The following is a 109,791-nucleotide window of genomic DNA, read 5'->3' on the forward strand; positions in this document are numbered from 1 at the left end:
GACAAGTGAAACCCTACCCGAGTAAGCATTGAACAACGAAAGTTCTTATCATTGATACCCTTTTAAAGAGCTAGGGGTTTTATCATCTCAATCCCTCCTCTTGTGGTCTTTCCATTCATCCATGAGCAAGAAGAAAGAGACCATGACACAGAATGAATATTAATCCCTTCCTTTTGAACATGAAAACTTGCAAGCTGCACAAAGTACCCATGATCCATGTCATGTGAAACCCTCTCTCAGGAAACATCGAATAGCTCAAGTATATGTGGTTGATGCCCTTTTGAAGAGCTAGGGTTTTTATAATCTTGATCCCTCTTGATTCAATATCTACATCCATCATCGTCATCGCTATTAGCATATCCATTGTATCTATCCCTGCAATCATCATGCTCTTTGTGAGTTCTTCTATATTCATCCTTTCTATCACTGTCTCTTCATCTTTCATTTTGATTTTTATAAGGTGCCTTTTTCTTAATAAGATACACATTCTTTTTCTTCTTTTATGCTGCAAATTTTGATTTTTATAAGGTCGCTTTTTCTTAATAATAACACGTTCCTTTTCTTCTTTTATATTTTTATAGACATAATCTCTCTATGTCTATAAGCTAGCATCTATAATCTTTTTTCCTTTTATGAAGAGTTGATGTTTTCATTCATAGTAGAGCCAAGAGAGAATAGCCTCTCCAATAGTCTCTCTCTCTTTCTCACTTCCATGGCATATAACACTTCGCTTTGTGAGAGAATAATCTCTCTCCAGCTTTCTTTTTGAGAGAGACAAAGTCTTCTACGTGAATTCTATGATAGTCTCTACAATGTCACATGCTAGAGGATAACCCTTTTCTTTTGATTTTCTCTCTCTTGACGTGAGAGAATTCTAGACCTTGTCTCTTTCTCTATTCCCAAGAGCCTAATCTCTCTCTACTTTCATTTTATCTATGTCTAAAAAAAACCTTAGACTCCACTCTAATTTATGAGAGTACAACTCTCTTCAAAAGATTGAAATGCTAATTTGTAATGCTAATGTGTAGATACAACTTAGCTATTATGTCTGGTGTGAATAAATCCACTGCACTTAAGCGACATTTGAACATTATTTTGTGCTTGTTAATAAGTGACGTGCAATTAGTCTCCCAAGCCTAAAGACACTAGCAATTTCATGAGTATAATTTATCTCCAGGTTTTTGCTTGGATGGTGGATAGCATCTTTTTGGACCACTCTACACATTATAATAAACCAATCAATAAAGTCAATTGAATTTTGCCAACGTAGGCATGCACTTACGCGAGTGGTAAACGTGCTATACTTGTCGAGAGCATGGGCAGTGAGCTGCATCAAATTTGTCGAAAGGGTGGATGATGGAAGCCTATGTTTTTGCTTGTAGCTTGTTGCAGGCCTTTTAATGCCATGTTAAGGTGCAACCATCTATATTTACGTCCAGAGTTTGTTGTTGGTTTGTCACCATGTAGAACCCCATTGTTCTCTCTTGCTCTCTAATTCTTCCTTGCGTTCTCCAGCTCAAAAGCTAGAACCAATGTAGGTAGCCCATTTCATTACGAAAAAATTTGCAATCACAAAGTTGCTATAACTTTTGCACTGTTGCCTTCTCTAAGGATAGTGGAAGCACCTTACTATCAATTGCTCAACAACAATTATCCCGTTTCAACAGTCATCTGTTCCAAAAATTATCATATTTCCCACATCAATGATCCAAATTCTTCAAAAAGCCAATCAACACCTATATATAATACCCTTAACCCATGCATGAAATCAAAGTCAAAAAATCATGCCAAAATCTAGCCCTAGATAACGAGCACGCTATTATCCTACTTGAGTTTTTTTGTCTAGATTGGTAGTTTTGAGTTGCACCATGTTTACTTGACTTCAGTGACATACTTGCATCAAAACAAATAACTTGCACAAATAATTCCACTCTGAAGTGTATTTAACAAGCGAGACTATGTTTCGAACTTACATGTTCAATGTAGACCTCACCAGGGCTAGCCCTAAAGAATAATATTTTGAAGCAAAAACTACAAGAACTACCAGCCTACCAGTTGGAAGAAAGATCCATCACATTGACAAATAAGTCTTTATGTGTCCGAAGCCAAACTCAAAGAGCACCACGTTGCCATTTTCCATGGAAGATTCAAGAATGCGGACAAGAAGGCCGTGGAGGTCCAACTCCTACCAAAGGAGATATATGATGTGGCCAAAGATCCAAGCACATGAGAAGCCAACTGACAGCTAGGACTACTGTCATTCTATGAAATAGAGCCATGTGGAGTAGATCTACATTGATCTTATGAGCTCTTGAACTCCATTCAGGAGGATGAGATTGCCCACATCACAGATCCAACAGGGCAAGCTATAGAAGTCCACATCACCAAAGATATTCTAGCTAAAGCCTTGAAACTACCCATGGAAGAAATGTCAATGAGATCGAAAGGAAAAAACACACAGGAGTCTTCACTTGGAATTCATATGAAGCAACATTTACTGATATGATACACAAACACGTTGAAGACCCTACCATACTGTATCATTAGCACTTCCATTTCACGACAAAGAGACCCACAAGGTACACTACACTCAACCATGCAGTGGCATCTGCCTTCACAATAGTGTTAACGTCAAAGTAGCCTATGGCAATTGATCATGCCCAATATGTGCTCAACACTTTGAAGAGCTTACATAGGGGCCTTGGAAGTACTCGCAAGGATAGCTTATCATGCTATGGGGATGACTAACAATCTGCCACCTACCCAAGATCAAAAAGCTTGGGTGATAGCTGGTGTAAGCAATGAAGAGGATGAAGAGGAGGAAACTGAAGTGGCCAAATCCCTTGGCAACCCATCAAAGAGAAAATTGATAGAGAGCGTCGAGGAAGAAGAAGACAAAGAGGATGAAGATCAAGATTCTGAAGGGGACGACCAAGACAAGATGGAAGGAGCTGTTGTTGTAGCTAATCCTCTTCTAAATCTACTCATAACTCAAGTTTTACACATCTAAATCACATTTTGTGCATAGGAAGGGTATAAGGACAACATTGTTAAGCTATAAAGTATATTTGAGACAAAAAATAATCAGGTCAAATTTGTCCTATTGATAATAAGCGCAATACTGACAAGTGATCAAAAGGGGAATTTAAGGCCATAAGCATGTGTCTTTGGTCATAACCTATCCATCCTACAAGTTTGATTGTGTTTGGACTCGTACACTTGGTGAATCGATGAGATTTTATTACGGATGTATTGGTTAGTTTTTGTTACCTGATAAGGATTCGGTGTTTTTTCAAAATCCTCACAACCTCTTGTAGCCTCCATGCACTAGTTCAGTCGACTCTGTCCCACAATATAATATTTATGTACGTGGTTCTAGCTATCTCTACAATAAGATAGCGAGGCTTGGCAACCGACGAGCTTCCAATTTGTGTACTACATACGCTAAACAATATAACCAAGGCTTGATAAGTCTAGCATCACTTTGTCGTTCACACCACCTCCATTTCAACATTTCAAATCCATCCTTTGAATAATCACACTTTTTGGCCAATAGAAATTATATTGGTTGATTCAAATCGCAAATTGACTAGACTCTTGGAATTCAAAACAGCTCCTCAAATGCTCATATCTTGCTAAGTCAAGGAACAGGTAACAATCAAGCCAAGAGCACGCCCATTGCGCGATGAATGACACCTAGATCACATTTTTTTCTTGACAAATTGAAAACCTTTTTTCTCTTTCAGGCTTACATGAAACTCTATCTGCCAATTTTCACACCATTAATTTATAAACCTATCAGAGAGTAAATGCACAAAATTAAAAAATTGTGTTTTTCTTTTGAGAGTGCTACAATATACATTTGAGGGGAAAGGAACAAGTATGAAGTTAAAAACAAGCTTCTTGTTAAGACAAAAAGCTTCAACCAGATTGCCACCTTCATGAGGAATATTTACTCAGTTTGCCTAAATCATTTTTAAAAAATGAGGCCTCTAGATGCTCCACATAGCATGATAGCAATCATGGATAAAAATCAAAACGGATGTTTGAGCTTGCGTTTGAGAAGCTGCAAACATCGCGTTGTGACTTTAGCCTCACCTCAACATTGCATCAACATGTCTATGCTTTTCACCACAACAATGGAGAGTGTCGTGTCATCTATGTCATATGGACCATGTAGGACGTATGGAATGCATGATTAAATGCTACACACTGTGGATGCATAGTTCAGGGGTGGAGTCCACAACGCATCTCAGAAGACCTAGGATGGCCATATCGATGTGTAGCTTGGCACACCAAAGCCTTGCGTGTTGTTCTACCAAGTTTGGACGGTCAATGCCAAAGTCTTTATAATAAAGAGGACTCCTAGGGTTGGCTATTCCAATGCTCCAAGATAGAGAGCTCATAGGGAGAGCTCTACATGAGAGGCAAACGACACCTATGTCACATTGGTTTAAGACCGGTTACAATTAGATTTAATTTCAAGTTTGACATGGGATTTCTCCTCACCTCGGAGATAAATCAATATTATCTTGCAATTCATGATCGTTTTCTTTCTTTGATATGATTGAACTAGTTGTGAAAGGGACAAAAGAGAAATGAGTAAGATACTATTATAATTACTATATAATGGATAGGGATAACATGGCCCAATTAGACACAAATAAATTTAGTTTTAGGCTTATATTTGGGATTACATACATGAGCAAAGATGAGGGCCCCCTGCCTACTCCGGGTCTACTCCATGGTCGACTTTGGCACCTCTCCCTTAGGTTTTATTGGTGTAGATAGAGGTGGTTTAATAAGTACATTGAAGCACCAACATACCACCAAGATTATAGGGAAAACTCTTACTCCCTCTAGCAATAATGATTTTGGTGGTGCCAAAGTCATAAGCTGCGCTTGCAATAGGAACCAATGTGGGATAGAGACCAAAGAAAACATTAAGAAACAATTACCAACATATGCTTATGGTCTTGTCGACGCCATGCTACCAAGAACTAATAAGATGTTGTTGAGCAATCGAGAGTAAGATTCTTGCACTATCCTCAGAGAAGGCAACAACAACTTTGTGATTGCAGAATTTTTAGTAATGAAACGGACTGCCTAAATTGGTTCAAGCTTTTGAGTTGGAGAATGCAAAGAAGAACTTTGAGTAGGAAAATAATAAGCATGGCTCTAAATGTGGTTTTGGTAAAATTTTGTTTCTACAAGTGCCCTTTGGATCAAATTTGGAAATGAGAAACTCTGGTCCGTTTTTTGACCAAGTATAAAGGTGAAAATATTTTTTTCTGGTTCAGTGGATATATGTGCTCATTATGACATGTGAAAGCAAAGTGCAACGAACTTTGACAAAATTGGGTCATTTTAAAATGATAATAATTGTGCTTATTATCTACCCTTATAAATTTTTTACCAAAATTGAATTTTGGTCACACACATGCTAAGTAAGCCTTGTACACAAAGTTTAGCCATTTTGAGCTTGAAATGGTTGGCTTGAAGTTGTCTTCTCCACTTTTCTCTCTAACATTCGTGGTGGTGCCCCCAACTCTGGTTGTGATGACTTTTTGCCATCTTGAATCATTTGGGCTTGTTCCATATATCAAGTAGAACCCCCATGTTGACTTTGAGGTAGTTTGGAGTTGATTTTCGGCCTTTGGTAAAACATGATGCTTTGTGCATCTTTGAGCCATTTTCTAGTGCCATAGGCTCCATATGGTGTTTTCTTTCAATCCCACTAAGGTACTAACACCTATGGGGAAGCCTCCTGTGAAGTCAGAATTTGATTCACAAAATTTGAGCTTATTATCTATAGAGGCCCCCCTCCCCCTCCCCCTCCCCCGCAACGGATTGGTCATCTAAGCTTGTGGGATTGTTCCATATGCCTATGTTATGGCCCCCTTCAAGTTTGATCCACTTTGGTGTACTGGACCGGTCGCTACAGTTATTTTGGACCACCCTGACCTCATATGCACGTTTAAACAAGCTCATTAGTGGATTATGAATTTACCCCTTATGTCTCGTGTGAGGCTGTGCATTGCAAAATCTGCTAGAAGCTATAGAAAGCGCACACAAAAAGGCCTCCAAGGCTCTCTCCAAAGATGGCAAGTGGAAATGAGGCTATTTTTAGTCTATGTAGTATATACGTACTTGGGTTTTCCAAACCAATTTCCCCATACCTCACATTTAGTCCTACTATGTCAAAAAATGTGCTTTCCTTTCAAAAATCATGTCATTTAAACTCCATTTGCCTCGTTTATGAAGATTTCGTAGAATCAGGTCCCATGGGCATAATGTAGGCCTCCCATCACCATCATCGAAATCGAGCCAAATTTGACATGCTTGTTCATCTCTTCTTCTTAATCATCAGGCTACCTTCCATTTTTGCATTTAAGTTTTGTTTGACATTTATTTATTATTTTTTATCTTTTTATCAAAAAAATCAAAAGAAAATTATGAAATCAAGTTAAAAATAGAAATCCAATCCACAAAATAATAAAACACACATAAATATTGTATTTGATAGTATTTTTGTAGATTTCTCCATTTTGATCTTTTTTTTGGCCAAAAAACACGTGCAAAGAGTAAAATTTATAATACTTTTGTTTTTTTGTTGATATTTACACTATTTACACACACACACACACACACACACACACACACACACACACACACACACACACACACACACACACACACACACACACACACACACACACACACACACACACACACGTACGTAGGGGTCATCATATTACATTTTCCCCATTCCCTTTACTTATAAGAGCATTTTCAATAGTTTTTATAAAACAATCACATGTTAACACACAAACACTTCAAACATTGCCGTTTTTCTAGCCAATTTCATATGTTTGGGTCTATTCAAAATCCCTCCCCCCTCTCAATTGGATTTCTTTGGGATGACAGTGTGTAGCCCACGTTGTGCTATGCATGGATTATAAGCTGTGTCTATGCATAGCTGTGATTGTCTTTACCATGCTTGTGATGTCAATACATTCCAAAAGAGTATGTTGTGCAAGAGGAGGGTCTTGAGTGGTTTGCCCAAGGGTTTCCGATGTTGAGGATTCTTGCCAGTTAATTCTCTTGAAAAGAAGATGTCAGAGTAGTTGAGGGCATTCTTTGATAGTCTGTGGTGAAAGACCATCTTTTTTTTGCTTTATCAAATGGTTGAGAGATTGGTTGGTTCTTTGGTGTCTGTTGAAGCTTTGGCATCCATTTGTAAACCGACTTGGTTGGTTTCTTTGCTTTGAGCTCCTTCTTTGGCATCCACACCCACTTGGTATGTGATGGTTCTGATTCTCTGACCAAGTGGATTGAAGCTAGAGACACTAGGAAGAACAATGCATGAACCATGGCTGCATTCTTATACAAATGTATATTCACAATAAACGGGCTTCATATTGAGCTCGTGAGTTATAGAGGGACACAATTATTCAACAAGGTGATAGACAATTTTCTAGATGAATTTATGGTTATCATAATAAATATGTGCTCTATCGTCCTCAAGAAAATGTCTAGGTAGAGCACACAAACAAAATCCTTAGCTCTATGCTTACAAAGATTGTGTGTTCTAGACGTACGGATTGATAAAATGAATCTCCATTCATCTCTATGGACTTATAGGGTTTCATAAAAAATAGCTTTGAACACCACTCCATTTAAACCTAGTCTCGAACTTGATGCAATATTGCTAATGAAGTTTCTACTACCAACACTCATAGTTGCACGTGAACTAGAGTGGACGAGTCATGAATTGTCGAAATGACTAGAGAATTTTGAGCAAGTAGATGATCAAAGGTTGACTGCCATTGCACACATCTATGCTTAGAATAGAAAACGAAAACAATTCTTTGACTCTCACTTTTGCAGACAAAAATCTTCAAACAAGGGGATCTCGTATTGGTCTATTACTTAAAGGAACACATCTCAAAGTTCAAGAGAAAGGGACACGGTCCATTTGTGATCAAGAGTGTTTCACCAAGTGTGACGGTTAAATTAGCCACCTTAGATGGAAAAAACGTGGAAAACTAGATTAGTGGATGTCGTTTGCAAAAGTATAGTATGCCATTGACCGATGATCTCTTAGAAAGAATACGTGCAGCAAAAGAATGGAAACTCAAACACCATGATAGGTCATTAAAGAATCTCAGGAGGAGGCTCATATTCAAGTTCTAAAGAGAAAAGCGATAATGCAACCAATACCAGAAGTCATGTCAATTAATGCGCTTTAGTTGCAGGCTCTCTACTTCAGTCATGCCTTAGCAAAAGATGGGGTAGAGACAGATGTTGAATGGTTGAATAATGGTCTTGACATGAGGATAAGAGTGACCCTAAAAGATGGATTCAAAGTCAAGGCATTAGCAGATAAGGTGACAGGATAAATGCAGTAAGCTATTCCACGTACGAAAAGGCAACAACTCAACCTTTACACTATTGCAAAGCTAAAGTGAAGTCGTGCCATAAAGAGTTCGCTCCAACCTTGGGCATGATTAACCTAATCATCTTTGTGCATAGATTTCCTTGCCCACACGTGTATCTGCATTCCCATTGAGCACATGAAGGAAGATATGATACTAGGAATTCCATGGATGTGGACATAAAAAGCTGTTTAATATTGGGATGAAAAAGTCTTGGAACTGACACTCGAAGGAGGACAATTGGAAGTACCATTTGCTTACATAGAAAAAGAGTGAAAGGCGGACCTACGGGCTTCAAAGTCGACAAGATGATAGAGTCCAAGCATGGCACCTATGCCAAGTGCTTAGCACAGGATCTATCCTCATAGCACATGCGTGTAAGGAACCAGGCAATATTGGGTACCAAGGTTCAATTGCAAGAAATTCCTAAGCAAATTTAGGTGCCCAAGGAACAATCAAAGAGTAAGCACAGTACCTACAAACCACCAAAACCAACTCCACAACCCACACGAAGAAAGAAAGTAAAAGGCTTTTACAACTTGGGCCTTAAAAGGTTGTTCAATGAATTCTACAAAGATAGTTTTGAACGTCCAAGGCTTTGGAGACTTATAAAAGCCTACCTAAGAGCCTGTGTCACATAAAATAAGCTTATAAAAGCTGGAGAAGTGCTAGCCTTCGTCAATGGTGGGCACTAGGTCCTTGACAAGGGCCTTGCCACACATGCTTTGGATACTACTACTTTTGGCGGTACTTTTTGTTTGGACCTATAAGCTTCTTACGCATGCACACACTAACAACAATGAATTGTATGTACGGGAATTCTTACCAAATAAGGTAGGTACTAATGTTTGGACCTACAAAATTTTTATGCATGCACGAACAACAATAAATTTTATATATAGGAATTCTAACCCCCCACTTACCCAAATAAGGTAAGCCCACTCCCTCTATTTTTGAGTCCCTTCACCTTTCGACTTTCGTCACCCACATCCGATATCTCCAATCATGGACCTGCCCATCCAATTCTTCTTAAAAGTACCGGTTGTATATCAAGATCCCTAGTAGCTAGAGGAATTTCTAGTTGGTTTTCCAATTGCAACCCCATAGAATTAGCTTTTCAAGTAATAAAGTTGAGGTTTCAAATTTTACACGAGAATTCATGATGGACATCGATAACAAGTAACTAGATTACACTACACCGAGAGTTCATGTTGCAAATATTAATTGTTTTTGTTTTATGTTGGATACATGCAACACTTTTTGGGCTTGTTATTACAGGCCTTTGTTCAAGGGTGCACCATCCTCACTATACACACAAGCCTATGTATCCTTGTTATTTTTCATGAGCCTTTAATGACAAAATAGTTCTCCATTTTGTCTCAATGTCTACTCTCTGCATTTTGTCTATATGATGTTTAATGGTTTAACTAAACTTCTCTCTCTCCCCCTCTCTCTCTCTCTCTCTCACACACACACACACACACACACACACACACACACACACACACACACACACACACACACACACACACACACACACACACACACACACAAGCTACAACACTTAAAGACTTGCCTAAGAATGAGATCAAGAAAGCAAGAGCTATTTATGACGAGCCTCCTATTAGCTAGACCTTTTAATCCTTGATTTAAGATAAAGAAATCGGAGTTCATATTCCCTAGGCTTGGTTGTAAGGTGCATGCCTAGTAGGAGATACATGCAGAGGCCTCTTGAGATGTAGAGATCACATCAGAAGAGGATCACATTGTGATCACAACCATGCCCATCCGCAATTTGACGACGTAGATGAGCGCTGCCCACCCCTCTTGACAGGGACCATTGATCCCCATTGGGGAGATCTGTGTCAATTGTTCCTGAGGCTAGTAATGGGCATTGATAAACCCGAAGACCTTGTATGTTGGAAATCGCTTGCCATAGATGGCATGCACACATTTTCTTATCTCTAATAGCATGCATAGCCTAGAAGCGCTAAGCGTCTCTCCCATGAGATTGTGTCAAAAGCTTTAGGAAAATGTTTTTCCCTCGACATTGAGATGTCTACCACTAATCCCCCCACACACTCTGCTAAAAGAGCAAGCAGCTAGCACTGAAGCCGTTGGCTTAAGGTACTTGAGGATAACCATCATAAGCTTTGGTGTGATCGATCCTGGTAAGCTTTTCTGCCCTCATGTCCAATTTGTCGTTTACTCGTTCCATTTCTTCTTCCTTTGTCGTCTGCATCGCCAACAGCCTGATAGCATCAGTAGAAAATGTGTTGAACGGGCTTGGGAAGGCAATGGGTGTTGGTTATTCGACTCTAGATTAGGCCAACTGATCATTGATTGAAAAGTGATATCTTTAGTTTCAGTAGCACTAGAACAGACCTCTGCCATGGGTTGATCGCACGAAATATCTGAGTGCTCATCACGTTGGCAAGCATCTGAAGTACCCTTCAGCTTGATGATCTGCGATTGCAACGCAGAGTGCTTTTTTTATTTTGTTCACCTGGTAGCTTTTCACGGCGTAGTTTTTTTTAGAGCTTTTCATGGCAGCGATGTTTTTTTATATTAAAAAAATCTAATGCCACGTGGTGGCTTCTGCATTCAGATAGTGGAAAGAGAGCGTTGGGCTCACCAAGTAAACATAGGATTATTTGCTTTCTTGTCAAGGAAATTGAGATTTCTAGGTTGGAAAATAAATTTTTGCCAATCTCTTTTTTTGTGGCTTCAACAACGATGAGCTTTTTACAAATAAATCGCAAGTTATTTGCTATCTTGTCAAGGAAATTAATACAGAAATCTATTTTCAAAGTATATGTAAGATGATCGCTTTTGACCATACTCGAGGGAGAAGCTTCTCTAAAGAGCCTTAATGATATCAAAGGCTTAACCCTTGAGGGAGAACAATCACCTTCTCCTTACGCAAATTTGTGAGACATACCCAATCCCATCAAATCAAAATTACAAAGAATATATGGAGATACGGTGCCAGCTAATGATCAACACGGTAGTCACACACAGGAGGTTGCTCGTGCAAGGCGGTACGGGACATGAGCTGATTATCACTTGCTTGGTTACAGGAAATGAACCGAAGGTCAAATTCGTAATGGTTACGGGTTCAAGTGCCCCTCGTCACCCTTTATAAGGGTGCTATGGCTATGAGAGTAAGCTCCTGGATGGCAAGAAGTAGGAATCTTGGAATGAAATAAATAAACAAGGAAGCTGCCAGTGGGGGGGTCCAATAGGGCTGAGTTAGGATGTGCTTAAGGCTGCCAGTGGGGGGGTCCAATAGGGCTGAGTTGGGATCCACAAGCTCATCCTCAGCACTAAGTCACACCATGCATTTATTAAAGGGGGGTGAAGGGTTCCACGACGAAGAAGTTCACGCACGAAGGTTGAGGTGATCGCAACTGCATAGGTTATTTAAAAACTAAACCCGAACACCAATTAAACCTCAAAAACTTGGGCAACGTGTTTTAACTCATAATATAGCCTCATAAAAACGGAGGGGTTTACACAACGTGAGCACGGGTGAGGTGGTTAGCCCATGTGATGCGAAACCCGTTGTGCGAGGCTGTGGGTTCAAATTTGGGTCACGAGGGGGTGCCGAAGTTCCCATACCGTTGTTAGGAGTTTTTTGGAAGAAGTGATTGCGCATATGTACATACACATGCATGGTGCATCGAATAAAGGATTGCTCATTTTCCAGAGCCAGGTGGTTGCGTGGAGCCCACATGTGTACAGGTAGGACAGCGTGTACATAGTACATCGATTTTCATTATCACCAGTACCAGTGTGTTTTTTCTATAATATTGAGGAGTTGGTAGCACGTAAAACTTCTCGAGGAAGCTATCCGTGAACCGACGACATGAGGTAAGTAGGTGCGTCAAATGGCATCTAGTGGCGTCAGGAGGTTGAATGGCGTCAATACTTGCACGTGGGTAAGCGAGGACACAACCTGGGTGTTTTCTTGTGATGATTTTGTAGAAAAGTCATCATGAGGACTACATTTGGGGGCCACTTCACGTGGTTACGGGATGCATTATTGGAAAAAGTTAGAGTGCCAAGTGTGCGGATGGATGTAGAAGGCTGACAAAAATGCACTGCGTGGCCAATTTTTGGCATGTTCGCAGTCCGTTTGAGGTTAATCGAAAGGCCAAAGGTGCCCAAAGGATAAAGTGAATTGTGGACACTGAAAAACCTAACAAAAAGACCAGCAAAACGTGGAGAGAAGAGGAGGAACAATTGCAACTGAGTTTGTGCTGTTTTTGGAGTCTGTTTTGGCCATAAACTGCTCATCCGAGGTCGGATTTGAGCTCTTTGATATTGTAGACTAGGGTTTTTGTCCGCTCCGGATGCAATGGCGCTATCTATTTTACCAAATTCCTCACTTTTTTCTACTGTTTTGGCTGTATAAGTTTCTCCTATGAGTGAAGCCTCTGTTCAAATTTGTGATTGTATCTGACATATTTCATCCATATTGTGTGAGCTATTTGCCCCATTGGTGTTGGCCCAAGTTCAATCGTATCTAAAAATAAAAAATCTTCCTCTTTTGAGCTCTTTTTTTTTGTGTGTGTGTGTGTGTCTCTATGTTGAGTGGGCAAATGGATAGTCTCTCTCCTCTCACTCCATCGTTGTGTTCCTTGTCCCCGCCAGGTAGGTTGTGTAAGCTGAGTGGTGCCCCATAGTGTGTGTGTGTGTGTGTATCATCCCAAGAGTGTGGGTCAGGTCATTATAAAGGTGTTGTGTGTGTTTCCATCCTGCTCACATTCTTTTGGCGCCCCCACGGAGGATCTTCTTCGAGTACCTTCAGCTTCGGGATTACAAGTTGCAGATTACAGGTTACAGATACAGGTACAGGTGATTCACACAGATACATGTAGCTGGAGTAGAGTGATACACTGGCAAGTGGGAGTCACTTGCAGTTGCCGTGGGTATGCATCAATTAGCGCCTGTTTGAGCTCATTGTTTTGTATTGTACGTTACTTGTGGATACTGCCATTGCACGCCTTTGTGGAACCATACTTGGTTTTATTGGACAGTCCCATCCATTTATGAGACTTGGTCTGGAAGATAGTTATTTCTTAGACTTGACTATACGAGATTTGCATAAGCTGTCGTGAGAGGATCGATAGCGTGAGGTTTTATTGAGCTAGGGGATTCTCAAATGTGAGATCCTTTCGGTGATACAAGTGGCTGGAGCTCCCTTTTTGTGACCTCACCATAGGCTATGTACTAGTGATTCCTACTTGATGCTCAGGTTCTATTGTTGGCAGGTTATGCATACATGTACAATCTATATTTTGGGTTCTTACTGCTCTACTTATGGGGAAACTCTGCCAAAAATTTTCCAAGTTGTGATGGTTGGTTTTTTGGTCTTTTGAGTCATTTATGCTGTTAAGCTGCTGAAATTCTCGCAAAATTAGAGGATAAGTCAAGTGTGCCTTCTTGGGAGCTGCATGGTTGGCCTTAATGGATGATCAAAACGCTCCTTTTCATTTTGCACAAAGAATCCAGATAAATGTTAATGTGTCCAGGAAGATTTTTTTTCAGTAGCGCATAGTCTTTATGTTTGGGCCAAGAAGATTAAGAGAGACACTGGAATACCCTTTGCCTGTTATAATCTCAATGATTAACTATGAAAACTCATTTGATGTGCATGTGTTTGTCCTTATCTAAAGACGAGCTCCATTGAAGTTTCTAGCGATTGAGTCAATAAAAAGTTTGGGTTCTTGCACGTGTGTTAAAAGGGGTTCTCAAAGCATCAAAACTTGGGTAGCCATGGCTTTCTCTTATCCGGAGTTTCATGGAAGAAGTGATGAAGATGTGCAAGACTTTTTGGAAAAGATGGAGGTTCCCTGCATTAGCATCAGATTCGTGATCCGGCACAGATGTTACATCTTCTCTAGGCTTGTTTGAAGAGTGATGCACGAATTTGGTCCAAAGCATTTGAAGATAGGTTGCATGTGGCCGATCCACCTGTGAGATTAAGTTACGATAATCTATGGCATGGATTGAAAGTGGAGTTTGTGAAGACAGAAGATCCTAACAAAGTGTGGCAAGAAGTACAGGGTTTGGTGCAAAGGGAAGGTGAGCCAATAGATGCGTACATACGTAAGTTTTCAATGGCATGGGAGTGGATGTGCAAGGCCCTAGCACCACAGGGACCTCCACTGACATGATGAAGAAGGACAGGTTCTTGGCTGGTCTTTGGGAGAATATATGTTGGAGAGTGGAGCTAAAGAAGCCTAAGACATATGAAGATGCACTAGAGGTAGCAAGGAACAAAGAGTGGAAGCTGAGAAGAATGAGTCAGCTAGGAGTAGAGTCTTTGCCCAGGAGGTCTGAGTTTCAGCTTATGGATTCTTTGCAAGGTCGCATGCCAGGGGTTCATCATGAACCAATGGTTTCTGTTACTCCTCAGGTTATGCCAGCAGTGGTCACTACAGCAGTGCAAGATGATGGGCTAAGGCAAGACATGAGGCAAGTGGTAGATTTAATGAAGAATCTTAGTCTAAACATCTAGGTAATGTGGGAAAGAATCGAGGTCGGGGGAGGTTTGCAAATCAGCCAAGAGGTGAAGAAAGACCAGGGAATGGTGTGGGACAAAGCAATGGTAGCGTCTGGAGGCAGATGCCCACGTGTTATAATTGCGGAGAGTTGGGCCACATCAGCCCGCAATGTGATAAGCCATCAAGGATGGGCGGAGACATGTATCCATTGCCAAGGTAGGTGCTAACTAGGTCAAATGATTATGGCATTGAAATTAAGGGAGAAGAAGGAACCAGTGGATTAACCCAAGAGGAAAAGGGAAAGACAAAAGTGATTAGTGTGGTCACTTTGGAGAAGGCAACAAAGCTGGAGGATACATTAGTGATGCCTATTGGGAAGAGGACCACACAGGATAAGGAAGGAAGAAGTGCCCCAGGTCCTAGCAAGAAGAAGGGAAAGAGCCATGAAGGTGAGGATGTCAAGGCCAAGAGTAAAAGAAGGGCTCGTCACAAGTTTCATGTTTCAGATTTTTCACTAGGGGATGGGCATTTAAGCTATGACTTGAAGGAGGATCTGATAAGCAGGAAAGCAGATGTTACTTTTGGGCATCTTATAGAGATGGTGCCTGAGGTAAAGCGACAGTGGAAGAGGATGATTAACCCAATGGAGAAAGAACCAGAGAGAGGTTCAATGAAGGTGTTGGCGATGGATGAGCTACTAGACATTTGCCCAATAGTAGATGTGTGGCACAAAAGAAAAAATATGGGACAAAGTTATGTTGATGACGGAGCTCAAATATGCGTCATAATACACTCATGCGTTGAGAAGATGGGTCTTACAGTCACTAGGATGTCAAGCTTTTGGATCAGATTGGCAAACCATCAAAAAGTAAAATGTTTGGATGTGGTAAAGAGCTTAGAAGTGGAGGCGTATGATGCAAAGGTGGTGGTTGATTTTCATGTGATGCAAGCGGGGTTGGAAGCATATCCTATTATACTGGGCAGACCATGGTTACGTGCAGTGGGAGCTGTTCAAGATTGGCAATGTGGTACGATTAGCCTCTATGGAAAGACAGGTGCCAAGAAGCTATATAATATGGACACAAGGAAAGTATTGGAAGAGCTTTATGAAGATGAGGATGAGTCTAGTCATGAAGACTATTCCATAGTGATTGATGAGGACAGTGATAGTACTACCATCAGTGATGAGGATGTTGATGTTGCATTTCTTTTGATGGACAAATAAGTCCAAGAGTCTGGTTTAGTTGCATTTGCAAATGAGATTGAAGATGAAAATGAAGGGCCTTATGAAGTGATTGAAGGGCTGATGCAAACCAAGGTTGAATTGTCAAAGAAGCAAGAATTGATGACACAAATGATCAGTGGAGACCTCTCAGCTATGGAGAAGGAAATATATTTGCACATGCTGGCTAGTTTTCCTGATTTGTTCATTACTTCGTATGAAGAGATTAGAGGGTTCAAGGAGAAGATATGCATATAGAGCTGTAAGAAGGTGCTAAGCCAGTGCGACAAAGGCTAAGAAGGATGGGTCAAAGCAAATGGAAGCCTTGCGGGAAGAGGTGGACAAGTTATTGAAGGTAGGATTCATAGTCCCAGTGGAAACCACAGAATGGGTGAGTCCAGTAGAAGTCAGCCCAAAGAAGGATAGAAAGTGGAGAATTTGTGTAGATTTTAAACCCTTAAATGCAGCCACTAAGAAGAACCCATATCCTCTTCCATTCATTGATCAGATCTTGGATTCAGTGGCAGGTTATGAGAGGTACAGTGTGTGTGATGGTTTTTCAGGCTATTTTCAATTGAAGATTGCTCTTAAAGACCGAATAAAGACAAATTTCATTACGCCATGGGGCTGTTATTGCTACATGGTATTGCCATTTGGGTTGTCAAATAGACCATCTTTCTATCAAGAGAGATAAAATTGGGTATTGGAACCATTCATTGGTAGTTGTGTTAAAGCTTTTATGGGCGACTTCTATGTCTACAGCGGTAGGGCTGAACACCATGAGAAGCTGCAGATGGTATTGGCTCGATATGATGAATGTGAAGGACAACTAAATCCAAAGAAATGTCATCTAGCACAACCAAGGGTGAAGTTATTGGGCCATATGGTGTCAGAAAATGGCATTGGCGCTAATCCAGACAAGGTTAAGTCTATTATTCTTCTTCCATCACCTATGAGTACGAAGCAATGGCAACCTTTATACACAAAGTGAAGTACGTGGCACGGTTTATTCCATTGTCTTCATAGCTCCTTAATCCATTACAACGAGTGGCAAAGCATGATCCATTGCAATGGGATGACAAGTGTGAAGAAGTGTTTCAAGAGGTGAAAGAGGTGTTAGGGGGGCTATCAGCCATGCAGGCTCCTGATTGGGAGCAAGTGTTTTATGTAAATCCATCAGTAGGGGATGATGCCATTGGAGCCATACTATTGCAAAAGGGGAAGGGCAACCATTATACAAGGCCAATGTATTGTGCAAGCCGAGTGAAGTTGATAGCAGAGAGAAAATTCTCGGAAGTAGAGCTAGTGATGGCCAGTGTAATATTCGCTTGTCGACGATTTCGTCATTACTTACTACCAGGACCTTTTGTTTTCTTAACGAGTTACACATTTTTGCCACAGTTAATTAATGGCACTAACATGTCAAATGTGGTCAAGAAATGGGTAATTGAGCTGCAAGAGTTTGAGTTCTCTTTTTTAGTGGAAGACAGTACAAGAGCTACCCTAGCTGATTTGTTAACTTACAAGGAGAATCCCCTTCTTGTTAAGGAAGAGGTGGTGAAACGGGTAGTTGAAGAAATGCCACAGATCAGCAATGCACATGTGTTGTTCTTTGATGGCTCATACAGAAAGAGCCATGATGCGACTTCAGGGGGTATAGCACTTTACGATCCAGAGGGGAAGCTAGTATGTAAGAGAGGGTTCAAATTGGATGCGCATAGTAACAATGAGGCTGAATATGCTACGTTGGAAGCTGGATTACACATTTGTTTGAAGCATGGGATTAGAAAGTTGAGCATAAAAGGTGATGCCTTGTTAGTTGTGAAGCAAGTGTTGAGTGTGTGGAAGAGCAAGAACATCTCATTGAAGGAAATGTGTTTCAGAATTTCAAAGCATGATTGGGTAGCTATTTGTGTTGAGGACCAATTTACCTCTTTATCATGGCCGGGAAAGTTTGGCTCAAGAAGAGAAGTTTTTGCTAATAGGAATCATTTTGAAGGACATTCAGAAGTCTAAGAAGTATGGTTTTGTGCATAGAGCGTACAAGTACAAATTGATTGATGATGTCTTATACATGAAAGGGACTGGTCTCGTGTTGAGACGTGTACCTTGGTAGGAGGAGCTTTATAGAGTGTTGGAAGAGAATCATGAAGGCGCATGTGCGGCGGACATTTTGCGCTAAAGATCACCTGGCATAAGATCTTGCAAGAGGGGTATGTATGGCCTAGTTTGCACAAGGATGTTCACCATTGGTGTAGGTCTTGCAATAGGTGTCAAGCATTTGGGAAGAGAGTGTTGAAGCCAGAGCTACAAAAAACCATTATGGCGTTTGATGTGTTTGAAAAGTGGGCGATTGATGCAATAGGCAGGTTACCTATCACAAGCAGCGGCAAAAGCTATAATTTGACCGCAGTGGACTATCTCTCTAGATGGGCAGAGGCTATAGCAGTAAAACAAATCACTGCAAACGATGTGGCAAAATTTGTGAACAATGAAATATGTTGCAAGTTTGGGGTGCCACTAGAGCTACATTCGGACAAGGGGCCAAGATTTAGAGCTAAGCTATTAGACTTTTTATGCGCGAATGAAGATTAGGCACCAGCATACCACTCCTTATTATCCACAATGTAATGGCTTAAATGAAATATTCAATGGTGAGTTGGTATAAATTCTTTCAAAAGTGACAGCACCAAGGAAAGAATTGGGATTTGGAATTGCCTAGTGCATTATGGGCTTACCGTACTTCGGTGAAGATAGGTACACGGTTACTCCATTTCAGTTGGTATATGGAAAGGAAGCACTATTGCCTATGGGAGTAGAGTTGCCTGCGGTCAAGATGTTAGAAAAGTTGCTTGGGCAGTCCAGTGATGCATTCAAAGAGAGGCTCTTACAATTACAAGAGGTTCAGCTAGATAGGATGAGCGCATTGGAACATTATGGGCAGATGCAAGATAAAGCTTTAGAAAAGATAAATGAAAAGGTCAAAAGTAAGGGTATCAAGAAACATGACTTGGCCTTGCGCTACAACAGTAAGCTGGACAAGACATTCCAAAAGAAGTTTCAAATTAAGTGAGAAGTCCCTTTCAAGGTAGTGGAGAAAAAGGATTGCCCATTTTCTAGAGCCAGGTGGTTGCGTGGGGTCCACATGTGTACAGCTAAGACAGCGTGTACATAGTATATCGATTTTCATTATCACCAATACCACTGTGTTTTTTCTATGATAATAAGGAGTTGGTAGCACTTAAAACGTCTCGAGGAAGCTATCCATGAACCGACGACATGAGGTAAGTACGTGCGTTAGATGACATCTAGTGGATTCAGGAGGTCGAATGGGGTCAATACTTGCACGTGGATAAGCGAGGACACAACGTGGGTGTTTTCTTGTGATGATTATGCAGAAAGGTCATCATGAGGACTATATTTGGGGGCCACTTCACGTGGTTGCGCGATGCATTATTGAAAAAATTTGAGTGCCAGGTGTGCGGATATATGTAGAAGGGTGACAAAAATGCACTGCGTGGCCAGTTTTTGGCATATTTGGGCTCCGTTTGAGGTCAATCAAAAGGCCAAAGGTGCCCAAGGGATAAAGTGAAGTGTGGACACTGAAAACCTGAGAAAAAGACCATCAAAATGTGGAGAGAAGAGGAGGAACAGCCGCAAGTCATTTTGTGCAAATTTTGGAGTCTGTTTTGGCCATAAACTGCTCATCTGAGATCAGATTTGAGCGCTTTGATATTGTAAACTAAGGTTTTTAGCTGCTCGGACACAATGGCGTTGTCGATTTTGCCAAACTCCTCACTTTTTCCTGCTGTTTTGCCTGTGTAAGTTTCTCCTGTGAGCGAAGCCTCTGTTCAAATTTGTGATTGTATCTGGCATATTTCATCCATATTGTGTGAGCTATTTGCCCCATTGGTGTTGGCCCAAGCTCAATTGTATCTAAAATAAAAAATCTTCCTCTTTTGAGCTGAGCTTTTGTGTGTGTGTCTCTGTGTGTGTGTGTGTGTGTGTGTGTGTGTGTGTGTGTGTGTGTGTGTGTGTGTGTGAGTGGGCAAATGGATAGTCTCTCTCCTCTCACTCCATCGGTGTGTTCCGTGTCTCGGCTAGGTGGGTTGTGTAAGCCGAGTGGTGCCCCATAGTGTGTGTGTGTGTGTGTGTGTATCATCCCAAGAGTGTGTGTCGGGTCATTATAGAGATGTTGTGTGTGTTTCCATCCCGCTCACACCGCCTTGATTTCTGCGATGACCAAATTTAGTGTGCCTCGAGATTCCGTCCATGACTTCCTGGCCATCGATCCCTTCACCACCACTTAATAAATGCAGGTGTCACTTAGTGTTGAAGCAAGCCCATTAGAACACCCAAGATGCGTAGCTCAGTTGGTGAGACGTTTGAGATGTAACCCCAAGGTTGAGCTTTCGAGGCTCACAAGTTGCATTCTCTTGGGTGTATTCTCCTCCCTTATTGGGGGGGGGGGGGGAGGGAGGAGGCGAGGGTCCCACGGTTGCCCCTTGAGGGTGTAATGTACAGATGTATATACATGATATGTGTATAGTTTCTCCCTACTTCCTTCTCAACGCTGATGGTGGGCAAAAAAAGTCCATTAGAACAAAGAACAAGATATAGTTTGAAGTCATGATTGAAGCATTAAGATACGTTAGAACAGTGACAAACGGGCTTCTTCATAGAACAGAACACCTCCTTGGCATTGCATGACCTTAACTTAGTGAGTTCCACACAACAAAAACATGCAAAACATATCTTCTCAAAAGCTGGGGAAGTGGGGACATCTAGCCCATATAGAAATCTTCCAAAAAAGGAGTACATCAACCTTATGTCCATATAAGAATTTTTTAAGGCGATAAGGTGGGGGGAGATCAATAGTAACATGCTTCTATCCACTTCATCCTTCAAGATAATAACCAAACAATCAAAAATACAAGAGGTTTTTATCACTTTGAGCACAACCAGGTGTAAGCACAATGCATATGTAGGAAGAAAATTGACTAGTGTTAGGAGTTGCAACATGAGAAATAGAGGGTGGGGTCTGGTAGGAGCTCGTGCGAGGATGTTCATAGTAGAATAGCTAGTAGGCAATTCTGAGGGTGAAGCAATGGGGGTCCAAAAAGATGGTTTTCGAGGATGAGTAAGTAAGCATGAATTGTGCCATTTGCCCTTAATGCGGCCTGTCCTTTGCTCAAAGCGCCACTACAAGAATCTTACATGGATTCGTTAGCAGGTAGTACATTCCTCTATAGAAACACCTCCAAGGCCTGATGATATAGGACAACACTTTTTAAGGATGCCTTAAGGAACTCTCTATACATAATGTGGATGAGGAGACTTTCATAGCTTTGTGGCCTTTAGTGACAATTTATTCAAGAGATTTCAAGGTGGACTTTGTGAGTGAGTCTACAAGGATTATGGATACAAGGGAAAAGGTAGATCCTTTTTTAAATCATTAACCTTAGCGCGTGGGAAAAACGGACCATCATGCCAACTTCCAAGGGTCATCTCCCCCTACAAAGTCACACCCACATTTAATGAAAGATCTATGTATATTCAACGATTGGGTGGTAAAGTTATGTTCCCTTCCACTTGTTTAAATTATCCCTTTAGGCTTTGACTCCAAGGACACGTCCGAATTTAGTGGAGCATCTTTGGGTGGTTTTAAAATGTGTTTAGTGAAAGGGCACCCGCTTGGGTAGATTTCCAAAATACTAGAGGAGTTTATCATGAGAATATCTTGGAGGCCCTTTGAAAGCCAAATTTGGCAGCAACCTTATCTCTATCATTGAAAGGGCGAGCAGAAATCCCTTGTTGATCAAGGCAAGCAATGCAAATTTTCCAAATAGCCATGCCTTATGGTTGGCCGTAGCCGGCGGGAACAAACGCCACAGCAAAGAGCTAGTAAATACCAAACACAATTATTGTGGTAATTGCACAAGAGACAGTTAGTTAGTTTCCTAGTCTGGCGGTTATAAATAGGGCCCACTATTCATTTTACGGGTTACACACTCTTCCACTATCACGGAGTCTAGTGTCTCGGAGATCATTGTGCTCTTGTACTTTTTTGTCATTAAGCCCAGAGTAGACTTTGGCTCACGCTGTTGTACTTTAGTTATAATGATCTGAATACATATTCTAGTTCATCTTGTTCTAATATCCATTTTAATTCTAGTCTCGTACTTCATTTCAATTTTTGTATGTTCTAATATCTAACGTCTCTATCTAATTCTCCTTGCTTGGTATAATTAACTCTAGCTGACCAACCTAAAATAGGTGTCACAAGTGATTAGCTCATTTCATTTTGGCGATCACGATGGGAGTGACACAGATGTTCCTCCAGATCCAGGGGTAGCTAATGAATCACGGAATTCACAACACTCGACTCGTTCCAAGAGGAGAGATGCAAGGAGAGCAGACCATGAGCTCGATCCAGTGAATCTCATAGAAGCGGGAAACATACTGATGACAGTGAGGCGAGTAAGCGATGTCACATATCCGCAAGAGAGAAGTTAGCAAAGAAGCATGAAATGGATACGGTAAATGAGACCAATGACAATGACAATTGGGAAGCAAACACAGACCATTACAGCAAAAAGACGAAATCGGTTTAGAAAGCTAGATCGACTCATAATGAACATTCTATTGATCTGAAGATTTCTTTTCCAATCTTCAACGGGGAAGGAAGGACGATTCAAAAGTGCACATGCAGGCGTTCAAACAATATGTTGGGCTGAAGGATAGAGATGAGGATGAATAGGGAAAGTATTTTCCTCAAACATTGAAAGAAGCAGCTAGGAAGTGGTATTACCGTTATCCAGTGTGCCAGCTCAAATCATACAACAAATTGATTAAAGCATTTTGCCCGGAGTATTCAGACAACGAAGGAGACGAAGACATCCTATGTGAGCTGGACAAGATAAAGCAAGGTAAATTGTCAATTAACAGTTATGTCAAGAAAATCAAGGAACTAACCAGACCATTGCATGCACCCCCATCAAAAAAAAATGAGGGCTTGGTTCCTTAGAAGCTTTAGAAGTAAGAAGCTAAGGGAATAGGAAGTTCTAGCCCCTACGAAGAAATTCAATACTCTGATTCAACAAGCTCTAAAATTGGAACAACAAGCTAAAAAGGAAAGGAGCCACAAGAGAAGAGATTCCAGTGATAGCGAAACATCGTCTGAAGAGTCAGATTCCATCATAACTTCCAGATCATCTGATAGTGACTCGGATGAAAAAGCTAAAGGCAAGAAAAAGGGTCGTGGACCAAGAACCTGGAAGAAATGTCAAAACAAATAGCTGAGATGGCCACAACGAGATCTTCAATGGAAAAGGTGGAGACCTCGTCTTTGAAGTGCAAATCTAGAGATCATCGGTCATATGAATGTTTCCAGTGCACTTATTGTAAAGCATATGGGCATGTGTGGAACAATTGTGGGATAAGGATTCATCACTTTTAGAATTGAAAGGACTTATCTATGATTTCATTGACAAATCCATAAGCGGTAAAAATAGATGGGGCAGGATGAGATCAACACGAGTGTTGGAGGTGGCAAAGACAGATATCAAGGGGGTACTGGTTTGGGGAAAAGGTGTTAGGGCAACGGCTATGGTGGGTGCCAACGACAAGAGAAGCCATGGAAGAGGAGATGGTGTGCAAAGAAGGTGAACGAGAGAGAGAGAGAGAGAGAGAGAGAGAGAGAGAGAGAGAGAGAGAGAGAGAGAGAGAGAGAGAAGAGCATATATTTTGATACAAGCAAAAGTAGAACACGCTATATTGATTTGTTCAAGAAGCTTTACATAGATAGAGTTAAAAGTTGCCATGCAAAACTCCACTAATGACTCACTTTGACTGCATGCCATAGGGCACATTCCCATAGGTAATGGGCTTGAAACCCAGCAATCCCCCCCTCAAGCCCAAAAATAGACTAGCCACTCTCATGACATGGAGTTATAGGTTTACTCTTAATCATAAGTTTGTGGTATACTCTTAAACCGTGAGTTTTTGGTGTGCTCACAACCAAGGTTTTTGGTACACCCATTACCTGATGCTATGACAATAAACCCCCCCTCAAACACATAGGGTGTAGGTCAAAGTAACTATCAACAGATGGAGTTTTTGGTTTACTGCCAATCCTTGGGTTTTAGGTTTACTCAATAATCTCATGAGAAGTGGTTTGCAATAGGCTGAGAACAAACCAAAAAACTGATAAGTTGGGAGGCCTTACCACTTATGTGTGGCGGTGTTTATAACCCATACAAATTTTGGCATGGCAGTAACCGTTAAGCTAAAACAAAGCTTTGATAGAAAATATATGATTGTGTTGACAACCGACAAACTTGGAACAAATTTATGATATTGAACATGTAAAAACAATTTGTGAAGTCTTGTATCACATTCTCAAAGCAAATCTTCTCTGTACTTGTGGTGATCGATGTGTTTGAGCATGTCGTAACCCTTGACATACATATAATGTGAAAATCGTCGGCATGCTTCGGAGATGCAATTGGGATAATCAAAGTTAATCTTGAAAGGTTGAAGCTTGAATCTTTGGAACATACAATTGCATACAAGTTCCCAAATCTTGAAATAAGCACAATCCAATAGCGGATTTGTCGATATTTGGTTCATGCAGAGGAAATTAATTATTTGATTAAAAAAATAAAGGAAAAATTAATTAGTTGATAAACAAAATAAAGGAAAAAATTACCCTTTTTGTCTTTGATGAATAGAGGTTGGATGGCTTTATGCAACTTTAAGTGAACCTTTTGAGATGCTACCAAAACTGCCACCACCCTTTCCAAGCACCGTCTCCTAACGTTTAAATTTCTTTGCAATAGGCATTTTGAAGTGCTACTACAGTCTCCACTATTGTAGCCCAGTGTTTACTAGAGCCTTGCTTCACCTTTGCGAGTGTACTGAGATGCTCGTGCAGACAACGTGTTGAAACAATCACAGAGTTGCCAAGCTTTACTGTATTTCAACTGCATCCTTTGCTTCACCTATTGCTGTTGCGACTACATTTTAGAACGCCACCCCAAAGCGCCTAGGGCTTTGATAGCACCACCAATAGACATTGACTTTGACCTGCCTAGGAAAGGTGGCGTTTTGAGATGCCTTTCTAGAGATGCCAACACCCCTCTTGGGCTCTGATACCACTTGTTAGGGTAGCGGCTATGGTGGATGCCAACGACAAGGAGAAGCCATGGCAGAGGAGATGGCATGCAAAGAAGGTGGAAGAGAGAGAGAGAGAGAGAGAGAGAGAGAGAGAGAGAGAAGCGCATATATTTTGGTACAAGCAAAAGTAGAACACGCTAAATTGATTTGTCAAAGAAGCTTTACTTTTATAGAGTTAAAAGTTGCCATTGAAAAACTCCACTAATAATTGTCTTTGCTTGCATGCCATAGGGCACATTCCCATAGGTAATGGACTTGAAATCCAACAAGTTTTATAAAATCTAATATTTGACCAACCTAAATGATTTGTCAAAAAAGCTTTACTTTTATAGAGTTAAAAGTTGCCATTGCAAAACTCCATTAATAATTGGCTTTGCTTGCATGCCATAGGGCACATTCCCATAGATAATGAACTTGAAACCCAACAAGTTTCATAAAATCTAATATCTAACCAACCCAAATGATTTTCTCATATTAAACTGATCATTTAATGTGGGAGAATAAATAGGAACAATTGTTAGAATATAGACATGTGCTTATGGATCTATCTGAACACGGGGCCAAAGTTAAAGGAGTCCAAATGAGAGATGGTCTATCAAAGAGAAATGCTAGCTAATGGAGCTTAAATACCTTAGGGTTAGCTTCATTAAAGACCTCCAAAGGTTAGTGTTGAAAGTCCTTAGACCTTAAGCAAGCTAGGGTTGTGCTTGAGGTGGGAACCCGGCCCAAGCTTGAGGTGCATGTCGTGCTTGCTTACTAAGGTGCTTGAGGTGCTTTATGACTAAGGTGCTTAAGGTGCTCCATGACTAAGGTGCTTGAGGGGCTTAACGTGTTCCCAAAGTCAACCAAGATCCCTACTCATGGGGGGGCGAGCCCTAATTGTAGGGGCAAGAGAGAGAACACACACACCCTCACACAAGGCAAGCCTAGTCTAAAGAAGCAACAAGAACACATGTCAAGTTCTTCTCCATGCTGCGCTCATAAGGTGCCTAAAGCCTATTGGTTGGCCTCTAAAGGGATCCAATGAGATTTTAGTTTATTAATTAATTGTTTATGTATTTATTCAAGTCCTCTCTCTCAAAGGGAAAAGGAGGACACTTATCCTAATGCTAGCATGGTTGCTTGATATGACAAAAGCATATGATTGGCTAAGCTTGTAGGGGTCCAATCAAATTGTAGCTTGAGCTACAAGGAGGGGTTGACCAAGGAAGCTAGGGGTGTGCTTGGGAAAATACCCTCTCTCACATACACTCTCAAGTTCATTCTCACTTGGCAAAGTGCAAGAGCTCCATCTCATTCTCCAAGCTTGTTGAGAAGTTGAGGGCCTACACCAACACTCTTGGCTATGGAATGAAAATCCAACGAAGGGCCATGCTTCAATGCTTAAGCTTGCCATCTTCTCCATCTCCATTACTATGCTATTATACTATGCAAGAACAGTGATGATAAGTGAGGAACTATCTCTTTCTCGTATGTTACTTCTTCTTCCTTTTCCCTACTCTCATTCCCCGCTAGCTCTCTCCACTTCGAAGGTGTTTGAGGTCTTGGGACTGAGGCCGGGGATGGTTAATGTTTTTTACAAGTTTATGTTAAGCTAGTGATGCATGACGCTTTCCATCTTAATTGCATCACCTAGGTCACAAGGAGCACAAAGATTATGTTGTACCAAGTCTCTCTTTATGGGAGAATCTATAATACAAAAGCCTATTGGACGGGGGACCGGCTCCAAATAAATCCGTTACTCAACTTTTGTCAAGTTCTCTAATTCTCTCTCTTGCAAAAGTATTATTCATGCCAAGTTAATTAAGTATAATGGTTATGTTGCTACCACTAATTAAGTTTACCCTCTATGTTCTCAAAGTAGTCTCACAAAAATGCTCACTATAGTTCTCTTAATTCCACTATTCTCAATGTTTATAGGCCATTTCCATTTCATTGTTGGTATCAGAGCTATTGGTTTCTTTTTTCTTACTTAAGAAGAGAGTTCCTTAAGTTGTCCATGAAAGGTTAGACCTATTCATTGCAATAGGGTAAGTGGGACAAGGATCTATTTTCTTGGTTGAGAAGGACTTGGTTTGAGGTACACCGTTGGGAACTATAGTTTTAATAATGGAGTCTCTAGGGGCTTGCCTTTGGCTTAACCATTATTGAGCTACTAGGAAGCTCAATAGGAACCATAATCAATCAAGCAATGTTAGACCCTCTCCACTAGTCTTTGCAATCAACAGTCTCTAAACCACAGGTGTGGCTGCTTGAGGAAGGACTAATTTTCAAAGGTAAAGAAGAGTAGCAACTAAGGTTTTGGAGGGTACCAAAGCACAAAGTTTAATTAGCATGTCTGACAATAATCAAGAGAGTAGAATTGTCATTAAATCTAATATCTAGCTAGCCCAAATGATTTTCTCATATTAAACCGATCATTTAACGTGGGAGAATAAACGGGAACAAGAGTTAGAATAGAGACATGTGCTTCTAGACCTATCTCAACAAGGGACCAAAAGGAGAGATGGTTGCATTTCAATAGGGGTCCAAAAGGAGACGGTCTACCAAAGAGCAGTGTGCAATAAGTGCTTCTAGATTTATCCCAACAAGGGACCAAGAGGAGAGATAGTTACATCTCAATACGGGTCCAAAAGGAGGTAGTCTATCAAAGAGCAACGTGCATCTAATGGAGCTTAAAAGACCTTAGGGTTAGCTTCATTAAAGATCTCCAATAGTTAGTGTTAAAAGTCCTTTGACCTTAGGCAAGCTAGGGCTGAGCTTGAGGTGAGAACCCGACCTAAGCTTGAGGTGCTTATCGTGCTTGATGACTAAGGTGCTTGAGGTGCTTGTCGTGTTTGATGACTAAGGTGCTTCTCGTGCTTGTCGTGCTTGATGATTAAGGTGCTTGAGATGCTTGTCGTGCTTGATGACTAAGTTGATTGAGGTGATTTCATGCTTGATGACTAAGGTACTTGAGGTGCTTGTCATACTTAATGAGGAAGATGCTTGAGAAGCTTCCTATGCATGGGGGGTAAGGTGCTTGAGTCAAAAAAAGAGACCCTACAAACTTAATGAGGAAGGTGCTTGAGAAGCTTCCCATGCATGGGAGGTAAGGTGCTTGAGTCAAAAAGAGACCCTACAAAGGAGGGGGAAGTCCCAAAGTTAAGGGAATCTTTGACTTAACCTTCCACTCACACAAAGGGAACCGCTTTTTTCAAGGGACACATGGGACACATGTGCTTGAATGCTATTGGTTGGGCTAAAGAGGGGTCCAATGAGCTTCTAGTTCCATCCAACAAATATCTGGATATTTTCAAGCTCTCTCTCTCTAAGGGGTAAGGAGGACACTTGTCCAAAGACTACCCATGTACTTGAATGCATGCTGCATGTGGTTGGCTAGGGGGAAATGGGTCCAATGAGCTTGAAGCATGTGAAAAGTCTAGAACTCGCTGCAAGCAAGCAAGGGGGGTGTTGGGAGGGTATACTCCACACACACACACACACACTCATTTTGTGGATTCATTCTCACTTGGTGTGAAAGTTGAGGAACTCCACCTCCTTCTCCAAGCTTGTGAGAAGTGAGAGCCTACACCAACACTCTTGGCTATGGAATGCAAATCCAACCAAGAGCCATGCTTCAATGCTTAAGCTTTCCATCTTCTCCATCTTCATTACTATGCTATTATGTATGCTAGCAAGAAGAGTGATGATAAGTGAGCAACTGTTTCTTTCTCCTATGGAATGTTTCTTCTTCCTCTTCCCTACCCTCATTCCCCGCTAGCTCTCTCCACCTTCGAAGGTGTTTGAGGCCTTGGGACTGAGGCTTGGGATAGTTAATGCTTTCTATAAAGTTTATGTTATGCTTGTGATGCATGAAGCTTTCCATCTTCATTGCATCACCTAGGTCATAAGGAACACAAAGATTGTATTGTACCAAGTCTCTCTTGATGGGAGAAACTATACTACGAATGCCTATTGGAGGGGGGACTGGCTCCGTACGAATCCGGTCCTCAAATGTTTTCATGTTCTCTAAACTCTCTCTCTTGCAAAAGTATTATTCATGCCAAGTTAACTAAGTACCATGTCTATGTTGCTACTATCAATTAAGTTCACCCGCTATGCTCACAAAGTAATCTCACAAAAGTGCTTCATCTAATTTCCCAATTCCGCTACTCTCAAAGTTCATAGGCCATTTCCATTACAAGAATGAATATTGATTTTGCACATGAAGGTGATAATGATGATGCCCCAATGTTTGCTAATTATCTTGTTACTAGGTTGCAGCAAGCTATGGGCAACCCTACTTTGCAAGTCAAAGTTACTTAAAAACTTCGTGCTAGACGGTCACAAGGTGGTACCCTTTATCAGCTGATGTATCTAGTGGTGTGTGGTTAGGTTGTTGGTAGATGCCATGGCTCCGTTAGAGCATGACTTACCATGTAACTTTTTTGGTTTTTTAATTCATATATTACTCACAATTTGTGAGTTTGAGAAAAACAAGGTGAGAAGGCACTAAGGCCTGCTAAATTAAGAGGGAGATGAAAGTTATGGAAAGTAAGTTCAAAATAAATGCCCACAATCATATGGCATTTTTATTGTGTTATAATGTAAAATTATATTATCAATTATACATAAATAATCACAAATGGTTTATATATTGTGAAGGGTCCCACTTGAACAATAAGGTGAAATGTGCACACTACAGATTAGCATTTTAATACAAAATAAAAATAAAATAAAAAAATGAAAACAATAAAATAAATTAGAGACACATTGACAAACTAAAAAATTTATTTTAAAACTGGGGATGAAGGGAAAGTGTATTTTCCATATCCATAATCCATCGTCGAAAGCAATGTGAGGGTCCAACCGATCGATAGGTCAATTTGGAACAACTAGTTTGTAATTATGTGTGTATATGGACAATACAATTCTATATTAAAACAATACAACTGTACAATTGACTAAGACCTACTTTCGATAAATCTTCTCCCTCCATCTTTACCTTCAGCAGGCTATCATGACTGCTTACCTTGTTTTTTTAAAAAACATTAAAATATTTTTTGTTTTGAATTTTTTTCCAAGAAACTTTTTGAAAAGACTAACAAAAAATTATAGAGTATCTTTACGTAAATAGTTTTAGCCGTTTCTTGATAGTAGTAGACATCTTGTAATGCCAAACTTGGATCCCCAAATTGCTTTCTTTTCTCTTTCCTTCACCAAACCCTCTTTAAGAACGGTTTCACACTCCACTCTTGACAGTGCCTCCCTCCCCTAATTTGGCTTCTCCTGGGCAAAGATTATCATATGAAACTTTCATGAGTGTCTTTCTCAAGAGAGCTTCCCTTTGCACTTCAAACAGTACATGCTTCACTAAGGGTGGAGCTAGTCATCTATGCATATGCTAGATTTATGTAGAGGAACAAAGCTACAAAAAAAAAAATCCTTTTGTGTTACAAAGGGCACATACATGGATCACAAATTGTGAGGTGTCAAAAGGGCGAGATTGTACTGTAGAGAAAAAGTGGTGAATGTGTGTAAAAGATACGAGGTAGATAGCAAGGGGGTGGTGAAGGAAAAGGGTTGAAGTGGCTTACGAAACCCTGGGAAAAACAATATTTTGTTGGTATTTCATATTCAAGCTCGAATAAGAAAGAGGGTTGAAGTGGCTTAGGAAGCCCTAGCAAAAACAATATTTTGTTGGCATTTCATATTCAAGCTCGCCTGAGCAATTAAAAAAAGTCATTTATTTTCCTTTGTTATATCTGATTAAAGGTAGGCCTCATGATTTTATCACTTGTTTTCAAATTGTGGAGACCTAATCACTTTGAAAACATACGGTGAAGGGTTTTAATTTTTAATTGTATCCAATAAGAACCAAAAAAATGCAAAGTTCTTTTTAGTCAAGGCAAAAGGAGTGAAGTAAGTTAAGGCAATGCCCTTTGTACATGCCAAAAATGGATTAATGTCAAATTTTATCTCATATTGTAAATGCTAAACCAAACATCCTTTTAAAGTAGGTTATTAACTCTCTCTCTCTCTCTCTCTCTCTATATATATATATATATATATATATATATATATATATATATATATATATATATATATATATATATATAAGTTATCTTTTCAGATACATTAACTAGTTTGGAAAAAAACTCTTCAATATGTTTGGATGTTTTTTTTTGTGAAAGAGTACTTTTATATAGTGACATGCATGATTCTTTAAGCTTTCAATCTCCCTCCATGGCAAATGAGATAGAGCAAGATGTATCTTTTTTTTTTTTGCAAAACTCACAATTGTGAGTGGATAGTATTAAGAACATCAGAAATATACACCAACCTCGAGCTCATACAGAGCCTTGAGGGTCAAAGGATTACAAGTTTCCTACTTGACAGAGAAACCACTCCTAGGCTGTACTTATTACAAGATGTCGTCATGACATGTACTGTTCTAGACCAGTCCTCTGAGGCTTGTTTGCCTCCGATCCTATGGATCGTCACTCTGCTCTCTTGTATGATTTCACAAAAGCTTGCCACATCCAGATCTCCCTCAAACACGCGGCGGTTCCTTGCTGCCAAATATGGTGAAAGAAGTAGTACCTGATTATTTGAGTGTAGACAAGAAGAGCAGGACTTCCCAACCTGTTACTACCAAAGAATAGATCAGTCCTGAAGAACTTAATTTGCCATGTCCTTTGAATCCACTTGCATATTCTCCCAGTCATGCCACTGATTGCCTGGCATCCCATGAAAAGATGGGCTAGGTCTTCACTAGCTATTCTGCACCCCGAGCAATGATCGGACCCAATTCCTCTTTCTTGTATCTTTATGCTTGTTGGCAGAGCTCCCCCACATGACTTTCCATAGAAATATCTACATATATTGAGGCCACCTTGGCTTCCAGATGTTCTCCATGACTCCCTCCCACCGTTTTTTCGTTCAATGCCTCTTCCATATTTTGTTGAGTGAGCTACACCAATTAGCCTCGTGCATTAATGCATGGTAAACACCTTTAGAATGTGGTTTCCAAAAGAGGCTACTCCCGGGCCATCTCCAAGCATCCCATTCAAAGTTGGATTCACAAATTGGCATCACCACCTTATCAAGCTCTTTCATCACCCTGTAGACTAGTAAGATCTCAAAGCCATTCAATTGAAATTGGATGGCTAAAGAGTCATTAGTTTTCCAGCACTTCCTCTTGCTATCTCAGAATTGCTCTAGTCGAACGAGCCCCTTATTATTCACATTCCTGGCCATTTCTATCCAATAGGGGCTTTGCGGCAGCCCCAATATTGTAGAGAGCCAAGGGGACCATTGAGTTCTTAAAGTATCGTGTTGCTTCTCCCCATTCCAAAACCTTAGCTGCTCTTTTGCACTTCCTCATTAGCTCCCCTGAGAGTCCACCAAATCTAAGATAGAACCACTTCGGGGCGAGAAGTTTGTTGTGCATCACAACCCCCTTCCACTTTCCCCCTTTCGATCTCAGTTTTACTGCATCAAGCATTTCCTTGGTCATGATAGCCCAAGCTTGTTCCTGTTTAGCCAATGAGACCATAAATTTGGCACAAAGGGCCTCAACATGGAATACAGGGTTAAGAATGTCGAGCCCTCCTTGGTCTATCGGGCGAGCAACTACCTCCATCTAGTCCATTGCCATGGCTGGGAGGTTTTTGTGTTGTTCTTCCAAAGAAACCTAAGGAGGCAAGCTTTTAGAGCCCTTTTGATGAGGTTCTCTAAGAATGCATAGGCAAACAATCAATAACTCCAAGTGTTTAAAAATGTGAATTTTTAAGATTTGTAAGTAATTTTTCAATTTAAAATGATAATTACACATTTCTATTTTTTATATTTTAATTGTTATGGCTGAAGTTTGCACAATTTCAATCATAAATAGCAATTAATAGCTTATATTTTGTAAATCTGCCCTTTATATTAAGGGCTAAGTAAAATGTTCTTCTAAATAGTACCTCTCTCTCTCTCTCTCTCTCTCTCTTTCTCCAGAGATCATTATGAGTTTTTACCTTTATAAAATAGATTTTTAACTCTCATGACCCCTCAATAGTCACCTTTTTGCTTTTTGAGGGCCCCTACAAAGACTGCAACTTGTTTTCTATCTAATAGATCTAGTATTTTTTAGTATTAAAGTTTGGATGGTTTTATTGTGTGCAATGCTCACTATAGTAGCTATTTGTAAAATTTTGGACTATGTTATATTAACTTTTGCTTTTAGTTTTTAATTCCTCTTTTCGATGTCATGATACCAAACATGGAGGAAAATTTTTAATTACACACACAATTGCCTCTCTCTCTCTCTCTCTCTCTCTCTCTCTCTCTCTCTCCATCATGATATACGGTTTTTTCTAATCTAACAAATCTAAGTATTTTTTCAGCTTTCAAGCTTGAATTCTACTTAAACTTTTTAAAATTATTTTCTTACACATGGAGAAGAAATCTTCTTCATTAAACACACATTTGTCTTCTAAACTATATATAATGCAGCTTAAAAATTCAAGGCCAAAGAAGCCCTCCACTTGTCTCATTTTTATGAAGCTTGAAACTTGTGAACCTTTAATATGCATAGCAAGGGCCAACCAAGGAAGCTATGGTAGCTTAAAAATTTCAAGGCCAAAGAAACCCTCCACGTGTCTGATCCTTGTGAAGCTTGAAACTTGTGAACCTTTAATATACCTAGCAAGGGCCAACCAAGGAAGCTATGAATTGTGAGAGAGGATGGTGTCTCCATGTAACTACAAATCTCTTGATGGAATCACTTTTCTTAACTTTTCCAATGCATCTGCAGAGTGTGTAGATATCACACCACCTCCTTTATGTGTGTAATAGAAACAAGTATGTCAAAGGTAAAAAGATGCTAAAATATATCAAAGATAAAAAGGAAACAAGCAGTCCCAAAACGACTTTTTGAGAAACCATTAATTAGTTTAGGGGGGGAAAAGAAAGGAAAAGGGAAGGGTTTTGGGGGGGGGGGGGGGGGGGGGGGGGGGGGGGGGGGGGGGGGGGGGGGTGGGCTTGTAGTCTAGTGGTTAAGGTTGAGCGCTGAGGTCAAATCCTACCCACTAGCATTGATTTTAAATTGTGAGTTGAATGGAGATGCTAAAGGATCTTGGGAAGATTTTATGTAATGGAAAAGTAAAAGCAGAGCCAAATAGTAGGAAACAAGTAGGTGCATCAAAGATTTTTGTAAAGTGGAATCAATGTAGATCCATCCTTTTGAGGTGAAAAGGAAAAAAGAAAGCCTTGCCAAGGGGACGCAGCAGTGGTCACATGATGTGTCTTCATCTTTCTAAATATTGTAAATGTTGGCCTTTTGTGAACACAATCACATGCATGGATACATGAGCTCAAAAGCAACAAGGTGAGGAGGCACAAAGGCCTGCTAGGTTGAGGGGGATGAGGTTTATGGAGAGTAAGTTTTAATGAGCGCCTAAAATCACATGGAACAAATGGTTTATCAAAATACCCCTCTAGATTGTGGAAATTTCCAAAATATCCCTCAAATTTTAAAACTTCCCAAAATACCCCCAATATTTTGTCATAAATTTTCAAAATGCCCTTCAAATTTTCCAAAACTCCCAAAATAGCAATTGTGAGATTAAATATCTCCGAAGATAAAAAAGTTTATAGCTTTTCATAAGAAGATTGATTGTCTATCGATAAAAGATGTTAAAACTATAATTTGAGTTGGTTATGTAGGCTCTGGAGATGAATGATATCATTATTTTTAGACATATTTGCAAGGTAATTTGTGACAAATTACATTCTAAGCACTCAAAAATGGATCTCAATCACCAAAAAGGAATAAAGATTAGAAAATCTTGAGCAATCCAACCAAAATAGATGCAAGGGCGTATTTCATGAATTTTTGAAATTTGAGGAGTATTTTGGGAATCTCAGCAAATTAGAAAGGTATTGGTAGTTTTCCCAAAATAATAGGGTGAAAGGTGCACATTGAACATTATCATTTGAAACCAAAATAAAATAAAAAAGAAAAGAAAACTTAAAAAATTAAATAAAAAGATACATTAAAAAAATAAAACAAAAGGATATTGTAATACCTTCATAAAAAAGAGAGATTCAATAAGCATATAAAATAATAAAATAATTTAATAAAATGAATATTTGTGAAGCCAAAAATGAGAGGACTCTTTACAAGTCAATATATATATGAAAACATTGATCCAATACTTCACATCATGGATTTAACTCTTATGAATTTTTTATTCCTTTGTTCTCTAAATCTTTTCCAGCAAAAAAATGAATACAGCTTTTAGAAATAGCATTTGAAAGGACATTATGTTTTTTTCTTCAAGGCTTTTAAGACTTCTTGAGGGACACATGTCTTATAACTAAAGATGAATGACCTTCACCCATATGGATACTGAGGCCTTTAGAAAAAAATTTATAAACTGCAATCTTTGTATTTGACGGACAAAACAGCTTTTGGACTACATCCCTTGGTAAAGGGTTGGATTTTGGATGCATCTTTGGACCATTGGATAAATCTTGTGGATTAGTGTCACATAGCAAGCTAATGCTAATAATTTTTATGTTTTATTTTCTTTTAGGTCCTTGTGAGAGGATGTTTACATTTGTGTACCTTTTTCTTTAAAGAGAGACATTGAGTTTGTGTCAAACATTATTTTTTATGCTTTTGGAACATATTATAATCTAAATAGTTAATTGTTACAATTGTTTTTTCAAAAAACATAATATTTTATTGTGATACCACATACTTTAAAATACTAGTGTCACTTTGTATTTTTCCCTCTCACAAAGAAGCCTCTTATTATGAAATTCTTCTCAATATCTTTATGTAACCCATACTGAATTTTCACTTTGTTTAAATAAATGTTGGCCTTTTGTAAAAAACATGCACATGCATGGATACATCAGCTCAAAAACGAAAAAATTATAAACTTTATTGTTTGTGTTCAATGGATAAAACACAATAGATTCAAAATGGCTGAAGGAATTTCAATTCTAATTGTATGACATGTGTTCCTCGAGAGAGCTTGAAAATTCTTGAAGAGAAAGAAATTATGTCTTTTAAATGCTACTTTTCAAAGCTACTTTCATTTTTTTAACAAATTGGTAGGCTTCAAAAAAAAAAAAAAGCCTTCCAAAACATCTTAATTGTGTAAGTGAAGGGTGAGTTTAGGAAATAAAAAGACCCTAAAAAGTGAAAAGTCAAAAGACTTTTTGTGTCCATATAAAAAACCAGATGGTCAAATAGTCGAGTGCACATTCATATATTTGTGTTTTTCTTTCGCTTTTTGGCTTTCTTTGAGAAGCCTTAGAAAGTGTTGGGTTAGGTATACTTTCAATGTTCCAAGAAGTCACCCACAAGAAAATATAATGAACCTCATCATGCATAGTATTGTTTGCAGAATAAAGATACAAAACTGACAAAAGTAATTGGATGAAAATGAATTGACGAAAGTAAATCAATAACAATATTATACACATCATACGCAAAATCACTTGATTGTTAAACTTTGCAAATGTAATAGTTACAACACAATTGTCATTGATTTGAGAAAATACATCGTTTTTCAATAGTTGCAAAAAGACGTATACACGTTATCTCATTATACATGCTATAACAAAAAAAACTAGTGCTATCTGGGTATAGCTAGACTGATATCGTTTAATTAGACGTCTCATCGCGTTTAAGAAAAATATCTGTCGGATTCTACAGAGAAAAACAAAAAACCTTCTGTAAGTATAAACATACAATTACAAACAATTTATTATCTTAGCTTATCATTAAAATATAACAAATGTAAAAGAGTAAAGTGAAATACTAACCATGATGCTGCTATGAGAAAACTGAGAATGTCCATCAGGGTGTTTAAGCCCTTTCTGTCCGCGTACTTACGCTCGTACGGGGTGTGGTCACGTCTCATCGACCACTGTTTAAAACATACAAAGAATACATTATGTTAGAATATAAAAGTACAAATAGACGTAACTACCAAACCTAAAGGGCAATGCAGAAACACTTACAAAATCGGCCTCAAATGATGCCCACCCATCGCTCCCCAAGTGGTGCGAGCTCCCTGTCTCTACTCGCGCTTTGGCTGCCTTCTTTTCTTGCTTCCACTTGTCAGGATTCTCGCACGCTACTGTGCGCTTTGCAATCTTCCAATCTTCTTTGGCCAACCAATCTCGTCTGTTCCACTCATGCTTTATAGCTTTTTGTACTTCAGAACGCTTGTGCTTGCAGTATTCGCGCATTCGAACCTTCATCAGGTCTTCATTGAAGCGCTCATCAACGAGGGTGAGACATGGCGTTTTAAAACGCAAGGGGCACAAGCGAACGAGAGCCACTGTCCCAAGGCAGGGGGGGATAGTGTCGCCAAGGAGGGCTAGCCAACAACACATTTTAAAACACACACACTAGGAGTAGTGGTAGTGTCATTAGCACATATCGCAGAGGGTGTTTCAGAATGCCACGGGCCGGGGGGGGGGGGGGAGTGTCGGACACCACGCGAGCAAGGTAAGGGCATTGGAGGACAGTTAAGTGGCAAATTTCTCAACGTTTTAAAAATGTTGTGGGTTGCAAGGGGGGGCAGTGATGCTGATGACAAGGGAGAGCTTCCTCTCTACTCAATGCTTCTTCTTCTCATGGGGCTACTCCTCCACTCCAAGTTACTTCAAGCAACGAGCTACACCAAGAACTCTGATACCATGTCAAAGTAGATGAGGCAAAACCGTAGAGACCAAGGAGAGTGAGCATGAGAGAGAGAGAGAGAGAGAGAGAGTTTCCTAGCCCAATCAACCTTGGTAATGAATAACTGATTGCATATACAATGGAGGCAAGTGATTGCTTATATAGCAACCTCAGTGAATTGCCCTAACCAGACTTTTACAAATAAGTAAAATAAATACCTAAAAGCCAAACTAAATAATGGGATCACATTGGGAAGTTCACTTGAGATGCCAAAAGTCTAGCAAGCTCTTGCTTTGTCTCGGCTAGGGTAAAGGGGCCAGTCTAACAACCTTTATACAAACGCCGGGCAACTTTTTTGGTTTCTACATTAACTTGTTACAGAACACAGGTGGGGTGAAGGTCGCACAACAACAAAAGTTTGAGCCGCGATGGCGCCTCTGGCACCCTGTGCGACAACATTGAAAAGTTTTGCGTGTAAAAATAGTGGGGTCTATTAACAAGCCAGACATGGACCAATTTACGAAGACCAGGTATACATCATTTTGAACCCTCACTTCGGCCAATGAGGCTCCAAAATTCCTCCCATAAGCCATCCCACCAAAGGACGTTTTGTGTTCCTTTTTTGGAGCTGTAATGCACTTTAATTTAGCTCTCATCTATCTTTCTACAAGGAGCCGTCCCATTATTGGCCCTTGTACCCTAGGTAAGAGATGCAACTTCATGTAAGGTTTTGAGCACATCTATTATCTACAATGGCATATTGAAGCCTAACATCGATGTTCACGAGCTTGAATTTCCACCCTCAACACTAAGTAACACCTATATTTAAGAAGGGGGGGGGGGGGGGGGGGGGTAATGGAATCAAGGGCCGGGGAAGTTCAAGCATGAAAGCTGGGGAGATCGCAACCACAAGAATTAAATAAAAACTAAACCTAGACAACCTGAGGAATGCATCTCACCTCACTGTGCCTCATTGGCCAGGTTTATTGTGCCTTGTTTTTTGTGCGGCTATGTTTAGTGCACCTCGAAATCTCACCTCTCAACTTGGATCGTCGACCCCATTACTCCCCTTCACATTAAAGATGGGTGTTACTTAGTGCCAAGGAATTTCCACATAAGGAGATTGAGGCAAAGGTGAAGACAATGTAGAAATACTTTTGCACAAGGAGCTTGAAATTCTAGCGGAAATGGCACTCTGCTTCCTACAAAATAAAAATGTGTTTAAGGTGTGTGGTCCGGAGGACAACCCATCAAAACTTTACCATGTTACCATATACATGTGGTAGTGATGTGTATGAACACACTAGGACCGCGTCGGGGCATTTTTTCCCTCTTTAGGAGGTTTTTCCCCCTGAGCATTGTATATACGCCCATCACTCTAGGGCTATCTATCTTTCCATTGCACACTAAGTAACACACTCTCTATTGTATGCCTTGAGCTTCCTTTGTCTTCTCCAAGCTCTGTGCGTTTCTCTACAACCCTAATTCCAACAATTGGTATCAGAGCAGGTTGCATCCTCCTGGGCTTACTCGTCAGCTGCTCCAGCACACGCCTGCTCACTTTCTCTGATTACAGTGAGGTTTGGCGAGCGTTCATACGTCGACAAATATTTCGGGAAAACTCGTAGAGCTTAGTCTGCTCAAATTTTTTATTCGGGCTCATTTCGGCCTCCATTTCCACTACAGGTAGTGCTGCACAAGCTATTTCGTCATTTTGTGCAGAGTTTCTGTCAGTGCCATTTTCTGCATAACACGTGCCTTATAGTCTTCTATGGTTTGTGCTATATAGCACGTGTTGTTCCCGCTCCGTTTCTCCTATTTTCGGGCAGTTTTCACATCAGGTGCAACATTTACCATGGCTAACAACAACAACACAGATGTGTTCAAGATGTTTGCTGTGCTGAGGACAGTATGGATGGAGACAACTACCCTACGACAATATGGATGGGGACAACTACCCTATGTGGGCTTATATGATGCAACATGTTCTTGTGTCAAAGGGCGTCTGGAACAGTGTGCAGGGCATTGATGTACGTCCTGGTTCTGAGGATGCACGCAATGTTGAGGATGTTGCAGGTCTTGCTGCAAGGATTGCTGCTGTTAGAGTTGTTTTGCCTACGGCAGAACAAGCTCGTTGGGATGTAAAGGATGCACAGGTGCATTGATTTTGTTTTCTGTGAAGCGTACCATTGTTCCTCACATCCGTTCAGCAAAATCTACAAAACAGGTTTGGGATATTTTGGCTGGTCTTTATGCAAGTCGCAATGAGGCTAAAATTGCTTTACTGCTTAAAGAGCTGGAGTCGAAGATTATGCATGAGGAAGATGATATGGACACTTTCCTTGCTAGTGTCAAGGATATCAATGAGCAACTTATTTCTGCAGGTGAAGTCATTTCAGACAGTTCCCTTGTGCAGACTATTCTTGATGCCTTACCAGATTCTTACCATACTTTTGCTAGTACTTGGAGACTTATGACCCAAGGAAATCCAGAAGTTGTCAAGTTTGATGCATTATGTACATTGCTGTTGCAAGAGTCACTTTTCAGAAACAACAGGACTAGGCAACATGCAGTTGATCAGGCTTTTATTGCTTCTCAAAGAAAGGGTGGTAACAGCAATGCATCCACTTAATATGGTTCTGCTGTGAGTGGCAAAACTTCTGTTCCTAATGCTTCTGCTGGCAGCAATTCATCTAGAAATTTTGGTGATAAGGGCAAAAAGAAGATGCGTTTCCATTATTGTAAAGCTACTGATCACTTGATCAAGTCGTGTCCTAAGTTGAAGGCCAAAGAGGCTAAGAAGAAAGAGGGTGGTTCCACTGCAAATGCTTGTTCCACTACAAATGCAGCCATTGTTGAGTCTTCTACGAAAGGAGACTGTGTTGTTGATGTTGATGCATAATGGGCTTTTAGCGCAGAGTGCACTTACAATCCTGCTGTCCATGATGCATGCTTGTCAGTTGCTGCAGATTCGCATGTGTGGTATTTGGACAGTAGTGCTACAAAGCACATTGCCTCACATCGTGAATTGTTCACCTCTCTTGAGTCTGTCCCGCATGGGAATTCAGTCACTTGTGCCAACAATGCCTCTTATCCGGTTCAGGGAGTTGGAAAGATTGTGCTTACTGCTGCAAATGGCAGTTCCTTCACACTTGTTGATGCACTTTATGTACCTGGGATCAAGAAGAATCTCTTGTCTGTATCCGCACTTGCTAGACTTGGACTTGTAGTCAAATTTGTGGATGAGAGATGTACAGTTTATGATCTCAATTTTGGTGATGAAATTGTTGCATCTGGCCTTTTGTGCCGTGGGCTGTATAAGCTCACTTTGTATGACAAGTGTGGACAAAATTTTGCAAATGCTATTGCAGATTCTAGGGCTATTTCAGATGCAAAACTTTGGCATGCACGTTTTGGTCATCTGAATTTTGCGAGTTTGCTACGTTTGCAAAAATCTGGTATGGTTGCTTCTTTGCCACCTCTTGAAGCACCTGACAAACATGTTTGTGAAGGCTGTATTTTGGGTAAGATGCAGCGTTCTAAGTTTCCAAAGGATGGTTCAGTTCGGGCCACATGCAGGTTGCAGCTTGTGCATAGTGATGTTTGTGGGCCCATGCAAACTCAGTCCTTGGGCAATTAATTACCTGTACTTCGTGACTTTCATTGATGATTACTCCAGGCATTCATGGGTATTCCCGCTTAAAGCAAAGTCCGAAGTTTTTATGTGCCTCAAACAATTTCTGGCTATCACTGAAAATGTCTCGAAATGTACTATTGGCACCATCTGTTCCAATCGAGGGAGGGAGTATATGTCTCATGAATTTAATGCCTTATACACCTCATAAAAATGGTATTGCTGAGAGGAAAAACAGGCCACTGACAAAAATGGCACGATGTATGGTCAAAAGTCAAGCTTTGCTGCATTCTTTTTGGCTTGAGGCCATCATGTGTGCCACTTATGTGCTTAACAGGTGTCCTACAAAAGCTTTGCAGTCTATTACTCCATATGAAGCATGGCATGATAGAAAGCCTTCTATTGAGCACATGCGTATTTTTGGTTGTTTGGCATATGCTTTGGTGCGACACGTGCAACGCAAAAAATTGGATGATAAGGCTTTCAAATGTATTTTTGTTGGTTATAGTGCTGAAAGCAAAGGTTACAGGTTATATCATCCGCAAACAAAGCGTATTCTGGTTTCACGCGATGTAGTGTTTGTGGAAGATTCTCTTCAGTCCTTGCTGTCATGTACTAGAGATAGTAATGTAAGCTCACAAGACATTTATGACACTTTGTTGCCTCTTTTCTGTGGTGGAAATACGAATGTATGTTCCAATGAGGAAAATGTACAGCCTATGGGGGTTTCTGAAAATGTTACAGATCAGCCTATTACTGATGCAGATGTACATGATGTACTTGATGAGGAAAGGGCTGAAAATGAGCAGGCTAGAGGTATGGCAAAATGGCTGGTGCACACTTTGCGTGACAGTAAATTGGATGCACCTTTGTCTAGTCGTACTCGTTCAGGCTCTCGTGATGAATCTTATGCATCAGATTGTTATGCTTTGGCTGTGTCTAGCTTTACATGATGGTGAGGAGCCTCTGTCTTTTCATGAAGCACAGAATTGAGAAAATTGGATGGCTGCCATGCAATCAGAATATGATGCACTTATAGAAATTGACACATGGACTTTATGTGATTTGCCTCCTGGCAAAAAGGCCATTGGTACAAAGTGGGTTTACAAGTTGAAACGCAAGCCGGATGGTGAGATCGATCATCATAAGGCTCGACTTGTTGCAAAGGGTTATGCACAACAAAAAGGCATAGATTATGAAGAGACTTTTTCTCCCACTTGTCGAATGACTACTATGCGTTTTCTATGTGCATTGGTAGCTCATTTTGGTTGGGATATACATCAATCAGACATTGTTACCGCTTTCTTGAATGGTGACATATTTGAGGAAGTTTATGTAACGCAGCCTCGCGGTTTTGTCATAAAAGGACAAGAGGACAAAGTGTGCAGATGAAAGAAGGCTTTGTATGGGTTGAAGCAATCTCCTCGTGCTTGGTATAAGAAATTTGACACTCATTTGGTTAAACGAGGCTTTTGTAACAGTCCAACAGAAAGCACATTGTATGTAAAGCGTGAGGGTGATGTACTTCTCATTGTGGTTCTTTATGTCGATGATTTGCTGATCACTGGACCAAATGAGGGACATATTGCTGAATTTAAGGTTGATTTGAATGCTACTTTCAAGATGAAAGATTTGGGGCTGTTGCATCATTACTTGGGTATACAGTTTAAGCAGTGTGATGGTGGTATTGCCTTGTGTCAGAAAAGTTACATAGAGACATTGCTATGTAAGTTTGGACTTGAGGATTGCAAACCTATTGCCGCTCCCATGAAAACATGTTTGAAGTTGAGTCTACATGATGATGGCGATCTTGCTGATGTCACTCTTTACCAAGCTATTGTTGGCTGCCTCATTTATGTATGCAACACAAGGCCAGATATTCAGTTTGCGGTCTCACATGTCAGCAGATTTATGCATAGCCCAGGGTCTAAGCATTGGCAGGCTGTCAAGAGGATTTTTTGCTACCTTAGTGGCACTTTACATCTTGGCTTGTTTTATCCCAAGGGGGGATCATTGCCGCCAAACTTACATGCTTTTTCAGACTCAGGTTGGGCTGGTTGTTTTGACACGCGAGTGTCCACAAGTGGTTTTTGTTTCATGCTTGGCAATTCATGTATATCATGGTTGAGCAAGAAGCAACCTACTGTGGCCACTTCGAGTTGTGAGGCTGAGTACAGGGCACTCTTCACAACTACGGTTGAGTGTGTATGGCTCAGACACCTTATGGATGATTTGGGTGTTGGACAGGACACTGCCACCACTATCTACACTGACAGTCAGAGTGCATTGGCAGTTGTGAGGAACCCAATTTTTCATGCTCGCACAAAGCACATTGAGGTGCATTACCACTATGTCAGGGAGAGGCTCTCAGCAGGAGAGATCAGCTTGGCTTATGTGCCAACACAGGACAACCTTGCAGATCTTTTGACAAGGTTATGTAGTCGTGCTGAGAGAGAGAGAGAGAGGTGCCTTTGTTCCAAAGTAGTGCTAACATGATTGAGTTGCAAATGCACAATGCCACTGGGAAGGTGGCAACTTCAGTCGGTCGTGTAAGAACGCAAGGCTGTCTGTGGACGGGGGCTGAGAGCCGACTGTGGAAACGCCAATGGGGCAATGCAGGAGAGTACCATCTACCTCAACGACAAGGTGTTCAACAACGGAGGCTTGCTCATCTGCCACAACTGCAAGGGTTGGCCCTTCAATGCGCTCATGAAATGTTGCGAGTTATCTCGCTCCTGCTCCAGCATCAGCCTACAGGATGGCCCCATCCTCTCTGCCTCCTGCAAAGCCCCCAAATCACCCTCTTGCATCTCAACCTCCTTGGACCTCAAATGTTGCATCACCAACAAACATGGCGCCTGCGAATACGTCTATTGGGTTGCAAGATTGCTGCCTGTTGGCCAACGTCACAGTCCGACGAGTTATAATTGGCAACAACTCGATCTATACTAGATGGATCAAGCTCACCAAATTCGTGAACGTGCTGCAAAGAAACATGTCTTGTCTGACGCACAACATGTTTGCAATGATTACAAGGACATAAGATCCTTGTTGAGAGATAGGTGTTTTGGTTGGACGGCCCCACATCATCATCACTACTCATATTGAATGTAAAAACCTTATAATCTGGACATACATTTAATCTTCTATATATTGGCATTCTCCATCTTCTCTCTCTCTCTCTCTCTCTCTCTCTCTCTCTCTCTCTCTCTCTCTCTCTCTCTCTCTCTCTCTCTCGCTGATCACACTGTAAACTATCTCACATTCTCTATTCATGTCTGATCCTCGCACACCTCGGTCTAGAGGTGCACGGAGATCAAAACCACCGGGTTATAATCTCGTCTTTATTGGTCAATGCCTATATTTGTGGGTACAAGAAATCTACACACCCACGTCTACATGACAATGCATGTAGTGGACAAAACCCCTCTACCTCTTCTTTACCTGTAGCAATTCATAGCATCTTAACATCTTTTCACAGTAGATCCTTGTTCGAGGGATTACTATGCACATTACATGTTGGCCTCCAATCTGAGTATCATGCCGTTGAAAGCTTTCCAACTTAAGATCGCATCCGTAGAGAGGAAGAGAGGGATCACTGTTGGCCTCACTCTAATTTTTTTTTGTAGTCCCGAAGGTAGACTTTAATATAAAAACTAAATTCAAAATTTAATCTTAAATCTAACCTATTTGAACATATGGTGATTCTGAGCTAATTGAACATGGTTAGTGGGTGAGTTAATAGGTGTCAGATTCTGATGGAACAATTCATTGCATTGTATACCTAGTGTTTGCTCTTTGGGCAAAGCCTTGAGCTTAGCTGGAACTCCCCCTTCATTGACATGCCCTAAAATCTAACCTAAATCTAAATCTATTCTAATCTTAAATCTAACCTAGCTAATCTTAAGTCTTTCCCTAATCTTAAATCTAACATAAATCTAAATCTAATCTAATCTTACACTCAACATAAAACTAAATCTAATCTAATCTTAAATCTAACCTAAATCTAAATGTAATTTAACTTAAATGTAATTTAACTTAAATGTAATTTAACTTAAATGTAGTCTAACTTAATTTAAATCTTAACCTAGTCTTAATTTTAACCTAATTTTAAATTTAGCATACATTTTAAATATAAGTTAAATGCAATCTAGCATAATCTTAGATCTTAATCTAACTTAATCTTAAATGTAATTTTAAATCTAACCTAATTCTAAATTTTAATATAACATTTCATTAATTCATATTTTCTCTACCTTTTTTTATCTATCTCTCTCTCTCTCTTTGTTTTTTTTTCTCTCTCTCTCTCCCTCTTTCTCTTTCTCTTTGTTTTCTCCTCTTATCTCTCTCTCTCTCTCTCTCTCTCTCTCTCTCTCAAAGACACAGTGTGTGTGTGTGTGTGTGTGTGTGTGTGTGTGTGTGTGTGTGTGTGTGTGTGTGTGTGTGTGTGTGTGTGTGTGTTCCAATAGCAATATAAAATATACACCAAAGAATCCTTTCAGATCACAAAAGACACGAGAAACTATGTCAATGGAAAGGTGGTATAATTCCCATTCATAGTACAAAACGGTCTTTATACAGAAGTGTTGAAATCAAGAGCCAGAAGATATTATAGTTTACTATCTTCAAGCTAAGGAACTTTGAAAATCATAGTTGAGAAGGTAACCCTCACAAGGGTTTTCAATAACCAGACAATGGATGATCTTTTGTTATTGCTGCAAATGTCGTTGTAATCCCAAGGAAAGAATCTCTTACATGTCACCATCCAAGAAACACAAGCCCGTCAGAACTGGCATCACTTGGGAAGACAAGTGTCGACGACTCCCTCCCCTTGTTGGTATCAAAAATTACAACAAAAACTAACAACATAACATAGATCAAATATTATATTAAAAGACTGAGCAATTTATTTTCGATATTGTTTACATCATTTAATTCCAAAAAGATTCTGACAGCATCTCCTTTATAAACTGGATCAATTCTCAAAAGTCCAATCTAATTCCATCCCATCTGAGACCCCCACTTGAGGATTAAGGCTCTTTTAACAATTATTGGATTAATTTTAAAGCAAATTACAAACCTTTGTTTCAAAAACTACGCATTTATCCATCAAGAAAGGATAGCATCAAATAGCTCTGTGAATTCACAACTATATAGTTACCTTCATCAAAAGTGAGCTCTTGCATAGAAGTACAATTTAAGAGAATTAATTTTTTCTAATATCAGCAGCAGTAAGTATTGCATCCTTCTTCTACACTGTTACCGCTATGCCTATGTTCTTGCTAGCCTTGAACACAAGATTAGTTAGTTCCAAGCTAATAAAGTTGGTTAAGGTAGCCTTGAAATGATTCAATGCCTTCCCATTCCATAGTACATTATCCAATCCAAAATCGATTCCAAAAGATATACCATATATAATGTCATTTATATTTATACATACCTATAAATGAGATACCAAAGGATAGTACCTTATGTGGATATACAAAGACATGTTTTAGGATCTAAAGCACCCCACAATTTGATGCTCAACATCATATATCCACTGAGTATAAGTTTCCAGGTCAGATGTTGATAATGGTAACATCACATGAAAAATCTGCTAGTCAGACAGGGTTTCTATTTATATCAAAGAGAACCCTGAAAACTTAGTCCACAATCAATCCAAAATTGTTGTGATAACTCAGTATGATAGCCAATTTATTTAAGTAAAGAATTTGTGAGTTTTCCATCTCCATCAAGGACTGTGTAAGGATCTATCTTAGTGTCCTTAGTGTAACTTTGGATGTTTAAGTTGGGTAACATGTTATTTACATACAGATTGTATTTTAAAAAAAAAAACCAGTCATTACCACTTCTTCCAAAATCCTTACCAAAGGCATCAAAATACCTATATAATTATTTGAGCTTGAAAGACCAATAATACCTAAAGCCAATAAAAATTGAGAACTAACACAATCTATGTAAACCCGCTCTGAGTGTCGAGTTGCAATCCGTGGGTGTGTGCCTACGATGAACCAGGTTTGGCTGGCTCTCAAGTTCTCAACCGAGTGACAATTCCAAGTTAGACGAACAATTTGCAACATGTCAATCCACATCAGAGTAGTACGACAATCTATCATAATAGTTTAGTAAATATGTCTGAATCAGTAAAAGAAAAAATTGAGATTCCAGCTCAATGTGCTCCATTCCCTTGGGAGCTTGTTTGACGTTGAGTCAAGTCAAGAATGAGATAGATTGGAGGATTATGCATTCAATGGCTTGCAAAATAGAGGGGCTTCTACCAAGAAGCTAACATGTATGTTATGGAAAAGCATATGGTAAGGTATTATCAACCGTAGATACAAGAATGGCTTGTTGACCTGGTCAGGCATAGTAGCCAAGCTCAAGATATAATAGTGTCAAGCCAGATTAGTTTGATAAGCATTCCTGAACTTTTGATAAAGGACTTCACAACATGTTTAATAACAAATACCCTAAACCGACTTTGAACATCATTCAGGCTTATGTAATGTAATATAACCAAGTTGATTTCAACTGAGGACAGGGTCAGATCCATATATTTTATCAAGTTTCCATTGACATTCATATGCCTTAATTTGTATGGAAATTTATATCTGCAACACTCTGTTTGAAGCACTATGTAAGAGAATATCCCCAGTCATAAAAGCAAACCATCTACGCAATAGCATCTTAACTTAATCAAGCATGAAAAAGATATGTACTGAGTAGGTGCGACAACACCTACCTGAATCACAAGCTTCCTGTGTTGTAGTAGTGGAGATTTCGATTACCCATAGGGTCTGGGGAGTCTTGTTGGATGAGAGCCATCAGGACTTGCAAAGAAGGTTATATTGGAGTCATGCTAGTTGGAAGAATTCCGTTTGATCCGAGAGAGCAAGGTTGATTCTCATTATATGAGTATGCATGATTCTTGCAATCCCAACTGCTAAGAACACACGAGTTGGGGCAACCCATCATTATTTCTATGCGGGCATGTGTAAGTGTGTGCAAATGTGGAGCACACTCTGTAGAGGAGGGACACATAAGGTCCTCTTTGAGCTAGAGTGTGTGTGTGTGTGTGTGTGTGTGTGTGTGTGTGTGTGTGTGTGTTGAACAATCATCGCGCATCAGCTGAGCGGCTAGGGTGAGTGGAGATGGCAATCTTTAAAGACCTTGAGGCCAGGTAAGCAAGAGGCCAGCGAAGTGCATCCACAACTTTGTAGAGCACGGTGTGTAAGTCTATCACAGAGAACGTGGTGCTATAACAGAGAGCGTGGTGCTTATTACAAGGATGAGCATGCTTAGCTAGGGATAAAAATCGCTTTTGATAAGGTTCACAAAAAGAAGATAGGGAGAGACACCGAGGTCCCATTTTTTATTCCTCTTTGTGAGTCTTGTGGAGGGTGTGTGTGCATGTGTAGACGCGTGCACATGGGAAGTAAATGATCATTTTTTTTTATCTGCCAAGTGCCAAACAAGGCCTTAGACAACTAGGACCACATGGAAGGTAGGTGGGGTAGTTACATGGGAATCACTTTGTAGAGAGTTCCAACATTATTTGATGAGTGGGACAAGGATCATAGGCCGTGTTTGTCATAGATTTCCTTCAAAGGGAAGGCGTGAAAGACTTAGTTATAGTTGGCTAAGGGCAAGTGGAGTGATTGTCTAGTCTATAGGCTATGTGTGTGTGTGTGTGTGTGTGTGTGTGTGTGTGTGTGTGTGTGTGTGTGTGTGTGTAAGTGTGTGTGTGGGGGTGGGTGTGGGGGGGGGGGGGGGGGGGGGGGGGGGGGGGGGGGGAAGAGAGAGAGAGAGAGAGAGAGAGAGAGAGAGAGAGAGAGGCACGGTTTACCTGTTTCGCTAGAGCATCGAAACTCAGATATGAGATCTAAGTTTTTGGCGCTCTCGGTTAATTTTTTACCCCTATCGGCGTTGCTATGAGCGTCGCTATGAACAAAAAAAACAGCAACGCTCATAGCGACGCCGTGGATTTTAACTTCTGAGCGTCGCACTGCTAGCGTCGCTAATATGAAGAACCTCTTGTAGTGTTCCGTGATGATTGAGACTTACATTAAATTTTATTTTGGTTTTAAAATATTAAATGGATATAGAGCTCTTGGACGCGCGCTCGCTACTGCTATGAAACCGTCGCTGCGCCATCGCAACCCCCCCCCCCCCCCCCCCCCCCCCCCAGCGCTGCCTTGCCCTCCCGCTGGCTACCTCCCCCGCCCTCAGCCCCGCTGCCCCCCCTCGCGCTGCCCCTTTCCCAGCCCGTCCGCCCGCCCTCAGCCCCAGCTGCCGCTGACGCTGCCCTATCCCCTGTGCTTGTTTCGCTACCTTAGCCCGCTTGCCTTAGCCCGCTTGCCTTAGCCCGTTATATCCCCCCCCCCCACCTCGGCCCGTTTGCCCACCCGTTTGTTTCCTTCTCATCGGCAACTCCCTGCAGTTTGGCACTTTCGGCATTTGTTTCAATTCCTTGGAGAAGTGTTTGGCGCGCCCAATTGCAGCACCCTCCCGTCATCCCCTTCTTATGCCACAGCAATAGACACAGATGGAGGCTCCAACTTCACCACAGAGGGACTCGCCAGAAGCCCCCTCGCTCGACCCTGCTGAGCCCACCATTCGACTTGCTGTCACGCCTACAGAGCAAGCGAGCCTTGCCGCAGAGGTAGAGCGATTGCAGGCGACCTCGGTCATCTGCAAGATTCTCGGCACCCGACCTAGCAGAGGAGAGATGCGAGACCTTCTCCAGGCCCGCCTTCTCGTAGAGGTGGGAAAGATCTTGGATGTCCAGATTCTCGAACGGGGTTACTATCAGATCGAGTTTGAGTCCTCCGAGATGGCGTCCAAGGTCATAGCTATGAGTCCACAGGCCATCCGAGCATCACGTGCCCACTTTCGACAGTGGCAACATGGTTTTGACCCAGCTTCAGATGTTCTAGTAGAGGAGGCAGACATCCCCATCTCAGTCTACTTTCCGAGTTTACGGAGGGAGTACCTACCACTTCTTTCCAGGATCGGTTCTGCCATTGGGACTATCCTGGAGACACCTCGTACAGCAGCATCAGTAGCTACCAAGGCGGCTGGCATTCCCTTAGTTCGAGTTTTGGTCAGAGATACCCACACGCTCTCGAAGGTTATCCTTTTACCTCGGGTGAGTGGCGGTTGGTTTCGACAGAGTGTGGAGTACTCAGGCCTCCCGAACCAGTGCTTCATTTGCCGACAGATGGGCCATCTAGCGAAGGCCTGTCCACGGAGGAGGCCGCGACCTGCACCACAGGCTCAGCCCCAGCATGCCAGGGCTGGCCCGCAGCCACAGCTAGCGACACTTTGTACAGATGCAGAGCCACCCTCCGAGCCTGGGGCTCCAGCGGAGGAGGGGTGACAGCAGGCCCGTGGTCGTCGACGCCAGGGGCCACAGCGTCAGCGTGGCACTCAGAGTGGCCCTCAGGTGCCTACTCATCAGCAGTGGGTTCCCACGGGGAACCGTTTTGGTCCTCTTGAGCAGGAGGAGATCCCTGCACCAGCCCCCACCTCCGCTTCTCCCTCAGCAGCCGCTCCCCCCCCATAGTTCCCTCCCTCTTCCTCATCCTCCCTGCCTTCTTCTCCCATCGCCGCTCCACCTCGCCCCTCTACCTCTGTCGCCCCATCCCACCCCTCTTCTCCTCCACTCTCCCCAGCTCCTTCTCCCCCCCCTCCTGCTCTAGTTTCTCAGTCGGCTCAGGAGACTGGTCCCTCTCCGGCGGCTAGGAAATCTCTTGGCAGCGCCTTTGCCACGAGTCGCCTAGCGAGAGAGGGTCAACCCTTCTTGCGGCCCCCTCTGCAGATTCAGACATCCTCCCTTCCAGCTATCCCTCGTGGGCTGACGAGCATTGACATCCGACGCCGCTGGGACTTCTTCGACTACGGGTTCACTCATTTTCTCGGCGATTCCGCAGCAGACCATGAGGCAGCCTGCTTTAGGGTCCATGTTTTGTTCCTCGCCGCTAGGGGGACAGAGGCCTTGGACTCAGCAGTTGGTTTCTCCTTCCCCCTCTATGGTAGGGCCGAGACAGAGTGGTCCCTCGACTCAGTGGTGGGATGGTTGCATACACAGGTCTTAGAGTTCTCTCACCACATGGGAGAACTTGGAGTTACAGATATGTTGCAGACTTTGTGGCCATTGGCCAAGTTTGCGGTGACACCCCCAGACTCAGCAGGATGTAGGCACATTATGGTGTACTTCTTTGCTGATACGCAGTGTTTGCCTTGCTATGTATACATTCATGAGGACTCTTGGACAGAGGAGGTTGCGCTACGCATGGCTCGCTCAGCTTGGGCTTGGGCTACTGCAGTCATACCTATCTAGAGGACGCTCGGATGAAGATTACTCCCCATCCGAGCTTGCCTCAAAGATAGCCCGTCTTGCTGCTGCAGCAGCATCTGTTCTCTCTCGCTCCCCATGAGGATCGTCTCATGGAATGTGCAGGGACTAGGTGGGCCCTAGTTTCAACGACAGCAGGGCCGATTGCGTCAGGAGCTTCAGCGTTGCCTTGTGGGAGGAGAGATAGATCTCCTTATGCTTCAGGAACACCATCTGTGTGAGAGCCGCATTCGGCGATGTGGTCAGATTTTGCGTGGACGTTATGATACCTTTTGGTCAGCTGCTTTTGGAACTGGAGGCATCCAGGGTGGGGTATGTATGACTATTGCGGACTCATTGCAGCAGGCCATTGTGGGCAGAGGGATTATTGTGCCAGGCAAGGCTCAGTGGATTACTATGCAGGTTCAGGGTGGCCTTGTGGGCTTCCTGAACATCTATGCGCCCAATGTGGCGAGTGCTCGTGCAGAGTTTTGGTCACAGATTGTTGAGTCTTTGCCGCAGGCCGATCATTGGTGTATAGGAGGGGACTTCAACATGTTGGAGGACACCGATTGTTGAGTCACAGATTGTTGAGTCTTTGCCGCAGGCCGATCATTGGTGTATAGGAGGGGACTTCAACATGTTGGAGGACCCTTCTGACAGGATTGGTGGCAGCCATGCTACTGTGCATGGAGTCGAGTTGGCAGCTTGGGAGAGGTTTTGTATGACTTTGAGGGTCTCGGATACATGGCAGCACTCTGGTTTTGTGAGGCCCCCAGACAGTCTTCCTTCTCTAGATCGGACCGTAGAGTGGGAGGAGTGAATCTATCGCGGATAGATCGCTTCTACACTAGTGACCACTTCAGTGGGCATCCTGGCAAGGACTTCCTTCTTGGACCATGCACCAGTGATCTTCACGGTGGCAGACAGGCAGAGGATTGGGAGCACGATGCTTCGCATCCCAGAGAGGGTCTTGTTGGACTCAGCACTCTCTCTGGACAGAGGGCATGGACAGCCAGGTTTCACCTGCAGATAGAGTGGGCTCAGGCCTAGCTCAGCTTAGCCACTTTTTTCTTCAAGATTCTCTGGCTCGCCGAGCTGCAGCGAGAGAGGAAGAGCAGCGTATTAGACGAGGCATTGCTTCACTACAGAGGATGTAGGAGCAGCATCCAGACAGTCCATGGGTGGAGGAGCAGTTACAGCAGGCTCGACAGGAGCTTGCTAGCACAGAGGAGAGGCGTCATGAGTTTGCCTTTCACCTACAAGCATCTTAGTGGACTCCGGAGGGTGACAGAGTGACTGGTGCTTTTTTTGAGACAGTGGGACCTCGGCACTCGCATGCCAAGGTCATTCAGTTGAGGAGGCCCGATGGGTCAGTTGCTTGTGAGCCCGAGGATATGCGTGCAGTTGCTATCGACTTTTATCGTGAGTTACTGTCGGTTGAGCCTCAGTCAGAGCGGCAGGATGTATGCAGGGAGCAGGTTTGGGCACACATGCCATGTCTTGTGATAGAGGAGATGCGCCAGAGGCTAGAGATGCCACTTCAACTTGAGGAGCTGCACACGGCTCTTAGGGCCGTCCCTTGTGGTAGCTGTCCAGGTCAGAATGGGTTGACTCCCGGTTTTTTCTTGGAGTACTGGGACCTGCTTGGCCCAGATCTTTGTAGTGTTTTTCAGTACATTTTGCACACAGGAGTGATGCCTGACAGCATGAATGAGGTCCTGATCTACCTCATTCCCAAGGAGGGTGGCTCCCTGGATGAGATTCGATAGTGGCGCCCCATCACCATCCTCAACTCAGCCTACAAAATTCTTGCCAAGGCTCTGAGTTTGAGGATTCGGCCACTTTTAGAGAGCCTTATACATGGGACTCGGACAGTTTTTGTCAAGGAACGCAATATCCTTGATAACATCTTTACTTTCTGGGAGGCTTCTGCCCTGGCACAGCTCCGTGGTGAGGACCTTGTGATTCTTCTTCTCGATTTTGAGAAGGCAGACGACCGAGTTGACTAGGACTTTCTAGAGGGCACTCTCTGCAAGATGGGCTTCTCAGATGCTTGGATCAGAGGGGGGTCAGCTTTGTACAAACAGGCTCACAGTCAGGTGCTTTTGGCAGGAGGGAGAGGTGAGCGCTTCATGCTCACACACTCGGTCAGACAGGGTTGTCCTCTTGCCCCCTTTCTCTTTCTGTTCTATGCAGAGGCGATGAGCAGATTTCTGGTGTCACAGCAGGTTGGTCTTCAAGGCTTAGCACTCCCTATCCGGGGAGAGGAGCTACTGGACGCTAAGTTTGCGGATGACTCAGCCTTGTACTTAGATGGCCAGGAGGCCAATCTTCACAGATGTGAGCAGGCTCTGGAGACCTTCTGTTGTGCATCGGCACACTGATCAACTAGAGAAAGACAGTGGCTTTCTCGGTTGGTAGTGCTGCTGTGCCACATTGGATGCCAGGAGAGGGTTTCAAGTGGATTCCCCTAGGGACTTGGTTTGGACTTGTCTCCCGAGCAACAAATTTCTCCTCTTCTCCTGTCCATCGGGAGAAAGCTGTTACATTGGAGCTCAGCACGACTTTCGTTGGCTGGTAGAGTAGTAGTTGCCAACCAGGTGTTGTTGGCGACTATGTGGTACATCACTTCCTTCTGGATCTTCTCGAGTTCTTGTATCAGCCAGGTAGAGAGGCTGATCAGGAACTTCCTTTGGTCAGGACGTGACACTCAGATGGCCCGAGCCAAGGTGGCTTGGTCAGTCATCACGCTTCCTTGTTCTCAGGGAGGGCTTGGGATCATTGAGCCAGCACAGCAGAGCAGAGCCCTTCTAGGGAAGTTCATAGTCAGAGGACTTCTTCCAGGTGAGGATCCCTGAAAGGAGTTCTTGTTGTAGAGGCTTCGTGCCAGGGTGCCTCAGTCAGGAGGCCCTTGGCAACCTTTGACCAGATGGATCTTTACAGAGATGCGCCGAGTTGGTTTGAGCAGGAGACTGGAAGACCGCTTCGCTGTGAGTTGTCTTCGTTCTTGGGAGCTCTTACGGCGTGGCCTAGAGCAACGATAGTCGATGTGCACGGAGGAGCGCCTACGGCAGCCCCTCGTCTCGAACCCCATGGTTAGCACTCAGAGAGGCCACTTGGTTGGTAGTCAACCTCATGTTTCCTGGGGTCCCATGGCAGCAGGTCCAGCGCGCTCTCTAGGTGACTGGCTAGAGTTCACAGGTTTGTCAGAGGAGGTGCAGGGTTTCCAGCCTGCAGGGCATGAGAGGGGTGCAGAGCATGTGTCAGGACATCTCAGAGTCAGTTCCAGCTGAGTGGCTCACGCCTCTCGAGCCAGTAGCACCCCGATGGATGCGAGCCTTCACACGACTGGAGGTTCTCATTTCAGTCAGGGCTTGCTCAGAGACTGTCCCAGCCCTGTTCTTCAAGCTTCAGGGTGGGGGACGATTACAGCGAGTTGCAGTAGAGACCCCGCAAGTGGCAAAGTGTTGTTTCTAGAGGATCTGAGTTGTGGGCATCTGCGGGAGGACTTGCGTCATAGACCCTGACCCAACAGCTCTTGAGACTGGACACTGGAGGGTCTGGGCTTGGGAGTGTTGTCCACTGGCACGAGTGCACTGGGATCCTGGTGAGTGGCTCTGGAGGGACCCCTTCTCTTGTGCAGACCACCCAAGAGTCCCCTTCTTTCAGTACATTGTTCGGCTTGGACGTCATATACTTGCAGCACAGAGAGAGGCCCGCCCCGCTGCGGCACCTCATTGGAAGGAGGAGGGCCTCACGGTCGAGTTCTTGGCAGCCTTTTGGCAGAGGCTGTGGGACTCCAGACAGTCGAGGCGTGTCACTTTGTTTCAGTGGCTGGTTGCACACAGAGCTACAGCAGTAGGGAGCTGGCTTGTCCATAGTGGTCTCTCGGCCGCATGTGCTGCCTGTGACCCCAGTTGGTGGAGAGTCAGCGTCGTTGTCTTTGGGACTGTCCCTTGACCCAGCAGGTGTGGCTACGAGTTCTTCGGCTGATGCCTACTACTCTCTCCACGGCTAGACAGTACACTTGGGGGGCAGCGGCTTGGTCCACTCTCACGGGCCCGGCACTTCAGTTTGAGCTATCTTCCACCAGCAAAATGATAGTGATACAGGGGGGGCGTCCTACACTCCTGGGTTACCCCTTCTCTTGTGAGAGAGAGGAGTGTTGGGAGCTCATCAGTGGCTTGACACTTTGGTTCATCTGGCCGGCCCGCTGTTTTCGCATTTTTGAGGCCCGCTTTGTGCCGCCAGCAGAGACTGTTCGTGAATATACTCTCAGAGGACAACTTGAGGGACTACAAGGTAGCTCCGACCGCATGCGGGAGCGCCGCGAGGCTTTCCTTCGACTTTGGCGCCCTGTGCCTTTCTACACCATTGTCCAGAGTGTGCTCAAATGGCACTACCGACCACCTGTGTAGCTCTTCCCTCCTCCCATCCCTTGATTTAGCCTCATTGTATATATGTTGTTCTTTCATTGGGAGAGTCTCCCCATCATGTTTGTTGTAGCCCTCTCTTGCAGAGGTGGTTGTAGCCCTATGGGCAGCTTTCTTTAACTAATAGAAGGATCTTTTTTTTGGAAAAAAAAAAGTATTTAATGGATATTTTTATTTCACCTTTCATTTCACTTCCTCACATGGCTTGACATCTCTTGCATTCTATTCTTTTAGAATGACAAAGTGAAGCTTCACCTTGCATAATTCTAGTAAGTTCTATACATACATATACATATATACATACATACACACACACATATATAATATATGTTAATGAGTTCTTTTTATTATATATGTAAAGTTATTTATTTATTATCTATCTATATATACACAAATATATATATATATATAAATTAATGAGTTCTTTATATATGTATATATATATTAATGAGCAAATCATGGTAAAGAGAAAAAAACCGGTGCAACGATGTCAAAACTTAGTTCAAAAATCCTACAAATTAAAAAAAAATTGCTAGTATTTTCGGTTTGCTTCTTCGCCAGAAGGACACTCAATCGCTGAATAAAAGAGACATTCTCAAACATTGCTTCACCTTATATAATTTTAGCTAAACTCAACCTAATCATTTTATCACTTTCTTATTGTTTTAGAAAACCATCGTGACCCTTTCACTTGTTTTTTCTTCTTTTGAGCATTTTCTTCTCTTGAGAGTGTCCTTGCATTATATAGGTGGTGAATATATATTTTTTGAAGCCAGTATGTCTCTCAAATTTTGTAAGCTGCTCTCGTTAGTGAAAATCTAACAAGATGCTCCCAATTGGCCCTTTGAGGAGAAAAAGAGAGGAGATGGCACGTGTGGAGAGAGAGAGAGAGAGAGAGAGAGAGATGCGTGTAGCGATTGATGAGGAAAAGGCTGAGAGTGAGATGTCAACCTTTTTCTTTTACTGTCCTGCACAACAATCATGATCCTTGTTGTGCAACTGAAATGCGTTGCAAGCAAAGGACAACTCGCATGCAAAGGACAATTGAGGAAAAATTAGATCAAAGAGGAGCCAATGGGAGCGAGAAAGCATTCAAGGGGATATTTGAGCATGCATGGGACGGAGGCACGCAGGGAGAGGTGAGCAACGACACATGTCTCGGGCCAACGAAGCGGGGGGATGAGTGTCAGTAGGCAAAGCCAATTACTCCGCAAGAGCAGACACGTGGTGAGATTAGTGCCGATGAGGCAAAGGAAGGAGATGAGAGTCATGTAGGGGGAAGCCAGCTCACCCATTGAGTGCCAAGAGTAGAGGGTGGCTTCACGAGTCCTCTCTCTTTCTCTCTCACACACACAGCTAGGATGGAGATGATACCTCTCCTGGCCTGAGACTCAATGTTAAGCATGCGTTGGTTTGCGAGATAGTAACAATCTCTCATGGGGTAGGGCTATCTGCAGATCTAAGCAAGGAGAATGGAGCTAGAGAAAAATTGTGAGAAGAAGGAGCTGATGGGGTGGTGTAGGCGATGGTCTGCATCTCATAGATTGTGTATGACTTGGTGTAGAGAACGACATATGCTCTACAGTGTAGGCAGCTCTGCTCATGATGGAAGGGAAAGGGAGACACAACTTGCAACCTAGCCATGGCGATAGAGGGGGGACGAGCTACACACAAGCAATGATCGTCATAGGCACAAGGCCTTTTCCTTTTAAATTGGAAGATTCCTAAGAGAATCTCAAGGGTTAATTTATGTGTTTGGAGAAAGTAGACCGAAGGTATACCTTTTAGTAATGGAGTTGGATCCATGATGTTAAGTATTGATTCAATAAATTTTTGGCTTTCTAAAAGAAGCCTTAGAGGAGCCTTAGAGGAGAGTTGAGTTAGGCATACTTTCAATGTTTTCGTCGATGATTGAGACTTACATTAAATGTTATTTTTGTTTTTAAGTTTTAAAAAAAGTAACCTTAGGGCTGTGAGGAGCACAGGCATCTCTTCCTCTGCAGCCTGCGAGATGCTCGTGAGCGGGGGGCTCCTAGGCAATATGCAATAGGGGAGCAGTTGGGCACTTCGAGCTGGGCAAGTATGTGCAGAGAAGAAATGGATGTCTTGAGGGGTTGGGTTCCCTTCGGGTAGAAGGGTCTTGCAACTCTACCCTCTGATCATGCTTGCCCCATGCCCTCCCTTATTTATTGCATCTTGAGAGTGGTTGCCCTCCCGTCCCTTCTTTGGGGGAAAGATTCGTAGCATGTGCAGTTGGGTGTTTTGATGGTGTCGGACGTCATGTAAAGGGTGGGTGGCAAGCTCCCTCTATTTAGTGGAAATGCTCAATGCTTGGCCTTCCTTGGATGGTGTGTAGCTCACCATTATTAACCTGCATATGGGTTGCTTCGGTGGCGCATTGGATTGTGAACATTTGGTGGTACGGTTGGCTCTTCTCGACATTCAAGGTTGACGCTATGTAGCTTTTTGTGCCAGATATTTACTCGAGGCGATGGAGGGAGACTCCGCCCTTATGAGACTATGCTTGGTAGGCTTTTCTATTTGCAGCATGGTTTCCTTAATAACCTGCTCCTTCAAACTGGTTTTCTGTATTAAGGTATTTGGGTCATCTTGGGGGGTTTACATTTGGGGGTGACAACCCTACATGTTTTCATAGCAGCCTCAAGATGTTTTCCAGTTGGATGTGTCTGGTATGGTCTATTTTGTTATGGATCCATGGCTCATATGGAGCATGGAGGTGTAAGGCTTCTATTTGACTGCTTTTGTACTATGGAATGCCAAGGTTCATTTTGAACTTGGCTGCTTTTGTAATTCTTTTTTGTTATCAATATATACAACTCATTATTGTGAGTATTGCAAAAAATAATTTTTATTTTTGTTTTAAAATATTAAATGAATCTTTTTATTTCACATCCTCACATGGCTTGAGTTCTCTTGCATTCTATCCTTTTAGAATGCTACAGTGAACTTCACCTTGCATAATTGTAGTAAATTTTGTACATATACATACTACACACACATACATGTGTGTGTGTGTGTGTAAACCATGGTAAAGGGAAGAGAAACCGATGAAATATGTGAGAATTTAGTTTTAAAATCCTGCAAATTTCAAAAAAATTGGTACTATTTCCGGTTTGCTTCTTTGCATGGAGGAAACTTACTTGCTTAATAAAAGAGGCACTTCCCAATAATGCTTCACCTGATATAATTCTAGTTAAACTCAACCTAATGATATAATTTCAGAAAAATTGGTAGTATTTCCGGTTTTCTTCTTTGCAAGGAGGAAACTTACTTGCTTAAGAAAAGAGGCACTTCCCAATAATGCTTCACCTGATATAATTCTATTTAAACTCACTTTCTTATTGTTTTAGAAAGCCACCTTGATCCTTTCACTTGTTTTAAATATTAATAGTTCACATCATGGAGTTTGATCCATGATGTGAAGTATTGATTCAATTTTATAAAAATTAATATTCTGAGTTGTAAAGAGTCCTTTCATTTAAGTTTATTTTTGTTAAAATATTAAATTGTTTTATTTTTATCCATGCTTATTAAATCTATATTTTTTTATGAAGGCATTAAAATGTCCTTTTGTTTTAGTCTTTAAATGTCTTTTTATTTTATTGATTTTACTTTATAACTTTTTTGTTTTATTTTGTTTTCAAATGATAATGTGTAATGTGCACCTTTCACCTTATTATTTAAGTGGAGTTTTTTTTAATAAAAACCATTCGTGATGATGGTCTGTCTCATAAGAGCCAATGAAAGACATTTGCAAAGGAACATGTCTCCATCGTGGAGGCATTGGCACAAACGGAAATTGCACTTCTCTAAACCCACAAAAAATTTGACGAGTCCCTCTCTCGAAAGAGCAGTTCTATTGCCCACTTTCAACACAAAATGTGGATCGACGTGATTGAACTGAATCCAACGGCTATGCACTTAGCAGCACTGCCACTACACTACAACTCATTGAACGTCAAAATCTTGCATAATAATTTTATAGAGCTGCCTCCATCCTTGTAAACGATGGGAGAGGTGGAAGAAAGAGTGTGAGGTTTCTGCCCCGTCGACTCTTGTGAATCCAGCCTATGTATGCATAATGTAAGTATAATGAATAATATAGTGTATACTTTTATTTTATTTCTTTTTCATTTTATTTTGTTTTCAAATGATAATGTGCAATGTACATCTTTCACCTTATTATTTAAGTCCATCCTTTCCTAATGTAAAAACCATTTGTGATTATGTATGAATCAAAAGAATATTAAAGCACAACAAAAATTTCATGTGATTGTAAGCACTCATTTAAACTTAAACATATTACATATCAAAGGATAATATAATTATATACTAAAGCACAACAAATTATATTTCATGTGATTGTAGGCACTCATTTAAACTTATTCTCCTTACTCTCAACCCCTCTCCTAAGTTAGAGGCCTTTGTGCCTCCTCACCTTATTTTAATGAGGGGAGTGCGTTACCTCAAAAACTAAGCACGCATAGCAACTAAGGGTGTCCACTAGGAAATATGTAAAATAGCCTGTGTGAACAAAATAAAGCATTTATAATTAGGTACATTTTACAAAAAAATGTACTTACATAAAGGGTTTTTTAATTGAAAAAGTGAAATTTTTCATACATAAGGGTTAGTTTTTTTTACAAAAATGCATACATAAGGGGTACCTATCATACTTGAAAATATACAGTTAGGGATTATTTAAATACCTCTTGTTCGCACATGCTATATGCAATGTTTATATAGTGGACTCTCTGGGGGTGGATAGCCGAGTCTTGGTCGCAATTGTGGCTAGCAACTAGCATAGCATTTTCTCCTTTCAAATGCAAATACCTCTTCAAATTGTTTAACACGACAATTGGGAATAAGAAATTGACCACATTTATTGAATGTGCTAGAATGATGAGTTCCTAGCAAAGAAAGGTTATCCATATGGTAAGGCAAATGATTACAAGTAGGGAGAAAAGTAATTCGCTCTTTCTCTTTCTTTGTGACACATAATCATCACCATGATTTTTGTGTTTTTTCAATACACCACACCTGGTACCTATGTTGGTAACCAATGCCAAGCATGCCATTTGTTGCCCATGACCATGATTTATCCCACTTGCAGAGAAACCCTAACTTGGTGCTCACTAGAATGTCGTGGCAGAATTGTCTGTGGGAATAACGTGTAAGGAAACTACTCCAAGAGATGACATTCCTGACATGAAGCTCCTCACTTTGTGTACTTCCAACAGAATACATTTGGCCCTCAATTTTAAATAGGCTCCTCACAATAAGCATCTTTGTGAGAGATCACATATACTTGTGTCTGCAAACACATTTTTGCATTTTGCAAGGCATTGGCCAAGGTGAGATGAGATTGTTAGCCAAGGGTATTGTTTTGATGACATTTTCTCAAAGTGTGCAGGCCAAATTATAAATGGGTTGCACTTTTTTTTAAAAAAATTATGTGCTTTCCATGAGCAATGGTGTCTCTAGGGCTATATGCCCATCAAGGAGATCTATGAAACTTTTTTTATTTTAGGAAATGTGGAGGTAGGGCTTCTCTCTCGATGTGGTCTCTTGAAATAGAGGATGTCTGAGGATTAACCCAATAAGGTTGAGCAAGGAAGGTCTGAACTATTTCAAATGGATGCAATAGGAGAGGAGCTCCCCATATACAAACCCTTTTCTTTATGTGCTCAATGTATGTAGTCACTCACAGTTGGTGGATAAGGGCCAAATGTATTTGATAACATGAATAAGAAAATAGCAATATGCAAAGTAAAGTTGGATTCATGCAAGGATGGGCCACGAGGGAGACGACAAAAACTAGCAGGTGGAGGTGGTAGACGAAAGGGCGGGGAGCTTGTGCACAAGACATGAAACTATTTTTTTAAAAGTGTGGTGCCGCAAGAAGGACAATCAGACACTCGAGTTCGGATGGCTAGCGCAGAAGCGTCTAGTCTTTGGAGTAAAAAGTAGAGTTCAAATCATGCTGCCATCTAAGAGAACCAAGATCATCTCCCTCCATCAACATAGTTTCATTAAAGGAAGGTCCATTACGATAACATCTTGGCAGCAATGGTGGGCATAGAATACGCAATTGTCACAAAGCAGGAGTGCATTCTGCTGCAGCTCGACCTGGACAAGGCCTATGACATAATAACATGGACATATATAGAAGCCGTCATGGAAGCTCTAGGCTTTGGGCCGCACCTCTGTCGGCTGGTTCGTGTAATGGGGGCTGGAAGCCAATCAGAGCTCCTATTCAACGATAGAATTGTGGGCTCTTTTGAGGTCAAAAGGTCTTTTAAACAGGGATGCCCTCTCGCCCCCCTACTTTTTGCCATAGGATCACATCCTCTAATCACGACGCTCGAAGCTAGTGTTGAACGAGGGGAGGTGCAAGGCCTTGTTTTACCAAGAAATAGACAACTCCTGGCAAAAAAAAATTCAAATGATTCTCTCCTCTTCTTGAAGGCGTGCCCCCAAGTCATTAGAAAAGATCTCGAGAGTGTACAAATGTTCTCAGTAGCTTCGGGGTCCCAGTGTAATATAGAGAAGTCAAGGATGATTTCTCTATCAGAAAATGACTCATTTGACCCTTCTGTCTAGTCAGGGGAGATTGTCACAAAAGGGAATATCTTTAGACATCTGGGAGCCCCCTTGGGGGTGGATGTAACTCACAAGCAAAGATTCGAGTGGGTGCTTGAAAAAATCAAAACAAAAATGAGTAGGTGGGAGTATGCTCTTCTCCCATTCCCAAGTCGGATAAAAGTGATGAATGCCTTTATGATTCCTTATATTTCCTTCACTAGCCCGCTTCTCAAGATGGCTAAGTGTCACTGGAAAGAGTTCTTAAAGCCAATAAAAACATTTTTATGGAAAAACAACACGAAATCTTCCAAGCCGTGGTAATGGGCCCGTTGGGAATCAGTTGCTTGGGCGAGGAATCAAGGAGGCCTCGGGATTCTCAACCCTGTGACCCATGCAGAAGCTTGTTGCACCAAATTTGTTGTTTCCTTGGCTAAACAGGATCAAGTTTGGGCTGTCATGATCAAAGATATGATGGAAGCAGTTAAACTTGGCTCGAAGGGAGGAAAGTGGAGAGGGGTGGAGGTTCATGACAAACTGCTGGCCCTCGCGTGGTCTACCTTAAGACTGGGGGGCATCTCAAGAGAATTAGTAAGAAAATGCAATAGAGTAGCAGGAGTCTTAAAGTGGGGGGAAGAAGCCAGATACTTCAAGAACTCCATCCTACATTGGTCCCCCTGGCTCTCCAAAGTTGTAGATCCGCAATAAACTCCATATTGGATTGAGGCAACCAGGAAGTTGAATAATAAGGGTCTGATCCGACTTGAGCACTTCTGGGACAGTGTCAACAAGAATTGGAAAACCATTGACCTTGTGGTTGCCCAGTACCAACTCAATAGCTTGGAGGTCTTGCTTGTCCACAAAGTGATGAAAGAACTTGACAATCTAGTGATGCCAATCTGTGATTCGGAGTTGGACTCGAATGCTTGGAAATGGCCCGGAAGCAGTCTCTTGTTGAAACCCCATACTAAAATCATTTATCAGACAATGATGCAAAAGAAGAATTGGTCTAGTCCCCCTTAACAAGCTATGGAAAAAGCAATGGCCAGAGGAAAGGTGAGAGCATGTAATGGAGAATATATGGACGCCAAAGGTTCCACAGTACATGAAGGTTTTCTTATGGAAGGTTATTTGGGGTGCACTGCCGACGGGGGTGAAGATTCAAGAGAGAGGGATGGGGTCAGATCTGACCCACCTATTAGAGTTTTCACACTATTTTCTCTATTTTGGGGAAGAATTTCTGACCCACCTATTCATGGACTGCCCAGCTATAAAAGGTCTCGCAGGGAAAGTATGCAAGTGGGTCCAGAGAAAATGGAAAATTAGTTTTTTCAAGACTAACCTATGCCTTGGAGGTAAAAATTCAGGTAGGCCTGCTCTCCTCGCTAGCACTCAGATCGACAGATACTTCTTCTTTCATAATGTATGGCAGACAAGGAACCGTCGTGTTTTTGAAGGAGGATTTGAGGTAGCAAGCTTCGCAGAAATTATACAGGAAAGTAAAGTGCTAATATGGGCACTCGGCGCAAGCATCACTCGGAGGATTGGTCTAGGACTACTGGTGCCTTGTTGTCAGCAGATGGAATGCCTAGGATGGGGGCAAATCTTGGCCATCGGTAAATAAAAGATCTCAAAATGACAATAGTATGGACCTTGGGTATCAAGGATGTGGAGGCGGGGTGGTAGGGGTGGCTGCCCTAATAGCCGTTGTAATTATGATCCCTGGATCGATGTTGTCATGGCTTAATATGAGCATGACAAAACCTTGTAATTTTTTGGGCTGCTCAATATAATCCACTCACAATTGTGAGTTTTGCTTTATATAAATTTAAAAAAATTGCATCAAACAATTTAGCATGAATCAAGAGGGCCAAAAAGGACGCCATAATTCTTGAAAGCAATTGTTTAGATAGAATCTATGGAGATATCTTTGTTTCAAGGGACGTAACAGTAAAGTTTAGTCTTTTAGTTTTGGTAGGAAAGCAGAGAGTTGTCCATGTGCATGTTTGTAAGTAGGGGAGGACTAGTGTTTGGGAAAAATGTGTCGCAGCTTAATATCGTTCCGCTTTGAATTTCAAATATGCCGTTTGACGACAAGGGGAAAAGGAGAAATTCTTCCCCAAAATAGAGAAAAATAGTGTGAAAACTCTAAAAATAAACCTAATTCCCTAAAATTTCCTCTTGGCAAATTCAAGAAAAAGAATTTTGTATGTTTGGAAAAATGAGTTTTTTCGAACACAGGGGATGACCCAGTATTTTTAAGGGCAAAATACCCCTCCGCTTTGTGAAAATGAAAGGGAAAATTTCCAAAATACCCTTAAAATTTGGAAAAATCCCAAAATATCCTTGTATCTATTTTGGTTGGATTGTTCAAGATTCTACAATCTTTACTCCTTTCAAACATTTGAGATCCGCTTTTGAGTACTTAATTACTTGGCAAAAAAGGCAATAATGTCTAAAACTGATGAAGCAATCCATCTCCAAACCCTGCTTAAATTCTAGTTTTATCATCTTGTATTGATAGACAACCAGTCTTCTTCTGAAAAGCTACAATTTTTTTCAGCTTCGAAGAAATTTAATCTAGCACAACCGGGGATATGTTGGGAATTTTGGAAAATTTGAAGGGGGGGGTGCTCAGGAAATTTTTGAAAATCAACATCTGTCAACGCGCCCGGCAGCAGATGGAGACAAATGGCGACGTTTCAATCTCGAACGTGGACAGTAGAGATTTTTTCTGTGTGGTTACATGTGCCCTCAACATTGTGATTCGTGTGCTGGAGGCTTTACTCGCCTGCTCGCAATGGTCTTGCGGAGGCATTGCAGTAGGGCTCACGATGGCCTTGTCGAGGAGCCAGAAACATTTTTTTCTTCCTCTGCGTTGACCCGGAAGTTGCGCAATTACCATTGGAGAGAGAGAGAGAGAGAGTGTGTGTTGGATCTGATGACGAGGCTCATGAGCAACATAGGACACACACACACACACACACAGCAGCTTGTACCAGTAAGGGCAGCCTGGGGGGACAAGAGCAGCGGGGCTGCGTAGCTACAGGAGAGAGAGGTTGGATGGGTAGGCAAGTGCAATGGGAGAGGAGGACGGCACCATTGGGGGGTGGGACCGGGAGGATAGAGGGAAGGAAGGAAGCCTCATGTCATTGCCTGTAGAAAGTGGCGAAGGTGGAGGGCATGGAGTGGCAATCCACTGCTAAAATTGAAGTTTGAAGCTCGCCATATCCGTGCGATGCTTGAACAGGCGAGGGATTGAGGAGGCGTTGCTGACAAGGCGTGAGACTTTTCCTTCCAAACTCTTGATTCCAAAACAAATCTTGCATTCAAATTAATTAATGGAAACGACCGAGTAGAATGGATCGAGTAGAGGACCGTTATCCATGGGAGTGGAACAACATTGGTTGACTTAGCGATCGAGAGTGAACTCCATTCCATGAGCAAACGCTCAAAAGCTTAGAAACACTAGCTCGCATGGCCTCGCCTACGGTGGGTCTTGCCCGCTCTTACCAGTCGTACAGCGGTAAAGTTTTCGGTGGTGCTTAGGCATGTCAACACTATTTACATAAGCCTTACATTTATAGAGAACAATTGAGTGTGTGTGTGTGTGTGTGTGTGTGTGTGTGTGTGTCTGTGTGTGTGTGTGTGTGTGTGTGTGAGAGAGAGAGAGAGAGAGAGGCCATCACAAATTCAAACCATGTGTGACATCACTCGTTTTAAGAAACTGAGCGATTGAAATGCAGGGCTCCGACGAAGGAGCTTGATACCTACACTCTCTTCGGCAACATGATTCTTATCATCAAAAAATGATTGTAGGGTCTCTCCTTATCTCTCTCTCTCTCTCTCTCTCTCTCTCTCTCTCTCCCCCCCCCCCCCCCCCCCCCCCCCCCCCATCTTTACTGCACTATGGCACGACATCATGGGATGGGAGTGTTTTTATTGTAGATCGAGAGACATAGAGAGAGGGCACTATAGGAGCTGACCACACAGAGGGGATTACAATAGAGATAGATAATGGATTTCTTTTCGAGCTCCACCCCGCCACTTACTACCATAGGACATGGGGTTGCACTGAAAAGATCCGTAAGAGATAGTGAGAGAAAGAAATTACATGGTTTTTAACAACCCAAACTCCACCTTAGAGAGAAGTGGTAGATAGCAAACATTGATACCACAAAGAGATGGAAGCAAAGATTACCCAGCTTTGAGTGGACCCTGATAGAGTCCTCAGGGAACTCTTCACCCCAACTTGGCTTTAACCCCCATCTATACACGATGAAAATAGCTGCATATCTTTCTTGTATATGCCAAATGCGTGTAGTGATGCATTGCTTTTAGTGATAGAGCTCCATCCTGCCTCACTTACCCACCATATATTTGTTGTACGTGCACTATTGTACACCATGAATTGTACCACCTCATAGTGAGCTTTTAGCTCCCCTAGCTAGTGGGTAGAAGTTTTCTTGCCTTTTCAAGTTTTGCTATACCAGAGGACAGATCTCTATTGTGAACGTATTTGTCCCATAGGCCAATTTTAATTTGGCCTTTCGTAGGTGTCAATATAGTCTTTCTTTCATTCTCTCTCTCACTCTTCTCCAATCTATGTGTGTGTGTGCTATGGCACCTTGCTCACTGCCTTCTACATCACTTGCTCTGGATAGTCGTCTGCTGCAACGCCTACCACTACCACTACACCTACTACCACTTCACTCCACGTGAAGCCAATGCTACCCATGTCTTTGCTTCTTGACCTTCCACTAGCCCCATGTCTATTTGAGGCTAGCCTACTACATCATTATGAGAAGGTGGAGGAGGTGGCAAATTTGGCAAGTGACACTTTGAAGTTGGTAAAAGATAGAATATAGAGAGATTCTAGACTGGGGAGGGTGGGATGACCATTGTGAGATGGGTCCATGTAGCCTTATAATGGGTGTCAATGGTCACTCTTCTGCAAAAGTTTGTCATTGGCATCCTAGAGAGAGAGAGAGAGAGAGAGAGAGAGCAAGAAGGAATGCTAGCAAAGGGCTGCCAGATGTGGCATTTGCTACCATGTGCCAGTCCTCTCTACTAGAATAACTTCCTTGCGCTTATCAATGGCTCCTCCAGAGGCCCTATTCCTGTCAATCTCAATTTGGGAGGCCCAAAGGGCCTCAATGCAACCGCATAAAGAAAAGCCACCCATTGCATACCATAGCCTATGTGCAAATCAACAATGTGTATATCTTATAATGTGTTATTTAGTATTAGCTGGTTAAGAGCTTGACGGCACAACCTACGTATCACGGACTCACATTGTGGAATACACAGAAAGCTTCTAGCATGCATGTCAAATGTGGGTAAAGACATCCTAATTAGAGACTTGGACAACTCCTCTTTGGAAGAGGGCATGAGCCTAGCTTCAAGTGCCAGAGCTGGAGCTCCCTCTCCGGCCATTGACTAACAATATCCCAAAATGCAAGAGGGCCCTTGACCAGGTGGGTTGTGGAGCATGCTACAGTGTAGGGGAGCTTCTTTGTGGCAATATGAAGGTTTCTAACACTATAGAAGGAGTATACAACTAGGAAAGCAAGTCGCTAAAAACAACCAATAACTTCCTAGCCTTGGCCTTTTTGGACATATGCCGCAATCAATGCATTCCAAGGGATGATGTTTTTGATAATGAGCTAATCCCATCTCGAGGGATGCCCTCACTTTGCATCTTTAGAAACAACTCATAGCTTCCTCACCCCACCCCTCTTGGGCGATGCTCCGGATAGGGAGTTCTCAAGCGTAGGTAATTGCATCTAGAGGGTACCCTCACTTCCTTGCCCTGCCTCTCTTGTGCTTATGATGCAATCAATGCAATTTAGGAGACACCCGGTAAGACTCCTAAGTAGACCACTTTTTGCATACATGTCGATCAAAACATTCCCAAGCACGTCTTTTTTCAAGAGACCTTGACTAACAATATCATCAAGTTTTTTTTTTGTGAATATTAGCATCTTGTGTAATTCCACATGCCTGCAAGCGTTGCTTTGGATACACCCCACCCCTCTTGGACGATGCTCTAGATAGGGAGTTCTCAAGCGTAGGTGATTGCATATGAAGGGATGCCCTCGCTTTGTATATGCTGAAGACAACCCAGAGCTTCCTCGCCCTACCCCTCTTGTGCTTATGATGCAATCAATGCATCTTGTGTAATTCCACATGCCTGCAAGCATAGGTGACAACATATGGAGAAAGATACCCTTTATCCCACATGTAGCTTCCTCACCCCACCCCTCTTGGGCGATGCTCTGGATACGGAGTTCTCAAGTGTAGGTGATTGCATCTGGAGGGATGCCCTTTCTGTGTATATGTTGAAGATAATCTAGAGCTTCCTTGCCCTACCCCTCTTGTGCTTATGATGCAATCAATGAAATTTAGGAGACAACATTTCAGACTTAAGGCTCCTAAGCACACCACTTTTTGCATACATGTCAACCACTTTCCCAAGTACATCTTTTCTCAAGAGCTCATGACTAACAATATCATCGGGAATTTTTTTTGTGAATATTGGCATCTTGCATAATTCCACATGCCTGGTGCAAGTGTAGGTGACTGCATCTGGGGGGAGAGAGAGAGAGAGAGAGAGAGAGAGACCCTTGCTCCGGATAGCTTCCTCACCCCACCCCTCTTGGGCGATGCTCTGAATAGGGAGTTCTGTCAAGCATACGTGATTGCATCTGGAGGGATGCCCTCGCTTTGTATACGTTAAAGACAATCCAGAGCTTCTTCGCCCTAAGTACACCACTTTCATTTAGCTGGAAGCTTGTTACCCGGACTTCATTTGTATACAGCTTTTTGGTATGAATAATACGATTCCAATTTTAGTGCCGCAAGTCACAATCAATGAATTCCAAGGTACGATGTCCTCTCATGATCACTCCTCCAAATAGCTTCCTCACCCCACCCCACCCCTCTTGGGTGATGCTCCGGATAGGAGTTCTCAAGCGTAGGTGATTGATTGCATATGGAGGGATGCCTCGTTTCATATATGTTGAAGACAACCCAGAGCTTCCTCATCCTACCTCTCTTGTGCTTATGACGCAATCAATGCATCTTGTGTAATTCCACATGCTTGCAAGTGTAGGTGACTGCATTTGGAGAGAGAGAGACCCTTGCTCGGGATAGGGAATTCTCTCAAGCATAGGTGATTGCATTTGGAGGGATGCCCTCGCTTTGTATACGTTGAAGACAATCCAAAGCTTCGTCTCCCTAAGTACAGCACTTTCCAAGGTACGATGTCCTCCCATGATCAACGCTCTGGATAGCTTCCTACCCCACCCCTCTTGGACAATGCTCTAGATTGGGAGTTCTCGAGCGTATGTGATTGCATATGGAGGGATGCCCTCGCTTCGTATATGTTTACGACAACCCAGAGCTTCCTCGTCCTACCTCTCTTGTGCTTATGATGCAATCAATGCATCTTGTGTAATTCTACATGCGTGCAAGTGTAGGTGACTACATGAGGAGAAAGAGACCCTTGCTCCGGAATAGCTTCCTCACCCCACTCCTCTTGGGTGATGCTCTGGATAGGGAGTTCTCAAGCGTAGGTGATTGAATCTGGAGGGATTCCCTCGCTTCATATATACGAAAGACAACCGGGAGCTTCTCGTCGTACCCCTCTTGTACTTATGATGCAATCAATGCAATTTAGGAGACGACATTCCGGTTTTAAGGCTCCCAAGCACACCACTTTTTGCATACATGTCGAGCAAGACATTCCCAAGCACGCCTTTTCTCAAGTGCCCTTGACTAACAATATCATTGGGATTTTTTTTGTGAATATTAGCATCTTGCATAATTCCACATGCTTGCAAGTATAAGTGATTGCATCTGGAGAGAGAGAGAGAGAGAGAGAGAGAGAGAGAGAGAGACCCTTGCTTTGGATAGCTTCCTCACCCCACCTCTCTTGGGCAATGCTCCGAATGGGGAGTTCTCTCAAGGCGCATATGTGATTGCATCTGGAGGGATGCCCTCACTTTGTATATGCTGAAGACAACCCAGATCTTCCTTGCCATAGTACATTACTTTTTTCATACATGTCGATCAAGACATTCCCAAGCACGTCTTTTATAAAGAGCCATATAGTAGAATCTTGCGTAATTCCACATGCCTGCAAGCAAGAGAGAACCTTGCTCTAGAATTCGCATCTACTAAAAATAGCCCACAACTTTTCTTAGGAATATGCCGCAAGCCGCAATCAATGCATTCCAAGGTACAATGTCCTCTCATCATCAGCACTTAGGGCAACCCACGATGCAGCTCCTAATTTGCATTCTTGGCTATTGCCTCGCCCACAAGCTCATACGATGCACCACCCTCAAACTCTCTTTCTCTCTCTCTCTCTCTCTCTCTCTCTCTCTCTCTCTCTCTCTCTCTCTCTCTCTCTCTCACACACACACACACACACACACACTCATTTGAAACTTCTACTCCATTGCACTCCTAATTCGCAGCCGTCGCACCCTCAAACTCTGTCACACACACACACACACACACACACACACACACACACTCTCTCTCTCTCTCTCACTTGGTATTGTTGCTCCATCGTGCAAATTCGTGCTCCTAATTTGCAACACTTTTTGGCCGTCAAACTTGTGCGACGGCTCTCTCTCCCTCTCTCTATCTCTCTGTCACTCACACACACACACACACAATTATAATATAGGCACACCCGTGCAACGACACCCTCAAACTCTCATGCAAACTTCGGGGGCGACCTCAGACTCCTATGCAAACTCAAGCTTCACAAAGGAGGCTGGAAGTGGATAGGAGTAGCGGGGGGTTGAAATAGTGCAAAGGAGCGTCGACAACATCCGAATGCAAGAGGTATTGCCATGTGGCCGAGAGGGGGACCGAAATCCCTCCTTGCTTTATTAATAGTACTAGCTTGCGTGACCCACCTACCGGCAGGTCTCGCTCGCTCTTACTATATATGACACAAATTAAATTAATGACAAACATGGTATTCATAAGTTGTGCTTGTACGATCTTAACTAGTTTTTTTAATGGTTCACACACATAGAGCAACATGGTTTTCATTCCAAATAGGAGCCAATAGTTCTATTACAAAAAAGAGGCTTCTTGATAAGAGAGTAATCATCAAAAACATAAGGAATAAAACATAAGGAATCCCAAGCCCAAAAAGAGATCACCATCAAACCAAACCCATTGTAGAAGCCATCATTTAGGTTTAAAGTGAAGCTTGCGATAGACACGGGTTCACACCCGTAACACCCAGGGCCCAATGTATCGCACACTTCGTCCAAGCCGCCTTGGAGTATCATCGACAACATACATTCTCACTTTCCAATTCTTTGCTTCAAATCCAAAGGAAGGTAGTGCATTTATGGGTCGTTGATACCCTATCTCTCTAAGAGAGACACGACCCCGTCCTGCTACCTCGTCTAGCTCTAAGGCAATATGATAGTATCCTTTGAGTCCTAAATAGCACGTGGACTCATATAGACCTACCAATAGATGGGCTGGATAATAGTGTTTTCTACAAAGACGAAAGAGTATGTTAAGAAAAATCCAAACCTATTGCAAGACATAAATAATAATTCAAAAGCCATACCTTATGACATCAAAGTCTTCTAGGATATGGACAACATTATTTGCAGGTATGGGTCCCCTCCAAAAAAGTGGTTCTATGCTTCATACAACACGGTTAGTATGCTTTACTCCTTCAAACTTTAAAGTGAGGCTCATTTTTTTGTAAAGTTTCAACAAATTACCTCAAATATATTCAGATACCCTATCCATTGTGTATTTGACTGTAGATCGACTGGCCATCTATAAACAATAACAAAAATTAGGATTAAAAAAACTTCATTTAACAAAAAGATAATGACAAAGAGTAATGCATGGATGAAAGATAGTATGATACCTTAAACATTTCTGACCTCGAGCACTTCTTTGTAGACAATCTTTGGGCTGCAAGCCATTGGATGCATTCGAATTTGCTATCGATGTTTGACTACCATCTATCAAAATCTTTATAGCAGTAGAAGAACGCACGCAAGACATTGCTACATAGAGCTGACCATGAGTAAAAACAGGTATAGCAAGGTATAAACCTAAGAATCCAAGTGTTTGACCTTGTGCCTTGTTGATGGTCATTCCGAATGCAAATCTCACAGGAAATTGTCTACGCTTCATTTCAAAAGGTAACCCTTGAGAACCTCCTATGATAAAGTCGATCCTTGGTATGAACACATTGTCCCCAACATGAGAACCTATGATTACTTCCACCTCAATGACCCTGTGATAAAAATGCTTACATATCAATCTTGTCCCATTGCATAAACCACGCCTTGGATCCAGGTTGCAAAGGAGCATGATTGGAGCATTCTCTATCAGGTGCAAGTAGTGTGGTGGGAAGCCATCACCAAGATCCAATGAGTTTAAAAACTCTATTGGATATAACCCCCATTACAATCTGATGTACAAAGAGAATCTGCACTCAAGTATTTTTTGTCAAGTCTTCTCATTTTACGCATAGCCAAGTCATTGATTATGGAAACATCCTTATTGCATGGTGCAAGAATACCTCTGTCCCTAAAGAAGCTTGCATGTCTTTGGACATTTTGTAAGTCACCATATATACTGTGAATTAGGCCTTCAACATTGTTATCTTCGAGTATCATACTACTTGGAAATGCTACAGTATCAAGTAAATCTCCATGACATACATTCCCATTGCCAATGTCTTGTACCCATTTTGCAAAGTCTCTCTCAACCAAGTCATTGGAACAATGAAGTACACGCATATTCTCTATTATCTTCAGAGTCTTCGCATGTTTCCATACATAAGATCGACACAAAGAGGCATCAACAATATCTCCTTGACTTCCTTTAGGCACAACTGGAAAAATTTGTCTAAAATCATCCCCAAGGAGAAAACCTTTCCCCCAAACAATGCATCACTTTGCATAATGTCTCTCAATGTCCTGTCCAAGGCCTCAAAAGCATAACGATGGACCATGGCAGCCTCATCCCAGATGATCAATGATGCTAATCTCAAAAGCTATTCAAGTTGACTATTTACTTTGATGTTGCATGTTGATTCAGAATGCACTTCTATTGGTATCTTAAATCTTGTATGTGTTGTGCGTCCATTGCTAAGAAGTAAAGCTACAATTCCCTAGGATGCACATGCTAAAGCAACATTTTGTTGACCACGTACATGACAAAGTAGTGCATTATAGAGATAAGTCTTCCCAGTCCCACCAGGTCCATCCAAGAAAAAAATTGTCCCATTTGATGAGTCAACTGCTTGCATGATTTCATATTATAAGCAGCACTTTGTCCACAATTCAAAGATGCTTCCATACAAATGACTAAAGTCATTTTCTCATTTGCATTGAACATCCTCTCTTCTGCTATCAAACCACTCCCACATCCAGATAATATAGAACGGTCTACTTTGGGGATCCCAAAGTAGTCACAAGGGCGTTTCCCATATGATTGAAGCAAAGACTCCAAGCTACATAATGCTTGATTCTTAGCAATCTCATGACATACACCCTCATCACTTGTACATTCATGCAAATCATAAACATAATCCTCAGAAAGCTCCAAGGAGAATCGGTACCACATTGTACTTGGACATAATGGCTCACAAAATACCAAGATCACAACAAATAGTTGTCGTAATTGCAAGCCGGTACTTGTACATGATGCCTCTTGCAAACACATAAACCATTCATCATCAAATTGTAGCAAAATCCTAGCACTGCAAGCCTCCTTGAAAGTGGCATAGGTTTTTCCATTGAAAGTGCGAAGCACCTCAAATGGTTTACAACCCTTGCATATGGTAAGCAGCATACGCAAATAATAAAGATCGCCAGCATTTGGAACAACATTGTACATTCTCCCGATAGTATCACCTCTTTGCCAATGTGACCACACTTTATTAGTGGGGTTCCAAACCCATTCGGAGGGAAAATCTATATACAATAAATAATTTGCTTTTGGATATTGTTGATTCGCTACAAACCACTCTATAAGTGTTGTCTTCCTATTATCATCATTATTCACCAAATTGGATATGTCAGTAGAGTCTCCAAAAGCAACCATATTCTGTTGCGGGAGATGCACTTGCAAACGCAATATATCAGGCTTTTCCTCATGCAATGAGAATCCAAAAAAATTTCCAAATTTCCTCCGATGCGGATACATAGCATGCATCTAAATAACTCTTGATTTCATCAAGAACACCTTCTCCATCTTGGAGCACAAATGTGGTCCTATCATGTCCTTTGTACACATACTTATAGAGATACTTCACTGTTGATATGGTCGAGCATATCTCTACATTGATGTGAGCTTTATATCTTAGAAACAACAAAGGATTATAGGGAACAATCCATCTGTTATCAAGCCTCTCTTGCTTTAGAACCACATATTGACCATCATCTCGCCGCATATACCTTGGATATCCATCACCATCAACAGAAGTAGATTCACAAAACTCGCGTGGGTATTTGAATCTACATCTTTGATGTACCATGCATGGAGCATTTGGATCCAATGCACCACACCGACCATGAACATTGTAATGACTCACAACATCATACAAATCAGGAAATAAATCTTTACCTGGAATTTAAGCACAAACCATTCTATCTTAATGCCACATCTCTGTCGGCTTATATTCGGATGCAAAAATCAGTAAGTTATGAGCATGGGGAAGACCTCTCTTCTGAAATTCTATCACACAAACATGTCCAACAACCTTTCTAAAGATAGCCCTTTTAAGAAGCAAGTCCATCAAATCTTTGAATTTATGATAAAAGACATGTGTAGTCAAGTCAGGACGATCAGAAGCAGTCTGTCCTGGCAATAACGCATCTTCTATTTCCTTCCACCTTGGGTTGTATGTGAAAGTTATGAATAGATCAGGCTTTCCTCTCTTATGTACAACTGCCATTGAATCTTGATAGAGTTGCTGCATGTACCGAGGTCCCCCCACAAAAGATGAAGGCAATACAATTCTTCTTCCAACATTAACACCCATGACCCCATGCGCATTGTCACTGGAAGCAACCACTACAAGAGGTTGTGTGCTCTTTGTGACGCTTATAGCAACGGAAATACATTGGGTTTTTAAAACCCGCGGCGTCGCTATTAGCGTCGATACGGAAACGTCGCTATAGTAGTTGCTATAAGCGTCGCTATATAGCGACGCATATAGAGACGCTGCAAGGCCATAGATAGCGACGCTGAAGAGCCTCATATAGCGACGCCCGAGATTAAAAAAATTTGGTGGTAGGGCATCCATCAACCATATTGAATGTTTCATTGGTCTATTTACCTTTGAAAGAAAGTGCAAAGGTAAATATAGACCCAAAATAGTCACCCACAAGACAATATAATCATTAACTCCATCACCCATAGTACGTATTGTTTGCAAAATAAAGATACAAAAATTACAAGCGTGAATTGATGGAAGTAAATAAATGACAATTGTACATAGCAGCAAAATCACTTGATTGTTAATCATTGCAAATGTAATAGTTACAAACCATTGTCATTATTTTAAAAATATACATGGTTTTCAAAAATACATAGTTACATGGCCTCATGATACATAAGCTAGGACAAAAAGAAATTAATGCTATCTAGCTATGGCTAAACTGACGTCATCTAATCAGACGTCTCATCGCGTCCAAGCGGTGTATCTGTCGGATTCTGCAAAAGAAAACAATAAGATAGCTTTTTGTAAGTATAAACATATAGCGAGCGACGTTTATAAAACAATACAATAAATAGAAAAGAATAAACCCTAATACTAACCATGCCGCCGCGAGAAGTCAGGATGTCTATAAGGGCGTTTAAGCCCTTCCTGCCTGCGTACTCACGCTCGTACGGAGTGGGATCACGTCTTGTAAACGACCACTGTCAAAACATACAAAGAATCCATTATGTTAGAATTTCAAATCCCATAAACCCTAAGCTATCGAACATAGATGCGAAAACACTTACAAAATTGGCCTCAAATGATGCCCACCCGCCGCTCCCCAAGTGGTGCGAGCTCCCAGCCTCTACTCGCGCTCTGGCTACCTCCTTTTGTTGCTTCCACTTGTCGGGATTCTCGCGTGCTTCTTTCTTCGCATGCTTCCAATCTTCTTTGGCCAGTCAATCTAGTATGTTCCATCCATGCTTGATTGCTTCTTGCACTTCGGAACGCTTATGCTTACAGTATTCGCGCATTCGAACCTTCATCACATCTTCATTGAAGCGGTCATCCCGTGTTGGAACGGGAAACTCGTCATGAAGCATGCTGATGACTCTATCTTTTAATTCATTCGGTACTTCACTCCAGGTGTTTAGTATGTAGTGTCTAAACACCTGAGAGCAAAGACCGTGCATGCGCGAAATCACCTTCTTGCCGTCATCATCCAAGATGATGCCGCCGCTGAAGTCGATGGAGTAAGGCAAGCCCTCTCGTCGATGACGCATGAACGTGGGTGTCTTGACAGGGGTCTCTAACGGCGTATCAACGGGGGTACGGACGCCAGGTGTCTCCACTGGAGTCTGAGCCCCGAAGCGAGGAGTGTCCACTGGAGTGACTCCTGGAGGAGTAGCTAGTGGTGTGCAGCTGTGGGGAACGGCACTCAGCCGCGCAAAACCTGGTGTTGAGGGCGATGTCGTGGCTGGTGTCGGGACGGGCAAAGAAGGGGAGGGTAAAGAGCCTCGTCAAACACGAGGCGGTGTCGAAGCATCGGTGGCGCCACCCCCACAACAACCGCCACCACTAGAGCGTCGGTGCCCAGACGAGTGTGAAGATCGTCTCATCGACACCGAAGCGTCGGAGCGCACTGAGGACTCCGAAATAGAGGGAGATGCGGATGGAGTAGGAATGCGCGATGGTGCGCCAAAGCGATGATGCTCCACGTACCACTGTCTCTCCTGGGGTGACAAAGAAGAAAGAAACTCCTCATCATCCATACCTGCATTAAACACACGAACATTTAAACTTAATATTGAATGAATAGAGTAGAAAACATGGACAAGTAGATAGAGAGAGAGAGAGAGAGAGAGAGAGAGATGTTGGGGTATAAAGCCCAATGTGGTCGCCCAGGTAAGTGGGCAGGCCGCCAGGTATGTACACATATTCTTTTGTAAAAACCTAATAAGAACTCACTATGCTCTACACATTACAGTAGAGCGAGTTCACCATATCATCGTGCTCTTCTTCTCGCACTCTCTCTCGTGTCGCACTTCCGCTCGTACTCCTTCAACCGGTATCAGAGCTCAGATCGAGGCTCGGGGCAGCACTGCAGGAGGCTAGAGTCACCAACTCAGATAGGAGTGAAATTCGACAAGCGAAGACACGGCCCCAAATCTCGTGGGAGAGCCCGAAGGCCTTGGTGTTGTCAGAATTTCATTCTAAGGTCATCTTGGCCATCATTCGGCTTCGACAAAGGTCTGCGCAGGCCATTTTCGACTACGTGGTCTCAGCGGGTGCAGATTCGACTCTGCAAATTTGGGGTTTTTCGACATACGACTGCAGGTGCTGAGGATATCGACACTCCCAGAGTGTTGATTTGTGGCTGTCTACAAATCGAAGGACAGCTCACAGTTCTTGGAGGCGTGTCACATACGACACGGGCGCATCTACACACAGACTGTAGGCAACATCCACTAGTTCATCAGGTAGCTTGTATTTGCTGCTTGATATTCCAGATTTCATCCTGACATTGCAGGTACTTCCACATGGGCTGTATTGTCAGAGATGATGTATGTCTGTTGAGGGTTTGCTGGCTGTAAGTCACGCAGCAAACAACCGCCGCAGCGGTTACAGCATACAGTGGGAAATTTGTGGATGTATGACTTTGTGGGAAGTCTATGTACTGTCAAATTTACTGCAGCCTTTGTTGAGGGTCGAGTGAGGTTTTATTGAGCTGGGGGATTCTCGAATGTTGAGATCCTTTCGGTGATACAGGTCTTGGAGCGATCCCTCGAGCACCCTTAGATAGGCAGCTAGGATGTATTGACTGTGAGTTAGACAACTGGGATTGCATCTTTGCTTTACTTCCGTTGAGGCATTGTCGCAGTCTATGCTTACAGGACAGTGAGAGACAGTACAGGTGCAGGACAGGTTTACCCGCAGCTTACAGTGTCAGAGAGACAGTGTTTTTTGAGCTGTTTTTTGGTCTGTTTTTAGTACACCATAGCCATTTTACAAAGGAGACTCTGCCAAAATTTATGCAGAATCTGAAGCTTTCTTGGTTCATTTGACAGGTTGATATTGGTTCAGAGGTCAGTTTACAGGGGAAACTCTGCCGAATTTTTCCCAGGAAAGTAAACCACTGTGAAGCGTAGCTATGGCTGGATCACAGGACACTGCTCTTTACAATATCAAGAAGCTGGATGGAACCAATTTCCCATTGTGGAAGAAGCAGATTTGGCACGTGTTGGTACAAAAGAAGCAGATAAAACCTATAAAGCTCAAGGGGATAAAACCAGAAGATATGGACGAAGATGAATGGAGCGAAATGGATGAATTGGCACTTTCTACCATTATGCTGACTTTGGCAGAAAGCGTTTACTTCAATGTAGTAGACGAGATGTCGGCTTATCAAGCATGGTTAAAGCTGAGTGATCTTTATGAGAAATAGAGTGCAGCTTCACAAGTATACTGGCTTAAGAAGCTTGTTGACTTGAAGATGAAAGAAGGGACACCTATGTCCAATCATCTGAATGAATTCAACACAATCTATAGTCAGTTGTCAGCTCAAGGCGTCAAGCTTGATGAACCTGTTAGAGCTATGTTCCTGTTGATCACATTGCCGGAAAGTTGGGACACTTTTCGCACAGCTTTGAGTAATTCTGCACCTCCAGATGGTTTGAACATAGCAGGTGTAGAAGGAAGTCTGCTTACTGAAGAAACCAATAGAAAGACAATGGACAAAGGCAAAGGAACAGCCTTAGTTGTCAGGGGAAGGACCAAAGAAAAGTACAAGGTGGAAAGAGGAATCAGTCTCGTAGAAAGTCCCGCAGTGCTAAAGGCAAGAGTGACATAGAATGCTACCATTGTGGCAAGAAGGGTCACATGAAAAGAGACTGCAGAGAATGGAAAGCAGAAAAAGGCAAAGAGAAAGCTGAAGACCATGGTGAGAAGACCAAGTCCTCATTGAAGATTCAAGAAATGAATGTGACAAACACTGTTGCAGAGGATGACAGTCTAGTGTCAGGAGACATCTACTTCTTGAAGAATACAATGGACTCAGCTCTTCTTACAGCATCTGATGGAAATGCACTGAGTGACTGGATTATAGACTCAGGGGCATCACTTCATGTGTCTCCAAACAAGGAGTGGTTTACTTCTTATGTGACCACTAAAGATCATGTTCGGCTAGGCAATGGGCAGACATGTGAGATCTTAGGTGTTGGAGATGTTCAATTAAGTTTTAGAATGGCTCTTCTTTCACGCTGAAGAATGTGAGACATGTTCCCGCAATTACAAAGAGCTTGATCAGCACAGGTTTACTTGATGATGCTGGCTACGTCACCACTTTTGGACAGAACATGTGGAAGATATCCAAGGGTTCTATGACAGTAGCACATGAAGTAAAGTCTTGAGGACTTTACATGATTTATGTATCAAATGTCTCTAAAAATGTAATCAATGTAACCGAGCAGCCGAACGTTTCTTTGTGGCATAGCCGGTTAGGACATATGTCCAAGAAGGGAATGGAAATCTTGTCTCGTTCTGGTTATTTGCCTGGCTTTTCATTTAATGATTTTGAATTCTGTGAACATTGTCTGTATGGTAAGCAAACACAGCAGCCACATAAGCATAGAAGCAGTAGAAGAGATACACAGTTGGCACTTGTTCATAGTGATTTGTGTGGACCTATGCCTAACCTATCACTAGGGGGAGCTTCTTACTTTATGACATTTATAGATGATTACTCGAGGAAAGTATGGGTTTACTTTCTCAAGCACAAGGATGAAGCGTTTAGTGTTTTCAAAACGTTTGTGACACTTGTGGAGAATCAGAGTGCCAAGAAGCTTAAATGCTTACGCACTGACAATGGTGGAGAGTATGTTTCAAAGGCCTTTCGGGACTTTTGTGAGTCAAAAGGTTTAAAACGTGAACTTACTGCTCCTTATAATCCTCCTCAAAATGGTGTTGCTGAGAGGATGAATAGGACCATACAAGAGAAGGTCAGAAGTATGTTGTCTAATGCACAGCTGCCAAATGGGTTTTGGATTGAAGCTGTATCAACAGCTGTTCATCTTGTAAATAGATCTCCTAGCAAGGTTTTGCAGAAGGATTCAGTGCCAAAGATGGTATGGTCAGGCAAAATGCCCTCATACAAGCATCTCAGAGTCTTTCGCTGTGAGGCATATACTCACGTTCCAAAGGAATTTAGGAACAAACTTGAGCCAAAGAGTAGAAAGTGCATCTTTCTAGGCTATGGTAATTCTGGTGAGATGGGGTACAGACTTTGGGATCCCGAATCCAGAAAGGTTGTCCGCAGCAATGATGTTCACTTTAATGAATCCAAATATCATTCTAAACCAGAGAGGGTTGAGGAGATTAGAAGAGTTGTCTTCCAAGAAGATCGACCTGCACGTGCAAGACAAAATGTCAGGGCTCAAGAGGAGCAAGGACACGATAGAGTGGAACCACAGGTTGTGGCTGAGCCTAAGCCACCTATTGTGCGTAGATCTGGACGTGTCACGCGACCTCCTAATAGGTTTGTTCCATCTATGAATTATGTCATGTTGGCTGATTGCAATGAGCCTTCATGTTACAAGGAAGCAGTGCAAATGAAGGACTCCGGGAATTGGCAATTGGCCATGCAGTCAGAGATGACAACTCTGCATAAAAACCAGACATGGAAGCTAGTTAAATTACCACGGGGCAAAAAGGCTCTACCCTGTAAATGGGTTTACAGGTATAAGATCACCGCTCATGATAGTCAGCCAAAGTACAAAGCAAGGCTTGTTGCCAAGGGCTTTAAGCAAGAACAAGGCATTGACTTTGATGAAGTCTTCTCTCCGGTGGTCAAGATAACTACATTGAGATGCTTTCTTGCATTGGTTGCCATATTAGATTTGGTGTTGCACCAAATGGATGTCAAAACAGCGTTCTTGCATGGTGATTTAGATGTGGAAATTTATATGCAGCAGCCAGAAGGGTTTGTTAAGAAAGGCAAGGAAGATTGGGTATGCCAGTTGTTAAAGAGTCTTTATGGCTTAAAACAATCACCGAGGGCATGGTACCATAAATTCCACAAGTTTATGCTTTCTCAAGGCTACAAACGTAGTGAGTTCGATCACTGTCTATATACAAAGAAGGCTAAGGATGGCAGTTGGCTAATCCTTATTTTGTATGTGTATGACATGTTGATTGCTGGCAAGCACTTGGAAGAAATTTCAGCTTTGAAGTCAAAGATGGCAAAATCGTTTGACATGAAAGACATGGGTGAGGCAAGTCATATACTTGGTATGCGCATTGAGAGAGACAGATCAAAGAAGTTGATTTGGTTATCTCAAACAGAGTATATTGACAAGGTTTTGCAACGTTTCAATTTGGAGAAGGGAAAGGCATTGAGTGTTCCATTGCCACCATATGTGAAACTTAGCAAACAAGATTGTCCTGTGTCTGAGGAAGAACAGGCTGAAATGGATAAGATTCCATATGCGTCTGCAATGGGTAGTTTGATGTATGCAATGATTGCTACTCGCCCAGACATTGCATTTGCAGTGGGAGTAGTAAGTCGATACATGTCAAACCCAGGCAAGAAACATTGGGAGGCAGTGAAAGGAATATTGAGATACCTGAAAGCTACAAAGAGTATGCTTATATGCTATGGGAGTCAAGAGCTAAGTGTAAAGGGTTTTACAGACTCAGATTATGCAGGTGACTTAGACAACCGAAGGTCTACGTCAGGGTATGTCTTTACATTGGCTGGTGGAGCAGTATCATGGCGTTCTAGATTACAAGATTGTGTTACTCAGTCTACTACAGAGGCTGAATATGTTGCAGCATCAGAGGCATGCAAAGAATCAATTTGGCTTAATCGACTAGTAACAAATTTGGGAATCAAAGAAGAGATGCCTGTGTTATATTGTGATAGTCAAAGTGCTATACAATTGGCTCGCAATCCAGTTTATCACTCAAAGACAAAGCATGTGGATGTGAAGTATCATTTCATCAGGGAAATGCTCGAGGATAAGCACCTTCAGCTTGTCAAAGTTCACACCACAGAAAATCCTGCTGATCTACTTAAAAAGGACTTCCCTCAGAGAGCTTTGCGCATTTTCGCAAGCAGTTAGGTGTAGGGTAGTACATCACTTCTCTACATCTCTTGTATATTAGCTTGTATAGTAGCTTCTCTCACACTTAAAGTACCACATTGGACTTTAAGTGGGAGGTTGTTGGGGTATAAAGCCTAATGTGGTCGCCCAGGTAAGTGGGCGGGCCGCCAGGTATGTACACATATTCTTTTTTAAAAACCTAATAAGAACTCACTATGCTCTACACATTACAGTAGAGCGAGTTCACCATATCGTCGTGCTCTTCTTCTCGCACTCTCTCTCGTGTCGCACTTCCGCTCATACTCCTTCAAGAGAGAGAGAGAGGAGGAGGAGGTGCTCGTCGTCTCTGCTAATGAGAACATACCTAGAGCATACGTACTTGAGTGGACGCAAAGACCATTAAATACAATGACGCATATGAATACAATGACGCAAATACTTAAAGAGCCGGAGAATCGTACAAGAACTTGAATGTGCCTTTAGCTTTGGAATGCTCAAAGGCTAGCAGCAACAGAAAGCGTTCTTCTTCTATTCAACTTGAGTGATGAAAGAGGCAAGTGCATAACTCTGAATTTACAAAACGAAGCCATCTAGTTCAAATACAATATTTATGGCTTTAAGAAATCTCTGTCTCATCCTCGCATAGCTCAGCATAACTTCCTATATCTATATAGAGCTCTCCGTTTAAACAGATGTCCTCTGTTTCATTTTGTAGATCCTCTTCATGCACCCCATAGAGAGTAGCAGCTTGATGTTCGTCTGGCACCACCTCCACGGCTTATGACTGGGCATCTTCTCCCATCTCCTCCATTGATGCCGCTGTGATTGGCACATGGTAGCCTTCATACGTCCGTGCACTACAAGGGGCTACCTCTATGACGTACCACCAGTTTGATGCAGACTTTGTGGGATGAAATATCACCTGCCAGAGCCACATAACTTACATGAGAGCTTCCAAGCGCATAAATTCTAAAACACACGTTAACTATTTACATAGTTACTTGTTCACAATGCTCGGGTAGTACGAAAGTGTCTCTTAAGTCAGTCCATTTCTTAGTTGAATCCACTTCAAGAAAACCAAACTCTCCTCTACGCACAGCAGCGTTGCGACCCTCCATGATTATCTTGAACCATTGCACGTCGAACAAGTCGACAAAAAATCCTCTATAATCGATCCTCAAAATCTCTTATAGCGTGCCGAAATAAGTGAGTTCCGCCACCACAGGATCTGCATCAGAGGACCGTCGTCGACTAGACTATTCAAATTTTGCCATGATTCCACAATCTTGAGTAAAACGTTGTGAGTGGGATGAAAACACACACAGCGCCTCTATAACGACCCGACACACACTCTTGGGAAGATACACACACACACACTATGGGGCACCACTCGGCTTACACAACACACCTGGCCGAGACAGAACACACACCTATGGAGTGAGAGGAGAGAGACGATCCGGTTACCCACTCCACACAGAGAGATACACACACACACACACCCAAAAAACTCAGCTCCAAAGGGGATAATTTCTTATGTTTAGATACAATTGAGCTTGGGCCAACACCAATGGGGCAAACAGCTCACACAATATGGGTAAAAGATACCAGATACAATCACAAATTGGAGAAGAAGCTTCACTCACCGGAGAAGATTACACAGAAAAACAGCAGAAAAAGAGTGAGGAATTTGGCAAAATGGACAGCGCCATCGCGTCCGGAACGGCCGAAAACCCCAGTCTACAATGTCAAAGTGCTCAAATCCGACATCGAATGAGCAGTTTACGGCCAAAACAGGCTCCAAAAACCCAAAAAACACACCTGCGGCTGTTCCTCCTCTCTTCTCCACGTTTTTTCTGGTCTTCTCTCTGTTTTTTCAGTTCCCACACTTAGCTTTTTTAGTTGGGCACCCTTGGCCTTTTAAATGACCTCAAACGGACCCCGAACAGGCCAAAAACTAACCTCGCAGTGCATAGTTGTCACCTTTTTGCATCATTTGCACACCTGGCACTCAGCTTTTTTCCAATAATGCATCTCGCCACCACGTGAAGTGGCCCCAAAAAGTGGTCCTAATGATGACCTTTCTGCGTAACTCTCACAAGAAAACACCCACGTTGTGTCCGTCCTCATCTGCGTGCAAATATTGACCTCGTTCGGCCTCCTGACGCCACTAGATGCCATCTGACGCACCTGCTTACCTCATGTTGTCGGCCCGCGGATAGCTTCCTCGAGAAGTTTTAAGCGCTACCAACTCCTCATTATTGTAGAAAAACACAGTGGTACTGGTAATAGTGAAAATCGATGCACTATGTACATGCTGTCCTACCTGTACACATGTGGGCCCCACATAACCACCTGGCTCTAGAAAATGGGCAATCCTTTATTCGATGCACCATGCATGTATATGTACATATGCGCAATCCCTTGCTCCAAAAAACTCCTAACATAATTTGCCCATCCCCTAGCCTGCTAGATCATTCATGATCAGCAGCTGCAAAGAGAGATATGAGACTCGCCGCATCACAGGTCTCCTCATCCCTCACAGACATCACTCGCTCTTCAGAAAACTCATCTTGCTCCACCATCATCAACCTGGCATGATACAACTTAAGACGCAATCCATTTACCCTTGACGTATGTAAAATCCCATCCAGGTTAGCCAACTGATATGTACCATTCGGGAAACACTCCACTACCTTGAAAGGGCCTTCCCACTTAATTTGAAACTTCTTTTGGAAGGTGTTGTCCAGTTTGTTGTTGTAGCGCAAAACCAAGTCATGCTTCTTGATACCCTTACTTTTGACCTTTTCATTTATCTTTGCCAAAGCCTTATCCTGCATCTGTCCATAATGCTCCAATGCGCTCATCCTATCCAACTGGACCTCTTGTAACTGCAAGAGCCTCTCTTTGAATGCATCACTAGGCGACCGAAGCAACTTCTCTAACATCTTGACCGCAGGCAACTCTACCTCCACAGGCAATAGTGCTTCCTTTCCATACACCAAATGAAATGGAGTAAACCCTGTACCTGTCTTCACTGAAGTACGGTAAGCCCATAATGCACTAGGAAATTCCAAATCCCAATTCTTTCCTTGGTGCTCTGTCACTTTAGAAAGAATTTGTACCAACTCACCATTGAATCTTTCATTTAAGCCATTACACTGCGGGTAATAAGGAGTGGTATGCTGGTGCCTAATCTTCATCTTTGTGCATAAGAAGTCTAGCAGTTTAGCTCTAAATCCTGGCCCCTTATCTGAAAGTAGCTCTAATGGCACCCCAAACTTGCAACATATTTCATCATACACAAATTTTGCCACATCCTTTGCAGTGATCTGTTTTACTGCTATAGCCTCTGCCCATCTAGAGAGATAGTCCACTGCCGTCAAGATATAGCTTTTGCCCCTGCTTGTGATAGGTAACGGGCCTATTGCATCAATCTCCCACTTTTCAAACACATCAAACGCCATAATGGTTTTTCGCAGCTCTGGCTCCAACACTCTCTTCCCAAATGCTTGACATCTATTGCAAGACCTACACCAATGGTGAACATCCTTGTGCAAACTAGGCCATACATACCCCTCTTGCAAAATCTTATGCAAGGTGATCTTTAGAGCAAAATGGCCACCACATGCGCCTTCATGATTCTCTTCCAACACTCTGTAAAGCTCCTCCCGCCAAGGTACACGTCTCAACACGAGATCAGCCCCTTTCATGTATAAGACATCCCCAATCAATTTGTACCTGTATGCTCTACGCACAAAGCCATACTTCTTAGACTTCTGAATCTCCTTTGGAATGATTCCTGTTAGCAAAAACTCCTCTTCTTGAGCCAAACTTTCCCGGCCATGATAAAGAGGTAAATTGGTCCTCAACACGAATAGCTCCCCAATCATGCCTTGAGCTGCTTCATGTGCCTCTCCATTTAGAGCACGTTCAATGTGTTTGATGCTCCATGCTTCGAACTTTTTTAACAGGCCTTTAATTTTGAAGCACATTTCTTTCAATGAGGTGTTCTTGCTCTTCCACACACCCAGCACTTGCTTCACCACTAACAAGGCATCACCTTTTATGCTCAACCTTCGAACCCCATGCTTCAAACAAATGTGTAATCCGGCTTCCAATGTAGCATATTCAGCCTCATTGTTACTATGCGCATCCAATTTGAACCCTCTCTTGCATACTAGCTTCCCCTCTGGATCATAAAGTGCTATACCCCCTAAAGCTGCATCGTGGCTCTTTCTGTATGACCGATCAAAGAACAACACATGTGCATTGCTGATCTGTGGCACTTCTTCAACTACCTTTCTCACCACCTCTTCCTTAACAATAAGGGGGTTCTCCTTGTAGGTCAACAAATCAGCTAGGGTAGCCCTTGTACTATCTTCCACTAGAAAAGAGAACTCAAACTCTTGCAGCTCAATTACCCATTTCTTCACCACATTTGACATGTTAGTACCATTTATTAACTGTGGCAAAAAGGCATAACTCGTCAAGAAAACAAAAGGCCGTGGTAGCAAGTAATGACGAAATCGTCGACAAGCAAATATTACACTGGCCATCACTAGCTCTACTTCCGATAACTTTCTCTCCGCTACCAACTTCACTCGGCTTGCACAATACACTGGCCTCATATAATGGCTGCCCTTCCCCTTTTGCAATAGCATGGCTCCAATGGCATCATCCCCTACTGATGGATTTACATAAAAAACTTTCTCCCAATCAGGAGCCTGCATGGCTGACAACCCCCCTAACACCTCTTTCACCTCTTGAAACACTTCTTCACACTTGTCATCCCATTGCAATGGATCATGCTTTGCCACTTTCTGTAATGGATAAAGAAGCTGCGAGACAATGGAATAAACCGTGCCATGTACTTCACTTTGTGTATAAAGGTTGCCAATTGCTTCGTACTCATAGGTGATGGAAGAAGAATAATAGACTTCACCTTATTCTGATCAGCCTCAATGCCATTTTCTGACACCATATGGCCCAATAACTTCACCCTTGGCTGTGCTAGATGACATTTCTTTGGATTTAGTTGTCCTCCACATTCATCATATCGAGCCAATACCATCTGCAGCTTCTCATGGTGATCAGCCCTACTGCTATAGACACAGAAGTCATCCATAAAAGCTTTAACACAACTACCAATGAATGGTTCCAACACCCAATTTGCTCTCTCTTGATAGAAGGAAGGTCCATTTGACAACCCAAATGGCAATACTGTGTAGCAATAGCAGCCCCATGGCGTAATCAAAGTTGTCTTTGTGCGGTCTTTAAGAGCAATCTTCAATTGAAAATAGCCTGAAAAACCATCACACACATTGTACCTCTCATAACCTTCCACTGAATCCAAGATCTGATCGATGAATGGAAGAGGATATGGGTTCTTCTTAGTGGCTGCGTTTAAGGGTTTAAAATCCACACAAATTCTCCACTTCCCATCCTTCTTTGGACTGACTACAACTGGACTCACCCATTCTGTGGTCTCCACTGGAACTATGAACCCTGCCTTCAGTAACTTGTCCACCTCTACCCTCAAGGCTTCCATTTGCTATTGACCCATCCTTCTTAGCCTTTGTCGCACTGGCTTAGCACCTTCTTTCAGCTCTATATGCATCTCTTCACCCTCGAACCCTCTGATCTCTTCATATGAAGTAATGAACAAATCAGGAAAACTAGCCAGCATATTCAAAAATATATCCTTCTCCATAGCTGAGAGGTCTCCACTAATCATTTGCGTCATTAATTCCTGCTTCTTTGACAACTCAACCTTGGTTTGCATCAGCCCTTCAATCACTTCATAAGGCCCTTCACTTTCATCTTCAACCTCATTCGCAAATGCAACTAACCCAATCTCCTGGATTTCTTTGTCCATCAAAAGAAATGCAACATCAGCATCCTCATCACTGTTGGTAGTGCTATCACTGTCCTCATCTGTCACCGTGGAAGAGTCTTCATCACTAGACTCATCCTCATCTTCATAAAGCTCCTCTAATCGTTTCCTTGTGTCCATATTATAAAGCTTCTTGGTACCTGTCTTTCCATAGAGGCTAATCGTACCATGTCGCCAATCTTGAACAGCTCCCACTGCACGTAACCATGGTCTGCCCAGTATAATAGGATATGCTCCCAACCCTGCTGGCATCACATGAAAATCAACCACTGCCTTTGCATCATATGCCTCCACTTCTAAGCTCTTTACAACACCCAAGCATTTTACTTTTTGATGGTTTGCCAATCTGATCCGAAAACCTGACACCCCAGCCACTGTGAGATCCATCTTCTCAACGCATGAGTGTGTTATGACGCATATTTGGGCTCCGCCATCCACATAACCTTGTCCTAAATTTTTCCTTTTATGCCACACATCTACTATTGGACAAATGTCTGGTAGCTCATCCATTGCCAACACCTTTACTAAACCTCTCTCTGGCTCTTTCTCCATTGAGTTAACCATCCTCTTCCACTGTCGCTTTAGCTTAGGCACCATCTCTATAAGCTGCCCAAAAGTAACATCTGCCTTCCTGCTTGTCAGATCCTCCCTCAAGTCATAGTTTAATTACCCATCCCCTAGTGGAAAATCTGAAACATGAAACTTTCGACGAGCTCTCCTTTTCCTCTTGGCCTTGACATCCTCGCCTTCATGGCTCTTTCCTTTCTTCTTACTAGGACCTGGGGCACTTCTTCCTTCCTTTTCCTCTGTGGTCCTCTTCCCAATAGGCATCACTAATGTATCCTCTAGCTTTGATGCCTTCTCCAAGGTGACTACACTTAGCACTTTTGTCTTTCCCTTTTCCTCCTGGGTCAGTCCACTGGTTCCTTCGTCTCCCTTAATTTCGATGCCATAATCATTTGACCTACTTAACACCTGTCTTGGCAATGGATACATGTCTCCCCCCATCCTTGGTGGCTTATCACATTGCGGGCTGATGTGACCCAACTCTCCACAATTGTAACAGGTGGGCGTCTGCCTCCAAAACCTACCATTGCTTTGTCCAACACCATTCCTAGGTCTTTCTTCACCTCCTGGCTGATTTGCATACCTCCCTCGACCTCGATTATTTCCCACTTGACCTAGCATGTTTAGGCTGAGATTTTTCATCAAATCTACCATTTGCCTCATGTCTTGCCTTAGGCCATCATCTTGCACTGCTGTAGTGACCACTGCTGGCATAACCTGAGTAGTAATAGGAACCACTGGTTCGCGATGAACCCCTGACATGCGACCTTGTAAAGACTCTATAGGCTGAAATTCAGACCTCATTGGCAAAGACTCCACCCCTAACTGGCTCATTTTCCTCAGCTTCCACTCTTTGTTCCTTGCTACCTCTAGTGCATCTTCATATGTCCTAGGCTTCTTTAGCTCCACTCTCCAACGTATATTCTCCCAAAGACCAGCCAAGAACCTGTCCTTCTTCATCATGTCAGGCGGGGGTACCTGTGGTGCTAAAGCCTTGCACATTCGCTCCCATGCCAATGAAAACTTACATATGTACGCATCTACTGGCTCACCTTCCTTTTGCACCAAAGCCTGTACTTCTTGCCACACCTTGTCAGGATCTTCTATCTTCACAAACTCCATTTCCAACCCATGTCGTAGATTGTCCCAACTCAACCTTACAGGTGGATCAGCCACACGCAACTCCTCTTCAAATGCTTTAGACCAAACTCGTGCATCACTCTTCAAACAAATTTGGAGAAGGCGTAACATTTGCGTAGGGCCATGAATTTGGTTGCTAATGCAGGCAACCTCCATCTTTTCCAAAAATTCTTCCACATCTTCATCACTTCTTCCATGAAACTCAGGATAAGAGAAAGCCATGGCTACCCAAATTATGATGCTTTGAGAACCCCTTCGAACACACGTGCAAGAACCCAAAACTTTTGACTACCCAATCCCCAGAAACTTCAATGGAGCTCAACTTTAGATAAGGACAAACACATGCACATCAAATGAGTTTTCATAGTTGATCATCGGAATGACAACAGGCAAAGGACATTCCAGGATCTCTCTCAATCTTCTTGGCCCAAACATAAAGACTATGCGCTGCTGGAAAAAGATCTTCCTGGACACATGAACATTAATCTGAATTCTTTGAGTTAAATGAAAAGGAGTGAAATGAGGGCCATTTTGATCGTCCATTAAAGCCAACCATGAAGCTCCCAAGAAGGCACACCTAACTTATCCTCTGATTTTTGCCCAAATTTCAGCAGCATAACAGCATAAATGGCTCAAAATACCAAAAAACCAGCCATCATAACTTGGGAAAATTTCGACAGAGTTTCCCCAGAAGTAGAGCAGTAGGAACCCAAAATATAGACTGTCTATGTATGCATAAATTGTCAACAATAGAACCCGAGCATCAAGTAGGACTCACTAGTACATAGCCTATGGCGAGGTCACAAAAAGGGTGCTCTAGCTACCTGTATCACCGAAAGGATCTCTACATTTGAGAATCCCCCAGCTCAATAAAAACCTCACGCTATCAACCCTCACACGAAGGCTAATGCAAATCGCATATAGTCAAGTCTCAGAAATGACTATCTTCCAGACCAAGTCTCAGAAATGGCTGGGACTGCCAAATACAACCAAGTATGGCTCCACAAATGCGTACAATGGCAGTTTCCACAAGTAACGTACAATCCAGCAGACAATGCGCTCAAACAGGCGCCAAGTGATGCATACCCACAACAACTACAAGTGACATCACTGCTAGTATATCACTGTACTCCAGCTATCTGTACCTGTGTGAATCACCTGTACCTGTACCTGTCCCTGTAACCTGTAACCTGTAACCTGTAATCTGCAACCTGCAACCTGTAATCCCGAAGCTCGAAGCTCGAAGCAGAAGGTACTCGAAGAAGATCCTCCGTGGGGGCACCAAAAGAATGTGAGCGAGATGAAAACACACACAACGCCTCTATAACGACCCGACACACACTCTTGGGAAGATACACACACACACTATGGGGCACCACTCGGCTTACACAACACACCTGGCCGAGACAGGACACACACCTATGGAGTGAGAGGAGAGAGACGATCCGGTTACCCACTCCACACAGAGAGATACACACACACACACACCCAAAAAACTCAGCTCCAAAGGGGAGAATTTCTTATGTTTAGATACAATTGAGCTTGGGCCAACACCAATGGGGCAAACAGCTCACACCATATGGGTAAAAGATACCAGATACAATCACAAATTGGAGAAGAAGCTTCACTCACCGGAGAAGATTACACAGAAAAACAGCAGAAAAAGAGTGAGGAATTTGGCAAAATGGACAGCGCCATCGCGTCCGGAACGGCCGAAAACCCTAGTCTACAATGTCAAAGTGCTCAAATCCGACATCGGATGAGCAGTTTACGGCCAAAACAGGCTCCAAAAACCCAAAAAACACACCTGCGGCTGTTCCTCCTCTCTTCTCCACGTTTTTTCTGGTCTTCTCTTTGTTTTTTCAGTTCCCACACTTAGCTTTTTTAGTTGGGCACCCTTGGCCTTTTAGATGACCTCAAACGCACCCCGAACAGGCCAAAAACTGACCTCGCAGTGCATAGTTGTCACCTTTTTGCATCATTTGCACACCTGGCACTCAGCTTTTTTCCAATAATGCATCTCGCCACCACGTGAAGTGGCCCCAAAAAGTGGTCCTAATGATGACCTTTCTGCGTAACTCTCACAAGAAAACACCCACGTTGTGTCCGTCCTCATCTGCGTGCAAATATTGACCTCGTTCGGCCTCCTGACGCCACTAGATGCCATCTGACGCACCTGCTTACCTCATGTTGTCGGCCCGCGGATAGCTTCCTCGAGAAGTTTTAAGCGCTACCAACTCCTCATTATTGTAGAAAAACACAGTGGTACTGGTAATAGTGAAAATCGATGCACTATGTACATGCTGTCCTACCTGTACACATGTGGGCCCCACATAACCACCTGGCTCTAGAAAATGGGCAATCCTTTATTCGATGCACCATGCATGTATATGTACATATGCGCAATCCCTTGCTCCAAAAAACTCCTAACAACGTTTTTTGTCAATCCGTTCCACCCTAAAATGTCGACCTTTACACCATGCTGCTGTGTATGACTTATACTACAACCAACAAAGATTATGAGTGTCCATTCAAACATCTAGAAAGTTACTAGTAGTACATTGCAAGCTTACCTTGGTCGTGCAACCCCTAGAGTACTCCCACTCTTCCTCAGTCACTTCTTCACCGCACTGTTGTGCACTTTTCAGTTGGTTGTGCAACCATCTTAAGCTCATGAATGTTGGTAGGCTCTCCAAACCTGTCGGATAGTGCATCGGTGGTCGTCTTCCCCGTCTCGACTCGATTCTTGCCCTTTGTCACTCTTGCTTTGCATCCTCATATTGTGAGATCCACTTTTGCATGACTGGATTGTGAAGCATGCAAAATCGGTTGATTTTAGCCTCTAGATCTTCCGTCATCTTCTTCTCAACAACGAGATTGCACATGACAATTCCAGATATGCACTCATCATCTATGGTTCGCCATAGCATGTCCCTGGCTTTATCAAATCCGTCTAGCCACTCTCCAATGTACACTAGGGACTCTGATACCAGCCAACCTTCTGCCATGCTACCCTCCGGACGTGCCTTCTGACGCACATATCCCTTGAGCGTTTTCATGAAACGTTCTAAAAAGAACATCCATCTGGAATGTACTGTGCCGGCTATTTCCACCTCATCAACTATGTGAACAAGAAGATGCACCTGAATGGTTAGCATGGTAGTAGGAAAATGTTTCTCAACCATACACACAACCTCCACAGCGTTTAGTTGGCGAATGGTATGGAGTCTACGTTGATCTCCTTTTGTGAGATCCATTGTACCAACTTCGCAAGTTTGTAGATTGTGTTACGGACGTCAAGAGACAGACATCCCCCAAGCTATCAGAGGCTACATCTTGTGGCCTCACATATGCTGCTTGACCAAAGCACTTGCGAACACGTCTATTGGGTTGCAAGATTGCTGCATGTTGGCCAGCGTCAGAGTCCGACGAGTTATAATTGGCAACAACTCGATCTATAATAGATGGATCGAACTCGCCAAATTCGCGAACGTGCTGCAAAGAAACGCGTCTTGTCCGTCGCACAGCATGCTTGCAATGGTTACAAGGACATAAGATCCTCGTTGAGAGATAGGTGTTTCGGTTGGACAGCCCCACATCCTCGTCACTACTCATAATGAGGACAAAAATCTTATAACCTGGACAACAAATTTAATCTTCTATTGACATTCTTCGTCTTTTATCTCTCTCTCTCTCTCTCTCTCTCTCTCTCTCTCTCTCTCTCTATCTCTTTGTTCACACTGTAAACTACCTCACATTCTCTAGTCATGTCCAATCCCCGCACACCTCGGTCTAGAGGTGCACGGAGATCAGAACCACCGGGTTATAATCTCGTCTTTATTGGTCAATGCCTATATTTGTGGGTACAAGAAATCTACACACCCACGTCTACATGATACTGCATATAGTGGACAAAACCCCTTTGCCTCTTCTCTAGCTGTAGCATTTCACAGCATCTTGACATCTTTTCATAGTAGATCTTTGTTTGTAGCATGCAGGTACGTCATTCTTGCAATGTAGCTGATGTCTACTCAAGGCACTTAATTCTTATTCTAGATTTGACGGGATGTGGTGTGTGTGTGTGTGTGTGTGACCCTTGAAATCGTCATCTTGCATCACTAATTTCTATGTATACTCAATTTGCTCTTCCATTAGCTGAACATGACGGCTTATTGTATGGTAGCAGCAGTCGAACATGCAGGTGGAATTGCTGGTCCGCATGGGCTGTCGAGGCTGTGAGAGCAGGAAATTTTCTCGCCATTTCTTCTAACCTTATCTTAAACGATTTCCTCGCCATTTCTTCTAACCTTAATTAAATAACATAAATCTAATTTAATATAACATATATAAACCTAAATCTAATCTAATATAACGTAAATCTAAATATAACGTAAATAAACCTAAATCTAATCAAACGTAAATCTAACTAAAAATAAACCTAAATCTAATCTAATTTAACTTAAATAAGCCTAAATCTAATTTAACGTAAGTCTACATCTAACCTAATCTTTAACGTCTTTTGGGATAGTTTCCTACAACGTTAAAACTCTCTTCTTCTTTTGTGTGTTTGTGGGTGTGTGTGTGCCAATAAAAAGAGAAAAATGGTATAACCTTTCTATCACCCAAGTGTGGTAGATTGGTTATGCCATTTTCCTCTTGAATAACAAGTCTTGGTTTCAACTCCTCGTTGGCTAGATTTTTAGGTCTCTTTAATTAGTTTCATACGACGTTAAATTAAACTCTCTTCTTCTCGGGTGTGTGCACGCCAATAAAAAAAAGGAGAAAAATGGTATAACTTTTCTATCACCGAAGTGTGATAGATTGGTTATGCCATTTCCCTTATGAATAACATGTTTTGAGTTCAACTCTTGTCAACTAGATCTTTAAGGTCTCTTGAGATACTTTCCTACGATGTTAAAACTCTCTTCTTCTTCTTCTTTTCTCTCTCTCTCTCTCTCTCTCTCTCTCTCTCTCTCTCTCTCTCTCTCTCTCTCTCTTTGTTTTATATATATATATATCTCTCTCTCTCTTTTCCTCTCTCAATGTGTGTGCATTCTTTGATTATACATGTGTATGTGCGCTTTTTTGGTTTATGCATGCTCTCTCCCTCTGTTCCTCTCTCAATGTGTGTGTGCTTTCTTTGATTATACATGTGTGTGTGCGCATTTTTGGTTTATGCATGCTCTCTCTCTTTTGCTCTCTCTCAATGTGCATGTGCTTTCTTTGTGTATGCATGTGTGTGTGCGTTTTTTTGTTTATGCTTGTGCTCTCTCTCTCTCTCTCTCTCTCTCTCTCTCTCTAACACAATGTGTGTGTTATGTGTGTGTGTGTGTGTGTGTGAAAGGGAGGGAGAGAGAAAGAGGGGAAGGGACCATGAGAGTGAGGAGAGGGAAGGAGCATACCTGGCTCTCCTTCCTCTCCTCGTGTGTGTGTGTGTGTGTGTGTGTGTGTGTGTGTGTGTGAGAGAGAGAGAGAGAGAAGGAGAGAGAGAAAGAGGGGAAGGGAACATGAGAGTGAGGAGAGGAAAGGAGCATACCTGGCTCTCCTTCCTCTCCTCGTGTGTGTGTGTGTGTGTGTGTGTGTGTGTGTGTGTGTGTGTGTGTGGAGAAGATAGAGAGAGAGAGAGAGGGAGAGCGTTACCTTGCTTGGTTGAGCGCGAGTTGAAAACTCAGATCTGAGATTTGAGTTTTCGGACGCTCTCGGTTATTTTTTTTAGCCCTGTTGTTGGCGTCGCTATAGGTGTCGCTATGAGCGTCGCTATGTTACTTGTAACATAGCGACGCATATAGCGACGCCGTGCATTTTCATATTTGAGCTTCGCAGTATGAGCGTCGCTAATGTTAAGCATGGCTTGTAGTGAACCATGTTTGCAAGTCCTTGATACACTTATGCACGAATTGATCTCTGATTGTTTCTAAATCATAATAACCTTGACTCCTCCATAGTATTGTAGGCATCAACAATGTACTGCTACAACAATCGTCCTCCACGTAAAAGGCATTATGTGGTGTCACTCCTAATCTGCAACCTGAAAGTGTAGTATTGTTTTTGTGTAACAAATTGCTGCTCATTGGGAGTTTGTGGTATATATGGATGCCACCCATCCTCTCCATTAGGAAATAATATAACATATAGTAAAGGCATATTTGATCGATGTAGGTTGGAGATCCTTTTAAGTCCCCCCATCATGATACTGCAATACAATATCACGATGGCCGATGTTGCTCTCATCTTCTTGCCCTGGCATAATTGTTACAACCTCAGATCCGCGTGGGGCTAAATATTGCCAACCATTTTGACGCTTTTCAGTACTGACCATCTTCATGTTTGGGATTCCTTCATTCCCCATTGTTGTAACAGCAAATACTGACCATCTTCATGTTTGGGATTCCTTCATTCCCCATTGTTGTAACAACAAATACTTACCATCTTCATGTTTGGGATTCCTTCATTCCCCATTGTTGTAACAGCAAACTGAAAGGCATTTGCATATGGGTTAACACGATGCATCATAGACTGCAAACTATGCAAGGAATCTCTATCTAAATCTGACACATGATGCAATCTATTGTTCAGCTCATTCTCTGTATCAAAAAACTACAATTGTGCAAAGCGAGGGATCTGATCCACTCTTTCGCATGGTGTCATGGGCCCATTATTATGGTAGATGGCACCGTGAACTTTAAATGTGTACACACCTCTCCCTCGCATAAGTTGCTCATCAACATGAGCACCCAAAGAAGCAAAAGCCAATACATTATTATATGCTCTGATGTGTTTAAGAAATTTTTTGCTCTTGGTAGTAGCACCTTGCATCAATTCTTTGAGCTCCGTTGGCGGATCACTCAAAGGAAGTGATTTGACTTTTCCTAATAAGCAACAATACTTACCTATAAATGTGCGTATAGACCTACCTTCAACCTTCCAAGCACATGCACCACAAAAGGAGCACACAAAATTTAAGCCACCCAAGTTGTGGACCAAGCAATTTCCATGGTAGAGGGCAAGCATAGAGTCATGCTTCAAGATTGTTGCATTTGGATAAATGCAACAAATAGATAGACAATAATGCTCAATTTTAGAGAATCCTCCTTCTTCAAAAACAATGCAAGGATGTCCTTGACCCTCCCAATTGTTGGCAACTCCAATAACGGAAGGTACTTCTAAGGGTCTAGTGCTTTGAGCATTCGTAGTACAATTTCAATATGCATAGCCATTGCATCCATTTTTTGATTGCCATGGCTTAAATGCATGATATTCACAAAATCTCCTAAAATACCCAATGGGATCCACTGCAAAGATTGTTGAGCTCTAGCCCGTGATGTTTCTTGCCTAGCTTGTTGCACAGTCTGGCTCGATGTGTGTGTCATGGGGACAAAACCTGTAGTCCGGACACCATCTGTGTTAAATAAATTTTTGTAAAGTGTAATCACTTAGGGTGACCAGTTTAACACCAACCAAAAGGTTATCAATAAATTTGTGTCTTCTAAATAGGACAATTTGCATCTATCTAATATGAGCTACCAATCTACTTGTCCCTAACCATTTGTGTCACATAAGTTTGGCATGAATTACTTTTCATTCCATATCTCCTTTCCTCCCCCTTTTGCTACCGCTCCCTTTGTCTTTCTACCCCTCCCTATATCTTTTTATGTTTTCCTTTTTGTTTATTCCCTACTCCTAAAACCTTCTTTCCTCCCCTCCTCTCTCTCTCTCTCTCTCTCTCTCACACACACACACACACACACACACACACACATAAAGCCTTTCATGCATGTGTTAAGGGGGGGGGAGAGAGAGAGAGTACAATGATAAAGTGAAGTATTGCTACATCACACACACACACACACACACACACACACACACACACACACACACACACACTCATAGAGCATTTCATGCATGTGTTCATGGGGGGGGGGGGAGAGAGAGAGAGAGAGAGAGAGAGAGAGAGAGAGAGATACTACAATGATAATGTGAAGTTTTGCAACATCATTAGTTCAAAAAACATTACATTTTAGGATAGGATGCAGTAACACACCCTGTGTGCTAGGCGCGGCAATGATAATTTGAAGTTTTGCTACATCATTAGTTTAAGAAAAAAACAGTTTAGGATAGGATGCAGTAACACCCCCCTGTGTGTTATGCATGACAACACGACTAAGTCTCCTACCAATGGCATTCAAGCGATTAATTGCAATTTTTAAGGTCTTCATCTCAGACCCTAAATCTGCTAAATGCTCTTTTAGAGCTGCAACTTGCTCCGTGTGTTCTTTAAAGGTCCTAATCTCAAACCCCAAACCTATTACATGTGCTTTCAAGGCTTCAACTTGGTCCTTGGGTTCTTTGTGCAACAACCTCATTCTTGAAATTTTCCATGAATGTATAGAGTTCATGTTGATTGATTTCCAAACGTGCAGTTTCATCCTTGATACTTGCAATGCCAAAATCACCTCCTCTCAAAAGGTGATGTGGTCTTCTTCACCTTGAACTTGTTTGCAAACCTTTTATAAGTAGTTTTTGCTCTCTTGTTGGATAGCTTCGTTGCGTTCACAAAGTCCATGAATGATTTGAATGATTTGTAAACGCTTTGAAGGACCCTCGCAATTCAATTGCCTCCCTGATCTGGCCAACTGCTTTGCGGCTTGCACGCTATTGCGCTCTGGAGGTGTAGGCATGATGACTTCATTTACATTCATGATTTCCTCGAGAAACGTTCCCAGAGTCGGAAGAAGGGCTATCCATCACTGAAAGAGAATAGATGCATCAATTAATTGCAAGTGATCATGAAAATGTATGTTAGTAACAACATGTATGGTTAAGTAGAAACAAATTATGATGAAGTGGAACAACTTAGGTCTAAAAAGAGAGAGACACTTGTCACTGCTTAGTCATGGAGATGCATATAACATGAATATATATACAGAGGGAGATAGATAGATAGACAGCTCGGCCATGCTCTCTGGCAACAGCTGCACCTAAAAGAGCTGTGGGGAAGCCCACCATGTGGCAAATTATAATTAATTATAAACCTAGCCATGAGATTCATATAACATGGCTATATATAGAGAGGGAGATAGAAAGATAGATAGAGGGGGGGGGGGGGGGGGGGGGGGGACCACATTCGTCATACATGTCGACCAAGGCAGTGCCAAGCATCACGCTTTCATCTAGAGAGACATCCTCACTTCGCATCCAATAAAAATAGGTCACAGCTTTGTGGCCCTAGCCTATTGGGCATAGTTAGAAATCAATGCACTCCAAGAGACGATGTCTCGCACGGGCAGCTCCTCAAGAATTCTTGGCATACATGTTGTCCAAGGCATTGCCAAGCATGATGTTTTTTCTCTACTTCCTTCTAGGATCAACTCATTTGTGTATAAGATAAGCTTCCATGTCTTTTGCACCCATTTCCAGATCCTTGTGGCCAATCCCCGCATGGCACATTATTGTTTGAATGGATGTAGTGTGCTTGCAATATCTATTGTTGGCAATGTGCTTCACTTGCCATGGTCCCACTTAAAAATGACCAAGTTTTTCATATCAATGCATACTCAACCCAATTACGATAACCATTGGTAAAGGCTTTGACACAGATTACATGTAATTAATGTCTAAGCCTTGCATACTCAACCCCTCATCGTTGATTACAATAACCATTGGTAAAGGCTTTGACAAAGATTACATGCAAATGGCCATGAAGTCACTGTTGCACCTCGTTTCCAGTGTTTGGGAAAAATGTGCCTCAGCTTAATATTGTGGCGTTTTCGATTTCAAAAATGCCGGCTGAGAGACAGCGCAAGAGAAGAAATTCTGCCCTAACATAGAGAAGAATACTGTTAAATTTTTTAAAAAATAACATAATTTTCACAAATGTCGTCTTGTCAAATTCAAGAAAAGGAATTTTGTATGGCTGAAAAAAATGGTCGCCAACAATGCTCAATGCATACAATTTTGGCATGAAAATCCTCAAAAAAAGTAAAACCCTACAAAAATTAAAAACCTACAAAAAAAAACAAATAAATATTGTTGAGTGCATAATGCGGCTGGCGCAACCTCTGTTGCTGCCCTCGCTCGCCGTCTCCTGCAGCTGCAACACGGCAGTTTAGTTGGCAGCTCACGCGGCACCTTTGGATGTAGCAACCCACAACACAGTTCCTCTTTGCAGGGAATTGGAGCTGAAGGGGATCGGGGAGCACCACAGACGGAGAGTGAGAGAGAGAGAAGGAGACACTCACACGATGTGGGTGGGGAGACTGTGAAGTGGCAGCTCCCCCTATACAGTATACTCACTATAAGTATAGGGTAACAGTGGGCGGGCGCCCATGCCCTGGGCGACCGGTCAAGGCACATAGGCCTTAACCCCAACAACCTCCCACTTAAAGGCCAATGTGCCTTTAAGCAAGATCTACTAGTGTACAACTAATAGAAGGTGAGAGATTCTCTCAACCTATGCCCACTGACTCTCGATGAGCTAGTGCATCCGGCTCTACTGATAGACAAACATCCCGCTGCGAAAGCCACACAGAGCTAGCTCCAAGATCTGCAAAGAGTCTACAAGAGCTCATGCACTCCTGCAAGTATCGGTCCAATACTTGCAAACCTCCCCTATGCTCTATGCCGAGATCAGTCATCGAACAACTAATCAACTCTGCTGCAAATACCTATGTCCACTGACTCTCGATGAGCTAGTGCATCCGGCTCTACTGATAGACAAACATCCCACTACGGAAGCCACACAGAGCTAGCTCCAAGCTCTGCAAAGAGTCTACAAGAGCTCATGCACTCCTGCAAGTATCGATCCAATACCTGCAAACCTCCTCTATGCTCTATGCCGAGATCAGTCATCGAACAACTAATCAACCCTACTGCAAATGCTCCCACTGCAGCTCGTACATGAGGACACCGAACGTTGATGCAACCCTGGCAACCTCTGCCACCTCCAACTCAGAACTCAACTCATGGCAATCTTGTCCCCTATCATAGAGACCATGACACTCTGACTCCGAGCTGTGGAGTGACTCCTCGTGCCCATTGCATATCACATGTGTACCAAGAGTATCCATCTGTCCTGAATCTGCATCAAGCTCTGGCATAAGCATATCAAGAAATGACTCCACAATAGCCGACATCTCAGCATCCATGTGAGTCATCTCTGTCATCACCTCTGATGACTCATCCTGCTATGACTCACTAGAGCTGTCCCGCTCTACCTGTGCATCCGTAGACGCAACCTGCACAACAAGGTCACTGCTCTGCACTCCATGCAAAGCTTTCTGCAACCCACAATCAAAAGAGACTCGCCTGCTCTCTCGCTGTCTACCTGGCTGCATGATCACAAAGACAACACTGTCTCTCCCGTGATCCACATGCAATGGGTAACCTGGACCACTCCTGGCACCTCTCGCAATCACTAGCGAACCCAAATGCATCACAAAATCTCACTCTCAAAGCGAAATCTGACATCCACAATCTCTAAGCTGACCAATCGAGATCAAACTCACTGTCAAATCTGGTATATAGCGCACATGTCGTAACAAGTAAGATGCACCACTCGGTAATGACAGTCTCACATCTCCTGCACCTGCTATCGCATGCACCGATCAATTGGTCAAACGTACACTGCCAAGCATCCTGCTAGAATAGCTACAAAACCATTCACGATGTGACGTGACATGAAACATAGCATCTGCGTCTAGCAACCACTGCCAAGGGAGTGCACTATCCACATGTATAGCATCTCGTGCATAGCTCGAGGTAAAAGTGACATCCCCGTCACTAGTATACTCCGACACTACATTTGCCTCAACTGTCAAAGCAACTGAGTCCATGGCATCACTACATATATCTCTGAGACTGCCATGTCTCCTACGATGTCGCATATGACGAAAACAGCGTCGTCTAACGTGTCCAGAATGATGACAATACCAACATGTCACCTATCGACGTACTCGTGAATGTACATGTCTCACACGAGTCCTTGATGACTCAGATCTATCATACATAGCATGTAATATGTGCCAAAGTGCTCTCAAAGTAGTCTCATACATAACAAGAGCATATACAGATTCCGGAAGGTGCAAAGAGAGCGTAGATAGTGCCATCTCCTCTAGCTCCTGCCATTGATCGTCAGACATGTTTGAAGGTCTACCTGCATCACCACTCAATGGTCGATGCAACCCTCGTTGTGTCAGTGCATCAAGCATACAATCTCTCCATGCCTCAAAGTCTGACCCATCAAATACGCGCATCTGTGAGAGGTCACAATCTGATCGATCACCTGTCTCTGCCATGAGAACAGGTAGCAAGCTAGATAGCAAAACCACCTCACCAACAACACCTGGAAACTATCTACAAATATGGCTAGAAACACAATGTAAAACCTGTGAGACACACTCCAAAATAGAGCTCTCGCAATGTCAATACAAGCCTCGCCTGCTCTAGTATCACACTGCAATCTGTGAGCTAATCACCAAGCCCACACTGTGCGGTATCGATGCATACACACGCACAAATCTCCCACCTGCAGAGAACACCGCATGCAAATGCTGAGTGCAACCCGTAATCTCTACCTAGATCGCATAAATGATGCGCACAAAACTCTTCGAAAAATTTCGCCAGAGTTTCAACATAAAATGGCTATAAACCCAAATAACCATAAAGTGAACACCAAGATCACAACAAGAGCTACCAAATGCGTATCATCCACACTCAGTGCATGCTCAAATCTCCACAAACTGAGTCAAGTAATCTCTCATGTAAATTACCTCATACGACCATACATGTCACATACATGTGCCTTAGTCTTGAGCTCACAAAATCTACTCAGAGAAGAATGCAAAAACTTGTAAGAGAATCCATCCAAGATCCTGGCAATCGGAAGAAACCTATCCAAGAGAGAAAACATGCTCAAACAAGCATAAAAACACTTGTAAATAGTGCCTGTCAAACCTCCTCAGGTGTGCCTGCTACCTGCAGTGTGCACAGGTAAGCTGTCTGCAACAAAGAAAACAACAGAGCCCAAAACTGTCCTGAAAAACAGTCTCTGTGTTTTTAATTTCAGACCCACCTGCACTCCGAATCAGAAAACAATTCCTTCTACAAAGTCGTAGAGCTTGAAGCCAGCTCCATTTTGAACAAAAAAGTTTTGGAATTGGAGCTTTGTAGCTCAAGTTATGAGCAAAACAGTGGACTGCTGTCAAACTGTCAAAAACTGAACGACTTTCTTATGTGCTTCTTTGAGCTCATAGAAAGGCTCAAACTCACTTCCCACCTCGATGCGTGAGCTGAATGCATCAATCTCACAATGCTTTCATGCCTATGGAAGCTCCAAGCTCCAATCTATCGCCGATGTAGTCGTTGCAAAGCTTGCCGAGAAGAGGAAAAATGATGTACACAGTGGGCTGATTTGTAGAGGAACTGTCGATTGATCTGTGAGCACTAGGAAGCTCCTGAGAGCTCTTTTGCAATCCTCTGTATGGCTGCCCACAAGCCTCCTCTATTTCTTTGCTCAGATCTGTGACCTCTTCGCCATAGCCGACGAGTTCATCGCAAAGCCATCCATCTACGCTCTCACACCTGTCGCTCTGATACCAATTGAAGGGGATCGGGGAGCACCACAGACAGAGAGTGAGAGAGAGAGAAGGAGACACACACACGATGTGGGTGGGGAGACTGTGAGGTGGCAGCTCCCCCTATACTGTATACTCACTATAAGTATAGGGTAACAGTGGGCGGGTGCCCATGACCTAGGCAACCGGTCAAGGCACATAGGCCTTAACCCCAACAGGAGCGTCCGAGCAACAACATCTTACAGGGCACTCCGTACTGGAGGTCACTGGCCAGCGCAGCGGTTGCTCCATTTCTACATCACCTCACATAGAAGCTCACCGTCATAATTTGCAGGGTGTATTGGCAAGGGAAAACCCGGAATACATATTGTCTCCAGGTACCCTATGTCTTCACTTGGGGTTGTTGTCGTGTAGCTAGGAAACTTGTCAAAGACCCATTGCACTCTTCCTCTCCATGTTTGCTTGCGTAGCACATGTTGCTGCTTTCTAGGTGTTGCTTTGTTGAATGCATCTGGAGAGACACCCTCGCTTGGCATCTGCAGAAAATAGCCATGATCTTCTTGACCAAGTTGGGCATATCCCACAATCAATACATTCCAAGAGACGACCTCTCAGACAGGAACCTCCTCAAGTACTTTTTGTGCTTTATGAAGTGCACCACATATATTTGGCATACATGTCGACCAAACCACTTGTGTAATGCCGCATGTCCGCAAGGTGCAAGTGTGCAAGGCTTCAAAGGTGAAAGGTTGCGGTCTTCACAATCGATTATGCGTCCCCCCCCCCCCCCCCCCTCTCTCTCTCTCTCTTTCTCTCTCTACTTAGCTACAATTTTGTCGTGCTACATTGCATCACCTAAGCCTTTCACTTGACAGGTTAAAGTATACTAAACTTAGGCATGTTGTGATCGTAGAGATTCATGGAATGTGTTTCAAAGCATTACTTGAAAATTGGATGGGGAACTTCTCCCGAGGGGAGGTGAGGCGACTTAGAAGAATGAGCGGAAAATGGAGTTGATGGAGAAGGTAACAATTCAAATTGTGAGAGCTATTGAGCTTTGGCCAACAATGTTGTAGTACACAAAAGGGCGAAGAAAAGAGGAGACAAAGCGTGCGGACTCTGGGCCAAATCCATCATCTACTTTCACGACTTGCTAACTAAATGCATGGGCTGGCTGTGTAAAAATCGGAAAAAATCCACCCCACTACCAGTGTTTCAAACATATAATATTCCTTTTCGGTTTTTACAATAATCTTCTATATTTTGGGGCTCCTTCTCCTCTTGCCCTCAACTGGCCATAAACGATTTACCATAAAAAAAATTTAAAACTAAATTGTAGTAGGGCTGGCAGCGGTGTTTGTTGCATGCCTCGTCACTATATGGCACGGCTCTGGGTCAGAGGGGATCTAGGGCCCAAATTTGGGCCGCAAGGCGGCTTTAATTTCCATCGTCGGATCACAAAGTGAACTAGGGGTGAACTAGGGGTGAACTGAGGGTGAACTAGGGGCGGGTAAGCTAGGGGTGGGTAAACTGGGGGTGAACTAGGGGCGCCTAAACTAGGGTATGATCATGTGCCATGCCAACATGGACAGCAACGTGCATTAGCGTAGTGGTAGGGCATTCGTGTGGCAACCGAGACGTCCCAGGTTCGACTCACACCCCACGAGACGGGTGAATTAGGGGTGAACTTGGGACGCCATTTTGCCCCGAGTTCACCCCTAGTTCACCCCCAATTCACTGCGTGATCCAACGGCCGAGATTAAAGCCGTCTCGCGCCCCCAAATTTGAGCCCTAGATCCCCCTTTGGCCAGAGCCGTGCCATATAGTGACGAGGTGACGAGGTGTTGCATGGGCAACTCAAAAAGATCATAGTGTGGGCTGGTAGCGGCATCAGCAGGTTTGGTTGTCATCGTCTACGTCATGGTCTGGTCAGGAGCATGCAGCTGTATGTGCTTGAGCGGGTGGGCACACGATGTTGCAGGCTGGGCACACCGTGGATGGCGCTTCTCACTGGCTGCTACAACAACGCTTCCAAAAAGACACTCAAGACTCGTGAGTCGAGCCTACAAGTTTGCAGGTTTTCAAGCCCCACGAATCACAGCTGTGCAGGTTTTCAAGCCTCCCAAGTCGCACATCGTTTGCAAGCCTCGCAGGTGGTGGAGTTTGGGCTTGCAGCAGTGACGGCGGCAACATACCTGTAGCAATGACGGCAGCAGATTCCATGCATGGATGGTACATCGACGGGCCAGAGCCAAGTGGAGTTGGAGAGTACCTTCCAATGGTCCCTTCCCACTGTCCATGCTCCCCTCACACAGCAGAAGCGTCTCGCTCTCAGTTGCAAAGAGAAACAGAGACACACACACACACAGACCCAGCTGACAATTTCAATGTCTCCAATGAGTATAGCCCTCCTGCATGATGTCTATGATGGCAATTCTGTGCAGGAGATGAGGCAGAGGACGTGGCAAAATTCGATAGCCAACCGGAAAGGCGCACTCGCAAAAGCAAGAAACATCGCACCCACCTTGTAAGAAGCAAATCAGAGGAGGGCCGCGGGGGGGGGGGGGAGAGAGAGAGAGAGAGAGAACGTGGCCCCTTATCACTGTCCACCCACAGGAAGGGCTGCAAATCTGTGCAAGCCAGAGACGTGTAGGAAAACGGGACGAAGCAAGTCCACGGGATTGAGCTCGCATTCAGAGAAGGCCTAAACTGCAAGCGAGGCAAGTTGGCCGCCAACTAGGTACTGCTACTTTGTACTCCGACGTGAGGCAAGGTGGTGTAGCAAAAGCTGGCCGAGCCCCCATGAAGCGCACATGAGAGAGAGAGAGAGAGAGAGAGAGAGAGAGAACCTGGTGAATGGAAAGAGCGCCTTGCAGCAAGATGAACTTGGACACTCCTTGTGGCAGGGTCGACAGTACCTCAAACCATTCAAACCAAAAAGAGTATAGATTAGCTCTCTGTGGCAACATAGAGAGAGAGAGAGAGAGAGAGAGAGAGAGACAAATCGTAGAGACAGCCGCTCACCTTGCAATAGCGTCATAGGCTAGTAGCAGCAATCTATTTCGCTAATATGTGCTTTTATAGCACACAAAGGTGAGTCGAAGGGTCGCTACCAACGTTTTCTTGTTTTCTTGCAAGCCCTTGCAACGCTGGCTCCTCAGCTCGCCATCCGACCATGCATTGCCGGAGTCATCTTTTGAACCTTTTGGAGACACATGGCAGTTTGAATGTGAGCTTCCTTTATAAAGAGTATAGATAGATATTGGAAGACACATTCCAAAGGTAGCTTCTAAACATTGCTTTGTTGCTACAATATTCCAAAAAGGGGTAAGGTGATTTCAGATGTAGCACATGGCCATCATTGAGATGGAATGAGGGTATCCAATACAACAATAGTTTGAGCTAAAAAGACCACTCGTCGGTCACAAACACCATATCTTGCACCATGGATCTGACCAGTTTGTTAAAATCTATCTTTTGTAGAGAGCATCTCCACAAACTCTTATAGTTGTGCTGGTAATATGTTAATTCAATCACTCACAATTTGTGCGTTTTGCCAAAAAAACAAGAAAAAATTGTGCTTTAAATGGCCTCCATGTCTTGCTGGTGGCAAGCGTGACAACATGGTGGCACCTTGTGAGGACTTTACTGGTGATGAGGACAAGGGCCCCGCCCTATTGGATGTATATTTGTTGTGTTGGTTATGCTATGTCTCTCAAGAAGAGGGTCTTAGCTTACAATTATGTTGCTTTAGGATTGATTAATGAGGCTTGTCAAGGGGAGTTGGCCTAGTGGTTAAGCAAAGGGGCTCTAAGTGTGTCCACTATGGTTCGACTCTTGCGACACGCAAGTGTAGGTGTGGAGGCACAATCTCGTAAAACTAGCTGATGCTAGAGAAACAAGTGAAAGGGTCACGACAGCTTTCAAAAACAATAAGAAAGTGATAAAATTGTTAGGTTAAATTAAACTGGTATCAGTGTTTGGGAAAGGATTGCCTCAGCTTAGTCTTGAGCCGATTGAAAAGCGAGACTAGCTAGCTGCAAACCATGGTAAACGAAAGAAAAACCGATGAAATATGTGAGAAAGTCGTCCAAAAATTTTGCAAATCTCAAGATTTCTCTTAGTATTTCCGGTTTTCTTCTTTGTGAGGAGGAAACTCGATCAACAGCTACTTAATAAAAGAGACTTTCTCGAACGTCAACACTGACTGGAATCAAGCTATCAAATGCAAGAAATGTAAAGCCATGTGAAGTTGTGAAATGAAAGGTGAAATAAAAAGAACTAATTAATATATGTGTGTGTGTATAGAATTTATTAGAACTTTGCAAGGTGAAGCTTCACTTTAGCATTCTAAAACAATAGAATGCGAAAAAAACATGTGTGTGTAAAATTTACTAAAATTATGCAAGGTGAAGTTTCACTTAGGAATTCTAAAACAATAGAATGCAAAAAAAGTAAAGACATGTCAGGATGTGAAATGAAAGGTAAGTCTCCATCATGCACCCAAAACAATGAAAGTCTCCCTAACCTAGCACAACACTAAGGGTTTCTTTTAGAAAGCCAAAAACTCATTAACATATATATATATATGTGTGTGTGTGTGTGTGTATCCATAGTATTTACTAGAATTATGCAAGTGAAGTTTCACTTTAATATTCTAAAATAATAGAATGCAAGAATAGTCAAGACATGTCAGGATATGAAAATGAAAGTGAATTAAAAAGATCCATTTACTATTTTAAAATTGAAATAACATTTAATGTAAGTCTCAATCATCATTGAAAACAAAGAAAGTATGCCTAACCCAACTCAACTCTAAGGCTTCTTTTAGAAAGCCAAAAAAACAAAGGATTGATTAATGAGGCTTAGAGCAAGAAGAGGAGGAAACATTTTGCCTGGATTTCGACAAAAGACGTGAAATATGAAAAATGTACCTCATTCATGCGTGTAACAACCTTTTTTATGAGGGATCACAAAAAGAGCACGTATACTACTGTTTTTTATCACCTGTGCTACATTCTTTACGTTAAACATTTTAAGCATTAACAAACTGAACAAAAAGTTATCTTACGATCGCATATGCATGAAAGCTACAATTATTGTTGTTTTTTTTTTCTTTTCTTTGGTAGCAGCACTCACATTCTCGTGAGCAAATACAAAGCACACTGACGAGCTTTCACATGGTCGCCTGATCACACTCGAACCCATCACCTGAGTGATGGAGGATGAGTACTCATCAACCAGCCAAGCGAGCGCCTATTGTACAATCC

At 42.6% G+C, this 109,791-nt stretch overlaps 1 protein-coding gene and 1 pseudogene across 1 annotated transcript; both read right to left on the reverse strand.

Moving 5' to 3' along the window:
• Positions 1-10,560: 10,560 nt before the first annotated feature.
• On the reverse strand, positions 10,561-74,941 carry LOC147435789 (uncharacterized). The gene is made up of 5 exons (XM_086487786.1): positions 74,256-74,941; positions 72,957-73,331; positions 72,805-72,862; positions 10,824-10,904; positions 10,561-10,674 (listed from the first exon to the last, which is right to left on the reverse strand). Exons 1-5 carry the CDS (start codon positions 74,939-74,941, stop codon positions 10,561-10,563), a joined length of 1,314 nt encoding a protein of 437 aa, XP_086343912.1.
• A 1,776-nt stretch (positions 74,942-76,717) lies between these two features.
• On the reverse strand, positions 76,718-78,043 carry LOC147435790 (uncharacterized; annotated as a pseudogene).
• Positions 78,044-109,791: the final 31,748 nt, after the last annotated feature.

The sequence above is a fragment of the Adiantum capillus-veneris genome, chromosome 18 (genome assembly GCF_014529385.1).
Source record: "Adiantum capillus-veneris isolate H3 chromosome 18, ASM1452938v2, whole genome shotgun sequence".
NCBI lineage: Eukaryota > Viridiplantae > Streptophyta > Polypodiopsida > Polypodiales > Pteridaceae > Adiantum > Adiantum capillus-veneris.

Bases quoted from the DNA above. Each gene is read 5' to 3' on its own strand.
- LOC147435789 (XM_086487786.1), bottom strand. From the start codon at position 74,941: ATGTACAATGTTGTTCCAAATGCTGGCGATCTTTATTATTTGCGTATG. The intron at 73,332-74,255 runs GTACGTGGTCAA...TTTTTATCACAG, and splicing joins ATAATGCACTACTTTGTCAT to GGTCATTGAGGTGGAAGTAA. The intron at 10,905-72,804 runs GTAATTTGTTGA...TTGCAATCGCAG, and splicing joins GGTATCTGAATATATTTGAG to ATCATCAAGCTGAAGGGTAC.